This window comes from Erigeron canadensis, chromosome 2 (assembly GCF_010389155.1).
Source record: "Erigeron canadensis isolate Cc75 chromosome 2, C_canadensis_v1, whole genome shotgun sequence".
NCBI lineage: Eukaryota > Viridiplantae > Streptophyta > Magnoliopsida > Asterales > Asteraceae > Erigeron > Erigeron canadensis.
Window position 1 is genome coordinate 1091904 of NC_057762.1, and position 134369 is coordinate 1226272.

The 134369-nt window shown below is 33.8% G+C and overlaps 15 protein-coding genes and 1 long non-coding RNA gene across 19 annotated transcripts; 8 read left to right on the forward strand and 8 right to left on the reverse strand.

Annotated features, from left to right (window-relative positions):
- Positions 1–2601: 2601 nt before the first annotated feature.
- LOC122587500 lies at positions 2602–3994 on the reverse strand. Its single transcript, XM_043759686.1, has 2 exons — positions 3814–3994; positions 2602–3464 (listed from the first exon to the last, which is right to left on the reverse strand). The coding sequence occupies exon 2, from the start codon at positions 3455–3457 to the stop codon at positions 2861–2863; it is 597 nt and encodes a 198-aa protein (XP_043615621.1). The 5' UTR covers positions 3458–3464; positions 3814–3994; the 3' UTR covers positions 2602–2860.
- Positions 3995–5921: 1927 nt separating this feature from the next.
- LOC122589596 (transcription termination factor MTEF18, mitochondrial-like) lies at positions 5922–7485 on the reverse strand. The gene has a single exon (XM_043761905.1). It carries the CDS (start codon positions 7406–7408, stop codon positions 6194–6196), a length of 1215 nt encoding a protein of 404 aa, XP_043617840.1. The 5' UTR covers positions 7409–7485; the 3' UTR covers positions 5922–6193.
- A 2439-nt stretch (positions 7486–9924) lies between these two features.
- Positions 9925–11136, reverse strand: LOC122586657. The gene has a single exon (XM_043758636.1). It carries the CDS (start codon positions 11134–11136, stop codon positions 9925–9927), a length of 1212 nt encoding a protein of 403 aa, XP_043614571.1.
- Positions 11137–14260: 3124 nt separating this feature from the next.
- On the reverse strand, positions 14261–15652 carry LOC122588996. Its single transcript, XM_043761224.1, has one exon. It carries the CDS (start codon positions 15599–15601, stop codon positions 14468–14470), a length of 1134 nt encoding a protein of 377 aa, XP_043617159.1. The 5' UTR covers positions 15602–15652; the 3' UTR covers positions 14261–14467.
- A 1735-nt stretch (positions 15653–17387) lies between these two features.
- LOC122587103 (angio-associated migratory cell protein) lies at positions 17388–20792 on the forward strand. Its single transcript, XM_043759181.1, has 12 exons — positions 17388–17578; positions 18059–18162; positions 18249–18296; positions 18394–18435; positions 18534–18653; positions 18739–18884; positions 18967–19114; positions 19185–19268; positions 19358–19473; positions 19598–19656; positions 20160–20250; positions 20348–20792. Exons 2-12 carry the CDS (start codon positions 18072–18074, stop codon positions 20573–20575), a joined length of 1173 nt encoding a protein of 390 aa, XP_043615116.1. The 5' UTR covers positions 17388–17578; positions 18059–18071; the 3' UTR covers positions 20576–20792.
- A 681-nt stretch (positions 20793–21473) lies between these two features.
- Positions 21474–22332, forward strand: LOC122590167 (protein EPIDERMAL PATTERNING FACTOR 2-like). 2 transcript variants are annotated; one of them, XM_043762500.1, is made up of 3 exons: positions 21474–21682; positions 21783–21844; positions 21955–22332. In XM_043762500.1, exons 1-3 carry the CDS (start codon positions 21586–21588, stop codon positions 22138–22140), a joined length of 345 nt encoding a protein of 114 aa, XP_043618435.1. In that variant the 5' UTR covers positions 21474–21585; the 3' UTR covers positions 22141–22332. The 2 variants fall into 2 exon arrangements, with proteins under 2 accessions (XP_043618435.1, XP_043618436.1); XM_043762501.1 differs by having other exon boundaries at positions 21786–21844.
- A 5060-nt stretch (positions 22333–27392) lies between these two features.
- LOC122586659 (protein FAR1-RELATED SEQUENCE 11-like) lies at positions 27393–29574 on the forward strand. The gene is made up of 4 exons (XM_043758637.1): positions 27393–27678; positions 27956–28302; positions 28382–28708; positions 28831–29574. The coding sequence occupies exons 1-4, from the start codon at positions 27393–27395 to the stop codon at positions 29572–29574; spliced, it is 1704 nt and encodes a 567-aa protein (XP_043614572.1).
- Positions 29575–47443: 17869 nt separating this feature from the next.
- On the reverse strand, positions 47444–51535 carry LOC122588732 (transcription factor TGA1-like). Of its 2 annotated transcripts, XM_043760905.1 has the most exons (8): positions 51433–51535; positions 50690–50897; positions 49635–49706; positions 49479–49538; positions 48988–49065; positions 48552–48887; positions 47967–48191; positions 47444–47857 (listed from the first exon to the last, which is right to left on the reverse strand). In XM_043760905.1, the coding sequence occupies exons 2-8, from the start codon at positions 50864–50866 to the stop codon at positions 47693–47695; spliced, it is 1113 nt and encodes a 370-aa protein (XP_043616840.1). In that variant the 5' UTR covers positions 50867–50897; positions 51433–51535; the 3' UTR covers positions 47444–47692. The 2 variants fall into 2 exon arrangements, with proteins under 2 accessions (XP_043616840.1, XP_043616841.1); XM_043760906.1 differs by lacking the exon at positions 51433–51535 and having other exon boundaries at positions 50690–50965.
- Positions 51536–58739: 7204 nt separating this feature from the next.
- Positions 58740–60160, reverse strand: LOC122589004 (transcription termination factor MTERF2, chloroplastic-like). Its single transcript, XM_043761232.1, has one exon. It carries the CDS (start codon positions 60126–60128, stop codon positions 58980–58982), a length of 1149 nt encoding a protein of 382 aa, XP_043617167.1. The 5' UTR covers positions 60129–60160; the 3' UTR covers positions 58740–58979.
- A 139-nt stretch (positions 60161–60299) lies between these two features.
- On the forward strand, positions 60300–62399 carry LOC122588760 (pentatricopeptide repeat-containing protein At4g18520, chloroplastic-like). The gene has a single exon (XM_043760951.1). It carries the CDS (start codon positions 60376–60378, stop codon positions 62206–62208), a length of 1833 nt encoding a protein of 610 aa, XP_043616886.1. The 5' UTR covers positions 60300–60375; the 3' UTR covers positions 62209–62399.
- Positions 62400–64828: 2429 nt separating this feature from the next.
- On the forward strand, positions 64829–65963 carry LOC122586662. The gene has a single exon (XM_043758641.1). The coding sequence runs from the start codon at positions 64829–64831 to the stop codon at positions 65831–65833; it is 1005 nt and encodes a 334-aa protein (XP_043614576.1). The 3' UTR covers positions 65834–65963.
- A 1993-nt stretch (positions 65964–67956) lies between these two features.
- Positions 67957–74498, forward strand: LOC122587324 (NEDD8-activating enzyme E1 regulatory subunit AXR1-like). The gene is made up of 15 exons (XM_043759458.1): positions 67957–68055; positions 69400–69572; positions 69669–69832; positions 70376–70486; positions 70628–70707; positions 70783–70933; positions 71016–71109; positions 71404–71492; positions 71572–71645; positions 72194–72356; positions 72481–72566; positions 72701–72784; positions 72867–73047; positions 73865–73964; positions 74199–74498. Exons 1-14 carry the CDS (start codon positions 68018–68020, stop codon positions 73946–73948), a joined length of 1572 nt encoding a protein of 523 aa, XP_043615393.1. The 5' UTR covers positions 67957–68017; the 3' UTR covers positions 73949–73964; positions 74199–74498.
- A 3976-nt stretch (positions 74499–78474) lies between these two features.
- Positions 78475–84940, forward strand: LOC122589739 (ubiquitin-like-specific protease 1D). Of its 2 annotated transcripts, none has more exons than XM_043762065.1 (9): positions 78475–78766; positions 78963–79051; positions 81358–81436; positions 81531–81659; positions 83018–83112; positions 83223–83345; positions 83415–83598; positions 83686–83809; positions 84526–84940. In XM_043762065.1, the coding sequence occupies exons 6-9, from the start codon at positions 83251–83253 to the stop codon at positions 84744–84746; spliced, it is 624 nt and encodes a 207-aa protein (XP_043618000.1). In that variant the 5' UTR covers positions 78475–78766; positions 78963–79051; positions 81358–81436; positions 81531–81659; positions 83018–83112; positions 83223–83250; the 3' UTR covers positions 84747–84940. The 2 variants fall into 2 exon arrangements, with proteins under 2 accessions (XP_043618000.1, XP_043618001.1); XM_043762066.1 differs by having other exon boundaries at positions 78969–79051.
- Positions 84941–86057: 1117 nt separating this feature from the next.
- LOC122589694 lies at positions 86058–86904 on the reverse strand. Its single transcript, XR_006322305.1, has 2 exons — positions 86671–86904; positions 86058–86587 (listed from the first exon to the last, which is right to left on the reverse strand). It is a non-coding gene; the product is annotated as an uncharacterized LOC122589694 (long non-coding RNA).
- Positions 86905–89585: 2681 nt separating this feature from the next.
- Positions 89586–93230, reverse strand: LOC122586663 (zinc finger RNA-binding protein-like). Its single transcript, XM_043758642.1, has 5 exons — positions 92746–93230; positions 92406–92460; positions 91431–92245; positions 90685–90739; positions 89586–90524 (listed from the first exon to the last, which is right to left on the reverse strand). Exons 1-5 carry the CDS (start codon positions 93228–93230, stop codon positions 89586–89588), a joined length of 2349 nt encoding a protein of 782 aa, XP_043614577.1.
- Positions 93231–107790: 14560 nt separating this feature from the next.
- LOC122590189 (protein ASPARTIC PROTEASE IN GUARD CELL 2) lies at positions 107791–109504 on the forward strand. The gene has a single exon (XM_043762521.1). It carries the CDS (start codon positions 107804–107806, stop codon positions 109280–109282), a length of 1479 nt encoding a protein of 492 aa, XP_043618456.1. The 5' UTR covers positions 107791–107803; the 3' UTR covers positions 109283–109504.
- The last annotated feature ends 24865 nt before the right edge of the window (positions 109505–134369 follow it).

A 134369-nucleotide genomic window follows, 5' to 3' on the forward strand; every position in this document is an offset into this window, starting at 1 on the left:
AGATCTGATTAGTCTTACGTTTCGTTAACATCTATAATGAAGAACAATTGGGATTTGGTTAGGAGATACCGACCATTATACTAACAACCCAACAAAAAGATTTTTATTCAATTACAAGTGTAAACAAGAAGTAGTAAGATTTAGGGTTTTTTCGTTCTTTCTATTTAAAGGATACTCCAATCAAAGTGTGTGTTCAAATTTCAATTAAATTTATCATCGGTTATGAATAAGCTTATGATGTGTGTTTAATCCTAGACTCTTCTCTGAAAATATATATTCTTAATAACATCATCCGTATATTATTCCGGGTGTTCATACATAACAATTGACGATTATCTATACTATCTAAAAAAACAAAACATCCTTTTTTTCCTTTTAACTTTCTGTCTTTAAAAAATCAAAAATACCTTTCTCCTTTAATCATTAATTTAAGGGTTAAATGCAAATTTCGTCCCTGTGGTTTTTCGAAAACGGCTCTTTCATCCCTCCGTTGGTTTTTGATTTTTTTTCATCCATGTGGTCGGACTTCGTCAAAAAGCACTCGTCCCTGTCGTTAAGTCCCCCCACGTGCAAGTCACTTGAGGGGTATTTTCGTCTTTTCGCCCACCTACAGCCTTTGTTCTTCTTCACCAATCTGTATCTATATCTATATATAAATCCATACATCTGTATCTATATCAAATAATTAAACAAACTATAGATAAAATCTAAAACAAACAAAATCAATCCAAAATATACATGAATTGTTAAAATACAAAACAAACAAAATCAATCCAAAATATAAAGATGAAAAAATGAAAACATTAACAGTTAGTTTTTCCATTAGTAGCCTTTCCATCATAACAAATATAAAGAAAATCTGTTTAAATTGAAACCTGAACATGAAATTGAAATTAAAATTTGAAACTGGAATCTGGAATCTAAAACCGAAAGATAACCACCGGCCGCCATCTCCGGCCACCATCACCACCAACCTGACCTGCCAATTCCGGCCACCATCACCACCATCACAACTAACCCAAATCAATCACCACAAACCCAATCGCAAATAAACCCCACGACCACTACCAACCACAAACCGCAAACCCATCATACTTTCTGGATAATAAGACCCAAGCTAGCCGGCCACCACTAGATGGATCTATAAACGAATATATAAATTAGCCACCACCAACCGTCAGATCTAAAAAGAGAGAGAAAGAAAGGGGCGGCAGCGCCTAGCGTGGCGGTTGAGTGGGGTGAGACGGCAGTGGATGTGGAGTGTGGTGGCCGGCGGGAGAGATTTGGTGGGAGAGATTAGTGATTTTGGTTTTCTGATTAGGTTTAGTATATATATGAATCTATATTTGTATATGTATGTATGTGATATAGATATAGATGTATGTATATAGATGTATGTATATAAATTTTGTATGTATGTATGTGATAGAGATATAAATTGTATATGTATGTATGTATATAAATTTTGTATGTATGTATGTATGTATGTATGTATGTATGTATGTGATATAGATATATGTATGTGTGTATGTGATAGAGATATAGATGTATGTATTTAGATTTTGTCCCTGTGGATTTGATTTAATGTATGTATATATAGATATAGTGAATAAACATAGATGTAGACACAGATTTACATCCCTCCAGAGATACACCTCTTTGAAGGTAGAAGAAGATAGGTTAAATGACATACATGCCCCTCACGTGACTTGCAGGTGGGGGTACTTAACAGAGACAGGGACGAAGTCGCACCACGGGGAGGAAAAATACTCAAAAAGTAACAGAGGGATAAAACAACCGTTTTTCGAATAACCACAGGGACAAAATTTGCATTTAACCCTTAATTTAAACATCTCCGTCTAATATACCTATAATACCCTTAATAAAATAATTTACAGTATAGATTCCCCAATATAACTACAATACCACCCTTAATATCAATTACTTTTACATTCACTACCATCGTCGCCCCCATCACCGTCACCACCACCACCTCCACCATCGCTACCCGCACCACCGCCGCATTGCGGGGGCATAAATCTAGTTACATTCTAAAGAGAGACCTATATGACCTTCAACAAGACCGGTGTGATGTACAACATTGGTTTACTGATGTCCAAGTAAAGACTTGAGGATACATTACTGGACTTCAGTTTTATTTTCGAATTGACTCTGATAGTCTGATTTCTCCTAGTAAAAATCACTGTAAGTATTTGGTTAAGCTTGTATAATCAACTATGACCTTCCTACTGTCAGTTTTCTAATCTGAATGGTGTACTATATGGATTACAAACACATAGTTACATTAAACAATCAAAATAGTAATAGAATCAAGAAAAGATCTCTGACAGCAAAAAGATTATGGTTTACATCTCAGTTGCTACACAAAATCGTTTTGATATGTTGGTCGTCTGATCATTAGCAACTTCAGATTGTTGTTTGATAATGCCGATGCGCTTTGACATAATCTTAATTTCTCTACAAATCAAAGGGAAGAACCAAAACTAGTTTTCCATCCCCGCATAAATGAGAGCCACAAGACCAAACTCTCATATGGCACGAAAATGACCAAAACAAGTAGAAACTAGACTACTAAAACACTTAACAAAATTGAACCTAATAATATAAGCATCACATAACAACTTGTTTCCAAATCTCACATTAGAAAATCATTTCATATGCATAGAAGATTGTTTGGCTTCCCTACAAAAGTCATTTAGATCAAAATCTAGTAGCCTAGTTATCCAAAGTATTCTTTTAAAGACTAGACACTTTTCAAGAAACATTACAGACTAAACGTTGTACAGCAGGTGCCTATTCTTTTAAGATTCAATAACACAAACCTGAACGAAAACCACACCTAAGAGACTCTCTTGACAGTATCCACGTAGATTTCACTTAAACGTGGGATCTCATTCTCAAAACCTCGCAAGAATTTGATAAACTTTGGCTCAGGGTAGGTTATGATGGTAATAAGTGACGGTTTATCACACGCTAAATTCTTCTCTTTCAAGATATCCAACATCATTTTCCTCGGTATGACCCTTTTCTTCAAACTAAACGTAAAGAAAGTACTACAACTTATCAGATACAAAGGTGTATACCCAAGTTCCTTCATGAAGTACTCCAACCTTTCACAAATATTACCTTGGGATTTATTGAAACAATACGGTTGATTCCTAAACAACAATGCAATATCCGAATCACTCCAACCAAAACTCCTAAAGCATTGCATCTTCTTCTCCATTCCCTCATCATCAATATATAAAACCGCACTCAAAGCATGTATAAAAGTCGGTATATCCCTCGATATCTTGAATTTCTCTTCAACATAACTCAACTTAGATTCAAGTAGCTTAGATTTTACCAAAACCTTTTCAGGGTTCCCCAACACAAACTTGACAATCCTCTCATTAGATAAACCAAATTTTCGCAAAATCGCAACATTTGCCGACATTCTTTTCCTTGCAATATTAGTACAAGAAAACCATTTAGATTTCTTAATAACTTGAATCACATTTTCATCACTACCCATTAACTTTTTAAGCATATCAATCCCGGGTATGATTCGGGTATGTAACCCATACCCGAATAACTCCGGGTTTCGTTTAATAAACGAAACAAGATCCGACCCGGATAGCCCAAGTTCTTGAAAAACCATTAGTTTGGGCTGTATGGTATCGGGTTTGCAAGTCAATATTTTTGGGGCATTAAAAATGACATCTTTGATCTGGGTATTCTTTAAACCGTAAGTCTTGAAAGTATCAACAACTAATTGAGAATTAGCAAAGGATCTGAGATGGGATAGGTTACCTTTTGTGAAGATAGAATTGGCGTCTTTTTGAGAGAATCGAAGGGTATTGCGAAGGTAGTCGACGATGGGTTTCCGGTCGCCTGAGGTTTCATAGACGGCGGTGGATGCGTAGCGGCGGAAGAAGCGAAACATGAATGAAGTCAATCAGTCAATGTTTGAGTGACAATATAAGTGAATGTAAATTGTTAAGTAAGGTCGTGCTCGACTTATAACCTTCTACAATGAAAAAAAAAACTATTTGAAAAACTTTTTATTATACCACTTCAACATTATATTAACTTTAATCTATGAGAAAGAAACCTATATAAATCAATACAAAAATTTCTTAAAAGGTTTTCTAATACATTTGACTAACATTTATCATGTTGAATATTCTTATTAAAACCAACATTTTATATTACATTAATTCTTTTACTCTCTATCATAATTATCCATATATTATTTCTTTCCAAAATTTCTCTCTTTTCATTACCACTAATTACAATGAATTGATGGCTCATTTATAAGGTATTAGACTTTAGAGATATCTAGCAGAGTTTGAATTCTATTTTTTACATTCTTAAGAGTGGATTATTAAAAAAGAGAGAAAAAAAAAAGAGATTCAAAAGTCATGATTTTCATTCTAAATATACATGGTTTGAGTTCCACATATTTTTCAATTGAATGTAATGCTAACTAGTAACTCAGTTTTTTTAATTAAAAGCGCTAATCAAAAATTTTTAATTCCCTCTGAAGTCTAAAATCACTTTCATCAAAGCTAATTTGCCATCATCTGTATGCATTATTGCCGCCATTGGTCTAATATCACATCCAAGCTAACAGTTCCTTTTTTTTTTTTTTAACATTAACAGTTCCTTTTTGTTTTTTTATTAATGAGCAAACACTAGCATTTAAATGTTAAGTTTTCAATATTAAACAAACCCTTTTTTTTCTTTCCTTTTTTTTTTTTTTTTTCATAAACAAACACTTAGCAGTTTTACATCGGATCAATTGGCGAACAATAGCAACGGTAATAGGTTAAATGTTAATGTTAGTTTGGGTGTAAAATGTACTCTCATTTGCAAAATGTCCTATTTTTGTTCATTTATAAAAGGTACCCGCAATTCATGTGTTAGTCATACACTCATACTTATAATCATTTAAATAACACATTATAAAGAATTCTCATATTAACTAAAGGTTATATTATATAACTTCTATATTCTCATTATAGCTCAATAATTAAGCATCATTGTTACATGCTGGAGGTCTCGAGTTCAAGAAATGAGAAAAACGTTTAAAAGAATTTCACAAATAAAATAGTTCATTTAAATTTTCTTTTTTTTTTATATTACATCACCTTTAAAAACCACTGTATCGCTGTCTGTTAACTTGAAATTACAACAAACAAGCAAATTGTCTTAGTTACTAGTATAAATTATTTTTTTTTGAACGACTATAAAGATATTATTTTAAAAACATCTAACAAAGCGCTAGAGCTAAGAGTACAATTACAAGTAATTTAGAATTAAAATAACGCAACCCAAAGTAGACTCATCCCGAAACATTAACTGCGAAGATTATGAAAGAAGCAAAAAAAAACTCGTGCTAATCACGGTGACCTAAGACATGAAAAAAAGCTCCCAACCCCGAAAGCCGAGTCACCGGTTTTCACTTCGGGGTGTTTTTGATGTATTACCAACCATGTTTCGGGGGACAATCCATACCAAAGCATGAACCAAAGAACAAAACAATTCGACCAACATGACATCCGACCTAATTGTTATTCTATTTGGAAATCTAATCAAATATTAAAATTTTATTACATCGATCATGGTGATTATTCTAAAACGAACATCCAAACATATAATAAATTTATATTAAATCAAGACATCGTAATCATATCAACGAACACTTGAGTCTTGACAAACTCCATCGATTCGCAAAGAATATGCTACTTTCAGTAATGAAAAGATATCCTAAGGCAAATTAGTAGGCAACAATTCTTGATCTTATCAATAAACACAAAAGATATCAGAAGGCAAAAAGCCAACAATTCCCAAAGAATATGCCACTTTCAGTAATGAAAATTGTTGCAATTTCATGAGAAGGGGTTATAGCTTCTAAGTGTCAAAAAGACGAATAGATCTATCCCTGATTTCAATATCTCAACAACAGGTTCTAAATAGGTGACAAATTAGTTATAAGAAAACAGAGTTCAATGTTAATGCTAACAAAATGTCTTAACTTCATTGCTGTTCCTAAACTAATCTTTTTCATGATGCATTTCGCCTAGCTAAGTCAATGGTCAATCAATGTAAAGCAGACAATTAACCAAGTAATGTGATGCTGCAGATCCAACTCCAGTCACTTGAATACTGCTAATCATAATACATGGAATTATTTGGTCTTGACGCGATTCATGTACGTTTCACATAAATTGGGTACATGATTCTCAAAGCTCTTCAGGAAACCAAGAAACTGTGGCTCAGCATATTGCAACAACGTTATGAGTAACACTGGTTCATGCAACAACTCCTTCTCTTTCAAGATTTTATAAATCTCATACCTTGGTTTTACCCGTTTCTCTAAACTCAATGTCATAAAACAGGAGCGACCCATCAGAAACGAAGGGGTATAACCTAACTCCTTCATGAAAACATTTAACTTATCCTTAATTGTATCTTCCGACTTAGTAAAACAGTAAGGTTGAGACCTAATCAGAGACGCTATTTCGTAATCAGACCAACCAAAACTTCTAAAGACTTCTTTCTTCTTCTCTATTTCAGAGTCACCACGATACATAACCACAAGTAACCCATGAACAAACATCGGTTCATGACGGGAAATACCCAAATTATGTTCAACGTATTCCAACTTCTTTTCAAACACTTCCGGTTCTTTCTGCATATACTTAGTATGTTGAACCAACAACTTTGATATTTTCACATCCGATACACCATATCGTCTCAATAAAGTAACATTCTCAGATATTCTTGTGAGCTTATCGGTGTTAAACAACACAAAATGTATGTATTTACTCTCATTTAACAAACCTAGGTTTTCAAGCATTGAAGCATTCGTTGAAAGTCTTTTTATCCAAGATTTCGCCGTATACATCCATCTAAAATTCTTAACAACTTGAATCAAATTCTCATCACTACCTCCCCCTAATTTTTTTAAAAGATCAAGCACGGGAATGATCTGGGTATGTAACCCACATCTGAATATTTCCGGGTTATACTTAACAAGACTAACAAGATCCGACCCGGATAAACCGAGTTCTTGAAAAACCCTTAATTTTGGATGTAGGGTTTTGTGGGGTTTGCAAGTTAATATTTTTGGGGCATAAAAGATGATATCTTTGATCTGGGTATTGTTTAAACCATAAATCTTGAAAGTATTAACAACTAATTCATAGTTAGCAGTTGGATGGGGAAATTTACCTCTTGAAAAGATGGAAATGGCGTCTTGTTTGGAGAAGAGGAAACTGTTCATGAGGTAATCAACTATGAAATTATTGGGTTTCCGATTGCCGGAGATTGCTATAGCGGCGGTGGAGTATTGATGAAAACCACCCGACCAGAATTGGAACAAACCGGAGAACCTGAACATGATGTGAGTGATGGTAACGGTAGGCGGAGCTTGGTATGACAAGAAATTGGGATTTTAAGGGGACACGCCCAAATACATTTTCAAGGACAATTTTTTTTTTTCCCTTCAATTTCAGTAATGGGCAATTTTGTTTTTTTCTTCTTTTTTTTTTTGTCACTTGTCTTTAAAGTGGCCGTTTCAAAATTTAAAAATCCTTCGTTTTCAAAGTTTTCGTCTTTTCGAATGTAAATGATTTTTTTTAACAAGTGCGAATTAATTTACTCTTACCCTTACCTAATAAGGTTTTGGCCCCACTTTACGGGGCTCCAATTATCATATTGATACAGTTTTATTATGCTAGTTTACTTGTGTTGAACTAACTTAATAATTCAAAAGATAAAAGTGTGAAAAACCAAGAAATAACTTGAAAACTAAACTTGAAGAAAAACCTAGAAATAACTTGAAGAAAATAAGTAATGTTTGTGCGTAAAAACTAAAAAAATCGAATCAAAAAGTTTGCAATATCTAATAAACACTTTAAGTTTGTGAAATAAAAAAAAAATGTTGAGTAAAAGTTTTCAGTATATTAGTTGAGAACACAAAAGCAAAAAAACTATGAAAAATATCGAAAGAAAAAAACTCCAAACGGAATACGATATAGCAAAATCTGAATAGTGTTGTGGGGTGTAAGATGAACCAATAAAAGAGAACACAAATAAAAGCAAAAAAATTGTGCAAGAAACCAAGAAAACCGAAAGGAAAAAAAACTCGAACGGTTGCCGATATGACAAAATTTGAGTAAAAACGTGGGGTGTAGGTGGACCAATAGAACAGTGTCACGTGGCGGTGGCACTGTTCATTAGCCTCACGTTTAATAACACAAAAGCAAAAAAACTATAAAAATACAGAAAGAAAAACTCCAAACGGGATACGATATGGCAAAATCTAAATAGTGATGCGGGGTATAAGATGAACCAATAGAAAAGAGCACCAAAGGGAAAAAAAATTGTGAAAGAAACCAAGGAAAACCAAAAAAAAAAAAACTTGAATGAAATCTGATATAGCAAAATGCAAATAAAAATACAGGTATAGGTGGACTAATAGAACAGTGCCATGTGTCAAAAAGTTTTTATAGGCAGAGACACTAAAATTACTTGTGTGTACTGTTGCAACATATGTCAAAAAGTTTTTTTTAGTAAACGGATACCCGATGACTTTTAAAATATTAGACATATGTCAAAACTTTTCGCTAAAATTCAATAGAATTTTTTTTTTAATACACTTGAATCTTGCCAACCTATAATTATTTTCGAAAAAGAAAAAAAATCATTAGAATGATAATAATAACAATAACAATAACATCCATTCAAAGTAAATATAATTATTATGATCATAAATTATAATAATAATTATATTGAACTTTATATTAATGATTAAAATTGATGATTAAGATTAATGTAGACATGGATAAATATATGACCACACAAATGTAATAATTTAATAAAAATTTAATGAAAAAATGACAAATAATATAAAAACCATTATGACAAACTCTTAAAAATGCCAACTAAGATAAAAAAAAAAAATTTTTTTATTTTATATAGAGAGATATCCTTGTTATCTATAACGAGTCAACAAGAATTATATTTATATGCATTTTGAGAGCTCTTTATAATAATGAGATAATAACATAGATTTGATGAATGCTACATTTTGATCTCTCTTTAAAAACACAATAACATATAGAAAGTAACTCAATCATTAAAAGTAGTTCTATGATCAATGGCTTCAATGCGGCAATGCCCCAACACTAACATCAACTTTCAAAACATGAAAACAAAGAGTTGGATTTCACCTCATGCTATATGTTTCATACAAGTCAGGATCCTCATCCTCAAAACGATGCAAAATTCGTAAGGCTTCGACTCATGATTAACAAAGGTGATAAGCGCCTTGCTAGTTAATACTTCATTCCTAAATTCCACCTGTTTCTCAAACTCAATGAGAATAGGCTGAGGCAAGAAACTAATATACCCTAAACAGCAAGGCATGCTGGTAATTAAGCAAGAATATTAACTTTATATCAAAAAAAAAGGAACTGAAGTGAGCTTCTTCCATCTGTTTCTCCATTGCTGAGATCCAACTTGAAGTTAACTTCAGATATCCATACTTTACCATCATTAAAATTCAGTGAACTTCTAAGCCATTCAACCAGTTGAATAAACATCATAGCAAAAAGTTTTTCTATGCATCTTGATCTGTTAATATAGTATTCATATGAACAAGTTTCTCAATCCATACATTTGAAGAAAACCGTAACCCTGCAACAATGTTACTGAAAACAACTTTAAAGCAACAGCCAACAGATGTAAAAAATAAGCATCTTGATCTGTTAATGGTTCTACAAAACTCTTCCATTACTTCCTAATAGAGTTCTTAGGTAATAAATAGTTGATACGGTTCTTGACCGTAAATCTAACTAAAAAAACCAATCACCCAAAATGGGGTTCACGAGAGCTTATAAAAATCAACGTATATCATTTGGCTTTCAACATCTGAATACTGTTGACATATGTTTCACATAAATTCGGCACCTTACTCTCAAACTTCTTCAAGAAACGGATAAACTTTGACTCTGGATACTGTACAATTGTATAAAACGCCGGTATATCTTTAACCAGCTCCTTCTGTTTCAAGATTTTATAAACTTCATACCTGGGTTTCAGTCGTTTCTCTAGACTCAACGTCCAAAAACACGTACAACCCATTAGATACAAGGGCTTACAATTTAAATCTTTCTTGAAAAAATTCAACTTTTCACTAAGGTAAGCTTCTGATTGATCTAAACAAGAAGGTTGAGCTCTAATCAATGCACCTATTTCGTCATCAGACCAACCAAAACTCCTAAAAATTAGTTTCTTCTTCTCTATTTCAGAGTCACCACGATACATAACCTTAACTAACGCATGAATAAACATCGGTTCATGACGAGAAATACCCAAATTACGTTCAACGTATTCCATCTTACTTTCAAACAGTCCCGGTTCTTTCTGCATACGCATAGGATGTTGGACCAACAACTTTGAAATTTTCACATCCGGTACACCATATCGTCTCAATAAAGTAACATTTGCAGATATTCTTGTAAGCTTATCGGTGTTAAGCAGCACAAAATGTATATGGTTAATTTGATTTAACAATCCTACGTTTCGAAGTATTGATGCATTCGTCGACAGTCTATTCATCCTAGAATTTGATGCATAAAACCATCTAAAATTCTTAACAACTTGAATCACATTTTCATCACTACCTCCCACTAATCTTTTCAAAAGATCAAGCCCGGGAATGATCCGGGTATGTAACCCACATTTGAATATGACCGGGTTACTTTTAACAAGACTAACAAGATCCGACCCGGATAAGCCGAGTTCTTGAAAAACCCTTAATTTTGGTTGAAGGGTTTTGTGGGGTTTGCAAGTGAGGATATGTGGAGCATAAAAAATGATATCTTTAATCTGGGTATTGTTTAAACCGTAATTCTTGAAAGTATTAACAACTGATTCATACTTAGCAGTGGATTTGGGATGGGGAAATATACCTTTTGAAGACATGGAAATGGCGTCTTGTTTGGAGAAGAGGAAAGTGTTCATGAGGTAATCAACTATGAAATGATTGGAATTCCGATTGCAGGCGATTGGTGTAACGGCGGTAGAGTAGTGACGAAAACCACATGGCCGGAATCGGAACATGATTTGATGATGGTAACGGCAGACGGAGCTTTGGTGTGGCAACAACTTAGCTTATTAACTAAGTATTTTTTTCTTTTAAATTCATAAAGCCTAAGCAGACTATCTACTTATTAGTTATTAAAATATTTTTAATGATATTTTTACCAATTGAAAATACCTTAAAATGAGAAACCCAATATGATACTCAAACTCGAGACTTTAAAAAAAACTCACATTCGGAATCATCTATTGGATTTAGAAGATACCCTAGTCAATCTACTTAAATGAAGTTGGTTAAACAATATACTCGTAATACTTATAAGTTATAACTAATATTTAATCAACTAACTATTCACGTATATGCAGTAAGCACTACCAAATGGTATAGTGTCAACGACGGCTGTACCCTTACAAATTACAAGATCGAGAGATATTAACGCAAACTTTACAACTTACGGCGGATTTTCGGATAAAGAAAATTTCATATTATAGTTGCAGACAAAAAAGTAGCTGTGACGACATATTTAAGTTTGTGGGCTTCAATTAGTTTTCTCCTTCAGATAGAGGTTTAAATAGGTGATTTACTTTACAATGAGACTTTTTAGTGCGAACTTGATTAAACCAACGTAAGTTAAACCTCCAAATATTCGTGAATAATTAACACATTTCAAAAAAAAGACACACACTATATCATTATTATTTCCTTACCTTCACATTCAATCTCGTTGTAATATATCTTGGCATGTTTAAGCCAACAGTTCGTTATTATCATTTTTGTATTTGAAAACCAAAGATGTGGATTTTTTTTTATTGGACTTATTAGTCTTAATATACTTTTTTCCAATAAATATAAGCTCAACCAAAATAAGCTATAAATCAACAAAGAAAAAAAAGGTGCATGGTATTTACATGAGATTCTTGTTTCTTCTTTATTAAGAAAGTCCCCAAGCGGGGTTACTTGATCCATGATTTATATTTCATCTTTCGTTTACTTTGGAGTAGACAAGTATGAGACAAGTAATAACTCAGATGTATGCAAGTGCAGACTAAGCTAATCTAAAATACCGTACACTTCTTAACATTACGTCTGAATTGGTTGCTATGAAGTTTTTACACTGATTCCATTGTTACCCAAAAGAACGGATATTTGTTCAAGAATGAAAACTGAGATAGAATAATAGTCCATATCAAATTGACATTTGAAAACTTTATGGGATTCACACATACTTATCGTTTTGTTTGTTCATTATTTGGGTATTCATATGATTTGGTAGTGGAGGAGTTGATTCTGTTCAATTCTCCTAGCAAAATCTCTTATTGAACTCGCCAGGGCAATTTTTCAACTTTATGAAAATAAATTAAAAAAAAAAACAAAGATTGGGAAAAAAAAAAAAACATCATCCGAAAAATTATCACAACTTATATCTTATTTCGACGTTATAACATACACAAACACCCTGATAACATTATGGAACTCAATAGCTACACAATGAAAAACACCATCAAACCAGACAAAGTTCCTTTTAAATGAAAGTCAATACTTTTCTTTCCTCGCAAGTCACAATACAAGATGAGATGGTCAAGAGAATACAAGTGACATTGCATAGAAGAACCAGAAAAGAGAACCTATTAAAAACCCATACTCATAAGACCCAAGTTTACTAAACTAAAACAATGTGAACTAAAATTGACGACATGGGGAATTTCTGTGAATAATATACAATTATCGTATGAGAACACAGCTGTAAACTCACAGAACTGATGGTAAACTATGTGGCATGTGCTTAGAGTTGTTGCAAGAGCTGAATAGAAAAACAAGGGTCTATCAGCAGGAGCCAATGAGCCAAGGTTAGGAAGACAAAAGGGATTGTATGCCGAAAACCATGAGAGAGAAGTTTGGGTCCAGTATGGTCACTTTTTTTTGTAGCATGTTCTCATCAAAACCTAGACTTGCATATTCCAAAATGTGGTCTTTCAATGGATACGCTAATCTAAAACATAACCACAAAGGAAACAGCTCCATGCTTGGTTTGAAGACTACTAGTAACTAGGAAGCCTGTCAGCTACCAAGAGGCACTGACCATGGTCTACAAAAGTATTAATTTTTCACCCTTGTCCAAGCCTGTTTCAATAAGCCCAAAACGATAGACTTATCTCTCCTATACTATCACATCTATCCTAGTAACTAGTTACATCATCTTGTGGTGACTCTATGTTTGTAACTACTTACATTCGTTTGTTAGATTATCAAGTCTCCCAACAAAGAACAATAAATATCTTAAAAGGGTAAATTGGGGGAACCCTAGCCCCGGTACCACAATTGGATACCCATCAACTCACCCAGTATGAGCCATATGATGCCTGTACAATACCTCTATCCTAATCTGAACAATACCTCCATCCTAATCCGGTATCCGCGTCTTTAGAACTTCCGAGCCTAGACTTCATTGGTAACGGGTACTTTAAAGGAATCGTTTTTTGTGCCAACCGGGAATCGAACTTGGGATCTTAAGGTCACCAAGTGTTTCCCTTACCATTAGGCCAACTGCTTGTTGGTAGAACAATAATTATCTTACAATACAAAGAGTAATTCTAGTTCGCTACTGGTTCTATAACAATACCATAAACTTTATTAGTATTATAGATATGGATGTGAAAAACATACCATAATAATAATAACTTGATTCGTTCTTCCAATCATATTTACCTTTTTAGTGCAAACCAGGCACAAGAAACTACTACAGAGTAAACGATTTAGAACAGTCAATTTACAATTAGATAGATAGTTCAAGATTTCCCACGACAAACATATTTATCTCACTAACTAGTGCATTACTTAGATCGCTTGGCATACTTGAACTGCTTTACAATGAACAAGTATTTTCTTGCGAAGGGTGGGCCGCATCCGCAAACGGCCAGGGAGGGGGACATCATACCACACACAATCTATTATCCAGAGTTGTTTATGTGTCTCAAACCACTGACCTTCTCATCATAATCAACTGATTAAGAAACCTTATCGACTATTTCCAAGCTTGGCGATATCATTTTGTCTATATACAACATGTTATTCGATAATTACCAAATGTGTTTTGAGGGATATACAGTTACCAATAACAATGCAATTATCAAAAAACAAGATTCATTATGAAAAAAGTAAAAAACAAGATTCATCATAACTAACAAAAATTCCACCAGTACAAAAAATGCAACATTTTGATAATTATTAGAAGCAGGATAACGTAATCATGCAAAATAAGCAAGTCAACTAATTGAAGTTTCTATTGTCAAAAGGTTCAATTCCCCAATAATGCTAACAGTGAATTGAAAAACATAACAACGGGGTCTGAATTTACCTCAAGCTACTGGCATAAGTTTCACACAAGTCAGGAATCTCGTCTTTAAAACTCCGTAGAAACTCTTGAAATTTCAACTCTGGATATGTAACGAGTGTGATAAGAGACTTACTCCCTAACAACATCCTCTCTTTCAAAATCTTAATTATCTCATTCCTGGGTTTCACTCGTTTCTTCAAGCTCAATGAAAAAAGACTCGGGCAAGTTACCAAGTAAGACGTTGTATACCCAAGCTCATTCATATAGAAACTCAGCTTCTCACGAATCGTATCTTCAGACAACGCAAAACAATAAGGCTGGTTCTTAAACAACAACGACAATTCCGTATCAGAAAACCCAAATCTCTTATAAACATCCATCTTCTTATCCATAGCTACAACACTACTCGAAGTAATTGCATGAAAACACCTAAAAAACTCATTAGAGCCACGCGACACGCCTACTTTCCCCTCAATCCAATTCAACTTACTCGTAAGCCATTTAGAAGGCTGCGTAAAATGCATAGCATTCCTATGAACAAATTTCCCAATCTGCTCATTCGAAAACCCATAACTTCGTAACAAATCAACATTCGCCATAAACGAGTTTAACGCAATAGACGTTGAAAACAACCATCTTGATCTATTAATAGTCTCCACAACTTTGTCATCACTTTCCAACACTACCCTTAAGTAATCAATAGTGGGTATGATCTTAGAATGCAAACCCAACTCAAATAAACTCGGGTTTCGCTTCAAAAGACTAATAAAATCAGACCCGGATATCCCGAGGTCAAGAAAAACCCTAATCTTGGGTTCTAGGGTTTTATCTGCTCTATATAACAACACTTTAGGCACACAAGAAACAATATCTTTGATCTGGGCATTATCAAAATTGCATTTTTTTAAGATCCCAACAACAGAATCACAATTATTTGTGGAATTTAGACGGCGTACCTTTGATGCTGATGAAATTGCAGATTCTTTAGTGAAGCCAAGATTGTTGGTCAAATAGTCAACGAATTGGGTTCTTGTTTCAGATAATGGCTCATCTATAGATACAGATTTTGTCGATGTTGTGTATAGAATTTGGGGTTTCAAATGACGGATTAAATATAGCTCTCGCTGGATACAGTTACGAAGATGCAGCATTTTTTTATTTTGTTTTTTTTTTTTTTTTCCTTTTGGCGATAAATGATGGTGATGTAATTTTGGGCGATTTTATTTGCGGGGGGACGAAATGTGTCACTTATCGATTTGGGTTTTACCACATACTGTATTAATGTATTTGATTAGGGTAATAATTTTTACACGGTAAATTTTGATTAACACACGGGAATTTCGTAGAATTGGACAATAATATCCTTAGATTAGGTTAACAAAGGCGTAGTAGAAGAAAAAAATAATAGAAAAATGATTAATAAATCTAACTCATATGCCTAAAAATCAACTTAAAATCTTAAAATTTTGACATTTGGATTCTACTAGTTCTCTTTCCTAATTTTGTCCCTTGATTTTTCCACATGTCATCATCTTACTATTAAGCATATCTTTAGGCACACCAATTAGGTTGAATTATCATTATCCAAAGATAATAATTAAAAACCCTTCCTTCTTATCATCCCATTCAGGAAGATTCGTTGGTGTCAGTCTCATTCCGGAGGCTTTAGTTTTGTTGGTGTCGGATATCCGTGCTTGACCATGCTTAAAATTGATACATCATAATACTTTATTTGAAGAGCTTCATTTATTTCGATCTTCGAATAACATATGAAAAGTTATAACTAGATACTGTATTATATTTCGTGAAAACGGTTTCTAGTTAATATTTACATAAAACCCTGTAATTGTTCATTATGTTAATGTTGTGTAGCCCATAACCCGATGGAGTTATTATCCTAATCAAATGACCTAGTCAAAAAGCTTTGAGGATCATCATTTAAGTGATTTAACTGATAAAATCATGAACCTCTAATTATATATATCAATGATGAAGGATTTATATTACAACAATTTCTTGTGTTTATCATAAGTATGTGTGGGTTGTTATTCTGGAAGCATATGTATAAGTATCGTTGAAGGCGATTAAAGAAGAAATTTTTTGTATTTTTAAGTGGAATGATTTTTTCGTTTTAAGTATCAGTAGCATAATATGACACTAAAAGTTTTGATATAAGGCTGTGCGGAGTGATCCGATAAACATCCCGACGCCGCCCTTTGTCGCCGCACCGCCGCCCTCTACACCGCCCCGAGGGGCGGCAAATGCCAAAAAAAGCTTCCCCGATCAATATTCATCGCCTTGAACATTTGTTTCTCCCAAAAAAGGAGTCGTTGAACGGCTCATTTTTCTTCCCCATATGATTTCCGGCAGCGATTTTCCGACAAATATATAGATAGATGTGACGATTTTCCGACAAAACACACATGTACGTATGTATACACATATAGATCGATCGATCGATTAAGATCGAAAGATAGATAGATAGATCGAGAGAGATAGATAAATATTGTGAGTGTGTGTTTTATTGATATAGATATAGAGAGATGGAGAGGAAGAAAGAAAGACCCGTGATATTTTGATATGTGGTGTCGTGGTGACTGGTGAGGCGGTTGGTGTCGAATGTATATATATATATTTTTTATTTTATTATTTTTGGTATATTTAATGATTAAAATAATAATAATAATAATAAAGGGACAACCCCAAAGAGGAGCGTCACTTTAAGAGAAAGGAGGACAACTTTTGAAGGGAGTCTCCGCCGCGTAGCGGAAGTCGCCCCTGTGTGGGGAGCCTCTTTTATCCCCCACTTCTCATAGCCTAAAAGTCTTTATATAAAGGAAAACTATGAACTATTTTAGTTAGACAAAGGACTAAACATGTCACTTTTCTGAAACATATGAAGTATATGTCAATTTATTAAGGAATCAAACACCAACTAAAAATCATCCCCCCTCCTCCTTTTCCTCTCTTCCGCCGCCGGACCGTCGCCGAGTGTTTAGTCTGTTGCTCCTATTGAATAAACAGTATTTTTTGAAGGTTTCAAAAGCCCATAAGAAAGTTTTTTTTTCTTCTTTTTTTCGTTTTTTTTTGTGCCTATTTCTTGATATTGAAGAGCAAACAACAACAAGGTACACATAATTTGCTTTCTAATGCTACTACTTACTTCCTATGTAATTTTATTTATTTATTTTTGTTTCTGTTTATATTTATATCTTTGAGATGACTTTTATATATATATTTCCGAATTTTATTAATGAATTGAAGGGTTAATTTGTTTGATTTATTTCTGCAAGCTTTTAAAACTTGATTATACTGTTTTAGGTTATGAAATAATCTTGTTTCTTCTCATCGAATGCCACCTCGTTCACAAAACATATAGACCCGGTTCATATGAAAAAAAAAGAAAATCATATTTTTGATGATATTTACACTCTGCAACAACAAAAAAAATTAGTATACCAAAAGTCACCCCTGTTGTCGGTTTTTTGTTCGAAAAGTTAATTTATTGATGCGAATATGTTAGCGGAACTGTTTGGTGCCGATTTTAAACCTAGTGTGGTTTTATTGTATGTGTGAAACTCTTGTTTGCTGCTTAATTGATTGTAAAGGATAGTGAAAACCATGAGTACTTCTGCTAATGATGGTGAAGATCAAGGTGAGATTTTTCTCAATGAGGATGACATCATTGAAGAAATCAATGTAGATGAAGAAGGTAACGTCAGTTTTCGTCCCTGAATTTACATGCTTCTTTATAAAAATTTACATATTATCCAAAGTTTATTTCCGTTGTTTCTCCAGATCTTCCTGATGCAGACGATGATGCAGATTCTGATCCCGAAACTTTTGGTCTGTCAAGACTCTATAAACATTCACTTTCTTATGTTTTTGACTTTCTTTTTATTCTCTACTTGTTTGTCCTAATTGCTTTCTTTGTCGATTTCAGATGAAGCTGATGATTCGTTGCATATATTCACTGGCCATACAGGTAAAATAGCATTCTATCCAGTAGGTGAATAACTGAATATGCATAGCTTTACGGAGAAGTTGATGTAGCTAACTTCATTTTCCGTTTCTTGGATATAGGTGAAGTATACACAGTTGCGTGCAGCCCAAATGAAAGTACATTGGTGGCTACAGGTGCAGGGGATGACAGAGGTTTTTTATGGAAGATTAATCAAGGAGATTGGGCTTTTGAATTACAAGGTATGCTGTTATATAAAGAATGGTATCCGGGTGTTCATTATTACTATTTGGGAAATAACGATAACCATGTTATTGTTTGTTACAGGTCATAAAGATTCTGTATCATGCGTAGCCTTCAGTTCCGATGGACAATTGGTTGCATCTGGAGGCTTTGATGGGATCATTCATGTGTGGGACATATCTTCAGGAAATCTTAAATGTACGCTTGATGGACCTGGAGCTGGCATTGAGGTAAAAACCATTTGCAATATTTTCCTGCTTATTTTCTCTTCTCAAAAAGTATAATGTGAGCTAATTTGTTATGATTATTTAGTGGGTCAAGTGGCATCCACGAGGACACCTTGTTCTAGCTGGTTCAGAGGATTCAACCGTTTGGATGTGGAATGCTGACAAGAACGCATATCTTAATACATTCTCTGGTCATGCCAGTAGCGTCACTTGCGGAGATTTCACTCCTGATGGTATTTTCTTGTACTCTCTTAAATTAAGTTCTTGTGATTCAGCAATTTAAATGCTGTTTTTCATATCTAGGTAAAACTATTTGTACTGGTTCCGACGATGCTAGCATGAGGATATGGAACCCGAAAACTGGGGAGAACATTCATGTTATAAAGGGTATGTATTTTGAAATAGATAATGTGCACAAGTTCACGATAGTTAAGTATAACTCAAGAGTAACTGTTCTGAATTGATTATTGTTTAAGGTCATTATTATCATTCCGAAGGGCTGACATGTTTGACCATAAGCGCTGACTCATCTCTTGTGCTTACTGGCTCAAAAGATGGTTCTGTTCACGTTGTGAATATTACAACTGGGAAGGTTTGAATAATTTCATCCATTGTTTTTGTCTTTTTACTTTGCTTCACTTGTTATGTTGGATAACAATGTAGCTCTTTTTGCAGTCTGTCGTTTTCACATTTTAATTATCTATCTATACAAACAGGTCGTCACTTCACTAACCGCACATACAGATTCAGTTGAATGTATCGGGCTCTCTGCTAGGTATTTTTTCTGTCAATTATCATTATCCTTATTATTTTTATAAATGTTTCATTAGTAGTATAGTTAAGCTATTAGCTATATTATTGTCTTTAATGGGTGGAACTCGTGAAGGTGGGAAGTAATAATCTAGGAAACAGATGCAATGGGTCAAACGGGTCAAGAGTATTGGAACTTATATTGTTTATCCGAAGTGTATTTATAATTAATAAAACATCTTAAATCAGTTTATTCAAAAATGTGGATGCAGATTAGTATGGAAATATGCAGTATTTGCCATCGTATTTGACACACTAGTTAAACAAGTTTTGCTGACAAAAAGTGTCTTGAACAACCCAACTCTACCCTACATAAACTTTTTTTCTTTCTGATCTGTTACACAACCATCCCAACCTGTCACGTCTAGTTGCAGCTATGTTGTATAAGGTATAGGAAGGTCAATCTTTTCACTCCTTTTTTCATTTAAGAGGCCTAACAGACGCTCTTTGCTTTGATTTCAATGGCAGTGCTCCTTGGGCAGCAACAGGAAGCATGGATCAGAAACTTATTATCTGGGATCTACAACACTCTTTGGCTCGTTGCACATGTGACCATGAGGTACGTTTTCTGCTAAATTTCATCATTTCAAACTAGAACTCATTATCCCTGGATGATGAACGCATCACCAGTTAACATTTTTCCCTATATATCTCAGGAAGGTGTGACATGTCTATCATGGCTAGGTGCTACTCGGTTTGTAGCCACAGGGTGTGTAGATGGCAAAGTGAGAATATGGGATAGTCTTTCTGGAGACTGTGTCAAGACCTTCAGGGGGCATACTGATGCCATCCAGTCTCTAGCCATATCATCCGATCAGTGCCACTTAGTGTCAGTCTCCCTTGATGGAACTGCACGAGTCTTTGAGATTGAAGGATTTCGTTGAATACCGGTTACAACATTCAGTCTAGAAAAGGTCATGTTATCGTAAGGCTAATACCTATATGGACAGTATGAAATATGAATAGCCGAATTATTTTGCATACTGAGTTTCTAAATATGTTTGATCTTTTAACTGTTATCTACTCATCGATATGTATCAAAACATTAAGCGATAACGACTAATGAACAGTGTGCCAACAATAGATATAAATTGTTTGAAATGTCAGGCATTCTTTTAAAATTACACCTTATCTACCAAAAGATTTGAAATGTCAGTCACGTGAACTTTTTGTATTTATGGTTGATAGCAAACAGACATTAAATGTTGCAAGTATCTTCATTTACGAATATCACCAACCAGTGCTTAGCGCTAAATGTATGCATGGAGATGGTCACAATCATATTTGAGTCACTTTAAATATGATAGGCTAAGCGCCAAGGGCACTCTTTTGGTTCATATTTATAGTCTGCATCTTTCACTACATAAACGGATCTTCATGAACAGAATGTATATCGTTTTTGGTTATTGCTCGTGTTTTGAATTCGAATACCTGCATAGCCTTCGCTTAGCGCTAAAATAGTCAAGACTACTCAATTTTCTCTTGTTACAACGATAAGTGTATGTGTGCATTTTGTTTGTCACTATCGTAATAGGTGCCTTTGTGACATGGTTGCTTGACCAGAGTTATAACTTCAAATTTTGGTCAACATACTGTTCAATATTTGTTGGAGAACTCGCAGTAACATGTGAAGGCTTCAAACTCATAAATGGTGCGGCCATGAATCATGTGAATTGCATCAAATGTAGACCTAACATTAAATTCAAGAATCTATCTCATTTCTTGCTTATAAATGTTTGTGTTTATTCATTTTCAAGTCTCAGTCCCCTTCCAAATCTTTGACTTCCCCTTCTATGTTTTGACCATTTACTACTTTTTCAAACCTCAAATCATACACATCGACTCTTCTTAAATTATCGAAAAAAATTGAAAGACAAGAAGAGTAGTTTAAAGAATGAAGTATGTCCATTCTCTTATATATTCCACTTGGTTTGTTGCCATTATCATTGTCTTGATACTTAACCACGGTGAAAGTCTTCCTCTTCATCAATGTAAGTGCTAATTAAACAGTTATCATATTCTTCAAAATTAGTACATTTTCTAGTATCTTGAGATTGCTTATCACTCGATGTTCTCTGTTGTGTATTGTAGCAGTAGAAAGAGAAAAGATTACTCATGCTAATCACCCAATTTTCAAGCACTCCCCAATTAAGGTTTGTTCGTCTCGTTACACTTCTTACGTACTGATGAATTTAAGATCATAATTGTATCACCGAAGCATTGATGCGAGTTGAAGTTTATTTGAACTCTTGACTTTTTGAAGGAGGGGGAACATGTAGAACTGTTTCAGTCAGGGTCAGGCATACCAGATTGCTCTCATGCGTGCGGACCTTGTTTTCCTTGCAAACGTGTGATGATAAGTTACAAGTGTGGAACAGCGACTGAATCTTGTCCGGTTATTTATAGATGCTTTTGTAGAGGCAAATACTATCATGTTCCGTCTAACTAGCGTACATACTTGTTATTCTTATGAGTCATGGAGGGAAATTATTTGTTTTAGCAATCATAATATTGTAGGAGTTTTTTTACTTTTGAGGGTGAAAGTTCAGTAATATAGAAATTTGTATGTCTTCTAATTTTCAAGTGAACTTGTATACGTTGTCCCGTTCCCTAATGAAGATATTTCGTGAGGCGTTATCGATCTAGTAAATGATGTTGTATAAGTTTTTTAACAGTAACGTACCGACTCCGTCTAGTCTAGTATACAGGTTCTATACTTCATATCTAGTCAAAGAATTGAAGAAGGTTAACCGGTCTATTAATTAAGCACAAGAAATCCAAATTCGTTTCTCTTCTTCTAAAAGACCTCAAGCTATAACAAAACTACATAAGTTCCAGAATCAAGTGTGAACCTCCCGGATATGCATACATACACACATACGTATGTATATGTAAAACTACAAAAATCATATTTATGTTCATTCGTAAAAGCTCATGGTAATGGTTCAACGTCCGAGAACTTGTATAGAGAAGGATTTCCCGCGGCGCGAGTCTACGAACATACAACAAGAAAGACAAGGGGAAAATTTCATATATATATATATATATATATATATATATTTGACGTTGTATGTCACTTGTACGAGTCAGCAAAACTTTCCAAAGATCGTCATCTTTTACCAACAATTTTTCGAAATTTATGGCTCTGAATTTCCCAAATTTAACTGGATACACCCTTTTACAGCTTAATTAAATAATTCGGTTCATGCCTTTCTGAAAAAAATATATTATAATAGAAAAAATTTTAACCAATTGAATTAGTGGTTGGAGCTTTTACCTCTGGATACATAGGTGTAGGGTTTGAACTGACGATATTGGTTGTTTGAACCCTTTCACGACATTGCTTCAAATTACCAGAATGCCCATCATAAGTTGCTATTTCCTAAATTAGAAACCCCATGATCATCATCTTTATCTTTCATTGAATAGTCAAGGTCAAAGTCAAAGTCAAAGCTAGGGTTCACAACCGGTGTAAAAAGGCATCCTCTACTACATAAAGGACAAGTAGAATCTGAAAGTGCGAATGAATTGTTTTCTAGACATCTTGTGGATTCATTATGAGAATTAGAGCATACTCTTACCTTGTTCATAAGAAAGTTGTAGCACACCACAAAATAAAGAACATATAATAATTATCACGAATAAGAAAGTTGTAGCACACCACGAATTACAAATTACCCCAGTCGCAAAATAAATAAATTCACGGTGACAGTAAGAATTTAATTTATAAACAGTGGATTAGTTAAAATAATTAGTGGATGCAGAAAAACTAACTGAAACTAACTACAAATAATTATTAATTCGACATAAACCCTAAAGAAACACACAATTCTTTATTGAAGAAACTATATAAAAAAAACTCCAAAACATTTATCTATCTATGTTTTTATGTTACAAACATTATCTTTTTAAAAACAAGGGGAGGGGGAGTTGAACCCATGACCTCATTTATGGTCATTAGTGTATTTATTAATAGGCCAAAGTGGTTGTCTATATATTTTTTTACTCTTTAATTGATATACTATCTTTTTGGCGCTATTTTTTTTTTACACCAAAGAGGCTTTTATTGGTGTTTTAAAATTTATTTCTTTATCTTGGAATATGAATTATCTAGATTTTGTTTGGATATATATTTAGAAATTTTTTTAAAGGATTGTTTATGTGATATTTTTTAAAAATTTTCATTTGTTGCTATTTATTAGCCGTCTTTGTTTGTTCTTTGTACTATTAGAATTCGTAACAATCCTTAGTGTTCGGTCCGGGTTCCGGTCAGAATATTCGGTTATAATATTTTTTTCTCATCCTTATGCATACATTTATATCCTTATATATTAATATAAATTGATATCCTAAAGTGCTAATTTGACTATTAGTTTGTCATATAAAACTTTTTTCTATATTGCAACTTCATGTTTCTCATCATTGGAAATTTGACAAGTGTTATGCAATTTAGGATCCAACTTTACTATCAATCATACCTAAGTATTTAGTAGATTTCTACAAAATAATGGTCATACTTTATTTTTAACGGCAACTATCATAGTTATATTCCAGATTTAGATTAGTACATTAATGGATTCAACGTTTTATCAATATATAAAGTAATATATATGTTGGTTTTTCATTTCCAACTACTTATTAATCTATAATTAGTTAAAACTATTATAGATTTTATTAGTACATGCAACGCATGGGTATAACCAACTTCATGATGATCTTACTTCAAAACTATTAATGACGGATATGGAGATGCTTGAATCTTAAAAAGACACTACACTAGCAGTGAAAAATTACAAAATTAACATGGAGCAAAGATACATCTACTAACCTAAATAGTTCTCGATCTAATTGGACTATCCTTTGTGAAGCAATAGTAACCCATTTAAAATTACCTAAGTTTTAAATAACTATTGCTTTTTTTTTCCAGGGCAAGTAAGATGAATATCAATTTTATATTGTATAATTATAATTACTTTTAGTTGAATAATAAAGTCCAACGGCCATTACTTGCACCAACACAATATTGTTGTTAAGGTTTTGAGTTTTAAAGAAATAAATAGTCTTTTATTTGTTTAAATTTCTCATGTTCATTCGTTTACTTTTGTTGTTAAAAGTTTATGTTTTTTTAAATATATATATATATATTCTTTATTTTTGTTTGACTTCTCATAGTAGTCTGCAGATGATAACAATATTTCTAATGATAAGAGTCATCATGTGTTAATTATTTCAAGCTTATATTAGAAACTTTCTTATCTTATCTTAAATCATTTACTATCTGTTAATTATTTTTGAGATTATACTAGAACCATTTTATCTTAGATCAGTCCTTCAACAAAAGTAGGAATGGTCACGTATTATTTTTAACAAGTTAATATGTGTCATTTGAATAAAACTATTTACCCTTTTAAAATTTAAATTACTATCATCTAGATGATTCATTAAAGCATTATCTTTTTTAATACAAGAAATAGTATATGTATATATATAAAATTAATTTTTGATGATTAAATAGTTGGCAAAATTTTATTAGTCTATTAGAAAAGGTTGCAACTCCCCAACAATCATTTTAATGACCTGTGGCCCTTTACACAACATCTTTCAATATCATATACCAAAATGCTATATGTTAATGTAATTTCATGATTACAGGTGGAATAATAGTGACTTAATGTTGGTTTTCAAATCATACTTAACAGCAAATTATCATACTCATCTATTTTCTCCATATAATAAAGAGAACCTTAACTGTCATTAGTCTCTGCATGTCTCATTAGATTTTTCTTATTTGTCATTTTCTCTTTTTCTTTTTAACTATTTTAGTGTGTATGTGGTCAAAAATAAAATAAAAAATAAAGATAATTACGAAATATTTTTCACATATTTATGGATAATAGTTTCATCTTCAATGCAAATCTATCCATGACCTTTTCCTTTCTTTTTAATTTAATTTTATATCATATTTTTTATTTAATTTAATTTTATCATTTATTTCTCCAAATATTTTTAAAAACTAAAAATAATACAACCTTCAAAAAAATCAGGACATATATATATATATTTTACGTAGTATTGAAATATGAATTTTATTATATTCATATATATTGTTATCATATATTTATATTAAATATATGACTAAAGATAACTCAATTAAAGTCGTCGTGTTCTTATTAGTTATCAACTTATAGTTTTTTCAGCTAAATATATAGATTTTCAATCTAAAGTTCCATTAACCAATTTCATTCAAACCTTATCAGAAAAGTAGTTTTGGTTACAAAAGGACTATGTTAACTTTATACGCTTCTAAATAATTGCTATGCAGAGGTTCATTAGTTGGTGAATTTGACACTCAAGATTTTGATGATAATAATAATGGTTATTTAAAATCTGTATACATCTAAGTTTCAACTTATTTGATTATGCAAGATATATATATTTTTTTGGCATGTTTGTTAGACTTTACATATAGGAATTTACTTTAAAGCTGATAGAATAAGTCATTTTCATAAACTATTCTACTTATATTGTCTTATTGTAAAATTTGAGTAAATAATACAGTTATGTTTGTTAAATCATATGTTCTTATATATATATGAAATAGGAATATAAGGTTGTCTGACATTTAAGCTTAGGTTTGGAACCCCCTACATACTAATATTTTATTATTTCTTATTTAATGAATAAATTCATAGGCCCCCATGATTTTTATGGATTAAAAAAACATTATGTGAGTGTTTCACACCTAAGTTTAAATACCTGACAGTCTTATATTCCCATCCCCATATATATACGTGGTCTTTCATATGATTTGATTTATTATTTGATAAAATAACAATTATAAGTAATTAGTCATTTGGTAATATTTATGACATCGTCATATATCGGACGAGTATAATATATTTTATTATATATAACTATACACTTTTTACTATAACATTGTTTTTATTATATGTCATTCACGATGAGTTACGTAAAAAATAAAATAGACCGATGCAACGTACGAGTTTCACCAAAGTAAGTTATAAGTGTGAAACAATGACGGAATCTTTGTTCTAGATGCTTTTGTAGAGGCTCATACTATCATGTTCCATCTAACTAGGGAACTTGTATACCTTGTCTACTTGATTATTTAATGGGATTTTCTAATGACAGCCCATCAGGCTGTTTTTAAGCACTAATTACATTCCTAAAATAATGCATAATTAATTTAGATTCCAACCAATTAGTTTTTTTTGTCGTCCCTCCATTTCTTTTGCTAAAGTCAAATAAAAATAATTTTAATTCAATATTTATTCCTAATTTATCTCAAACATCTAACTATTATTTAGATCTTTATTTATTAAAACAAAAACCTATACAAACTTTACAATTCTTCCGGCTCTCCTCCGGTCAGTATATATATCTTAAACTTTTGATATTTTTGCTTTTCAGTTAGTGTTTGATTATGATATACACTGATTCGTTATTTATATATTTTTGTTGATTGATTATTGAATATCTATAGCTTTGCATACATTTGATGGACTATATATTTTTGAGTTTTAAGTTCCTTGTTGATCAACTCACGTTACGAATTAGATATATATGATTTTGTTAATTGTAAATGTACACCACTATTATTTAGTATTGGTAGCTCGTTGATATATATTTACTATTATTCTGTTAATTGTTTCTAATAATATTGTTGCACATTTAGGAATTATGTTTGATTTGAACAATCTTCCAGACGATGAATACGATGAAAATATTATTGATGAAACATTGAATAATGAGCCTTTTATTGGTCAAACTTTTAGCACTTTTCAAGAGGCATTTGTTTTCTATGAAAATTGTGCGAAACAATATGGATTTACAGTTCGCAAAGATCGGTCTCATAAAAGAAATGATACGACAGTTAGACGTGATATTTGTTGTCATCGTGAAGGAAAGAAGCGATTAAAACTAGTTGATATTTCTAAGAATCAACGAAATAGGGGCTCAATAAAATGTGAGTGCATGTAATGCTCATATGTGTGTTACTTTGAAAAGAAGTTGTGATATATTTCCAGAAGAATGGCATGTTACAACTTTTGTAAAGGATCACAATCATGAATTATTGTCACCCGATGAAATGCGTTATCTTCCTGCTAACCGCATTATCACTCCAGAGGATGAACGACAAATTTTACTATATAAAGAGGCCGGGCTCAATGTTCGACAGATTATAAATGTAATGGAACTCCAAAAACAAGTGAAACATGGTGATCTTTCTTTTCAATAAAAAGATGTCCATAATTTATTTGCTAGAGTGAGAAGAGCACTTGGAGATAATGATGCAATGGAACTTATAAATTATATGGAAGCTTCAAAAGAAAAAAATAATAAGTTTCATTATGAATACACCATTGATGAAGATATGAGGCTAGAAAATATATTCTGGTGTCATCCTCAAAGCTTCGATTGGTATGAAAAATTTGGGGATGTAATTGTATTTAATACCACTTACAAGGTCAATGCGTATGACATGCCATGTGCACTTTTCGTTGGGATTAATAATCATGGAAAAACTGTTCTGTTTGCAAGTGCACTTCTTCGTAATGAGACTGTCAAAACATTTACGTGGTTGATGAAGGTATGTCTTTTAAAATATCTAACTTATTTATTTATTTGTAGTATATGATTCATATTCATTTTCTTGAATTGATATGCAGACTTTTGTGGCCATCATGAAAAAACCATCAAAAACAATCATCACTGATCAAGATCCATGGATGACTGAAGCAATTGCAACTGAAATGCCAACTACAAAACACAGCTTTTGTATATGGCATATCACTACTAAATTTAGTTGTTGGTTTGCAGCTCTTCTCCGTACTCAGTACCAAAATTGGTGTGGTGATTTCTATACACTTTATAAGATGACTTCTATAGAAGAATTCGAGCATAGTTGGCCATTAATTGTTTCAAAGTATAACTTGCAAAAAAACAATCATGTGCAAGGTTTATACAAATTTAGGAAGTCATGGGCTCTCGCACAAGTTTGAGAGAGTTTGTTAAGCAGGTAATACCTTACAAAATATCATACTTCTTATAATTTTTATACCTTTATAAAATACTCTATTTAAGCCGCATAACTTTTTTTCTTATTTATTATTTTTAGGTTGATTTAGCCGTTGAAGAAATTGGAATTCGCGAGGCGAAAGACAAAATGTCAACTACACTTACACATGTTCCTTTAAAGACAAAATCTCCGTCGAAAGAACAGGCTTATGGAATTCTTACACCATTTGCTTTTAATAAGTTTCAAGTTGAATTTCAAAGAGCGAACCAGTATTCGATTGTACGCGTTGAAGGTAACGACTTTATTATACGATACTTTGATGGTGAAAATCATAAAAATCATCAGGTATTTTGGGATGGGCACATTACTTTGTGTAGTTGCAAGAATTTTGAGTTTTGGGGAATACTTTGTCGTCATATATTTCGGGCACTTCTTCACAAGGATTGTTTTAAGATACCACCTATATACTTCCCTTTGCGTTGGAGTCTAGATTCTTTTCAGAGTGGCAGTGCAAGGCAACCTTTATCACCAAATGTGTCATTGACTCAAACAAGTATTGCTCAAGGAATTGATTTAGAAAAAAGGTATAACGTTTTGTGCCCCCCAAAATCAGCAACAAAAGGTCGTCCAAAAAAGAGGCGTATGAAGGGTGGAAAGGAATTGGGAAATAAGCCACGTAATAGATGTTCCATATGCAAGGAACTAGGACATACAAAAATAAAGTGTGATAACAAGGAGAATAATGTTGCTGTTGAAAACCTCTCTTCAAATAAGCCACAAAACAAGAGAAAAGAAATGGCTAGTGATCTTGGGCTAAATCCAGTGTTTAGTTTGAAGTACTAAGCCATTAAATTTTACTTCTTTTTTTTTTGGTTCATAGACCTTCTAATAATGCATTGTATTTCCGTTTATATTTTGGTTGTTTATTTATGTGTTAAACTTATTTACTTTTTAGTTTGTTTATGCTGTAAGTTGTAATGATAAGATATCATACAATTTGATTGCATCTATTTATAGTGTAAAGTGTTGTGCGTAATGATAAGATATCATACAATTTGATTGCATCTATTTATAGTGTAAAGTGTTGTGCGTAATGATAAGATATCATACAATTTGATTGCATCTATTTATAGTGTAAAGTGTAGTGCATATATTCATAGTGTAAATTAAGTGTTGCTCGACTCAGAAAGATTGTTTTAAATAATGGAGCATAGTAAAACGAAATTAAATATATGTAAATATCTATATAAATTGTACATTAAAATAGGATATTTTGTTAGTGGTTTACTTTGACAAAATCATTAGAACGGAGGGAATCTAAATTAATTATGCATTATTTTAGGAATGTAATTAGTGCTTAAAAACAGCCTAGTGGGCTGTCATTAGAAAATCCCTTACTTAATTTATAAATTAAACCAAGTAGATTAATTAAACGAATGAATGGATGCGGAAAAACTAATTGAAACCAACTACAAAGAATTATTAATTCGAAAGAGAGAGCAATAACAAAATAGAATAATTGCGCGCCTACAGAAACACGCAATTCTTTTATCGAAGAAACTATATAAAAAAACTCCGAGTTAAATGTAAGAATGGTCCTTGTGAGTTGTCCGTTTTTGCAAATGCAGTCTCTCTCTTGAATTTTTAGCGACGATGGTCCCTGAAGACATGTTTCAGTTGGAACAACAATCCCTTTCTAACGGATTCGTTACTTAATGTCGTTAAGTCCCCATGTGAGTAGCACGTGAGAGGTATTTATCTTTTTCCACCTACACAAACCTAGGGATGTTCAAAACTATCCAGATGCAAACCTGTTATCCTAAAATCTGATCCGATTTTCTTCGAAAAGTTGGATATCCTATATTACAGACTTCAATTCGGATAGTGACTTTTGAAAAAGTTTAAGAATCTCAATTTTTTTTTTATTAAATCCGAAAATATCTTAAAATGTCAAAAAAATATCGAAAAAGATTATTTTCAATATTCGAAAATATTCTAATCTTTACGAAAATATCTAAAACTTAGTCTTAATATGAAAATATCTAGGATACTTAATTTTTTTCTAAAATTCGGATACTTCGGATATCCGAAAACTTTGAATATCCAAAATTTTGAATATGTTCGGATGTTGAATTCCTTTGTCCGAGATCTTGAATATCCGAAATTTTTAGGGGATATCCAAGTTTCAGCTATCCAATTTCTGAATATTCTTGAATATTCGAACTTTCGCATAGTGAATTTCAATATCCAAATTTTTTGGATATTCTTGGATATTTTCGAATGCACGAGATTTTCAAAAATCATTATCCGGATCCGAAATTTAGGATATCCGAAGTTCGAATATCCGACTTTTCAGATAAAATCAGACTGGATTTTCATATTATAGGGTCGGATATAAGATACCTTTGAATACCTTATGTTTGTGTAGGTGAAAGGACATTAGTACCCCTCACGTGCTACTTACATAGAAAACTTAACGATACTAAATAACGGCTCCGTTAGAGCGGGACTTCCGTTGCAACCGAAACATGTCTTCAGGGACCACCATTGCTAAAAAATCAAAAGAGGGACTGCCGTTGCAAAAAGAGACAAACCACGGGACCATTCTTGCATTTAACTCAAAAACTCCAAAACATTCATCTAATAAAATTGATTAAAAAATCAAATACGAGTAATAATCAGAAACGAACAGTAAAACATATAATTAAATATTCCTAATTGAGTCAATCTTTATTACTAATTGTTGTATGAATGATGAGGCAGGGTTCGAAGGGATAGGTATCCCAATTCCTCCATACTTCATACGGGCTGACGAATATTTCCTGCACTAATGAGGAAAGATTTCCAATATTTTGAAACGCATCGAAATTGAATCAACGACTTGGTTGGTAGGCGTAGAAGGATTTCCAACTTGATTTTCTCTTCTAATTCTTCCAACGTCTTTCACCGCCATTCTTTCTTTCTTTCGAATTAATTAATTGATTGATTAATAGTATCCGATTACCGAAAGTTTTGGGCGGTTTTACAACAAAGGGGAAAGTGATATTTATCCAACAAGTTTTAACCATATATACAATAAAAGTATAATATTTATTGCGCAGTATATAAATGTATTATGCAAGAATTAATGTAGATGGTTAAACTTTGTTGTAACAATATCATATCCTTTTACAAATCGATGAAGGGGATGTTTGTATTTATAGGCAGCTACATTGCATGAGGGGAGTATTATTTTATTTTAGAGCCAATTAATACGATGATGGACCCAAGTGACGGGCTAATGCCTAATGGGCTGAGGTCCAGTCCATTAATGTAATTTCATTTATGTACTACATTTATAGTTTTATTTAACCAGATTTTAGACCCTTGTTCAACACTGAATACGGAGTTTACGATATTATTAATATTATATCTGCATACATTCAATTCATAAAAGCTTATAATTTTGAACTATACGGTTCTAAATGTTACACTTTGCAAGTTGTAGTACAATAATCAGAGGTTAGTCACTGTCATTATTAGCTGAGACATATTGATAAAATTGTTTGTTGTAATCATTCCACAAGACACATGCTACATAATTTCTTTATTATAAATATTTTTAGAACCAATTGTACTCATAATGTGATATAAGATAATTAAGAATAAAAATATAAACATACTTGTGATCTTGTACTTGACATTTAAATATATGTATTTGATCATGATGCGAGCCCATAACACGAATAGATTTATTTTCAATCACTTGTCTTATGATAAGTAGATAACAATTATGACTATTGATTTGAGTGACAATTGTAATTTTTAAAAATTAAATATAAATACTTTTGTAACTCTTTTTAAAAGAATTTTAAAAAATCTTCTCAAGTTGATGGCTAATAAAAATAAGTATAAGTTAGTATTCAGGGCTAAAAAGTATAAATTAATTATAGTAATAAAAAAGTGTAAATTAATGAGACTCTTTCTACAAATTAATATAAATACTAATATAATAATATTTTTTAGATAATGATTATTAGAATTTTAATTTATAGTTGATCTAAATGATGACATAAGCGAGAGCCAATTTGATAAAATTGAGCAATTTGATTGGTTAATAAATCATTAGTTCAACTGTCTTATAATATATATTAAGATGATGACATAAGTGATGGTCAATTTGATGAAAATTGAGCGATTTGATTGATTAATAAGTCATTAGTTCAACTGTCTTATAATATATATTAAAATTATATTATTTTTAATCTAATTCTATTTCTAACTTTAATTTATACTTTGTAAGAGCAATATTAGATTAGGTTGACAAATATATCACAAACCAACTTTTAAATACACGTGTCATGTGATGCGATATAATCAGTAAAGACAGAAAAAGTTGATTAATTGGAGTTTTTGTTTGTAAAAAGTTACTCATATTTATTGACTTATGGGTGTTTTGTTCGCGGAATTCCTTAGAATTCGTAAGAATTGGAATCTGAGTTCTATCTTTTACCATGTTTGGTTGAGAAAAAGAATGAATTCGAATTAAAAACTTTCTATTGAATTCCTTAAAATATGAAATTCAAGATTTCTTCAAGATATGGAAGGAATGTTTAATATTCCAATTGAATGTATATACATTACCCAAAAATCCCACAATAGATTATATTATGATTATTAATATTATAATAAATTATTATTATTATTATTATTATTATTATTATTATAAAAACATCACTTTATTATTAGTAATTTAAATTTATTATTATTATTATTATGGTTTATTGGAATTTCATAAAATTATAAAAAAATGTTTTTAATATTTTATTTTTTCTTTTATTATTATTAATATTATAAGTATTATTATTTTTCAATTTTGTCCTTTATTATTATTATTATTATTATTATTATGTGTTCAATATTATTATGTATATTATTTTTATAATCATAAAAATTATTTAACATTTTATATTATTATTATAATTGTTATTATTTATTATTATTATTATTATTATCTCAGTATATTATTTATATTTTTTCATTGTAATAATAATACTTTTTATATTTCTATTATAATTATTTATTATTATATAATATTACATTATTATTATTATTTTATATATTAGTATTATATTATATGTATTATAATTTTTAATTTTTAATATTAATTTGTAGCATTTTTTTATTCTTATTTTTATGATTATTAGAATATTAGTTTTATTATAATTATTATAATTATATTAATATTTTATATTATTAACATTTAAGTTTATTATTGTTGTTTATATATTATAAATATTTATAATTGTATTATTAATATTATTAACGTTTAAGTTGATAACTTATAGAGAAAAATTAAATTCGTTTTAGTACTATGGAATTTGTATGTCTTCTCTTTTTCAAGTGAACTTGTATACCTTGTCTAGTGGATCAATGAAGGAATTTCGTGAAACGTTATCTAGTAAATGATGTATAAGTTTTTTACCAGTAACCGTCTAGTACACATATATGAACTTCATATCTAGCCAAAAAATTGAAGAAGGTAAACCGGCCGCCTATTAGGCTCAACCAAGCTAATATGTGCAGACATCCAGGAATTGTTTTGCTCAAAAACTAAAACATAAAAAATGGTTCAGGTATTAAACAATGAGGCATAGTGCAGATATGCATTGCTACAATATTACGAGTACAATTTAATTTATACGTTCATATATTACATTTCATATGGCACGTAGCCCCCACAAGAACATGAGTAATACTATCCCCATATTTTTATGTGTCTCTTATAAACTCGTTTCTCTTCTAAAAGACCTCAAGCTTTATAACAAAACTAGAAAAAGTTCCAGAATCAATATCTTTTATATAACTTATTACACATGCAATGGTCAACCTCACGGATATGCATACAACATATGTGTATATGCAAAACACTATAAATCATATTTACATTTTCCTTATTTTGTTGGAACATATAAGCAGACTGATAGAGTAGGCGCTGGGATTGGTATCAGCAGAGTTGCTAGTAAATAGCTCTGATTTATGCCAATGAAATTTGAAAAAGAGGTGATTCATTACGAGGACGTGAAGACCATATTGAACTTAGTACACGAAGACATTGAAAGTATTCACCAAGCACAAGCAACGCGTTTGTGTTGGAATATGATCGCGTTATTATAATAAACGCATGTCCGAAAATAATTTAAGACTACGGGGTTACACAAAAATGACACGTAAACTCTATGTAGTTAATTAATGTATTAAAGTAATATATTAATTAATTTGATCATGAAATAATTAATAAACTATTAAAAGATTAATTAATAGTGTTTATTAATTAATTAAAAGAGGAGGTGTGAAAGTGAAATTAGGAATTAGTATGGTTTCCTAATTCCACAAAGAGGGCCGAAAATTCTAGAGGCATTTAGGCTTTGGGATTGCTTGTCCACCAAGGTAAAAACCCTAACAATAGGGATAATTCTAAGGGTTTTAGATACAATTATTCAAGACAATTAGTTTTGAAAACCCTAAACAAATCTCTTTTTCTCTCTTCTCTCTCTCTCGTTCGACCGAAGGCAAAAACCTAAAGGGTTTTTGGGTTTTGGGGTTCGACATCAAGGGGAAAAAACACAACGGGTTTGTGAGTTCGTGATCGGGTACTAGCATACGATATACGGGTTTGCGCAAAGGTACACTTATTCTATTGAGTACTTTGTTAATTAATATTATTGCATATACGTTTCTATTCCGCTGCGTACGCGTGATTTGTTATGTGTTTACGTTCATATATTGTAACAGTTTGTTGCTTGAATCAATGTTAGGATCTGATACATTTGCTGAAGTGTCTGCTGTCGTAGGTGATCTGCCTGCATTTATTTTTGAACGTTTGGCTTTAGAAAAAGCTAAACATGGTCAAAACTGTCTTTCAGAGTCAAATGCATGCACTTTGACTGAAAAGGGACTAGTTCTAAGTTACCTGGTTCAAGAAAACTTCGAGTGCCTCAAGCCCTTTCATTGCGGAATTCATTTGAGTGGTGTAACTTGCGGCTCCAGTTATGTCAATCGTTATGCTCTGGGCAATGAAGGTTTTCCAAGCCTTGACTTAGTGCCTCTTCAGCTTGCTCACATGATTGTCTTAAACTCCTCGCCTTCATAAGCTGTGTGTCCGTTAACTCAAGCTGTGGCATTAGTATCTGTTGGAAGACATATATAACATATTATTATTTCTAGCAGGAACTTGAGCCTGACTCTTGAGACTAGAAATGAAAAATGGGCAGGCCCGGCTAGATAAAGGGTATGGGTCAAATGGGTCATTTTCTGACATGGTCGACTCAATATACTTGTCCAAATTTTTAGGGACTTTTTGAAAATGATTCCTCCTATAACATACAAGACTCGATCTTTCACTCATACTCTAATAATGAATTTAGTGATAGTGCATATCGACTAATAGATGACGACTCCACCCGTTTTCTTAAAAGTACCCCTTTTTGGATGTCAAATATCATTACAAATATCATACTAATTCAACTTACAATCTATACATGTAAACCGTCTTCCACGGGTGTTAAGTCCCAATACCTCAACTTACTAATACAACTTACAATCTGATTTTGCTGATTACTTTTTCGTTAGAGGTTTTGTGCATTAAAACTTAAACGAATTTGACCCAATTTTTGTTTTGCTTGTTTGACTAGTTGGGAGACACAACAAAACCCAATCATTAGTAAATGGGTCAAAATATCATCCCACATTTTCACGTACCTTTTTCCTAAGCGACTTTCACGTGCAGCTTCACGGTTTTGTGCTAGGCGTCTTTGAAACTAAAACCCAAAAAAGAAAATATATTAGCTAATGTAAATTTGAGCAAAAAGTCGTTGAGCATTAATTTTGGTATAAGATGGTCTCACGGTCTCACCTTATCTGAGATGTTCCTTGTTGCTCGAGCATCTGGTGAAGGCTCGGACGATTATTGAGAAGTGAAGTCAGTCTAAAGAGTACCAAAACGATCAGTCAGAAGATCATTAACATGAAAGCATGGCCTTCCTACTCCAAACAATGGTCTGGTACTCAGGTTGGCGCTTATAATAGTCCAAATGGAGGGTCTTGGACCAAGAGGACGCAGGTAACTATTGGCAGCAAGAGTCTTTAAGGGTGCGTCCAGTCTGGGGAAAACTTCTTGGTGGAGAAGTTGGAGGACACATGAGAGGTGGGGTAGGCAATAAGTTTTTATCCTTTTTTTTAATGTGTGGTGTATATATATATGTGTGTGTATTTGTGTGTGTGAGATAGATTATAAATAATTGATAATGTGGCGAGAAAGTTCCAAGAAGTTTTTCTTATAGGTAGGGAGAGTCCTAAGGGTAGTCCTGAATGATGTAGTGCTGAGTTGGCACATGCCTTATACCCTTGATGTATGCTGATCACGTTTTGTTGCTTGGTCTAAATCCAATGTGGAGTGTATCACTAGACTTATGAGAGCCTTCTTTCTTGTTTTGGGGTTAAAAATCAATTTCCACAAGTCTAATATTTATGGAAGCCGTGTTGATGATCCGAAATTTGAGTTGGCGGATAAACTACACTGTAAGTTATACTTCTATACTCCCTTATAAAAGAAACTGACCCCCCCCCCCCCCCGGTTTAAACTTTTAAAAACCTAATATGAAACACCTATTTCCATTCTATACACTGTGACTAACATACCCTCACAAAAGTTTTAAACTTTATTAAAATTCTCTTTGTTCGTCAATTTTTTTTTTATTATCGTTAAAAACTATCATACGGATGAAAGTTCCGATTCAGTATTTGATTTGAAATTAACATTGTCACTCACCTCGAGCGTCGACTATTTTTGCCGATGCAACGCGCAGACACCCATCTAGTTTCCTTTCACGTATTTGGGTCTTATAGTATTTATTCAAGAGTTGGAAACCAGTATCTATATTTTATATCTATACTCCTATATAAAGCAAATTATTCCCTCCCTTTAAGTAATTAAGACTTTAAAATAACCATATTATCCCTCTTTTTTATTTACTAATTTAAGCATCTTCACCTATGTTCCTATAATAACCTTAATGAAATAACTTACAATATAGATCCTCCAACCCTTAAATAACCATATTAACCCTCTTACATCAATTAATTTACATTTACTACCACGCCACCACCACCGCTACCGCCGCCACCACTGCTTCCGTGGCCACACTGTCGTCGTTACCACCATCAGCGCTGCATCGTGCGAGCATTTGTCTAGTTTGATTTAGTGGAGGTACAACTCTCGTTATGGAAGGCATCGGTTTTATCTAATTGGAGGGCGGTTACTCTATTACGCTCGGTTTTTGGAATGTCTTCCGGTCTTTTTTTTTCATCTCTATATAAAGATTTTCTACTGGTGATTCAAAAATTAGACGGTATTAGAAAAAAGATTAATTCATATGGGGTGGAAAGGAAGATAAACAGAGTATACACTGGTTGGTTGGGAGGAAGTGGTGCAACCAAAATGTTGACTCCTCTACGTGACTTCAATCTTAGCTTACACTCAAAATGGCAAATGGAGATTCAAATGTGAGAAGTCGATCTCAGCGATTCGTCATTCTCCAAGGTGCTCTATTTTTGTTCCTCTCAAAGATAATGCTCTATTCTTCAAGGGGGAGTGGTTGGTACTAGCACCTTGCTTATTTATTAATGAAGTACGAGAGTAAGTTCCCGCGCGTTGCGGCGGTGAGATGATGGGGTGATAGGTCATAAAGTGTGATAGTCAACTGCCTTAGCCTTACAGGTTCCGCCCTCGGATTTAAAAATTTATCGAAAGTATATTGAATGACATCTATAATGAAAAAACATGAAATTGTAAAAACACCCATATAATTTTTATAATTTATCGATGTACGGTTTGTGAGATAAACGATTTTGAATGAATTGGAGTAATAAATGATTTATAGAGAAGAGAGAAAAAAGATGATTGGTTGAGATTTAAGGAGAGAGAAATGGTGTTTGGTATTATAAAATTGATAGAAGAGGCATTTTGGAGAAGTAAATATTGAAACTTAAAATGTTAGATAGAGAGAATTTGCTTTATAATATAGTATATATATATAGTGTTTTAAAATTAAAAAATTTATAAAAGAAAAAACAAAAACTTAATAATGAATGCAAGTATTTTTAATTGGCTGAAAAGTTTGTGATCACGGTATAAATCTAGGGCAATATTAGACGATTAGTGAGTTATTTTTATATGACATTAAAACAGTGTTGACCTTCTCAGTGCATGTTTACTAAAAAGTATAACTACAAAATATTAGCCGTAACTTGTAACCTACTAATCTTGGGTCAAATATGTTGATTTTCGGGTTAAACATGTCAAAACACGAATGGATCCCTTTTCCTCATCCTCCTATTCCAAGCACAGACGTGCAAGAGGAACTTCACCTTTTCCTCTCCTCTGTCGCCTTGAATCCCTTCTTCTGCACGTAAGAAAGCACCTCTAGCCCTTCAGACATCTAGTAATACAACTCCTTATTGTTCTTGGGTTTGGCGAGTTTGGCAGCATACTTGACAAGCTTGGTTCCAACTCTAAGGCCACAAAACTAGTTCAACACAACCAGGTCTTCAAGACTGGCAGTCCACCCGTCCTCATTTTCTCCAACTCCGTGGGCCCACAGCTTTGGCGAAAATGAGGATGGGTGGACTGTCTGTCTTGAAGACATGGTCATCTTGAAGGAGTTCTGTGGCCTCGGTGTTGGAAGCAAGTCGAATATGCTGCTAAACAAGCCAAACTCAAGAAAGATAAGGAGTTGTACTACAAGATATCTGAAGGGCTTGAGGTGTTGCCTTACCTGCAGAAAAAGGGATTCGAGGCGACAAAGAAGACTGATGGTGAAGTTCCTCTTGCACGTTTGAGCTTGGAACAGGAGTATAGTGCCAAAAACAGTTGGTGGTGTAAGGTCGAAAAGTTGAGGCCCATATGGTGGAAAAACAGGTATATTGGCAGAAGGAAGTTGCCCGTAAGGAAGCATAATTTGTGGAAAAGCAGGATTATGGGCAGGCACCTATGGATTAAATTCAATTAGATTAAATTGGATAAACACTTCCTCAGAATTAACTTAAATTAACATACTGCATCTGTTTCATAGAAGCGCTTAGACTTTGGCACATTTTCAGTTGCCAAGTAGTTATTCAATTGTTGCCATTCAATATCCTTTTCGGCATCCACATGATACAATTCTTTAGCAAGTAGTTAAGTCACCATCTGCAAATATAAAAAATATAAAAAGCTGAGGAAAAAAAGGGGGAAAAAAACCAAACAGGGATGGATAATATAAAAAGCAAGTAGTTATTTACATACGTTGATGTCAGCAACAGGGTTAAATTCCCTGTAAACCAAACCAGTGGCATCAGTGAATAGATTCGAGAGAAATTTAGAGATCTTTATACCTCTTATTCTGAGGAAAAATTAGAAAGGTTAATGTATCATACTTAATTGCACTTAATCTAATTGTAAGCCTAGACAAACTAAACTAAAAACAAACCTAATTATAAGATTATGACATCTAGTCTACTTTTTGGCTAAATAAAGCAAGTCTATTAAATATTTTCACATTGTAACATAAGTATCAGAAAAAGCAATTGACAAAGATGATCAATCTAGTTGGAACAAATAAAAATGTCAAATTATCAAATGTCAAAAACATTTGGTATTAAGCAAGTAATAATAGAATGTAAAGAAACAATCAGATACAACATATATTATAATGGGAATGATATAGAAATGCAATTAAGAAAAGGTGATGAGATAGACTAATAAATCTCTAATTCAAGGTGATAAAAGGTTTTTATTATCTTCGGATTTAGTCTATTTTTAGAATGTTGATGTCTTTATATTTTTATCCCCATTCATATATTTACAAAGTATTAAAAGGAAAACATCAAACATTGACGAAAATATATTGAATATCTTCTAACAAAAAGAAATTTAAAAACAATCAAATATAACATAGATAGAGGATGATTTATTCAATCACATAAGAAAATGGATTTTTTTTATTAAAAAATCACTTAGTATAATTACTCATATAAAGTCATTACATTACAATGGCAGAAAGTCATTAAAAGGAATGTAATGTCTAAACCAATCACCTCTATAAGATATGGAAAATGATAGAAAATAAGATTGAAACCTGGCGGCTGCTGTTGTAGACAAAATGTGACCTAAAGCACTGTTTATGTGGTATTTATTCTTTTACAATTTTTTTTGAACAACATGCTATACTACTTTTACTCCTAAATTACACGTATGCCTGGAAATTCATATTATTAGCCGGTGTTTGCACACGGGGTCAATGGCTAGTAACATTTGGTGATAACAAATCCAATAGTTAAACACTTGCAATCTTTTGGTTCTTGTAATCCGATTTGGTCAGACTAAGTTGACACAACTTACGATCTGATTCTGACTCAAATCATACTTCGTGTATTGTATTGTAATATCTAATGGAAGCTAGTGTTCTTCAAGCTGCATGAACAATGTATATAGCATTCAATCCGAGTCGAAGGGGGGGGGGGATTGAAAATAGAAGACCAAGCTGGGAGTGGAAGTCAGTTGGGATTACCAGTCAGCTTTGAAACACTTATATAAGCAGATTGAGTATTGACAAATGACTCAATCTGTGTGTGACAATCAAGTGAAGAATCAACCTGGATTGAAGATAAGGATGACTGATGTGACTAGGCACGTTCCTAGTATCCAGGTTGGTTGTTTGGATTACATATGCATGTCCATACTCTTATTTGCTGCAAGAAGACGCGTGACAGTACTTGGGGACCACAAGTACCATAAATGGGCACAATCATACTCCATCTGAAGCCAATGAAAGAAGAATATGTGGTTTATTTGGACATGGAAGAAGGGCTTTTGCCTATAAAAGCCCCATTCATTTACAGCATATGGGGGGTTTTCCTGATAATTATTCTTCACACAAGTTTCATATGCTCATATACTGTACCTTGAGTGGCGGATCCAAGAAATGAAGACGACGGGGTCAAAAAAAAGTTTATCTTAAAAAGAGTCGAATAGCCTCATAGTAAACATCCAAATAATCAGGTAAATAGTCTCATTGTAACATTAAAAATGGTTAGCTAGCTAATTGCAAAAAAAAAAAAAAAAAAAAGAAATTGTTAACAGGGACGAATTAGAACAATTTTGGATTAGCAAACCTCACCTAATATATATTGCAGGGTTTTTTTTTTCTTTGTTAAGACAACATGGTAAATTAAATTGATGTATAAGTAAGAAACGGATTATTAGAACGAAGTAATTTGCAGCTTGTAATATTTACTCTAATTAACATGAAGTCAAACAACCACTGATGAGCCACTATCCCTAATTGATATTTGATAATTAAAGAATTAAAGGACATTATTCAACATGAAGGAATTTCATAAGGCGTTATCTAGTAGAAAGATGTATAAGCTTTTTACCAGTAACTGTCTAGTACACATCTTCTATATGAACTTCATATCTAGCGAAAGAAGAAGGCAAACCGGCTTATTAAAGACAACTACGCTAATATGTGCAGACAACCAGGAATTGGTTGCTCAAACATAAAAACCGTACAGGTATTAAACAATGATGCATAGTGTAGATAAATGCAACAATATGTTAAAGTATGCAACACCTTCATCACGTGGGAATTTTCAATTTCTAAGCTATTTAATTTATGTTTAATTGTTAATTGCTAGAATAAAGTGGGTTACCTAGTCTTATGGGTTGTCCTAGTTTTTAGGAATATGGAGTCATGGGTAGTCAGTTGAGTAAGTCATGGAGTCATGAGTTGAGTAAATCATGAAGTCATGGAGTCATGCTTTTATCTTTTAGTTTATGTTTGTAAGCCTATATAAGGCCATGTTTTGTTTTTCATTAATCATTCAGAAAAAGCACATTTATAGTGCAAATCGTGAGTCCCTTTTATTTCACTTCTTTATTCATTGTGAGTTGTATTACCTGCTATTGAGAGTTGTACTTTTCCTTTCCAAAGTAACATATCAAACACTACTTGTTTGATCCTTTGTTCAACAATCTGGTATCAGAGCTAGGTTGGTACATCTCTGTCTATTCATATAACTAAGATGGGTGATCTTCAAGTCGTTGGTGGAATCAAGAAACTCAACAATCAAAACTACAACTCCTGGTCTACATGTATCATGTCTTACATGGAAGGCCAAGACTTGTGGGAGGTGGTAAATGGGAATGCTGAAACGCAACCAGAAACTGAAGATGCTAACGGGGTGTTGCGGAGATGGAAGATTAGAGCGGGTAAAGCAATGTTTGTTTTGAAGACAACTGTTGAAGATGATGTGCTTGAGCATATCCGTGATGTGAAAACGCCGAAGGAGGCTTAGGATACATTCGCCAAGCTGTTCTCAAAGAAGAACGATACGAGACTTCAACTCCTTGAGAGTGAGTTATTATCGGTAACGCAACGTGATATGACAATCGCACAATACTTCCACAAGGTGAAGTCGATATGCCGAGAGATTTCTGATTTGGATCCAGAGGCTCCAATTGGTGATGCCAGAATGAAGCGAATCATCATTCACGGGTTGAAGCCAGAATTTAGGAGTTATACAACTGCTATACAGGGATGGCAAACCCAGCCGTCACTTGTAGAATTCGAGAATTTACTAGCTGGTCAAGAAACATTAGCTAGGCAAATGGGAGGAGTCTCACTGAAGAATGAAGAAAAGGCACTCTATGCCAATAAAGGCAAGCGGAATTCGAAGCACATGGTGATGGTGGATCAAAAAAGAATGATGACAAGGCCAACAATAAAGAAGGTGAAAGAAGAAATTATATAGGTGAAGGTTCAAAGAACCGGTTCTATGGCAAAAAGCCTGTACCACGGTGTTACACCTGTGGAAAGAAAGGTCATTTGGCGAAAAACTGTCGTTCAAAGACGGCTATAGAAAGCAACAATGCTACGTCCAAAAGCGAAGATGAATGGGATGTCGAGGCATCATTTGCTGAAGATGAAGATGAGCTAGCTCTTGCGACAACAACGTCAAGTAAGATTGATTATGAGCACGATTGGATCGTCGACTCGGGTTGTTCCAACCATATGACCGGTGGTAAAAACAAGTTGAAAAACATATCAAAGTACAAGGGGAATCGAGTTGTGGTGACAACAAACAACTCAAAATTACCAATTGCACATGTTGGTAATATTGTAGTCTCTCCCAATCATGAAGATACAAAGGTGCAACTCAAAGATGTTTTTCATGTACCAGGTATGAAGAAAAATCTCCTCTCAGTTCCACAAATAACATCCTCTGGTCAATTTGTTTTATTTGGTCCAGAAGATGTGAAAGTTTATAGAAATGTGGAGATTATTGGTGAATCAGTTATGATGGGACAACGCATGCAGTCAATGTACGTGATGTCAGCAGAAACTGCATTAGTTAACAAAGCAACAAGAAATGAGACGACAGATTTGTGGCACATGCGACTTGGTCATGTTAGTTACTCCAAGTTAGAAGTAATGATGAAGAAGTCGATGTTAAAGGGACTTCCAGAACTTGAAGTGAGAAAAGGTACAGTTTGTGTAGGTTGTCAATACGGGAAAGCACATCAGTTTCCATATGAAGAGTCAAAGTTCAAAGCAAAAGAACCATTAGAGTTAATCCACTCTGATGTGTTTGGACCAGTCAAGCAACCCTCCATTGGAGATATGAAGTATATGGTGACCTTCATTGACGACTTTTCGAGGTATGTGTGGGTTTATTTCATGAAAAATAAATCTGAAACTCTTGCAAAATTTAAAGAGTTTAAAAAGTCAGCAGAAGCGGAGACCCACAAAAGTATTTTGTGCTTACGTACCGATAATGGAGGAGAGTACACTTCAGATGAGTTCTTAAATTTTCTTCTCGAGATGAAAATTCGCCATCAGTTTACGTGTGCCAACACACCACAGCAAAATGGAGTTTCCGAGAGAAAGAACAGACACCTGGTAGAAATATGTCGAAGTATGCTTCATGCAAAAAATGTTCCAGGGAGATTTTGGGAGGAATCAATGAAGACTGCAGCATTTGTGATCAATAGGCTTCCTCAGCAAAGGTTAGCTTTTATCTCTTCATATGAAAAATTGTGGAATACAAAACCTACTGTTGGTTATTTTCGAGTATTTGGATGTGTATGCTATGTGTTTGTTCCTGCTCACCTACGTAACAAACTGGAGAAAAAGGCTATTAGATGTATCTTTGTGGGATATGATGATCAGAGAAAAGGGTGGCGATGTTGTGACCCAACAACTGGGAAATGCTACACATCTCGAAATGTTGTGTTCGATGAAGCTTCTTCTTGGTGGTCCTCTAACAAAGAGGTACTACCAGATTCTGGTATGTTCAAAGAGAAGTTAGAAGAAACAGAAATCAAGATAGTTTCAGATGAAATTGAAGCTCCAGATGGTAATCAAGAGATAGAAAAAGATGTTGGTCAAAACCCGTGGCAAACGGGTGTGTATCAAAGGCAAGAAGAAGGCGGACCAAATGAACCAGCATTAGCAAATCCCCTCAGAAGATCGACTAGAGTCCGTAAGCAAAATCCTAAGTATGTCAATGCCGCCATAGTAGAAACAGAGCCAAAAGAACCAGATACTTTTGAAGAAGCTTTTCAACATGAAAAATGGAGAAGAGCTATGGAAGAAGAACTCGATGCACTCAAAAGAAACCAAACTTGGGAGCTCATGCCAAAGCCCAAAGATGTGAAGCCTATCTCTTGCAAATGGGTGTACAAGCTAAAGCATCGAACTAATGGTTCAATCGAAAGGTATAAAGCTCGTTTGGTGGCTCGTGGCTTCTCTCAACAATATGGACTGGACTATGATGAAACGTTCAGTCCAGTTGCAAAGCTTACAACCATACGTATTCTATTAGCATTGGCATCAAGCAAAGGATGGAAGTTGTGGCAAATGGACGTGAAAAATGCATTTTTACATGGGGAGTTGGATCGAGAAATCTATATGGATCAACCAGCGGGTTTTCAAAGTAAAGATCATCCAGAATATGTTCTCAAGCTCTGAAAGGCGCTTTACGGGTTGAAACAAGCACCGCGGGCTTGGTATGGTAAGATTGCTGAATTTCTTACTTTTAGTGGTTATTCAGTGACATCTGCAGATTCTAGTTTGTTCGTGAAAGCTAAAGAAGGAAAGTTAGCTATTGTGTTAGTATATGTGGATGATTTAATTGTCACAGGAGATTATGAAGAAGAAGTTTTTCAAACGAAAGAGAACCTATTAGTTCGTTTTCAGATGAAAGAGCTTGGGCCTTTGAAGCATTTTCTTGGTCTAGAGATTGATTATAATGAAGAGGGGTTGTTTCTTCATCAGCAAAAATATTCACGTGACCTGCTAAAGAAGTTTGGAATGGTTAATAGCAAGCCAATCTCAACACCTATGGAGCCACATGCAAAGATTTGTGCTCATGAAGGTCAAGACCTGGAAGATGCAACAATGTACCGACAGTTGGTGGGTAGTCTCATCTACTTAACCTTAACAAGACCAGATATCTCTTTTGCAGTTGGTGTGATGAGTCGTTATATGCAAAACCCGAAGAAGTCTCATTTGGAGGCAGTTCGTAGAATTCTTAGATACGTGAAAAGTACACTCGGTTATGGTATTATGTTCAAGAAAGGTGGAGATTGCAGACTAGTGGGCTACTGTGATGCTGATTATGCAGGTGACCACGATACCCGACGTTCAACTACAGGTTATGTGTTTTTGTTAGGGTCTGGAGCAATCTCTTGGTGCAGCAAAAGACAGCCAACTGTGTCTTTATCAACTACCGAGGCCGAGTACCGGGCAGCAGCTATGGCAGCTCAAGAGATCACTTGGATCATGCTACTATTAAAAGAGCTGCATCAAACAACCGAGTATGGTGTTCCACTGTACTGTGACAACTTATCGGCAATACGATTGGCTGAAAATCCAATTTTTCATGCAAGAACTAAGCATGTGGAAGTTCATTATCATTTCATCAGGGAGAAAGTTCTGCAAGAAGAAATTAAGTTGGAGCATGTTGGAACAGGAAGTCAAGTTGCAGATTTGTTTACAAAAAGCTTGGATGGCGTCAAGTTGAAAAGCTTCAGTGAGCATCTTGGCTTGATGGGTAGAGTTGGTGTTGAAGGGGAGTGTTAAAGTATGCAACACCTTCATCACGTGGGAATTTTCAATTTCTAAGCTATTTAATTTATGTTTAATTGTTATTTGCTAGAATAAAGTGGGTTACCTAGTCTTATGGGTTGTCCTAGTTTTTAGGAATATGGAGTCATGGGTAGTCAGTTGAGTAAGTCATGGAGTCATGAGTTGAGTAAATCATGGAGTCATGCTTTTATCTTTTAGTTTATGTTTGTAAGCCTATATAAAGCCATGTTTTGTTTTTCATTAATCATTCAGAAAAAGCACATTTACAGTGCAAATCGTGAGTCCCTTTTATTTCACTTCTTTATTCATTGTGAGTTGTATTACCTGCTATTGAGAGTTGTACTTTTCCTTTACAAAGTAACATATCAAACACTACTTGTTTGATCCTTTGTTCAACACAATATTACAACGTTCATATATTACATTTTGTATGGAACATAGCCCACAAGAACATGAGTAGTACATATCTCTATTTTTTTTATGTTTCTCTTATAAACTCGTTTCTCTTCTAAAATACCTCATGCTACAACAAAACTACAAAGTTCCAGAATCAATATCTTTTATATAACTTATTACACAATGGTCAACCTCCCGGATATGCATACATACATATGTATATGCAAAACATTACAAATCATCATATTTACATTTTCCTTAATTTGTGGAACATATAAGCAGACTGATAGAGTAGGCATTGGGACTGATATGAGCAGAGTTGCTAGCTAGTAAATAACTCTAACTTATAGTACTAATATATGGAAGCTATCATAAAAACTCGAAAAAGAGGCGATTCATGAAAGTACAGTTGCTGGGTTACGAGGACGTGAAGACCAAATTGAACTTAGTACACGAAGACGTTGAAAGTATTCACCAAGCACAAGCAACGCGTTTGCCGCTTGAATCAATGTTAGGATCTGATACATTTGCTGAAGTGTCTGCTGTCGTAGGTGATCTGCCTGCATTTATTTTTGACGTTTGGCTTTAGAAAGAGCTAAACATGGTCAAAACTGTCTTTTAGAGTCAAATGCATGCAATTTGACTGAAAAGGGACTAGTTCTAAGTTACCTGGTTCAAGAAAACTTCAAGTGCCTCAAGCCCTTTCATTGCGGAATTCATCTGAGTGGTGTAACTTCCGGCTCCAGTAATGTCAATCGTTATGCTCTGGGCAAGGGTTTGTTGAAGCTTTTCCAAGCCTTGACTCAGCGCCTCCTCAGCTTGCTCACATGATTGTCTTAAACTTCTTGCCTTCATAAGCTGTGTGTCCGTTAACTCAAGCTGTGGCATTAGTATCTGTTGAAAAGATAATATAAAAATATTATTACTTCTAGCAGGAACTAGAGCCTGACTCTTGAAACTAGAAGTAAAAAATGGGCAGGCCCGGGTAATCAGTATGGGTCAAATGGGTCATTATCTGATACGGGTTGACTCAATATACCTGTTCAATTTTTTAGGGTCTTTTTAAAAAATGATTCCTCTTAGTTTTTGAATGTAATGAATCTATTGATAATGCATACCAACTATTAGATGACTCCTCAACCCGTTTTCTTTAAAAGTACCTTTTACCCGTTTGAGATGAAACATTACTTGAATCGACCCATTTATATATATATGGCGCAAATTTTTCACCATCTACTTGAAAAAAGGTCTTACAGATAAAATCTCAGATGGCCGAAAACCACCAATCCACTGGAAGAACCGCTCTACCGGAGTTCTCCAGAGTCCATTCATCAAATAAAAAACATCTGCCTTCGCTGCATCAGCCTTCATTCGGAAAAGGTCATAGTAATGGTTCAATCCACTATCGACATATATTTGAAGCTCTATTTCACTTGTATGAGTCAATAACACCTTCCGAAGATCGTCATCTTTTCTCCTTTGCTCTGCAACCCATAGTTCATACTCCATTTCAAATGTAGCAATCCCTGAGTTAATCACATTACTGGATAACATATTGCTGCTCGTGTTCAACAGACCCCCGTATACGCCCTATAATCAACCAATCAATTACTGACATATCAGATTCAGTTGGGAGGTGGACAAGTTTGATAATCTATCGACACCCATGTAGAAAAGATAGTAACTTGACCTGACGTCGAGCCCTCTCAAGCTCTTGTTCTAGTTGAGCCAGTTTCATGCGACCTGATTCTAGTTGTTGAACATATGCCTGACACAGTATAACAAACAAGAATAAGAATTAAGTTTGAGTTCATAATGATAAATTCTAGAGGTGCAAAATGGGTGGGGCTGGAAGATTGGGTAACGGGTCAAGGGATTGGTGTCATTACAGACAGTTTACTTCTAACAGTCAAACAAATATGGTTCAAAACACCTGATGTCAAATATCATTACAAATGTCATATTAATTCAAATCACAATCTGATTTTTCTAGTTACTTTTCTTTAGAGGTTTTGTGCTTTAAAAATAAACTTTAGACTGCTTTGACCCAATTGACCCGCTCCTATTTAAGCTGTATTTCTTTTTCTTGTTTGTCTAGTTGGACACACAACATGATCCAATCAACTCATACATAAGTAGATGAGTCAAAATCATCATCCCGAATAAGTTATTTTCTTGTACCTTTTTCCTCAACCGACTTTTACGTGCAGCTTCACGGTTTTGTGCTAGGCGTCTTTGAAGCTAAAACCAGGAAGAAATATAAAATATCAATCAGCTAATGCACATTTGAGCACAAATTCTTTATGCATACATTTTGTCATAAGATGGTATCATCACCTTATCTGAGATGTTTCTTGTTGCTCGAGCATCTGGTGAAGGTCCTAATGATTCTTGAGAAGTGTATTCAGTCTAGAGAGTACCAAAAAGATCAGTACCATAAAAAATATGAGTGCTATGAATTCAACTTTATAGCCAAACAGAAACTCTGTTAAAGTTTTATGTATTTGTCTAGTAGTAGTAGTAACTGCTCAGTGCCGCCTTCCGCGGGTTTTGAGCCCCAATACCTCGACGGTGTATGGGGGAGGTTAAGATGTAGGCAGACCTTACCTCTACCTAAGTAGAGAGGCTGCTTCCAGTTTCTACTTAAATGGTAGAAAAGGCCCTCCAACCTTTGCATGGGATGAGGATCGAACCCATGACCTCTGTCTCCAGAGGCAAGGGTGTTTACCACTGATCCAACCATGCTGCTTTGTTTGAAGTATTTGTCTATATAACAAAATTATTTAGATATCTTCTACATAAAGTGCTTAAATACTAAGTTATAGAAGATCAACATACTTAATAACTTTGTATTAATATACTACTCTCTGCATGACACTAATATATTTTTAATTATTAATCTATTATATGAATAACATCAATTAAATAGAAGCAATAAAAATTTGAGGGGAAAATCAGATTAGCATGGATAAAAAGTTTTTGGCCTTTAACTTTCGGTATAATTTCTAATATGGGTAAATGGGAAAATTTGATCAAAGCTTGTTGTATTTTATGTACGGCATACTGTTTTGGAGCTTTTTAATAAAACCTTTTAGAATAAACTCAAAAGTTTTAGTTCGTGTATCCAAAAGAAACTTTTTAACACTAGAAATAATCATGGAAAAACTCTCTCTATTATGCATAGTACCAAATCTAATGATCAAAAAGACCAAAAACACATCCTATAATAACAATTAATATTCATATACATGTAGATAGATAGATACATGAAACAGTATTAATCATGAAGAATTAATCCGAGATCTATAATTAACATGAAACTAATTAAATATTGTGAGCTAATAATCTAATTATTAACAAATTCAAATTAAGGACGAGAGTTGAAGGTCGACCTTGTTGGCTGCTAGCCTTGCATTGACCTCAGAGATCATGATATCATCAGGGCTTATATTCGGGGGGCTAAGGTTAGCTCCGAAAGCCTCCTCCCACATGCTAATCTGTTGCAGTGGATCGTATATTCCCATCCGTACTCTTGACGTCGCAAATTGTGTTGAAGTTGTAGTTGCCATATCTATACTGATGATCACTCACTTACAACTCCTAATAATAAAAACAAAATTACCATTCACAAATGAGTCTAGCAGTTGACTTTTTACGTTTCAAATGATTTTCCCTTTGATTTCAATATTATTGACATATACAACTATGTAAAAAGTTATACATATAGACACAATTTTAGACAACATAAACAAACAAAAATCTTGGTCAAATATCCAAGTTTGGACAATACTACTAGGTTTGATAAATCTTTGTAAAAGGTCAACATGATTATTCCAAGAAAGCTATAACATCCAAACTACTAGTATGACATAAAGTTTAAGATGATCATTTTCAAAACACATGGTAACGGATTAATCTTCATACATCTTAATTAGTCAAAGATCGACTCGCTACCCCATGTAAACTGAATACGAAAAACCTCAATTGTTTACCCGTTTGCAGTCTCACTTATCAACAAAAAGTAGAAGTTTTAAAAGGAGCAAGCTATATCAAGAACTAAACACCAGAAACACATATTCAGACACATAATTGACAAGAAAAACTATGAAGAGAAGAAGGTTGTGAAAAAACTAACCTGTGCATGAATGGCTATATGACTAAAGCAAATCTTGAAAAACAAAAAAGATCCAATTTTGTTGGTGTTTTTATAAACAAGAATTTAAGCCCATTATTAAAAATATTATTATATATAAACTAAAGTGAAAGAACAATGGGAAACATCAAATGATATATACTAAAAATGAGATGATATCAGAACCATCCATCATCCATATAGCCTAAAAGCAAAAACACCCAGTTGTGTAAAGAACAAATTAAATTGACAAGTTTAGCATTAGTTTAATAAATCATGACAATAATAAGTGTTATCTTTGCATTTAAAAAATGATCTTGCAGCTTTGCCAGGTTCAAGATTAATATAGAGAGATACTTGTACAAGTTTTTATGCTACATGTGTAAGTATTTAAGATATTTGTTTCAAACTTTGGTGATTTTTAACGGGGGAAAATAAATATGCTGCTAGAAGCATGGAAAATTCATGTTTTGTCTCACAAACTCCCCCCATGAAAATCACATGTTTGAATATAAAATCTCTCTCCCTTAAAAATCATGGTGGAAGCATGCCGCTAAAAGCATACTAGTTAACTCTTTTATAATAATAGAATCGAATTTAATTAGTTAATTATTATATCTGATATATAGGTTTTGGCCTTATGCCTTTTGAATGACATGGAAGGTTAACATATACTGTACTTGAAAATGCGCACCAACTCATTATTTTCACTATTTTTGTATACACTATTGCCCTAAAAAAAATTAAGTAACTGTTCAGTGTCATTTTCTACGGGTTTTGAGTCTCAATACTTCGATGGTGTATGGGGGAGGTTAAGATGTAGGCAGATCTTACCTCTACCTAAATAGAGAGACTGCTTCCAGTTTCTACCTAAATTATAGAAAAGACCCTCCAACCTTATACTCGATCCCTGTCAGGGGTAGGAAAAAGATAAAATGTAAACATATTCACTTCTACTCAAAAATAAAAAAAACTTTTTTCGTAAAGATATTTAGATAAACAAGAAAATTAATTAGCAGGTTAATGTAAAAGAGTTTAGTAATCATATCCATAAGCAAAATCTTACCTTGCTACATAAAAACAGAGAAAAAACCCAATAATACATACTTTAATAAATAGTAACTCATTTGAATATATAAAACATCAACATAAAAACATAATAAGTATACCTTCCGCATAAAAACAAACATGTGGGGTGAGAGAAACAATTTCTAATGACATGTGTAAGAATTCATCTAATACCATCCCGACAAGTCATAGAAGCAAATAAGGATGGTATTAACCCGGCATACATACATACATACATACAAGCATAGTTGTCGACTCGTAAATTTCGATTCGACTCGAAATCTGATTTTTTGAATCGTGACTCGAATCGTAAGAGTCAGGATATTTGAAAATATGGTATTTTTATAATTATGTGCAAGTATTTATTGTAGACGTATTATAATGTATTAATGTATTAAGATACTATTATAATCAAATCAAATTTAAAAGCATATAATAGAGTTATGATTAAAAAAAATATTAAAGTAAAAAAATAAAAAATATATTTTGTGACTCGTGACTCGACTCGGGACTCGGAACATGACTCGGACCGACTCGCATCACAAAATACGAGTCATGTTACGAGTCTAAAGTAAAGCGAGTCATCCCACCAAGTCACCTTGTTTTTCCTTTGTTTTGACTCGACTCGTACGAGTCAGCTCGTGACTCGTACGAGTTTAACAACTATGCATTCACGTAAAAAATAACTAGGAAATTCTGAAGCCCGATGGGCCCAAGAATAATAACGGGTATTAATCCACAGTACCCCTAAAATCCATAAAATATGCAAAAAAGAAAAAAATAATACCTACATATGAGATAACGGATGCTACTCGGACTAAGTTACAAAATAGTAGACCGCCAAGCTAACGAGAAAAGTTACTCATATTTTTTTTAATAAAATACATTCACAATTTTATTTAAGCTTAATTTATTAAAAAATGTACTTTCCCATATGAAACATGTTTACAATTTATTAAGTTTAATTTAAATTCAGTTCACTAACAATTGGACTTTTTTTTATTTTGTAAAATATTTGCAGCTTATTACATTAAGTTAAAACAATCGATATTGTATTAGAAAACAATTTCGTTTTACTCTTAAGCATTGCATTATAATTTAAATTAGAAATATGTAAACTTCAAAGGTACATAACAACATATGCATTTAAAATATCGGCATATAAAAGTAATTTTAATCTTTTTTATAATTATTTTTATTTAATCTATTGACATCGTTATTTTCATTTAATTATACAATTAGTTTAGTATATGTATACATAGAAATAAAATCTAATCTAATACTCGTATAATATATAGAAATATACTTTCCAAAAACAAAAAAATACATCTAAATATCAACAAGATGGTAGTTGGTCCAATAGACGCCAATTATCAAAGCTTTTCGCAAGAAAAATGCACAAAGTTCACGCAAATCGAAAGTGTACTTCCTTAACCAAACGACCATTTCTCTCTCTCTTTTTCCTTCTTTGCATGTTAAGAAAATCCCAACAAAAATAACATAAAAACGTACCAAGAGAAGCGGAATCACATATTCACATAAATAGCGAATTCCGAGTAGGAGCCGAAAAGTTTGACTCGACGCTTTTTAACACGACATAAACGTTAACAACTTTCGTGTATAACTTCAATAGGCTTCGTGTCTTATCCAGACCCGAGACCTGTTAAGACTTGTTATGACATGTTAAAGTTATATATATATATATATATATATATAATACTAAGAATGGATATTATGATTTGATACGCAAATTATATTAGTTAAGATGTCTATGAACTTTATGAACTTTGTAGTGTTAAGAACTATTATTGTTATGCATTACTTAAAGTTTGTAATAATTTTTGTATCGTTAATATTTTAAGTATTAGTCAAGAATTCTTTAAAATGCATATTAGCAGGTTTCTTAACAAGTCGTAACATGTGTACCTGTAATTTTCGTATTGTGTTCGTGTTTGAGAAAAATGATACGATTAATTAACAAGTCTTCGTATTCATGTTTGACCTTAACATATGTCTGTTTTTACAGATTTCGTGTAACCTGTTATGCCAACTTTAACTCTAAGTATCTTAAAGGTATGTGTTAAAATTTGATCGATCATTCGATCACATAAAATTTCATATTTCCATTTTTTCTTTTATATATCTATTTAATAATAATTTCTTGATTCTGGCTCGCTTACCAGTTAATCTTTAGTTTCCATGGTTTAGTTAAAAACATATTACACTTTATAGAAAGACAAACTTATGATTAACTCGAACTAAGGTCTAATTCAAAGTCTAATCCATGCACGCTACTTCAATCCATTTGGCCCACCATCATGAAAATGGTTAGAACTTCCTGTTTTAAACACGTCTACTCCTGATGATCTATATATGCTTAACTAGATTGACAACTTTTTCCCATTGTTCCTCTTGGTAATTTTTACTAGATTTTAGACCCGTGTCCAACAATAGACACGGGACTTACGATATTATTAATATCAGATCTTCATACATTTAACAATTGAAGTCATAAAAGTTTACAATTTTGAATATATATATATATATATATGATTCTAATTGTTATACTTTGCAAGTTGTAATACAATAATTACATAAGACATATTGATGGATTTGTTTGTCATAGTCATTTCACAAGGCAAATGTTACAATATTTTATATATTATAATTTTTTTTTGAAACCAGTTATACTCATAATGTGATATTAAACATACTTGTGAAAAATTAGAGAAAAATCGAGAGTTGTGATTGGTCAATAAACAAACTAATTAAATGATGAAATATTATAAAAAATATTCTCAAGTTGATGGGACTAAATATTATAAAAAGTATAATTTAAGTATTTAGGGCTAAAAAATATAAATTATTAATGGAAAACAAAAAAGTGTAAATTAGTGAGACTTTTGCTACAAAAATTAATAATGATTATTAGGATTATGATGACAAAAGCGAGAATCAATTTGACAAAAATTGATCGATATATCAACACTTTGAGTTTTATATTAAAATATTTTTTTCAAATATATTCATCGAAGTTGTCTTAAAATGTTAATATATTTACATCAAATTAATTAATTAATTTTATGTTTATATGATAAAACATACTATTGGATATATATATTAGTTATTATTCAATTGGATATATATTAGTTATTATTCAATTGGATATATATAGAGATTATTTTATTGGATAAATATTAATTATTATTTTATTAGATATATATTAATAATTATTATTTATTTAATATATTAAAATTATTTGGGTAAAAAGTGTAAATTTGTGATGGAGACAAAAAGGTGTAAATTAAAGTCAAAATTAAAAACAATTGTCAACTTTAAAAAATCACACTTGGTCGATAATTTATTAGAGCAAATGTGATTTAGTATAATAAAAAATTGCTTTACCAAGTTTTATCATCTGGTATAAATGATTTTGATGATTTGTATACTATCTCTCACATGCTAACCATACAAATCTTGGGCTTATATATAATAAAAATAATAATTAATGCCATGATGTGTAAGTCATAAAACATGTATAAAAAGAAAAGGTGTAACGTCAGAGAAGCATAAAACATGAAATATTAATAACAAGATAATTTCAAGTGGCCAATAAGACCCAATTTCATACTCAGATAATGCATTTTTGAAAGATTTAATATAACGGTTAAAGCTTGCTTAAAAATACCCCTTACTACTTTTTATGATATATTGATTAACTTAAAATAAAATAAAATAATAGTAAAAAGCAAATCTCAACCCTAACAAGGATCAAATAACTTTGCTTCCCTGTTTTGACAACTAATGAAGTGTAAGTTGACATAAACAACAACAAAAGTATAACCCAAAGTGTAGTTAACAAAATCATAATCATAATGACTCATTAAAGAAAAAAGTGATTCTAGATCCAAGAAGTTGGAAAGGATTGATACCTCTAAACCTAACAAACCAATTCACTTTGTGGACTTATAGTAAAAAGTTTGTGAGATTTGCACTAGCAAAACCTTGGCTTTTAAGGTTGAACCAACAACTTTTATAGTGAATATAAATATATATATATATATATATATATATATATATATATAAAAGAATGTAACCATAATCTTCTCAATTTAAACAAAAATCGAGTTCAAATTATAATTCATAAAAATCGTTTACAATAAAAAGAAAACTTTAGCTTAAAAGCATGTGACAAGTTGAGAATGAGAATTGTTGGGTTATATTGGGCATGGAGGAATATAAATGTTAAGTCAATTTATGTGTAGGTGATTTATAGAAAAAGATATCAACCAATAGTGAGTTGGTTCCTTTGTTGAATGGGTGGTGTGTAAAGAAAATTGAGAGTGACATTTGCCCACCAAATAGGGACCCTAAGTTTTAGTTCATAAAGATGAGGGGATTATGTGCACATCACTTCTATTGTGGGGAATCCCTTTGTAAAGATTTTTGATACATTTTAAAACTTCATACGAGTAATTTTTTAATGGCCAAAATACTTTTTTCGTCCATGTGGTTTTTCAAATAAACACTTTACTTCCTCGTCGTTAACTTTTAGCTAAAATCGTCCTTGTGGTTTGCATTTCGTCCCTGGATCCGTTAATCCCCTCACATACCTTGCACGTGAGGGGCATATATGTTTTTTCACCCATTTGTCCCTATGGTTAAGTGCAAAATTCGTCCTTATGGTTTGTTATTTTTGCATTTTTCATCCTTGTATTTAACAAACTTCCAAACAAGAATTTAATCAAAAACCAAAACAAACTCAAATCAAAAACCTATATATACACCTACATTTGAGGATCTAATTTAATACCAGCCGATACAACTAATTTAAATTATTTTATTTTTAAAAAAAAAAATTATAAAACTTATTACAATTTAACAAAAATAGTCAAAATATGATTACAATTCACTAAAAAAAAAACAAATAGGTACTTTATAACAAAATACAAGAAAGTTCACAAATTACAAAAAAAAATAACATTAAAGTATTATAAAATTAATTTTTAAAAAAATTCAAAAAATAAAAAATGTGAATACCGGAAGTACCGGAACGGTAATACCGAAAATATCAGAAATAGTTGTACCGGGTTACTCTCCGATATCGGTATTACGGGTAATACTACCGGTATTTAAAACATTGTATGTGCATGTTTGCATTTGAAAGTGATTGACCAGGTCCTCAAATGTAGGTGTATAGGTTTTTGTTTTGTTTGAATTAAATTGGTACGGTAATTTTTGTTTGTTTTGTTTTTTTGAAAATTTTTCCTGGATTTGTTAACGACGAGGACGAAAAATGCAAAAACGATAAACCACAGGAACGATTTTTGCACTTAACTCTATGAAAAGACGAAAATGCCCTCACGTGACTTGCATGTGAGAGGGTTAACGGCAAAGTTATAACGGCAGGGACGAAATGCAAACCACAGGGACGATTTTAGTCAAAAGTTAACGGCGAGAATGAAAAATGTTTATTCGAAAACCACAAGGACGAAAAAAGTACTTTTGCCTTCTTTAATTATGCATCAATCACTAGATTGTGGCTATCTTCTAATCTTTCTTTAAATCCTCTAATAAATATACTTTCAGAACTAAAAATACAATTAAATATATCTTACTAAGAATACGAGCTGGTACATGTAGGGAACAATAATATGTGTTCCATCGATGGCTGTCTTGATTCCATCAAGTTTTACCTATCCACACAATTTATCCACCATGGACTAGAACTTAGTGTTTTGGTTGATGGATCATCTCGAATGAAGTTAGTTGAAAAGATAAAAGTCTAAAACCAATTCGTGTATAGTTTTTGAGCCTACTTAATATTGTAAACAGCAAATTCGTACATTTATATAACCACATTGTCACATATCTATACTTAATAACAAAACATCTTATTACTATCTTCTTATAGTAACCCATCAGCATCTTGATCTGCCTTACAGATTCGAGTTTATCTACGACAAATGAAATGGTGGAATGCTAATATAAACATAAATGATTTATATAGATCTTCAAAAACAATAAGTGAATTATAAATAGCCGCTAGACTTGTGAAACTTTGCTGGAACTATGTGGCTCATAAAAGGTGAATCGATGGGTATCCAATCGTGATACCGGAGGCTAGGGTTGCCGCCATTACCCCTTATTGTTTAAGTCTATACACCCCTAAATCCCCCGATGGCGATCATTTCCTTGTTTCTTCTCACACCACATATATGGAGCCCAAAATGATGAATAAAAATGGTCAAAATAAAGATAACATAGCATAAACATCAACAAAGTACCACAATGTGTTCTTAGACTTTCTATTCATATCAAGAGATCTTAGCATCAGATTTCTGTAAGTTTAATCACACCGCTAAGTAACATCATAAAGAAAACTAAGACAAAAAACATAACTTATAAAAAGTTCAAGAAAACATACAGGGCAACATCGTCAGTCACGCAAAGCACCAGTTCTCAAAGATCATTAAAACAAGTTATTTGATTTGCTGCTTGTAACCAGTTGCCTTGGTGTAAGTTTCATACAGATGAGGCACACCTTCAGAAAACGGCAACACATAATCTTTCACAAACTTCTCTTCGGAAAGAGCAACCACGGAACAAAGCGAAAACTTGCTCTTCAAAACCTTCTTCTCTTTCAAAACCTCCAACACGTTATACCTAGGTATAACCCTCCTTTTTAAACTATAAACAATCAGTTTCGGGTGAGTGGACAAATACGCAGCCGTATAACCAAGTTTGTTCATTAAAAAATCCAAAGTAAGTTTCATATTATCCTCGGACAGTCTCAAGCAAAACGGTAAAGCTACAGTCATCTTAAGTATTTCAGAATCCAACCACCCAAAGCTTCTAAAGATTCCAAACTTCGCATCCAACGTCGCTTGAGTCATAGAAACAACTATTTCAATCCCATCAACAAATCTTGGAGATTCAGCCGAAATGCCTAAAACCGGTTCAACTTTCTTAATAGTTGCATCCAACCACTCAACACTTTGCAGTAAACAACCAGGGTTTCTTAACAGAATTAATTCAATCTTTTCATCAGACAAACCATGTTCTTTCAAAACCGACAAACTAGCATTCACTTTACTCGTGAAATTCGTCGCCAATAACCACCACGATCTTTGTATAACCTTGATCACTTTCTCATCACTACTTAATAATTCCCTCAAATAACTTATATTATCACACAATCTGGTACTTGAAATACTTGAAGATACAATTTTTCCAAACAACTTTCCTAAATCTGACCCAGATAGCCCTAATTCCTCTATAATTCTTAATCTGGGTTCTAGGGTTTTATCAACATTTGTGGTTAAAATCTTGGGGGATGAACATACAATATTTTTGATCTGGGTATTATCAAGATTACATTTTTTTAAGAACCCAATAACTGAAATAGGATTTTCAGTGGATTTAAGATGACTTACTTTTGTTGAAGCAGAAAAGGCTTCATCTTTTGAAAACCCAAGTGAGTTTATCAAGTAATCCGCCATCAAATTGGGCCGGCTGCTGCTGCTGCTGATTTGTGTTGAATAATAATGTGTCTGAACAAGAGATTGCAAAATGGATAATTGTGTGCTGCCATTTTTGTTTTTTGATTTTAATCTAAGAATCCCCCACATACTTTGAGGTTTGAGAATTTGGTCAGTCTAATGCTATTTTTTATGTTGGCAGAAAAAAAAGAAGTTATGGACTTATTCGAGTTTTTGTATTCTTTTTTGAATTTTATTTTTAATAAAATAAAATAAATATTGTATTTAAAATTGAGCTTATTTGCTGCACTTCATAAACTTCTATCCAAATTTTGCAAAAACAGAAACAACTTCTCCTAATAATCCTACATTTTTTGCCGGGAGAATCATCATAAAAATGTTAATTTCACCAAATCTGAATTTCATACAATCAACACCATTCATTCTTGATATTCATATTCACACATCTTTAAACCTCATCCATAAACCCTTAAACAAGCCACCTAAAAAAGATCAAAACTTTATCTGTTTTTCATCAAATTCAAATCATTTTCAGACACACCCACATCATAATTATTCACCTCCTTCTTGTTCTGACAATAATAGTAATAATATTGGTAATTCTTATGCTATAAATGGCAAGAATCTTGGAACTTTGCTTCATTATTGTAATACACTTAAAGAAGTTAAAAGATTACATGGGGTTGTTACAAAGTGTTGTGGGGTGTATCTTGATAACAATTTGATTAGTGGGTATGTAAGAATGGGGTGTTTGAGTGATGCGCGTAAGGTGTTTGATGAAATGCGTGAGAGAAATGTTGTTTCTTGGACTGCTATGCTTGGTGGGTATTTGAAACACGGGTTTGAAGACGAGGCGTTGAGGTTGTTTGTTGACTTTGTTGAGAGTGGGATCCAGGCGAATTCCAAGACTTTGGTTTGTCTTTTGAATTTGTGTAGTAGGAGAGTGGATTTTGAACTTGGGAGACAGCTTCATGCGTGTGTGTTTAAAGGGAATTTTGGGAATTTGATTGTGGAAAGTGCTGTGGTTTATTTCTACTCACAATGTGGTCGTTTGGATGAAGCGTTTCGTGTGTTTGATAGGATGCGTGAACGTGATGTTGTGTGTTGGACTACGATAATAACAGCTTGTTCCCAACATGGACAAACTGAGGATGCTTTCATGTTGTTTTCAAGGATGTTGTCTGATGGGTTTGCACCTAATGAGTTTACCGTTTGTAGCGTGTTGAAAGCTTGTGGGGAAGAAAAAGCACTGAAATTTGGGAGACAGTTGCATGGAACCATATTTAAAAAGCTATTTAAAAACGACGTTTTTCTAGAGACTTCGTTGGTAGATATGTATGCAAAATGTGGCGTGATTGAAGATTCTAGGATTGTGTTTGATGGAATGAGAAGACGAAACATGGTTACCTGGACTTCTATTATAGCGGGGTATGCGCGCAACAATCTTGGAGAAGAAGCCATCAATCTCTTTAGAGTAATGAAAAGACGTAATATATATGTTAACAAGTTAACAATGGTGAGCCTCATTAGGGCATGTGGGAGTATTAGAGCATTACAAACCGGTAAAGAATTGCACGCCCAAATACTCAAGAATAACATTGAAGACAACATTTACATAGCAAGCACCCTAGTATGGTTGTACTGTAAATGTGGAGACTACTCATGTGCAAATTACGTGCTTGAGAGAATGACTTTTAGAGATGTTGTTTCTTGGACCGCTATGATCTCAGGGTGTGCAAGGTTAGGGCATGAATCTGAATCTCTTGAATATTTAAAAGAAATGTTGGGTGAAGGAGTCGTTCCAAATCCGTTCACATTTTCTTCAGCTTTGAAAGCGTGTGCTAGATTAGAAAATGTTTGGCATGGAAAATTGATACATTCATCAATTTCCAAATCGCCCGCATTGTCTAATGTGTTTGTGGGTAGTGCTTTGATTAACATGTATTCTAAGTGTGGGTATGTTGAAGATGCATTAGAAGTTTTTGACAGCATGCCGGAAAAGAATTTGGTTTCTTGGAAGGCAATGATCGTAGGGTATGCAAAGAACGGGCTATGTAGAGAGGCTATGAAGCTCATGTATCGAATGGAAGCCGAAGGTATTGAAGTAGATGATTATATACTTGCAACTGTTCTCACTGCTTGTGGTGATTTTGAATGGAAAGATGATGAACATCCGTCCAAATATCGTTTGCAGTCAAATGATCGATGATCTAAATAAGCCCTGATTATTGTACCATGAAAACTTTGTTTCTGTAAAATATATCGTACCGTATATGTGTTGTACTGTAAAGTGCTAGTTTATCAGGATAACGTTTGTATATAGGGTGAAAAGAATTGCCACCACTTATTTGATTTATGTACCATAGCAATTTGTTGCAATCAGATTTGGTTAGTACCCGACAGATAATAGTTTCACGTTTCAGACTTTGAATATGGGTTTATACACGATGTTGTGTTTTGATTACTGATTTAAACGAAGGTTGGCGAAACAATTCTATTGTACTTTTATGTAGTTGGAGATAATTCTAATTTGCTAACTTATTGATGATAGATAGATTAGGGAGCTCCTGAATCAGTTTCCTATGGTTACATGACTTTTGCTTTCACGGAATGATGCACTAGCACATTTTGTTTTAATTAGATTATAAATTTGTCCTAGTTAAGACTGATCATACATTTTCATCCTAGATTTTCTTCATTTTGACATTTTTCAATTTATTATTGATCTTGTAATCTCGGTCATTAAGTTTGTGTAAATTCTACAGAAGTACTATTTTGATGTGGTATTGCAGGACCAATTATCTTAGACTCGGATTCTTTGAAGAGCACTTCTTTCTCATATCGATCATTCAACTGATCGTCATTCCCATTCTGTCTAAAGTGAGAGGGGTTCTTAGACAGAGCATCAACTTTCTAGTTTTATGTCTATGTTAATGACATGCTTGGCAAAATGGGTGGTTCAGGCGGGTTTGGGTTACGGGCCAAAACAAGTACAAGTCAAACGAGTTTGGGTCAAACCGGGTCATTTCAGGAAAATGGTTCAACTGGGTACAGTCGGACCAGGTCAATTTGTATATGAATGTTAAATTAATAATCACCCATCTAATAATATATACATACATATATACTGAATGTTTCATTAGTTTTAATAATCACGATCATTAGTAACAATCTTAGAAACTTTCGTGAGATCATTAGTAACAATCTTAGAAAGTTAGTTTCAGAACAAGCCGTGGCATGCTGGTTCCAAACTAGATTTCGTGAGATCATTTAATGCCACATAACCTAGATAAGCTTAAAAAGGTATTAAACTCATAAAATTCAAATTTCTTCATATGGGTCATACTTATAACCATACTATAAACTGTAAGCAGTTTAAAATCTTAAAGATCAAAAATTTAACTCCACATAACTTAAGTTCATAAACTCCAAAACTGAAGCTGATCCATGGAAACAAGAACAATGATTGAAGTTTATAAACAAGTGACAATAACAATTCAAAATACCAATGAACTTTAGACCAAACTTGTTAGATCAAAACACCAATTCAGCCACCATGACGAGCATTTTCTCTGGTTACATCAGCTTTCAACTTCTGATACGGCCAGAGTTACAGTGACGGCTGTATCAACTATTGTTGCTCTCTGATATTTACACAATATAGTAAGCCCAAATCATTTCACATGCATCAAATGAGGGATAAGTTCTTTCAATTACATAAGGTATGCCTATGAAACAAAAAATATTACTGTATAAAACTACATGGAAATTAGTGGACATAAAGTTATTTCATGACTGATATAAATTACTAAGCAATACTATAAGGATGAGCTACTGGTAATAGTTCAGAGTGGTAGGAAACAGAAATTTAGGAAACAAAGTTGTGCAGGTCCATTATATTTAGTCATAATAAGACTTCAATGACGTTTAACTAGCACCCTATCAAGCGTCAATGGTTTGGACTGTTATTGTGTGTCGGACCAGTTGTGAGTATTTTTGACCATATATGTCAGCCAGCACCATGGAACATAAATGTAAATTTTTGAAGTAATTGTCAACCATAGCTATAAAAAGTTGCAGACTCGTGTCCATATAAGCAGACTTATGGAAAGACTTATCCCAATGGTGTATAAGAGTGTCAAGAAAAGTATAGGCGTGAAGGGACAACCTCAACACTGCAACATTGTTGACTTCTACCTGTAAGGATATAGTTACAAGTACCGACAACAAGAATGTAAAGACATGGCTCTGGTCACGACTAAAAGAAGTCTTCTAATGTTATTACTTGTGGACTTTTATCAATGATTTTGTTACTGGTCTGCTCTAAGATTTTTTGTTAATCACAGTTATCGGAAATAAGCATTTACCCCAACAGACTCTTTAACCTTGTCTCTTAAACATAGGTTAAGTAACTACCTAACATACTAAAGCTTCAATTACATAAACAAAAGTGGAATATGTTGAACCCGTTTCATTTTTATAGCTCAATTATATAACCCGTTTTATGTTTTTGAACTGTCTCATTTCTATAATGATTTACTTTATTATTATGTTAAAGCAGATAGGAAAAATGGACGTTCAAACATCTAATATGTGTGTGAGAAAACTACATACGGGTCATGCTATGTAAGCTGCTTTTCTGCAAACATCAAAACTTCCCTTTTCTTTTCTGCCAACTTGCATACTTTTTTTGAGTCAAGTTCTTGAACCTCAGTATGTGGGTTCTACGATTCAAATCAAGAAAACCAACACAATTATCAACTCTGCAATCTCTCATTCAAACACATTATTCAACACAAATCCACCCAATCAGCAGCCAGCCTAATTTGATGGTGGATTTCTTGATAAACTCACTTGGGTTTTCAAAAGATGAATCCTTTTCAGTCTCAACAAAACTTAGTCATCTGAAATCCACTCAAAATCCCATTTCAGTTATTGGGTTTTTTAAAAACTGTGATCTTGATAATACCCAGATCAAAAACATCGTACGTTTTTCCCCCAAGATTTTAACTGCAAATGTTGATAAAACCCTAGAACCAAAACTTAGGGCTGTACAAGACTTAGGGCTATCTGGGTCAGGTCTAGAAAACTTGTTTCGAAAAAGTCGAAATATTTCGAGCAAAAAATTGAGTGATAATGTTATATTTTTGAGGGAATTATTGGGTAGTGATGCAAAAGTTTGTAAAGTTCTTCAAAGAACATGGCTCTCTTTATCCGAGCAGAAAATGTCACATAATTTGCAGATATTGAACAAGTATGGATTATCAAATGCTAAGATGAAAACTCTAGTCCTACAAGATCCAAATGTTCTTCTAACAAAATCTAAATACTTGGAATCAAGCATAAAAAAAGTTGAACCCGTTTTCGGGATTCGACCCAATTCTCCAAGATTTGGTGATGGCATTGAAATGATTGTTTCAATGAGTAAATCGACGTTGGAAAGAAAGCTTCAGATCTTTAGAAGTTTTGGGTGGCTGGATTCTGATATACTTACAATGACTAGAACTTCACCGTTTTGCTTGAAAAGATCCGAGGCTAAACTGAAAGTGTCTTTGAACTTTTTCATGAATGAACTTGGTTTTACGGCAGCATATGTGGCCACTCACCCGAAACTTTTAGTGTATAGCTTGGAAAAGCGGGTTATGCCTAGAAACAAAGTACTGCAGATTTTGAATGACAAGAAGCTGTTGAAGAGCAAGTATTCGCTCTGTACAGGCATTTCTCTTTCTGAGAAGAAGTTCATGAAATATTTTGTGTTTCCGTATCAAGAATGTGTACCTCATTTGTATGAAGTGTATACTAATGCTTCTGGTCATCATCAGGCAATCAAATAACTCAAGCTCCGACTTCATGTAATGATCATTCAAAAAGTATTTTACATGACTAAATGTGTTGCCCAGTCATTGTCTGATTGTACGTCTTATTCAACTTTCTGCCAGTCTTGGTTCTTTGATAGTTAGCTGCACCAGCATTATCTTTTTCAAGAATTGTTAAGGATTTTTATATGCTTGCTAAGTGGTTGTGCGTAGACGTCTGTTTGTTGTTGTGCGTTAGTGTAATGGTGTCATGTTTCGAGTCATGGTAGTTCGGAATCTGTGATGCTTAAAACCTTAACGAGCAATGTTGAGTTTGTAGTCCTGCAATTGGGAGTGATGATAGATTACTTAGAAGTGGCTCTAAAAATCAATTTATTATGATTACTAAAACACCAGTTTTAATTTTCTTCTCGTTGGTGTAGACTGTAGAATGATGCACTAGCATATTAAGACAAAATAAAATAAAGTTGCAAGCCTGAATTACATAGGTTTATATTTTTGTTCTTAATGAAGACAGTTATCATCAATTATCGGTATCATGACTTAGTATATTCATTTTCTTGTAAATGTTATTGCCAATGTTACTGCTTTGTAGAACAAGTATTGTGCATATGGTAACTTGTTTCAATGTGGTATTGCAGACCCGATTAGCTTAGATGAAGACAGTAAGGTGGATGAGCTTAAACGGGCAGCTAGTTAAAGACAATAGCTTTCTGTGTATATATGATACAAAAGGGTTAAAAGAGACTAATAACATCAACTCATTAAGTGTCTAATACTCTTATTATACCATTAGATTCAATTGTTTGTAAACATAGGTCTAAACAATATTTGAATAAGTTGCACATAACAAACTATGTCATTATCTTAACTTCTATTGTTCCTTTGATTAAGATGTAACTCATATAAGGCATTATGATAAAGCCAGTAAAAACCAACCAGAGAAGCATCATTATATGTTCATCTCTTTTTGTTGTAGCTAAATGTATGTAAGTATAACCTGAAAACCCAAGATTCAATTGGTCAAAAGTTTACATTCATAATACATGAGTAATAATGTGAGAACAAAAATCAAAAACAAAACTTGTGTTTAAGTGATTAAAGATAATCAAATATACATATACATACACCAAATAACGAAACAATCAAAGATTTAGACGGTAAGATTGAACGGATTTCATTTCTGCTAGCTCTTGTGTTATGACTTACAGTTTGAAAAACCCGGTCTGCTATGCCTTTCCTTCATTAGTGGCTCAAGTCTAGCTAATAGTTGAAAGAAGTTAAATTATGATGAGTTGGATATAATTTGTTGAATGCGCAAAGAAAGTAAACGGAAATTTGGGAAAAAGATTGGGGTATGCCGACATAAGAACATTCCCAACAATACTTTTGAACTTCATTCATTAGTTTTGTCACATCAGCGTACGTCAACACTTTTAAACTAACACATCTAACACGCTCCTATCTATAACATCTATTCACTTCCTTCTTCTTTTTAGTTTTCTAAAACTAACTTATCTATGCATGAACCCACCCCCTTCGTCAATAATTTCTTTAGTTATCCAAACATTTGAAACCGACAGCCCCTTTGACAACTCTGTGTCAATGGTTTACAAAACCGACAAATTCTTTTGTTGGGGATGCTCTAAGAATTCAAATATCATTTCTTAAACCATCTCTGATGGTACCATCAATGTGAAGGTCATTTCGTGTCGGGTATCAACGTGATTTGTCGTGAAAGTTGAGGTAAATTGCATAATTACGGTGAAAAATAAAAGTAAAAGAATTTATAATATCATATAGTATTTTATTTCGAAACTTTTATTTCGGAACGTTGATGAAATAAAGAAATTAAAGTTTTATTGAGTCAATAAGTTATTTTAATTGTATATATGTTGTTTTAGATGTTTTTAATTTATTTTTTATTAAAAAAAATGTGCTTTTAAAAAAGAGGTTGGAGGGCCCTTTCTACCATTTAGGTAGAAACTGGAAGCAGCCTCTCTACTTAGGTAGAGGTAAGGTCTGCCACATCTTAACCTCCCCATACACCGTCGAGGTATTGGGGCTCAAAACCCACGGAAGGCGGCACTGAGCAGTTACTTAATTTTTATTTTTATTTTCTTTCTTAAATCACAGGTTTTTCTTTCTTGTCTTTAATTATTCCTGTTGTGTTTTGCTCGAAAGAAAAAAACCCTCTCAACAATGGCGGAACCAAAGACCAAATACGATCGTCAGCTCAGGTTAATCTTTACTTTTACTATTTATTATATTATATTTACCGCCAACAAACTTTCATATTACTTCGAGTAAACTTAATGGGTCTCTGATTTTAGGGTTTATGAGTTTGTAAATCTTGATACGGGTTTCCATTGTGAAGTGGGTTTTTGATATTCAGGGTGGGTTACTTTACTATTTGTAGTTTAATCAATAAAGTTCTAAACTTTTTTACTGTTGGATATATAGATATAAATACTTGTGTGTATATTATGATATACTACATAAATTATAGAAACATAAATCGCGTATACAAAAGTTGTTATTATGACTTATGAGTGTTGTCGACCCGTTAAGAAAAAAGTGTTGAAGGGTTTTGGAAGAACATGACTAGGGTTTAGCAATCTTTGGGTTTGTTTAGGTAAGAGTTTATCTAGTCCTTGCGGTTGTAGCCTGGTGTTGGGGGAGATGGAGTGTAAAACTGCTGCCTGGCCTAATTTATTTATGACCATAGTGTTACACGATTCGCTAACTCTGGTGTCGGCCGAGGGACTGGTCGTTAGGAGACTGATAATCGGTCGGTTATGCATTTATTTGAGTGTTTATCAACTTATTGTTTATTTTTACTGAAGCCATAATAACAAATATTCTCTGGAAAACAGTTTATCTTCTTACTTGTTTCAGTAAGGAATAAGCACTCTAAAATAACTAGGTTGGTGCATGCTTGCTTTTTAAGCAAATAAGCACTTATTTAGCAATCCCAAACATTTTATTTTCTTTATTGAAGAGCATCGATTGCTTACAAATTTTAGAGGGAAACTGTCATCAAGTATCAGTAAACTTTGGCGGTGGTCTAATTTGGCAGTTATAACTTTTTTTGGTTCGTTACTTTGTTTAGGTGATTACAACTTTGTTTGACTTGCTTAAGCTTAATTTCAATATTGTAATCGATAATATGGGTGATGTGGCATTGCATTACTTTTAGTTGGTTAGGTAAATAGCGATGTAATTACCTAAACAGACTAAAAGAAGTCATGGTTACCAAATTGGACTTCTGGTCAAAGTTCATTGCTATTTTATGTATTGACAAGATTAAACTTTTTAGCTCATCTAAGTTCTACATACCTCACTCTCAGCATCTTGAAATTTAGCAATTTGACTAGCAAGACCAAATTAAGGACTACTTTAATGAAATTGACAAGTATATTCTCAATGTGTCTTTGTCTGTCTTCGTCGGTTTCATGAATTACATTGGCTATGCTAGACTAGTATGCGAGCTTTTATAACTTGGTTACTTTTTTTTTTGTCAAATAACTTGGTTTTATCATACTTTGTCATTCACGCTAAAAGTCAAAGACCGAAATGTACAGGATTTGGGGTGAGCAAGGGCAGGCTGCGCTTGAAAAGGCAAGTATTTGCTTGCTCAACTGTGGTCCTACTGGTTCCGAGACTCTCAAAAATCTTGTTCTTGGTGGCATTGGAAGTATTACTGCTGTTGACGGTTCTAAAGTAGAAAATGGAGACCTTGGAAATAATTTTATGGGTATGTTTTCGGCTGCACAGATCTTTTTTTTTCCACAACTTTTTGAGTGCATTCTATTGGCATTTTCTTACCTTTTAATGTATGTGCTGTATTCAGTCAGTGAGTCGAGTCTTGGACAGTCGAAGGCAAAATGTGTCTGTGCTTTTCTGCAGGAACTTAATGATGCTGTGAAAGCTAAATTTATTGAAGAGCATCCTGTGACTTTAATCGAGACCAACCCTTCATTTTTTTCTCAGTTTACCTTGGTTGTAGCCACACAGGTAAGTCATTCATAGGTCAACTTACATACATTTTTTAACAGACTACAGCTTAAATGACTCAGCATAGAAGATGTGATATATGATTTATCTGTATTATTTGTTCCATAATCAATGTGATGGTGTACATTGTGCATCCATTGAATTAAAAGAGGAGTGGATGCTGTTCATATATCAACTACGATGACCAAATTTATATTGTTGTTTTTATCGGCAAGCTTATATTTAATAACTATAGTTTACAAGTAAACGCTAATCTTGCTAAGAATTTTGAAGAGCAATGTCATAAGCTAATAGAACAGCTCTTTTATCTGCCTTTGCTTTGCTCATAAGTTGAATATAGAATAGATACCTTTACCTCGGTCTACCAAAAAAACTTGTTTCTGGAATTGATAATTTTTAATTGTTTAAACTGTCAAAAGAATTTCCTCAGAGAAGTCATGATTTACTTAACGCTTTCTTTTGATTCATTAAACACATATGAATCTTGCTACGTCTTTTATGCTATAATTTTATGTTTCTTCAACTTTGGATTCTAAATTTCAGCTGGTGGAAGATTCCATGGTGAAGCTAGACCGCATTTGTCGTGATGCAAATGTTATGCTAGTATTTGCACGCTCATATGGCCTCAGTGGGTTTGTTCGAACCAGCGTGAAGGTAGGTCTGAATTGTATTTAAATATTATTTTTCTTCTATCATTTGGCCAATACGGAACTTAATCTCTCTACAAGCTTACATGAATACCACAATTTGTTTCTCACATGTATCTTATTATTTAAGCTTATCTGTTTTGTGTAGGAACATGCAGTGATAGAGTCAAAGCCTGATCATTTTCTTGATGATCTCCGGTTGAATAATCCATGGCCTGAACTTAAAAAGTAGTTTTTCTTTCCCAGTATATTCACTTTTAGTAATTTTGTATATCAGAAATTGATTGTTATTATCATTCTTAGGTTCACTGAGAACATCGATTTGGATACATCTGATCATGTAGCCCATAAACATACTCCGTACATCTTAATTCTTGTCAAGATGGCACAAGAATGGGCTAAAGTCCATGGTGGAAAGCTTCCATCAACCAGAGAAGAGAAAAGAGAATTTAAGGTTTACACTTGATTACCCTGTAGTTTTTTCTTAAGAATCTATGTTTGTCAGTATTCTAAGGTGATCACCTTGGATATTTTAGGAACTATTAAAAGCAAAAATGATTGCAGCTGATGAAGACAATTATACAGAAGCTATTGAGGCCTCATTTAAAGTGTTTGCCCCTCTAGGAATTAGTAAGTAGACGTTATTGTTTTAGTATGAAGTTCTTTATCATTTGATGCAATAGGAGTTTCATATATGCTATACTAATATTTACTCGTCATAATGCTTGACGAAAGTATATGGAAATTGGAGTATTGGCAGGAAGGCCCGCTATAATTTGTTTTCTAGGTCGATATTAGTTTTAGTATAATAAGTAAATAAACTTCATAGATATGTTTTAAATGGCCTAAAAGGTCTTCATGACTACTCTTCACATTAATTAAAAAAATTTATTAATGAAAAGTTTTCCACTCTATATAACCCAGGTTCAAGTTTGAAACGTATACTTCATGATCCATGTGCTGACGTTGAATCTGGTTCATCAGATTTTTGGGTGATGGTAGCCGCATTGAAGGTAGTTTGACTTTCATTTTTGTAGTATCTGAAATTGTCTCCATGTCAACAACTTCAGTGTCTATATTTGTTAATTGCAGGAGTTCATTGCTAATGAAGGTGGCGGTGAAGTCCCTCTTGAGGGATCAATACCGGATATGACATCTTCTACCGAGTGAGTGACCAATGTTTCTTTTGACATTCTGCTGTTATATTAGGAGGTGCCAATTTCGACTCATTTACTTATGAATGGGTTCATTTGGATTTGTTTTGTTATCCATAACGCGTAATTCAAACAAATTAGCACTTAAGGAAACAGGTAACATGGGTCAAACATGTCAAACGGGTCAAGCGCCTTTCAAAGTGTGATGATGCACAAAATCTTTTGAATTGTTGAATCAAAAATTAGATTATACTTGAAGTTGTATAATTTTCTAATCACATTCGTCTCTCTAAGTATATATAATGTTATTGGACAAAAAATGTCTTGCTTCAACCAGCCCTGAGGCTTGTTGGTTAAACTCATACTTAAATTATGTGGTGTGCGCTCTGAGTACCAAAATGGTACATGGGACCAGAGGGTTCCCACCCATTTACCCTTTTTTTATATTCAACCTGCCGTAGCCGACCATTTGCCACCTCCAGTTATTTTTACACATGGTCTTTTTGTTTCTGAACTGGATGATGTATAACAAGAATGTATATCTCCAATTTCTGTTACAGGCTATATGTGAACCTTCAGAAACTTTATCAGGCTAAGGCCGAGGCTGATTTTCTTTTGGTTGAGCAACGTGTTAGAGATATTTTGAAAAACATCGGTAGAGATCCATATAGCATCTCAAAATCAGTAATAAAAAGCTTCTGTAAGAATGCCAGAAAGCTCACAGTAAGTTCCCTCAATGATATATCATCAAGTTACAACTATCTTTTACTTGGTTCTAACAATATATTTTATATACCAACTTTCCTATCTTTGTTATATCGTACATATAAATCACTTTATTTTCTAGGTATGCAGATTTAAGCTCATTGAGGAAGAGTTCAATTCTCCTAATTTGCCTGAGATGCAAAAGTATCTTACTGATGAGGAGTACAGGTATATACAGTCGAAATCTAGTTTATTGTATTTCACTAAGCATAGGGGGAAAAAGAAAACAAAAATATTCAGCTCAAGTTTATTTTTAGGGTCAAAAACTATACTAATACACTCTTTGTTCTTGTCAATGGCAGTGTGGCTGTGGGATTTTATATTCTACTTCGAGCTGTTGATCGATTTTACGCCAACTATAATACTTTTCCTGGCCAGTTTGATGGGTAAGATTTTAAACTTTTAATCTCACCCTTAAAGGCCTAAGTATAAATATTATATTGTTTAACTCTTGTACGTGCTGAGCAGTGCATTGGACGAGGATATATCGAGATTAAAAACTACAGCAGTAAGCCTTCTTAGTGATTTGGGCTGCAATGGCTCCACCTTGACAGAAGACCTTATCAATGAGATGTGCCGATATGGTGCTGCTGAACTCCATGCAGTTGCTGCTTATATTGGTGGAGTTGCGTCACAGGAAGTGATCAAGGTCAAACTGCTATATTTCATCTTAATCTTATATATATACATACACACGCATATATGTCTTATACTTGTAACGTTTTTGTATATCGTATTTTCCAAATTTACAACTAATACTCTGTCCATGTAAGGAAATATGACATTTTCTTATTTTCAACATTTTAGGGGAGTTAGATTAAATAACTTTTCGTTTTTGTTAGAGATAGGAAAGTGGCTGAACTGGGTAATGGGTTAATTCTAGTATGGTTAACAGGGTATGTGTTGTTTTGAGTGTGTTAAATATTTATGATTATATAGAGTGTTAAATATGATTACCGAAACTATTTTTTTCAGTGTTATAAGGGTTATGGTCGATATATTCAGCACATATAAAAGTGTTGTGCATTTGTACCTGGAAGTTTGTCTTTACTTTTAGTGATAGTTGTGTTTTATGTACAACATCACTTTTATGCATGTCTGAATATACTCGCTCTGAATAGGAAAATCCTTACTTAAATTGTCTGATCAAAGTGATTTTAGAGGCTGTATGATTCAACACATTTTTGGCAACTTTTGAACCATTTGGCTTCTTAAACATCAAACATAACATACATATTGCTGTTCAGTAATCTGTTGATTTTGTCACCTCTTGTATTTTTTATTGCCTAAGAGTACTCTTTGTACATGCCAAATTAACGAACACTTGATCTGCAAGTGATGTGATGATAATGATCAGTTTGCTTGGTCTAATTCCTCGTTGACTTATGAATTATGAGCTGTGATGGTTGACCATTATATTTGTTTTCAATTGATGTATTGATTAATATTTTTCTGTTCTGCTGCAGCTGATTACAAGGCAATTCGTGCCTATGACAGGAACTTTCATCTTCAATGGCATAGATCACAAATCCCAGTTGTTGTCATTATAATTTTCGAAAATGCCAGGTTAGCACCGTACTCAAGAAGTATGCAAAGTTAAAGGTTTCTGAAATCTTTATGAAAGTACAAAAGGCATACAACAATCATTACATAAAAAAAAAAGGTTCAAAAAGCATCTTTTGAAGCGACTTCTATTGATAATATATGCCATTATTAATGGACATTGTTGCATTAAATTTGAAGGTCAAAGCATCTCTTTTTGGACATGATTCTTAACTTTTTTTTTCTCCCTCAATTCAGGGAAATTCTATCTTTTTGACATGATACGACAAAGGTTATGCAATTTCAGAGTCTGTGACTACCCCAGAAATTAGGAGAATCAAAGAGGCCTAATCAAGACGAAGACCACAACTCATTTGCTGAGATATGAGATTTAGATTTAGGGTCTGTCAAATTAAAACCTAAACTAGATCCATCATCCATGGATTATTATTTGGGTTGTATTTAGGGCATTAATGCTGCTATATTGATTTCTACCCTGTGCATGGTTTGGAGAAAGGGCAGTCATTAATCATATTACTATGAAGAAGTTGACCTTGATTAGTTATGTGTTATTGTTAACGTCCCATGCTTTCCACTTTGACCCAATTGACATCCGCTAACCATGATCCACCATAGGGGAACAAGGATGAATGAAATTGAAGAATAGTGGATATGGATATAATTAATCATATGAACATTACCACCAGATTAGATATGGATTTGTCATCCATGGATACCTCATGCTAGTATATCAGTTGAGATAATTCACACACTTATTGTTACGATCCTAAAGTACGGATTGAAAAGTAAGATGAAACACCTAGATGCTAGACTTATCGAGCGTCTTTCATATTTGGTTGCTAATTCGTATACGTTAAATCATATAAATACTCGCCTGTGTATGTATATGTTATTATGTTAACAGACAACAACCTAATTAACGCTACTAGTTAATGATTTAGTCATGATGTACCAAACCTTTTATTTTTTAAGAATACAACATTTTATGAAGTTGTTAAGTTTTGTATCATAGTTTGTACTTTTTTCTTAGACACGTCCTTAATTAATTCATTTGATGGCTACCTTTCAAAACAATTAAACAATTCATTTCGATGGTATTAAACAAGAAAAGCTTGGATATAAGTGGAAAAACTTTCTTACTCCTTTTAGATTTAGCCATTTAGGTCTTAACTTGTAAGTAATTTTTCTTTTTTAGATAAAGATAAGGCCAATTACATCTTAGATCTCTTATATAGAGACTGTACCAAATAGAGTAAGGGGGGAAATTTGATTTTAGTCATGATTTCTTAAAGTTTTCATCTTTTATTGGATTTTTAATTGATGATATGTTATTAATCATAAATCCGTAAAGCTTTAATGAGTTGTAAAAGAAGAAACTAAACTTCATTATATATGACAAATGATAAATCTCATGAATTGATGCAATTAACACCACAACCATTGATCATGACATGTTTGCGGTTGCTACAATGAAGTATGAACAATCGGCACAAATAACCATCGATTAAAACATATTTGTATCGTCTCTAGTTTCAATTATTAGAGAATTAGTGACTTTTGTATCCATTAACACAAAATGTGAATTTCGCTTGAAAGTTCATGTCGCGATTCGACAATGGGAGATTTAGCATACGTTGTCTTAACCGAGTCCGCACTAGAGAACCCCCTTGGAATAGAAATGTATATTTCAAATACTTAATGAGAGAAAAAACCAACTAATCCGCTCGAATATACGACGAGTAAGAGGGATAAACTATGTCCTTCAGACTTGAACCTGGGTATACCCAAGCCAATTTCTCGTATAGAGATTTCCTATGTTAATCTTAAGGCTTGAACACAAAACCTCATGAAGGGGATGTCTATTCAACATTTCAACCACTCAGCTAATGCTCAAAGACAAGAAAATAATATTAGTAACACAAAGATTAAATTATTTACAATATCATAAAAGTTTTATAACATAATATACAAATTAGTCAAGCATATGTGTGATAAATATATCAATTATTGTAATATAAATATTATTTCTCTGTTTATTATGTTGGGTGATGAACTGATTGTTTATGCATATATCATTTTTAGTTAATTGTATACATAATCAAATATACTTTACGATGCAATACTATATAATAGTAGTAAATATCTTACTGTATCAATATATGTTACATTTCCAAACATTTAAACAGATATACGTATACAGTATTATTTAGTTAGATTACTTCTTTAATGTTTATAGATTTCTATACCCTAATTAATTGTGTGATTACACAGATCCAATTATCAAATTGATGAGTTGACAATGTTAAAAAAAGAAAAGAGATTTAAATCAAGTTGATCAAAGTGATTCAACCCGGCCAGGTTCAAGTTATATAAATTTGAAACAATGGGTGTGTTTGGCAAGAAGCTTTTAGAAGCTTTTAAGAGCTTCAAGCTTCAAGCTTTTAACAAAAAGCTTTCATTCAACAAAAAGTTTCGTTTGGTTAGAGGAGCTTCAAGCTTTTAAATCGGAACAAAAAGCTCCTTACTTAAACGCTTGTGATACTAGCGTTTATAAACAGCTACAAGCTTTTCATCGATGATATATTAATATTACTTAAATAACCTTTTTATGACACTGCATACTTTTTGCAGAGAAGATAATAAGATCGAGCTATTGAACATCATATAGCATAGAATGCTCAAAAGCTTTCTTTAACTAAACAATTTCTTTTCTTGTAGAAGGTCATTTGTTACTTGTGATACTCTTTTCCTCCTCACATACTTTAGTTCTTTTTTATATATTTATTTGTATATTAAATTGAGAAAACTTATACTCGTATATGCATTTTTGAGTTTTACACAATTAAACAAATTGGGTTTTATTTGTATTAAGTATTCATATTGTTCATGTCTAATCTTGTCATTTTATACATTATTAAAAGCTACAGCTACCTTACTAAACACTTAAATAAATATAAAAAGTTTTAGCTACCAGCTTCCAGTTACAGCTACCAGCTACCAGTTTTCAACTACTAATTAACAGCTACCAGCCTCTAGCTAACAGTTAATTTTGCCAAACATACCCAATATATATGGTCGATGATCCTCGCGCTGACGTACGTAGAATTTGGTTCTATCAGGTTTTTGGGTTAGCATTGAAGGTATTTTGCCTTTCATATTTTTACTTCCAAAATTAATTATATGGACTTTATTTTGTTTTTTTTACTAAAAAATGGTAGATTGATAGGAACTGTTTGATCTCATGTACCGAATTGGTACCCACATAACCCCCAGCAGGGATAGTGTCAATCTAATTCAACCACTTAAATTCAATTCTACCTTCGGCAACCTAAGTATTATATATATAAGCACTTTTTGGGATATTCTCAAAAGAAAATGATTAATCAACCTTACTTATATGCCTAAAAGTCAACCTAAAATTTTAAGAATTTGACATATGGATTACACTAATTTTCTTTCCAAATTTTGTCTTTTAATTTTTTTCACATGTTATCATTCTATAATTAAGTTGATTTTTAGTTATATATAAATGAAATTGATTTATTATTATCCATTCTCAAATTACCTTTATCCACAAATTTTGATTATCTACAATAATACGTGCTTTCCACAATTGTACATTACGCAATAATATATATATATATACTAGGTATTTTACCCCGCGCGATGCGTGTATTATTATAAGTTATGGTTCAATTAGTGTTGATTTAAATGTTTTGATGTAGACATACACAATAACAATATTTTGTTTAATTAGTTCAATGTGATTGTTCTTATTAATTTCGTAAGCATGTGAATATAAATAAAACAATGTTAAATATGGGTATAATATATCACTATCAAAATGTTATTAAAGATAAATATGAAAACAATTGATGTTTACACTTGAATATTTTCAAAATGTTCATTGGACATTATGGAGGTTTTTACCAACTAAGTTGATAAACATTTCCTTCAACCTTAAATCATAATAATAAGAACATATATAAAAATAAAAGTCCTCCATGTTTATAAAATTTTTTTAAAAAAAAAACCCTTATATTAAATAAAAAAAGAAAATTGTTTTTACATGATCACTAAGAAAAAGATAATAAAAAAGAAAACTAAATTAATATATCAAATGATAAATGTGATATAGTTAGAGTTTATAATACGCAGGATTGAATATAACTATTTTGAAAACTAAATATATTCCAGTTTTGAAAGTATATTTTAAGTTTATACAGTTTATGATTTTATTTTTCTTTGCTTTTGAATTTGTAAAATACATATATAAAATAGAGGTAAATATTGTCAAAAATTATAGAGATGCTACATAGGATAAAAACCTATATGACAAATTTTAAAAATAATGTTAAATTTGAAAAGGTTTTTAAAAGACTAGGTCTACTACTATTTTAATAATTATACAGATATATATATATTCTTTTTAGATGGATAAAAGTGTTGTAGATATTACTCTCCATCCTTAGAGGCTTAAACAACCCTCATGTACTACAATTACACAAACCCACACAAACCCTTTCCCTCCCCCCCCTATCGAATTACACACGCAAACCCTCACCCCCAATCAAACACACACCATTTTACACAAAACAATCGATCCCCGTTTCGAAAATCCGGCGACCACTCACCCTCCTTCCCTCTACTATATCCGGCGAATCCCACCACCAATCGATTCCAGGCCCGCCGCCGCCATCAATCACCGACATTACCACCACCAGCTATTACCACCCCCCCTTCCATCACCAACACCACCGGCATCGGAAAAGCCACCGCAGCATGAATCATAATCTCAACAAGAGGTCCCTTCTTCCTTCTTCTTTCTTTTATATTCATATCTATATCTATAATATATATATATATACACACACCCAGATTTATCTTAATTCCAAACCTTTCCTAATATTCCATACGCGTTAATTAATTTAATTATTATTTTTTAGTTAATTGATATATAGTTATTTTGTTAATTAATTGTATTTGAATTAATGGTGGTAGGTGCAGGTGAATTTGAGTGCATTTGCATATTTGTTTTTCGTCAAGACAATTAAACCCAATTTGATAACATTTGGTGTGCTTGAAAGAAGGTACTCCCCTTTCCCACTACACTTCATTATTTCTTTGAGTAATATGTAACGAGAACCATGATATATATTAAATTCAATTATCAATTTGATTATTTTTTAAAACGTTGTACAAAGATGAATTAAGTTCATGTACTTTTTCTTTTTTTTGCGATTAATTTAAAACGTTGTGATTAAAGAAAGTGTAAATTTATAGTGTTTTTTTTATGTACTCATGTTGTGCTAAGAAGTATTTGAACACAAAGATCTACTAAAAACCGCAGTTTTTGACATAGAACTACTCAAATAAGAGTTTAAGTGAACATTTGGTTTGTAGTTTGGAGTCAACATGGTATGTGTTTATTCTTATTGCACGTACACCACTATCTACATTGAGCTGTTAGTTTGTGGAGTTCTGCTTATTAGGAACATAAAACTTACCTTAGACCTTATGTACATATGTGACCATTTTTCATCTCAATCTCTATACTTCCCTACTATTCTATATCATTCTCCTCGAATAAACAATACATTTGTTAATCACAATTTCCGATACTCTACATATGAGACCAAACAAACCAAGGACACTTTACTTGGACGACTTTAATGACATGACCAACAGTGCTTCAACTTTTGCTTCTCCATTTCTTCCCGATGAGTTCTTGATGGTATTGACCAAGAGATACTGGGCTCAATTCAGACTATAACAAAGACATTATTCTACCTGGTTCTTTAAAAAGATCCTCGTAATCTTGGTTGTTCTTATATGAGTACTTTGATTTATTTACTGTAATGATGTATAAAGTGATAACGTGTTCATAAGTTTTATTGTTATGTTTCTACATATTGTAGCAACATAGTTTGATTTGTGTTCCGATTTTTATGTTTGGTTGAAAGGAATGAGAAGGGAAACATGAATGTGAATGGTTATCATTCTTTGCACAAGTGTTTGTGTGAATTTACGTCCTTATTTTGTGTTTAGAATGATACCGCCGCAACGCGCGGGTACCCTTATATATATATATATATATAAGGAAAAGGGAATATAAGGCTGTCCGACACCTAAGATTAGGTGTGGAACCCCTCACATAATAATATTTTATTATTTATTGTTTAATGAATAAATGTCTTGGCCCCCATGATTTTTATGGTTTAAAAAAATTAAAATGTGAGTGTCTGACATCTAAGCTTAGGTACCTAACAACCTTATATTCCTATCCCCATATATATATATATATATACAGTGATGGTAATATAAGGCTATTAGTTAAACAATAGATTGAACTTAGCGTAGGCAAAGGTAAATGTGAGATCTGGAAGATAGGAGTGAGCAACTCATGGAGACAAATTGGACAATCGAATATTTCGATATCAGTGAGCACATCATGCATTGGTTTCTGCTGATTTTGGGCAGCAGCAACGACTTTCGCTTGATCAATAAACTCTTCTTCATCTTCCAGCACAACTTTCGTCCATGACGATGATAATGATCGCAGGAAAACTCTTTCGCGTTGTCGTTTGAACATCATTATTTGCCTTTCATCTCTTTTTTTTCATCTTTGATAAAAGCAAGGTTGTAAATATCGCTTTTCGGTATCGTCTCGGTCGACCACCGATAAGCGATATATCGGGGATTTATCGGGAATGTATCGGATTTATCGGTAATATATCATCTCGGTCGACCACTGATAAGCGATATATCGGGGATATATCGGCTGAGATAACCGAGATTTACAACCATGGATAAAAGAAGGGTATCTTGTTCTTGTCATTTCCAAAAAATTAATCACTTTTAGAGATTTTCGGTAGACCCCACCTTTTACTTATCTCTAAACGGCTTATAGAATAGAACCTTTTTTTAAAAGTTATAGAATAGAATTAATTAAATTAAAGTCTAAAGCTAAAGAATTACTCGTATTAATTCAAAATATAATTATACCAACCTATTCGGCCATTTGAAGACATACGTGCACAGGTTGGATTCGGAATCTACTTTTGGGCCGCGTCTCTAGGTCCACTAATTTACTCGGGCTTGCATAACTTAAGTTATATGTATCCATAAGGCCCAACTCTTGATTAAATTTAAAGGAAAGGAAATAATCGGGCCACCAAGGCACCAACAACATTAGGCGTTTAGGGTTTTATCAGTTGATAGTCGAGTCATTCACTTGACTTCACTTCATTTGCTGTTTTACTCTGTCTTCCAACAATAAATAACATATCCGACTGTTTTCCAAGGTAGTTGCTCATATTTGTATATACCAGAAATTTTGTTTGAGTTTATGTTGCTCTTATTCATTTATGAATTCTAATTATATAGTTATTTACAGGTTTTTTTTATTTGTCTGAAATTTTGTCACGCCAGCAAACTCAACACATACATTACACAACGTGTAGAAGAATAAATTGGTACTAGAGATCTCTTGCACTTTGATTTTGAAATGCATTTATATATGTTTATTTAAGTTTTAATCAAAATAAATGCTTATATATTTTGTTATAGGAGCATTCTTATTAGGAAAGATGAGGTTTGTCAAGATCTCTAAAGCAAACCTTCAATGGCGGCTAATTCGACATCATTGGGTTTTAGAGAGTCGTTTATAGACATGTTTTCAAGTTTCAGAAACTCCAGGTATAATTCAAAATTTTCTTACTTTAATTTTAGCTTCATATTTTGTATGTGAACCAGGAAATGCAAAATAATGCAAAATATCATTAGCTTTTACATGATTAACAGTATCTTTCCTACGAAGGAGATAAAACATCACAGTTATCATTTTCATTTTCTTTCTGATATGACATGATAAGCATGTTTTTTTCAAATGCTCAGAATCATCTATCCTAAATGATCTTACCTAATTCAGAATCAACAGCCTTAAATTGAACGAATTTAATAGTTAGTAACCCAAAAACTGATTAGTTTCTTCCAATTTCTTTTTGATATGACACGATAAGCATGCCTTTTTCAAATGCTCATAATCATCTATCCTAGATGATCATACCTAATTTAGAATCAACAGCATTGAATTGAACGAATTTAATTGTTTGTAAGCTAAAAATTGATTAATTTTTTCCAATATGTGCCCTGTGGTATGAGCTCTATTGGTTGAACTCTGGTAACACTGTGTCTACAAAGGATCTGCACAACGGGCAGTTTTTCTTCTTTTGAATATGCTTGGCTATGCGCAACTGATGGAACAGATGGTTGCAGGGAAGCCTTTTCATAGCACCGCCAAAATTTATCTGTGACTCTGTATTCGATACAATACATCGGTGGATGTGTAAAGGAAGGATTGAAACCACATGTGATGCAAATGGATATATATGGCAGAAATAAAGAAATACTCTTTATTTAAGGAATTTGTTTCCCATAGGGAGTCCATTTGAGGCAAAGGTTAGAGGACATGATTGCTATTTTATAGGAAAACTAGTTTTAAGAATGAAATATCAAACCCGTCTATTTGAGGGTGGACATTTATTCAAAATGCCTACTTTGTAGAGTTATGTTAATATTCAAATCAAAGCTATTACTTCACTTCTCATAGTCCCTTTTTATAGAGTTTCTTCGTGATTGAAATACTGTCAAAGCCTATCTTGACTCTTGAGGACGGAAATGCGTCACTAACAGCAGGTTTAACTGGACAGAATATTGGTGTTTCACGTTGATTATGAATACGTCCTACTCGTGGTAATACCAAATCATATTCGTAATAGAGCTTGTTTACTCCATGGTGGCTGTTGGCTCTGGCTGCATAAAAAGATGGTTAACATTGTGCATATGTTGTTATATTAAGTATTTGATTTAACTGGAATCCTTCATTTTATACTTGCATTGTTAATATTTCTTCTGTTAACAAGACTAATGTGTTTATTCTACTTTGCAACTTGAAATATGTTAGGTATATGTTTCTGAGTTTTGTGAGTCTAATGAGTTTTATGATTATCATTTCTCCCACTCATGCTTGTGTGGTCCATGTATTCCTTGAATAGGAAATTGCTGAAAACCCGTTCAAAAGCTTTAGAAGGTGGTGGGATAAATATAATATTTTTCAGAAAGAATATATTGTTATCCCAATTCACAGAGAGTAAGTTTTTCTAATATTTAAAACAATTTGTTTTAAATCAGATATATTGATCAGATATTTACATATTGTTAAATCAGATATATTGATTCAGTTTCTTTTCTTTTAACCAGTTTCCATTGGAGTGTAGTCATTGTTTGTATGCGTAACAAAATCGACAAATTAGAACCAATTCTCCTTCATCTGGATTCATACAGTACCCATGATACAGCTCAAATTTTTGAAAATATTAAAAGGTGAGACAAAAATAAGCCAAGTGATTATTATATCGTGTTGAAAAGATAACCAATTTAAATCGTTTTTAGGTTCATGGAGGAAGAACTGAATCATGGTAGCATAAAGGGAATTGTTCATAGAATCGATGACACTGTTAGATGCGAGGTTCCTCATCAACAAAATGCTTATGATTGTGGTCTCTATGCTCTTCTGTTTATTGAGAACTTCATTAAACAGGCCCCAAACAGAATGGAAACAGAATATACAACAATGGTATGACAAAATTTCAAAATTTCAAAATTTGAAACATTTTTTTATTCTGTTGGTCTTTTACTCGGTCAACATGTTTCAAAATTTCAGTTTGGGAAGAAGTGGTTTCAAGAAAAAGAAGTCGGCGACTTGAGAAGCAGGATGAAAAACATACTTACAGAGTTCCTCAGAAATCAGAATTTGAAAACGTATCACAGACAAGGCAAGAAACCTGGTATGACAAAATATATAATCCCTAACTATTCTGTTTCAATCATTGATTTTGAGTATTCTGTTTCAATCATTGCTTTCCAGTTTCTCATGTTTCACTAATCCAAAGAGTAGCGTGCAATTTCCTCAGAAACACTAATCCCTATCTATTCTGTTTCAATAGTTTATGTCCAGTATTCTGTTAATAGTTTATGTTCAATTGAGATCTCCCCTAAGGTGTTACTTTAGAACCAGTGTTACTTCAGTTTTTTTTCTCAAAAAGTGAAAATATATTAATTATCAATCACAACTTACAAAAACTACATATGTTACAAAAAATGTCCTATTAAAGGAGTTTCTGGGAATTGGAGAGACATTGTGTCAAAAATGGCATCTAAGTGTATGAACAATGCTAGTATATGGCAGGAGAGAAAAAAAAAAGGTTCTTTTGTGGGGAAAAGAGAAGTGAGAAGGCTGTTATTGAGTGAATTTGTAAAAGCATAAGACTCAAGATGTTGGGTTTGAGAGTCAAGTGGGATACTCAAGATGTTGGGTTTCAGAGTCAAGTGAAAGCATAAGACTCAAGATGTTGGGTTCTTTTTGGGGTACTTGGCACTAAGCTGGCAACAATATTGTGACTTGTTTTGTTTGAAATGGCTTTGCTGAATTTGATTAGTTGAATGTATTCCTGTACTGCTTGTGTTACTTCAGTAGTTTATGTTTGTTTATTGTACAATTCAGCTGTAAAGTCAGATGATGCTCCATCAAATACCTTGGAAAATGCTGGCAAAGAGTCAGGTGATGATGCTCCAATTATGACACCACAACCGGAGGTAAAGGCTGCCAAGCGGAGGTTAAATCGGGATCGAGAATTACTCCGCCTTGGTAAGGATCCTCAAGAACCAATTCCTGATCTTAGCCAGAGAAAACTAAGGGAAAGACCGAAAAAAACCAAAATGTGAGGAGTCCCCAAGGAAAAGACACAAAAAAAACCAAAGGTGATCCACCCTAATGGTTCAAGACAATTTGTAATGGTTTTAGCTGTATGTTAAGCTGTGGTTTTATGTTTTAAGACAATTTCTAATGGTTTTATGTTTTAAGACAATTTCTATTATTTCTAATGGTTTCATATGAAGTTTGAAGTCTGTTTTTGGCACCTCTATTCATGTCACCATTATTATATTATTTTAACAATCTAAGTCATTATACAAAGCCAGAAAATACGTAAACCACCCCGATACTAAGCTTAATATCCCACCTAAGGTTTTAAAGGGAACCAAAAACCTTAGGTGGGATCCTTAGCTTAATATTGGGTTCCCCTTTTTGGTTCCAATTTAAAACGTAATTAAAACCTTAGGTGGGATACTAAGCTTAATATTAGGTTCCCTTTTTGGTTCGGCATTGAAACGTACTTAAAACATTAGGTGGAATCCTAAGCTTAATATTGGGTTCCCCTTTTTGGTTCCGATTTAAAACGTACTTGAAACCTTAGGAGGAATCCTGTGCTTAATATTGGGTTCCCCTTTTTGGTTCTTATTTGAAATGTAATTAAAACCTTAAGTGGGATGCCAAGCTTAATATATGATTCCCTGTTTTGGTTCTGATTTAAAACGTACTTAAAACCTTAGCTGGGATCCCTAGCTTAATATTGGGTTCCCCTTTTTGGTTCCGATTTGAAACGTACTTAAAACTTCCAAGGAGCATTTCCATAGTCAGCAACTTGATCTGTTGGCCATCCATCCATTAAAATTCAGCCCTATTTATTTTTTTTAATAAAAATTCAGTCCTTGGAAAAAAATTGTTATTTATTTTTTTTAATAAAAATTCAGTCCTCTGAACAAACATCACACACCATAACGCCTTCAGCGACTCTAGAGCACTCATTAGTTTGTATTGTCTAGGACATGTTCAGTTAGTACCCCGTGTGTTAGTCTTGTTCTAGTTCAGTTAAGAGTACTACCCCATGTATTAGTCTTGTATAAGTTCAATTTGTATTGAATTCTATTGAATGTATAAGGAAAAGTTTGTGGATTTGACATTTTTATTCTTATGTTAAAAAAGAAACTTTCAATAGAATTCAATACTTCAAACTAATCCTAAAATCCATAAACAAGTTATAAACACTAAACTTGATTCTATGTATGCATAGTTAAACACATGTCAAATGTTTATAATGCTCTTATTTGAGTCTGATTGTTCTTCGTCGTTCGTTTAGCATTGATTTCACCAAAGCACGTAAATGTGAAAACAACCTACACATAAACGTGAAAATCCCACACAAAGCGAAGCACAACACCTACATGGATAACAAACATCCTACACCACAAAACATGAAATCTTACACAAAATAGAGAGATACATCTACATCCATACATGATGATCAAGTTCCCTACACAACATAATTAGCATTGTTTCCTACACGTTACATAACATGCCCAACACATGTATTATGTTCCCTGCCCAGCACATGTGCCTCCGCGTGGCGCCTCACCTCATTTAGCAAGCTACTCATCCTCCAGTTTACAGCCAGTAAGTTCTTCAATAAGAGAAACGTAGGCGTCATTTGCTGATTGAGTCACTAGGAGAGATCGTAAAAGCAACTCCTTTCTACTCATCCTTGCTCCTTGACTACTGGAAGGAGAGCGGGAAGACTGTGATTGAGTCGGGGAGTGGGTTGTGAAGGCTGTGCAATGGTTGACTGAGAACCTCGGCTTGAAGGGCTGGAAGGAAACTGACAATGTGTTGGGGAAGTGGAACCCCAGGTGGTCATGATCAACGTAAAGAACTCGCAAGCATCACCTCCCTGCCCATGCACACATGAACTTAATAGTTAATTCAACACTATAAACAAACATACTTGAATATAATAGCCCTTGAAATTCTCACCCTAACACAACAACACCAATATTTTTATTTATTAAGAAACGCGGTGCGGCAAAAACCACGTCCACAGCGACAGAGCCTGAGTTCATCCTCAAAGGAGTAGAATGTACAATCAATGATATCGTTTTCCTATCAAATAATAATCGTTAAGAATAAGGACGACCCAAATTTGCCTTATTAGAACCAGGGCATTTATAATAAGTATAATTAAAAAAAGTATACAATAGTCATTCCAAAACTTGCCTTATTAGAACCAGGGCATTTATAATAAGGACGGCCCAAATTTGGGCCTCTTCTTGTGACATTCCTGATCAGCTCTCCATTCCCGCAGGGACAAAGATGCACCATGAGTCTCAATGAAAACTGACATAAAAAACCATTGCAGTGAAAATAAAACATTAGTAGACTAGTAGGTATAATTAGAGATTAGGGTTTTGATAAATAAAAAGGGGCAGCATTTATATAAAACAATTAATCAAACCATAAATGACCAATTACAAAAGAGAACCTTCAAGTTATTATCCGGACCAGTGTTAGAATGGACCTCGACCCGTTATCCAGACCAGAGTCCAAATAAACCAAAGACAATCATGCATTAAAGACCAGGTTCAAATGACACAGCACCATGCTTTTAATGTATAATGTATCCTGACACAGGCACACCATGCAAAAGGGGACAATGGTATGAATCTTACATTCTCTAATGACATGACACCCCCAACAGATGCAAGAGCAATCAAATTAACTCAATATACTTGCTACAGTACTCAACTGCTCGTCAATATGAACCGCAGTACATATATGAAGAGCAGCATGACACGTATTCTCATTTCTATGTTATTAATAACGATTAGAAGTTTATCACTAGCGTTTGGTTGAGCTAATCCCACAGGCCCAAGCTGATTTTATCTAAGATTTATAACACTATAAATGTGTGTAATATCAAGGTAGACCGGGCTTGGTAAAATGAGATTGAATGTGAAAGCAGACAGACTAAGCAGCTTGCCAGATGATCTTATACATAAAATTCTCTGTTTTATCAAGATCACCGAAGCTATTGATAGTAGTGTTTTGTCACCTAGATGGAGGTATATCTGGACTTCAATGCCCTATCTTGCTTTCTCAACCGAGGATTTCACCACATTGCCAAAGTTCTCCAAATTTATTGTAAAAAAGTGACCATTGCATTTTCAACTTTATGGGTTCATTATGGTTCATTATGTAAAAAACTGTCTTTTCAAGTTTCAAACTTGGGGGCGCTTGGTTCAAAGTGGGGAATGGGAAAAGCAAAGGGAAAGGGAATGCAAAGGAATACTATAATTGCATTAATGCTGATTGGTTGATACACATGAATCATTATCATTTTCATTATATAGAACATGCGGTGGTGATGGTGGCAGTTGGTGGCGGTGGTGGTGGTGGTTGCGACACTAGAACAGGTGGGGTGGTAGATGTAGAAGAAGGTGGTGGTGGCGGTAGTGGAGCAAGTGGCGGTGGCGACATCAGTAGAACAAAGTAGCATATGAGAGCTACTACATACATTATCCAAATAAGAAGCAGCTCATGTATCATGTATGCAATATAGTTATCAAAATTTTCTTTAACAAATTACAGGCAAGAACAAAATTCTACGCAACCAGCATAAAGCACGAGAATTGCGTGATTTGAAACTCAAGAAAAAAGAACAATAATTCTGCTGACATTTTACCATATAAAGCTAAAGACACAAAATTTGGCAAAAATAAATACATATAGAGTAAGATAGATACACACACACACACACACACACACACACACATATATATAAGATAAAAAGTGTTTACCATATAAAGCTAAAGACACAAAATTTGGCAAAAATAAATACATATAGAGTAAGATAGATACATACACACACACACACACACACACACACATATATATATAAGATAAAAAGTGTTTATCCCTTAAAAGAATAAAAAGCAATCTATAGATACACACTATGTATGTATATATAGGATACATGCAATTAAACACAATTAGAGATTAGGGTTTTGATGAAAATTCAAGATAAATAAAAAGGGGTAGCTAATGTTAACTCAATTACAAAAGAGAAATGAAGAGAATGATCAACTTACAGACAACTAATCAAACCATAAATGACCGCATTTATATACAACAAGAAATGAAACCATAAATGACACACATTATCAAACAAATGAACCAGATTGTACAGCTTATGACCTTATCACAACAACTCATGTAAATAACCATACCTGGTGGTGGAGGGCCGACGACGTGCAACGGGGGTGGAAGGAGGAGGGCCGACGGCGAGGTGCTGTGGTGGAGAGGAGGAGGAGAGATCGACGGGGTGGAGAGGAGGAGGAGAGATCGATGGTAAATTAATGGCGGTACTGTGGTGGAGTAACGAGGTGCTGTGGTGGAGTTTTATTAAAAATAAAAAGATTAAAAAAATTACAAAATAAAAAAACAAGGTTAATTTTTTTTTTTTTAATTAAGGTTAAAAAATAGTTGAGATTTGTTCCTTGCACAACTTTAATTTAGCAATAAGAATGACACAAAATTTACAATAAAATAACTGTGAAACAAAGACTTTATTATGTTTAATAAACTAAAATAATACACACTTTAGTTAAATATGATTTAAATATAATTTGCACTTCTGTAGCTAGTTCCAACTTTGATCATGGCGACAAAAGAGATTAATATTATTATTAAACTAGTTTGCAACAACATTTATATTTATATTAATATTTTCACAAACATGAATTGAAGTCAGTCTCATTGTCTTCAAGTTTTGATGGTTTTTGTGTTCATAACAAAATAATATATAACCATATTGATATATTTCTCTACATTTTTCTTTCATGTCATGTTTCATCAGTTAGAGAATAAATGGCTTTTGGTGCTCGATCACTTCATCAAAGGTTGGCCTGTTTCAAAGCCATTGCAGAATGCTCATGGCTCGAACAATGAACTTTGAAGCCCATGATGCTATTACAAACCACCTTGCACACGTTGCAAGTTATCGTAACACCCGAGTACTCTCCTTTTTCTTCTTCATCTTCTTCAATCACCTTCTGTCTCTTTGTGTGTACATCCTCGTCATTTGCTGATGAACCGTTGGCCTTTCGTTTACTGCTCTCCAAGATGACGGCTTTGCTCTCTTCATTAATTGGATCATGCAACGGTTTAGTAGCTAATGAAGGGGCATGGCTAAGTCCAACAAGTGGTTCAGATTTCATCAAGTTCCTTTTGTGCTTCTTTCCTGAAATGTGTGCGTTGAGCGCTTCATGGGAGTTTCTACAAATCCGACATAGTTCACACCATATAGCGTTTCCTTCATTTGGGTCGACAACAACGCCTTTTGGCAACTTCAGACTTTCCACAGAATTCACTGTAGAGGGTGAATTTGCCTTGAAAACGGACTTTCGAAGGTTCTTTAAATGTTTCTTCCCTGATAGATGCATGTTGAGGTCATCACGCGTGCAGCTGATCTTACAAACTTCACACCATTTAAGTGTACTCTCATCTGAATCTCCAATTTTGTTCTCAACTGACTTCAAATCTTCCTCGGGCTTATGTATTCGTGTTGACTGAGTTGAAACAATAGAGGTGACCGAGGGCGGGGACATGATTTTTTCCAAATCTTCAAGGTTTTTGAGGTGTTCTTTCTCCGAATTGTGTCGTTCAAGGGATTTGTTACTGCTACAATTGGCTTTGCAAGCCTCACACCAAGTCGGTTGTTTGATTTTGTGTTTGTTGTTAATGTTTTGGGCCAAACCATTAGAAGGCTGAAGCAGGGTTGTGCTCAATAGTGTAGAGATAGGAGGCTGGTCCACACAAGAAGGTACGGTTACCTGGCCAACAACATACAAGCCAAATATATATGAATCACCACTGATCAGAAATAAAAATGCAAAGGGAAAACAAAGGAACATCAAGAAAATAAAACCAACGAACGAAACGAAACGAAACATTGTTGCTATATGCTAAAGATCAAAACATGGTGCAATTTACCTCCTCTGTAACTATGCTTTGAATCTTTTGGTTACCACAATCTAGATCAGGAATGCTGCAAAAGAACAAGGAACCAACTAATGATTCTTTTGCAACAAATTTTGGTTCTCCTATCGGACTCTTGGTCTAAAATGCCATTTGTATCTACATTTCTTGGATATATGACATGTTAATTCATCAGCTAGATCGAGCTTATAGAATAAGTATTTAATTAAACTTATTGTTGATCACTAGCTTCATCAAGGTTTAATTTGATCTGTTTTCGAGCCATTGCACAATGCCCCTAGCTTGCAAGATGAAGGTTGAAGCCCATGCTGCCATTACACACCACATTGCACACTCTGCAAGCTATCGAAACACCCGACTCTCCCTCTCCTTCAATCATCTTCTGCCTCTTTGTGTAATTGGCATCCGCATGATCGCTTGCTAATAATGAGCCATGAGTATATTAATTTTTTCACAAGCATGAATTGAAGTCAGTCTCATTGTCTTCAAGTTTTGATGGTTTTTGTGTTCATATCAAAATAATATATAACCATATTGATATGTTTCCCTACATTTTTCTTTCATGTCATGTTTCATCAGTTAGAGAATAAATGGCTTTTGGTGCTCGATCACTTCATCAAAGGTTGGCCTGTTTCAAAGCCATTACAGAATGCTCTTGGCTCGAACGATGAACTTTGAAGTCCATGATGCTATTACAAACCACCTTGCACACGTTGCAAGTTATCGTAACACCCGAGTACTCTCCTTTTTCTTCTTCATCTTCTTCAATCACCTTCTGTCTCTTTGTGTGTACATCCTCGTCATTTGCTGATGAACCGTTGGCCTTTCGTTTACTGCTCTCCAAGACGACGACTTTGCTCTCTTCATTAATTGGATCATGCAACGGTTTAGTAGCTAATGAAGGGGCATGGCTAAGTCCAACAAGTGGTTCAGATTTCATCAAGTTCCTTTTGTGCTTCTTTCCTAAAATGTGTGCGTTGAGCGCTTCATGGGAGTTGCTACAAATCCGACATAGTTCACACCATACAACGTTTCCTTCATTTGGGTCGACAACAACGCCTTTTGGCAACTTCAGACTTTTCACAGAATTCACGGTAGAGGGTGAATTTGCCTTGAAAACGGACTTTCGAAGGTTCTTTAAATGTTTCTTCCCTGATAGATGCATGTTGAGGTCATCACGCGTGCAACTGATCTTACAAACTTCACACCATTTAAGTGTACTCTCATCTGAATCTCCAATTTTGTTCTCGACTGACTTCAAATCTTCCTCGGGCTTATGTATTGGTGTTGACTGAGTTGAAACGATAGAGGTGACCGAGGGCGGGGACATGATTTTTTCCAAATCTTCATTGTTTTTGAGGTGTTCTTTCTCCGAATTGTGTCGTTCAAGGGATTTGTTACTGCTACAATTGGCTTTGCAAGCCTCACACCAAGTCGGTTGTTTGATTTTGTGTTTGTTGTTAATGTTTTGGGCCAAACCATTAGAAGGCTGAAGCAGGGTTGTGCTCAATAGTGTAGAGATAGGAGGCTGGTCCACACAAGAAGGTACGGTTACCTGGCCAACAACATACAAGCCAAATATATATGAATCACCACTGATCAGAAATAAAAATGCAAAGGGAAAACAAAGGAACATCAAGAAAATAAAACCAACGAACGAAACGAAACGAAACATTGTTGCTATATGCTAAAGATCAAAACATGGTGCAATTTACCTCCTCTGTAACTATGCTTTGAATCTTTTGGTTACCACAATCTAGATCAGGAATGCTGCAAAAGAACAAGGAACCAACTAATGATTCTTTTTGCAACAAATTTTGGTTCTTCCTATCGGACTCTTGGTCTAAAATGCCATTTGTATCTACATTTCTTGGATATATGACATGTTAATTCATCAGCTAGATCGAGCTTATAGAATAAGTATTTAATTAAACTTATTGTTGATCACTAGCTTCATCAAGGTTTAATTTGATCTGTTTTCGAGCCATTGCACAATGCCCCTAGCTTGCAAGATGAAGGTTGAAGCCCATGCTGCCATTACACACCACATTGCACACTCTGCAAGCTATCGAAACACCCGACTCTCCCTCTCCTTCAATCATCTTCTGCCTCTTTGTGTAATTGACATCCGCATGATCGCTTGCTAATAATGAGCCATCAGCCAGCTGCTTTCTTTTACTACTAGTCTCTAAGATGACAACTTTGCTCTCTTCATGATCAGTCGAATGACGCAACACTACTCTATTAGCTGCTGTAGGGGCAGGGCAATGTCCAAGTCCAAAGAGTGGTTTGGATTTCCTCAAGTTCTTTTGGTGTTTCTTTCCGGAAATGTGTTCGAGGAGCACATCATTGGAGTTGCAACAAACCCGACAAAGTTCACACCGCACATCATTCGATGCTTCTTTATGCACCAAATATTGGTTCTTCTTTTCAGGCTCATGCATTGGTGATATCGGATTAAACTCATCATGATGACTCGCTGTCTGGACAAGGACGACTTTAGAGTGTGTAGAAGAATCCGAAGTAGCTGTGGAAACCATTGTTGTATGCTCACTCAAAGTAACACCTGCCTGAATATGTCTAGATAGTCAGCGTACATTCATCAATATGGGCGATATATATCCAACATGTTTGTATAAACCTATACATACAAAATTTATATATATGGATCATGTAGTTCAAAAAACAGTTGTACCAAAAAACTTACATGTTCCGAAGGAGTTAAATCAGCTGTCTTTGAAAAGATTTCACATGTAGCTAAAATTACACATGGATCACCATCCATTGGCGATATGGACTTAATTAAACCCACAATCTTTATCCGGTTTTGGGTTCAAGAATGTAGTGAGGTCGGATCCTGGAGGATGGATCATGGGTTCGGGTACATCATAACATTGTAAAACACTAGAATTGGTAAGTTATTGAGTTTTTGTGATGAAAAAGAAGATTGTTTTTGTTTGGTCGTTGTGGCTTTAAAATCTTGGAATTTTTTCCAAGGGTCTTGCAAGAAAAGAGAGACAAGAAAGAAAGATTTATGGAAAGGATTTTGAGATTATATAAATGTATGTATATGTATATTCTGTAACTTGTAAAAAGATTGAAAAATGATTGCTGGATTTTAATGGTTGAGGTAACTTAATGATGAAAAGCAACCTGATAGTCGGTAGGCTAAGCCTACTATGTAGCTTTATTTAGGAAATACCCCACGAGTCTTAACCAAGATTTAAACTCCTACCTCATTTGACACGTTGCACCAATTTATTTTTTACTTTTTGTTTTTCTTTTTGTCATTTGTTTTTTCTTTTGATCTTTTTGTGGTTTGATTTCTGGGTTTTTATTGACAAACTTTTAAGCAAAACATATATATTATGGAGTAGTTGTGATATTGTTTTTAATAAATATTAGAGGGGTACCTACACAAAAAGACGGTAGTGGCGGTGACGACAGGTGGTGGTGGTTGTGGGAACTGGTAATCGTGGCGGCGGAGGTGATTAGTATAAGTTATTGATAAGGTTATTTTTAACACCTTTTAACTGACACAAACTTACTTTCTTTCTTTCTTTCCTTCTTCTTTTGTGTACGTATGTATATATGTAGGAGATATATCTATACATACATTATGGACCAAAGTCCAAGAAAGTTGAAAATGGAAAATATTACATATTAATGAACTTGGTTCAGTTGGAGCAGCTACTTGAAGTTGGAAAAAACAAATTCTGATCATAATTATTCAAGCTAGGCATTTAAGACAAGAACACCCACCTTGCATTCATATTGCTGCTGGTGGCTGCTGCTGATGTTCTATATGCACATTAGCACAATGCAAGCTTTTCAAAACTATCAACATATTTATTTCAATATATCATCAAAAGAAGAAAATAATGCAGCTTTATATTAACTACATGGCTATTCTGAAAAACAAAAAGAAACGCTTCTACTATAAACAAACAAAACAAGTAGCAGCCAAAGGTTTTGCCACAAATAGCAACCCCTTCTAACATTTATAGGATAGAGAAAAATGGTACTGTAATTCTTAATTTTTAGACAAAAAAAATGTAATTATAGTGTTAATGGATGTCATCTTTCAATTTAACCACCATCAAATGACAACTAACGTATTGGAATTCTACTTTATGTCATCCTTAGGCAGTCTCCAACGGGTGATGTTCTCAAGCTTTTAATAAGCTATTCAAGTTCGAATTCATTTTAGTCGAATTCAAGTTCGAATTCGTTTTAGTTGGAATTCTAATTTATAAGTTTTATTGGTAAAAAATCTTTCAAAAAATTTTGAGTTAACAACTTTGACCGGTATGACGGTATCCCATATTTTTTTCACCTATAACACATATAAATAATAGAACGTTTTTTAAAAAAATGTTGCACTACATAGGCTGAGTAGACCCGTAGTCGGGACTACCCTTGCATAATTGATGCAGTGCATATTGCAACATTTTAATGTTATGCATATAATTAGTTCGTAAATGAAAAATATCAATCACACATCTTAGCTTGGATTCCAAGGGATGATTTCAAATTTTCAATACTTAGAAATTATCATATACCCAAATTAAAAAAAAAGAGTTTTTTTTTTTTTTTTGTAAATATAGGGTTAGCTTACTTGGTAAAGGCACATGTCTATTGGGGAGAAATCCATGGTTATAGCTGCTACCCATAGAATTATCATAGAATTTTCAAATTGACATAGGTGAATTTAGAATTATTTTGGTAGATTAAAAGTACTAGATTAAACCCGTACGATGTACGGGGCTGAATGAGAATGTAAAAAAAAGTAATTGATAGTTACATTATCATTCATAGTTTATAATAATATAAAAAACTGTCAGATTATGACTGATGCAAATAATAAGATTATGATTTATGAATATATGATATATGTCAAATATGTTAAAACATAACTAATAAAATATAATATTAATAAATCATAAGAATTTTCTTTATAATTTATATTTATTAAATATAATATAATAAACAACTTTATTTTCACCATACCCTTGGATTTGAGTGAATTATGAATTATGGTTACTTTTATCAACGCCTAAACTAGGTATTAGTAAACATAAACATAATTAGAAGAAGAAGATGGATCATAACCACGTATACAGGTATTTAAAACCTTAGGAGGGAACCTAAACTTAATATAGGATTCCCCTTTTTGGTTCTCCTATAAAACGAAATTCTGACCTTTGGTGGGAACCTAAACTTAATAATGGGTTCCCCTTTTTGGTTCTCATATAAAACGAAGTTCAAACCTTTGGTGGGAACCTAAACTTAATAATGGGTTCCCCTTTTTGGTTCTCATATAAAACGAAGTTCAAACCTTTGGTGGGAACCTAAACTTAATAATGGGTTCCCCTTTTTGGTTCTCATAGAAAACGAAATTCAAACCTTAGGTGGGAACCTAAACTTAATAATGCGTTCCCCTTTTTGGTTCTCATACAAAATGAAAATCAAACCTTTGGTAGGAACATAAACTTAATAATGGGTTCCCCTTTTTGGTTCTCATACAAAACGAAATTCAAACCTCAGGTGGGAACCTAAGCTTCCCATCGGGTTCCCCTTTTTGGTTCTCCTGTAAAACGAATTTCAAACCTTACGTGGGAACCTAAACTTAATATAGGATTCCCCTTTTTGGTTCTCCTATAAAACGAAATTCAAACCTTTGGTGGGAACCTACTTAATAATGGGTTCCCCTTTTTGGTTCTCATATAAAACGAAGTTCAAACCTTTGGTGGGAACCTAAACTTAATAATGGGTTCCCCTTTTTGGTTCTCATAAAAAACGAAATTCAAACCTTAGGTGAGAACCTAAACTTAATAATGCGTTCCCCTTTTTGGTTCTCATGTAAAACGAATAACCTAAACTTTATATGGGGTTCCCCTTTTTGGTTCTCCTGTAAAACGAAGTTCAAACCTTTGGTGGGAACCTAAACTTAATAACGGGTTCCCCTTTTTGGTTCTCCTATAAAACGAAGTTCAAACCTTTGGTGGGAACCTAAACTTAATAATGGGTTCCCTTTTTTGGTTCTCATAGAAAAGGAAATTCAAACCTTTGGTAGGAACATAAACTTAATAATGGGTTCCCCTTTTTGGTTCTCATACAAAACGAAATTCAAACCTCAGGTGGGAACCTAAGCTTCCCATCGGGTTCCCCTTTTTGGTTCTCTTATAAAACGAAGTTCAAACCTTTGGTGGGAACCTAAACTTTATATTGGGTTCCCCTTTTTGGTTCTCCTAGAAAACGAAGTTCAAACCTTTGGTGGGAACCTAAACTTTATATGGGGTTCCCCTTTTTGGTTCTCCTGTAAAACGAAGTTCAAACCTTTGGTGGGAACCTAAACTTTATATTGGGTTCCCCTTTTGGTTCTCATATAAAACGAAGTTCAAACCTTTGGTGGGAACCATACTTTATATTGGGTTCCCCTTTTTGGTTCTCCTAGAAAACGAAGTTCAAACCTTTGGTGGGAACCTAAACTTAATAACGGGTTCCCTTTTTTGGTTCTCCAATAAAACGAAGTTCAAACCTTTGGTGGGAACCTAAACTTTATATTGGGTTCGCCTTTTTGGTTCTCCTAGAAAACGAAGTTCAAACCTTTGGTGGGAACCTAAACTTAATAACGGGTTCCCCTTTTTGGTTCTCATATAAAACGAAGTTCAAACCTTTGGTGGGAACCTAAACTTAATAATGGGTTCCCCTTTTTGGTTCTCCTAGAAAACGAAGTTCAAACCTTTGGTCGGAACCTAAACTTTATATTGGGTTCCCCATTTGGTTCTCATATAAAACGAAGTTCAAACCTTTGGTGGGAACCTATACTTTATATTGGGTTCTCCTTTTTGGTTCTCCTGTAAAACGAAGTTCAAACCTTTGGTAGGAACCTAAACTTAATTTTTAGAATGGGCATTTCTTACGTACAAACAATCTTTATATATGATGGGTACAATCATATAAAAAATTTGTGGGACATTTTTGATACATATATAAGTTTAAGGGTCAAAATGTAAAATCAAGGGATATTTTTTTGTGTGTAATACACAAAATTCTGCTACAACCATCACTTTCTTTTTTAAAATACAATATTTTATGAAGTTTTCAGTGTTACATCATAGTTTTTACCCTTGTCTTAAATACATCTTTAAGTAATTAATCTCATGCTGTCTTTCACAAACTTAAACAATTCATTTTGATGGGTAATGAATAAACACAACTTGGTTCAAATGAAAAAACTGAAAAGACAAAAAAAACTTAATCAATTCATTTTGATGGGTACGGAACAAAAATAGCTTGAATCAAATGAAAATACTGCCTAAAAAGACAGATCAAAAGTACAAATATTACTCTGAAGAGTTACCTTAAATATAAGGTTGACTACATCTTACCTCCCTTATATAACTATTGTACCTGATGCCCTTTGAAAGTTCAAATTTTGTCATAGATATTTAAACTTGTGGATATTTATTTTTATCCTCTTTTTGGATTTTTTTTAAAAGGATTTTTTAATTCTAAACTCTCTTAGATTTTTATATGGAACCGCCCTTTGCACCTATACACCGTTGAAGCCAGTTTTGGGTCTTATAGCCTGTGGAATAGTAAATTGGGTGTTACTTTATTTTGATTGTTAGATTAATAATGTGTTACCAATGATCACGGTTGGAATGGTGAGTCACCTAGATTTTACCCGTGAAACGGAGGTTCAACCTTTGGCTTAACCTTTGTGAGTCACCTAGAATTTACTCAATGTTGTCTTCTTTTGTAAGCATACGAGGTTATCTTTTGTCATTGGACTACGTGGGTAGTCAGGCTTTATTTGTTAGTTGCTGTTTAACTAAAAGAAAAGGAAAATAAAATGGATTACCGATATGTTAGTATTCGTAAATCACTAAAGCTTTTATATATGAGTTGTCAAAGAAAGAACTAAACTACTTTATACATGATAAATGATCGGTCATTGAAATCTCATGAACTGATACAGATAACAATACAATCGTTGATTATGACATGTTTGTACAATTGTACCGTCTCAAAATTGAATAATTATTAGTGACTTTTGTGTCCATTAAAACGTACAAATTAAATGTGACAAAAAAAATAGCTACAATTTCAACAAAATCTCAGTATCTCACTATTTTATGTTTCGTTATACCGGAATTTTAGACTTTGTGCAATCTTTATGAACAATGTTATTTCGTCTTTTTCGCTTGTCATGTATCCCAACGGCTGGACTATTATGCTGATAGTGACAATTTGTTTTGTTACAATCAATACCCTCTTTGCTTTTGAAAAGAAAGAATTAAAAAAAAAAAAAAGAAGCTAGTTATCATTGTACTAGTCTTGAGTCGTCCATAACAAACTGCTTCAGTCTTAATTAACGTATGAAAGCTCAATCGTACTAAATGAACGGTCATGACATACGGGAAAGTTGACCATTGGAACCGAACTCATCTTGTATTTGTGGGGAGATCCCAATTATATTGTTTTGTTTTCTTTTTTCATATTGTTATAACTTCATTTTGGTTGCTTAGGGCAGTCTTAGGCCATGTGGAGTGAGGCGTCTCCTTCCCAAGGAACGCTCCCCGTTCCATTGTGGACGCCCCCGGCCCTTTACTTTCACTTTCCTTTGACCTCACTCACTTTGGAGCTTCCTTGTTGATCCATTTATTTTATACTTTCTTTTCACTTATATAATTAAGGGGTTATGAGGAACCCCTCACTAAAGGGAAAGACCCTTTGATGAGGGGGACTCCACTTCTTATGAGTTTGAGAAGTTCCCATAACCCCTCAATTAGAGCTGGCATATCGTGTCTGACACGACACGATAAGACACGAACACGATAGGGTTAAACACGAACACGACACGATAGCTAATCGTGTCAGTTTTTCAAACACGAACACGGCACGATTTTTACCAGGTTGCACGATAAGGGACTTGTTAAGAGACCTGTTAAGGAACTTGTTAAAAGTTACACGATAAGGGACCTTATAACGTATCTTATCATTTTTTAACGTGTCTTATCGTGTCTTAACGTGTCTTATCATGTCTTAATATATCCTTAACATGTCTTTAACGGGTTCTTAACGTGTCTTAACATGTCCATATATACTACTTGTCTTATCGTGTTTTAACATGTCCGGACTTGTTAGGACACGATAACTATTCGCGTCTTAAAAGGTTCGGACCTGTTAAGACACGAAACACGTTAAGGCCAAACACGAAACACGAAAAAACCAGGTCGTGCCGTGTCGTGCTAACAGGTCCGTGTCAGAAATTGCCAGCTCTACCCTCAATCCCCATGGCCTTACAATATCTCTTTTACATTTCAATTACTTGATAAAAATAAAATTATTTTTATTCTTTAAAAAAAAACAATCAAGATTTTTGGTTTTGCCAAACATAACAAATGTCCCATGATTGAATATCAACAATAGGATGAGATACCAGTGTTATGTTTGCTTTGCAAACACGAGGATTAATTTCTATAGACAAAATGGTTTTGGAGCTTCGAATACATAGTTTTCTTATACAAAATGTCTCATTTAACTCTTAAATTTACAATCTTGTTATCAAAGGCATGTTCTTTTTATAGTTGTTTATACACAACAATATTGAACTACGTTAGCTTTTAGGATATGATTTAGTGAAATTGGTAGATAATTACGCAGAAAAGACTAATTCATTTTCTGAGATGTGTACGTTCACGGTGAGAAAGTGTCCAACATTAATATCATATAGTATGTCTTGGTCAATGACCTAATAAAGTAAAATCTCGCTTTATTAAATTGTAAGATTTGTTTAGATAATAAACCAATGATATCTTTATATTGCGGTTAAATGCTAATTTTTACATATCGTATAAGTAATGTTCATAAGGAGAACTATTTCCGTAGATGTTAGTGTTTTAGTCGGTTTAATTCAGAGATTTTTCTTTTACAAGGTATTGAGGTGAGTAAGCTCTCTAGTGCGAATTTGTTTTAATAACGTAAGTTAAATCCCCTATTACGAGCAAACGATACACACCTAATAAAAAAAATCCATTTCCATGAAATTATATTATTATATGTAGCAAAAAGCAAAGATTTTCTAGAAAGTTTTAAAAGGTACAAGTATAACAAGTAAGTATATTTAACTTAGATTTCCATAATTAATAATCGACTTAACCTTAGATTTAAGGGAAAAATATCTGTGTGTGTATGTAACTTGTGATCAACTACTATTGTATGAAAGAAATTTTAATTAGGTTCATTGTATGTAAGTAACCTGCTAAACTGAACGAATCGTGTAAAAATGCTGACGTGGAGGTCAATCATTGGGCCACGTATCGGCTGTCAGATGGTGCCATGTTAGTATCAGACCGTTTTTTTACACGATTCGTTCAGTTTTATTAGGTTATTTACATACAATGAACCCGACTGAAGTTTTTTTCATACAATAGTAATTGGTAACAACTTACATACACACACAGATACTTTTCCCTAGATTTAATTAGCTATTGTATAAAGTATAAACCATCACCATTTTTATTAAATATATATACTTTTTTTATAGGTAACTTTCGAATATAAAGAAACCTATTCACCATCCAATGGCAAGGTTGTAATTCGACAGCGGATAAACTACCGTTGTTTAAAGTGATTATCGATACACACTGTCCAAACAATGGTGCATAAGATCGAGAAAACTCCAATAAGCTCTCTCAACTACTAAAAATTAATAAAGTATGAATTTACACCTAATAAGATTCGAACATTCACAATCGAAATGTCTCACTACTCAAATCATAGATTGTTGAACTATATGCTTAATTTTCGTTTTAAGTATCTAGAGATATACATGCCATGTACATTACATTGCACATCAACTTATAACTTAACTCATGCACTTTCTTATCCATCATTATTTTTTAGCTAGTGTTATCTTAATAACCCCATTCTAACTACAACTATCGAGGAAAGGGTATTAGAGATGATGAAACGTTATATGAAATAACTTCAATAAGACAATAAGTAATATAATTCATTTGGTCATAGATCATGCATAAATGTGTTAAGAAGTTGGTACGTGTTTGTCTTTCAAAATTAAGTCGATAACTTTATATTGTATATATATTTTCCAAATTGACATTAAACTTATAATATATTTCTTTATAGTTAATGATTAACACTTTATAGTAATCAGAAGAAAAAAGTAGAACAGCAAATCATTTTTTTATCTATGTGTGTTATATATAATAGTTTAATTTAATGATATACAATCTTTTTGTAAAAGTAATCTTTTTGGCCTAATGATGGCTCAATAATTGGGACATTTGTGCATTGTCTTATGTACTCGCAATTCTCTTTGTATATATATATTTTTTGTGTTATCTCATTCTCCACTTCAGATTACAATTTTTATTATTATCTCGTTGATTTATTTTTGTGTTCTAAATAGACCACACTCTATCTATTATTTGAAATAATCTAATCAAGTTTGATATTTCGATGAATAATGATTGATATAACTACTATTTGAATCATAAAATTTTTGAGATATTAATTCATCTAGCTCTTAACTTTTACGTAAAGTATGTTTTATAATTCTTAATTTGTGGGTGAGGGAATGGGTGTGGTGAACCCTTTGGTTATTTGGACACGGTTTAATCAGTTTATTGGTCATCGATCTCTCGGTTTCCCCAAAATTTCACAATGTCGGTTTCAGTAACCTTCATTTGCCATTCACATACGAGTTAATTATGCCCTTTATCTGACTAAGTTTTTTTTCCCGCTAATTTGCCTGAAGTCTATGCTTTTTTGAATCTAATTGTAGATATCATGCCACTTATACTCCTGTTTTTTTTTTTTTTCTTTTAGCCTTTGTTTGGCAAGCTGCTGTAAATTTTCAATAAAAGCTTTGATACTATCATAGAAAATTCGTGCTTTATTCGAGAAAAATTATAACAATTGATAAGATCAAATAAGTCTGACAGTATAAACCTTCGATTCAAACTCTCAGATAGTCGCGATAAATCTGGCTCTCCCTATTTCCTTTCCCCATTTTAATCCTTTTTCAGAGAAATACCTTATAAGCTTAAGGTCCCATAAAATATCTAAATATGGGTATGAAAGTGATTGTGGTAATTAAATTAAGGTAATTACACAAATCATATCTGAAGTTTGTTCGAAGTTATACTGGTCATACCTACAATTTACAAATTACCCAAGGCATACCATATTTGTCAAAAACTTACACTGACCATACCTATCACTGACGTACGTCTATTTGGTCGTTAAGTCAAAGCACATGTCGTGCACGTGAGATATGAAACTCGTAACTTTGTGTATACTTCAGGTATTATCCATGTAATTTACCCAAAAATATGTATTACTATATTTATATTTATATTTAATTTATTAAATGAGGTAGATATTCTATATAAAATTCACATTAATATATTTTTTATTTTTTTTAAACCTATTTCAAAAATAACAAATAACAAAATTCTAAAAGAATGTTATCAAACTATACAAGTTTAGGCTTAATAGTTTTAAGGTCACACTAATTAACCATTTATAATTTGAAACCCAAAATGCTACAAATTGCTAATCTTAGGCGATAATTATATTCTAAAATCATGATGGGCCTTCGGCCTGCTTGCTTTACTCCTGTTATCAATGGGGTAGATACACAAATGCATTCTTGTATCAACTATTTTTCTTGACATACCTTTCATTGGAAAGAAAAACTATTCCCTCATGATAGATTGCATATCTACCCAACTTATAATATAAATAAAACTCTAAAATTCTTAATAACTATATTTAGAATGAATTACAAAGATAATATATACCAGAAGTATACATGAAATTACGGTTTTGCTACCTCACATGCAAGGAACGTGACTTGACTTAACATCCAAATAGACGGCCGTTAGCGATAGGTCAATGTAAGTTCTTGACAACAATGGGTATGTCTTGCATAATTTTTAAATTGTATGTAGTACCAGTATAGTTTTGAACAAACCTCATGTATGATTAATTAGTGTAATTTACCCTAAAATTAAAGACTATTATTACTAATTTCTACTTATTTTAACCAAATTTTGACCGTTTAATGGGTTAAAAAAGTAATTTTTTTTACAAATTTTTTTATTTATCAATACCACATAATTCATTACAAAAAAATTAACTCAACACGCAATAATCAACATTTATACAATTTATTTGTCTTTTACATACTATTTTTGAAATCACCCTGGATATAAAATAAAAAATAAAAAAGTTCCACCCAAAAGCAATCTCCATATATTCCATAGCCCTCATCTTTAACATTCCTCAACCCTCGTATCAAAATCAATATAAAATATTTTATGATGTGTTATATTAATATTAATTATATATATAATAGTATTTTGATTTTGATATCTATCTTGATATTATACTAGAGTTTAGGTCCGTCTCAAATACACAAGACTTACAAATTTATCAGTATTAAATGTTAGTTTATTATGATATAAAATTAATTAGGTTATAATTTTTGGTAATAAATAATTTATTTATATTAAAAAACTTTGAGTTTTATAGTGAAATATATATTTTTTAAAATTTGTTCATCGAAGTTGTTTACTGTGACATATATAATGATATTAGAATATTACAAAATCATAATATATTCATCAAAGTTGTAAATTGTGACATATATAGCGATATTTGAATATTAAAAAATCATAATAAGTCACCACAATTTCTATTTATTTATTGTTACATAAAAGAATATTACATTCTTATTTTACACTTTTAAAAATTAATTTTATTTTTAGATGAACATATTCTAAATATTTTAATTCGAATATGACAATATTATATGTGTTTGTTATAAAGATTAAATGTTTACATGTTTTATTTTTTGTATATGTATCATAACGATTACTATAAAAAAATTTAAAAAAAGAATAATAGTACGTAAAGTTACTTTTAAAATCTTAATATATTTAAATTAAATTTTATATATTTTTTAGTAATTATCTTTATCTTTATCTTTATCTTTATATATACTAAAAGTAATCTGACCTAATAGCTTATTAACTAATCATAGATCTCAATTTTATCAAATTGGAAATTAGAAATAAAATGTTGAATTTTTTTTAATTAATTTAATGATGAAAATGTAAGATAAAATTTTCAAGTTGTTAACTACAAATTGTAATAATTATAAATTAAATATTTAAATATATTAATGAGATTTTTTTCTACAAGTATTAATATAAAATATAATATATTTGAATAATGATAATTAAGATTTTTGATTTTTGATTTTAATAATTACATCATCAATTTTCAATTTAAATTTAATAAAATTGAGAACTATGATTGTTTAGTAAATTATAGTTAGATCAGTTATCTAGTATATATTAAAAAAAATATGTAGTTAATATATATAGATATCTTCCTTGTATCAGTGTCATAATTAATTACAGTACTTGCAAACATATATATTATCAAGTTAGATAATTAGATTATATAGATTTCTATACCTTCATGCATGTGTGTATACGGAGATCTTATATACAAATTGAGTTGACCGAAGTTATGATTCAACCCGGCCAGGTAGAATCTGGTTCATCAGATTTTAGGGTCAACACTAAAGGTATTTTGACTTTCTTATTTTTTCCTTTCAAAATTATTTTGACCTTTTTTTTTTTTTTACTTCTAAAATTAATTGGCACAACTTCAAATGTTCAAAAAAAAAAAAAAATTTATGCCACAACTTCAGTGTATATTTTTGTATTTAAGATGTTGCAGGAGTTCAATCCAAAATTAAGGCCTCTTTTTTGATATGACATCGATCGTAAACCAAGCGAGATCAATATGATAATATACACGTGTAACACAAGACTTTACTTTCTAAAAAAAGTTTAGATTATAATCGAGATTTTATGATATTTGTAAGCATGTTAATTAATCTGTTTATACGTAGCACCACCGTATATACAAAATGGACCGATAAATAATTCTCATAATTAATTTGAAGGGCAAATACATAATAATCTTCAAGTCTTATAATACTATAGTATATCAATAAGACAACACAACAAAAAGTTGGGGGTAAGAACTATAACATTCATCCTTAGTGCGACTTTGATTATATATAAAGTAACACTCCGGTGAGAACAGTCTTAAAATAAGAACGATGAGAATACTTAAAAACATCATTTTGATGCATTAAAAGTTCATAAAACTAAAATTGTGCATAAATAATTATCATTATTTAAGTGTTTAACAACACATTGATCCATCAAAATCGAAAAAATCACGTTTTTTGTTTTGTGTCCAAGATGGATGCACAAAACAAAAAACGTGATTTTTTCAATTTTGATGGATCAATGTGTTGCTAAACACTTAAATAATGATAATTAGTTATGCACTATGTCAGTTTATGGACTTTTAAATCATCAAAATGTAGTTTTTAAGTGTTCTCACCGTATTCTTATTTTAAGACTGTTCTCATTTGATTGTCCCTAGTTTGAAAGCAACACATAAAATAATTCTAACTAAATATAATATATTTATGAAAAATCTAAAATATATCTACTTTCTTATTGTCGAATGAAGTACTATATATAAACGGTTTTACGTCTAAAAGCATGTTCATAGATCGCATTAATTTCTAGAGACGTTACGTGCACTATATATAGTACAGTGTATATAACTTTTTACGACATATATATCTATAGAAGTATTCATATATTGAATTGAAAAACCATAAAAATCTTAAAAGTAGTATAACTTGATATTTGTAAGTGATTGATATATTTAAATAAATTCGTTCACATATAAACAGGAGAAGTTATATAACTTGAATATTAATATTTATATATAAACACAATTCTCACTTGAACCTTGTGTAAACATATATAGCTTTATTGAAAACTTGTGTCGACATATAAAAGTAATGTCGTACGTCCCAAGTATATACTGATTTAAAGTTTAAACTTATATAATTGTAGATAATAAATTGTAATAAGTTTTGTATTCAGATAGATCGTCTACTACCAACTATATATTTGAGTAATAATATTAATATATACATGCATGCTATAAGCTAGTAATCACATAATAATTTAATAAAACGAAAGATGTCTAATTAGATATTAGCTCAAATGTTCTCTTATTTATATATAGCATTATATATACTCATCGAAGAAGAGCTATAGAAACAAAAACGCCTATCATGATGACAGCCGCCATACTTATTAGATATTTACCAAATCACCTTCTATTTAAATTTTTTGGTTTTCTCCGTATATCAATAATAAGACAACAAAAAAAATTGGGGGAAAGAAAAAACATTCATCATCCTTAGTGCGAGTTTGATTAAATTTTGTGTCACCATATATTTATGCTTGAAAGCAACAACATTTAGTGGATTAGTTGATCATGCATCTTCTTCGAAAAGTAACTAATTAAATTTATATATATTTTTCCAAAAGTTGTAAGTATTTTATGCGCAGCACATAATATAATTCTAACTAAATTTAATATATTCATAAAAAATCTAAAATAACTATCTTCTTTGTTAAATAAAGTATATTTAAGCGGGTTTATGTCTAAAATCATGACCTATACATTATTAGTTGCCTGTTTCATGTGTAATATACTTCACTTAGATCGCATATATATTGTTAATGTACTAACAAATAAAAAAAATGTTCTGAATAATGATTTAAATTAGTATAAACATATATACTATATAGTAGTACTAATTAAGTTTTGTATTCAGATAGATCTACTACCAATTAATTGAGTATAGTATACATGCATGCTATAAGCTAGTAATCATAAAGAAAGAAAGAAAAAATTATCTTTGACTGATTCCATTGTCTACTTATATGGTAGAAAAACCTCTTAGAACGTTTGCATGCATGAGATGAGGTTCAAACCAATGATCTCTGTTTCTAAAGATGAAGATGTTTATCACTGTTCCAACCATCTCCATATAAGTTAATAATCATAATATAATTAAAATAAAACAGGAGATGTTTAAGATATTAGCGAAGTTCTCTTTATATATACCATTATAAGAGATCCATACCTCGAAGAAGAGCTATAGAACCAAAAAGGCATAATGATGACAGCCGCCATACTAACTACGGTGGTGGAGGTTGCACTCATACTATTCTTTCTACCACTCGCCGTCGCAGCATCATATCCATCTCACCAATTCCTTGATGTCCAAGAAATCATGCATGCTACCAAATCACCTTCTTCTCACGTGCCCCAAACAAAGCTATTCGACCACCATGAAATATTGGAATCAAATGAGTCTAATGATGGCAAGAAATGGAAACTCAACCTTGTACACCGTGACAAGCTATTAGAGCATCATGGCGATCATCGGTGGAGAGTGGAAGCCCGGTTAAAAAGGGACGTGAAAAGGGTGGCAATTTTGAATACTAGAATAGGAAATAATCATACGACGGGTGGTGGTAGTCGTGGAGATAGGTTTGAGGTGGAAGATTTTGGGTCGGAAGTGATTTCAGGTATGCAACAAGGGAGCGGTGAGTATTTTGTGAGGATTGGAGTTGGTACTCCATCGCAGAGTCAATACATGGTAGTTGACTCTGGAAGCGACGTCGTGTGGGTACAATGCTTGCCATGCAAGCAGTGTTACCAACAGTCGGATCCACTTTTTGACCCGGCCAAGTCAGCTACTTTTGAGGCCGTGTCTTGTGGATCCACTGTGTGTGACCATGCAGAAACTACTGCTGGTTGTCGTGGCCATGGTGGTGGTCGATGGTGTCGCTATGAGGTTTCGTATGGTGATGGATCCTTTACTAGAGGAACTTTGGCCCTCGAGACACTTACTTTAGGTAATACCTTCATTAGAAATGTTGCCATAGGATGTGGTCATAGAAACCAAGGGTTATTTATTGGAGCCGCTGGTTTACTTGGTATTGGTGCGGGCTCGATATCTCTAGTGAGTCAACTTGGTGGTGAAGTTGGCGGCGCCTTTAGCTATTGTCTTGTTAGTCGTGGAACTGATTCTCTGGGATCATTAGAATTTGGAAGAGAGTCTCTTCCATCAGATAGTGCAGTTTGGGTTCCGTTATTACGGAATCCGAGAGCCCCAAGTTTTTATTATGTGGGGCTCTCGGGTCTCGGTGTGGGAGGGGTTCAGGTGTCAATACCAGAACCCATTTTCAAGTTAAGTGATATGGGTCATGGAGGAGTTGTGATGGACACCGGGACCGCTGTCACACGACTCCCAAACGAAGCTTATACAAGTTTTCGAGACGCTTTCATCGCTCAAACCACCAACCTACCACGAGCTAGACCAAATACCATCTTTGATACATGCTACAATCTCAATGGGTTTGTAACGGTTCGAGTCCCAACCGTTTCCTTCTACTTTTCTGGCGGACCCATATTAACTCTTCCAGCTGGCAACTTTCTAATTCCAGTGGATGATGTAGGAACATTTTGTTTCGCCTTTGCCCCAACTTCATCGGGCCTTTCCATTATTGGAAACATTCAACAAGAAGGAATCCAAATCTCTTTTGATTCCGTAAACGGACGTATGGGATTTGGCCCCAATATTTGTTGATCGATCGATCACTTGGAAAAATATACCCCCGGCCCGGACAACTGTACTATGTCTTAGAAGCCTATATGTCACGACGACAATTACCTTGTCGCGTTAGCTAGCTATTAGTACCATCGCATATATATGTGATCATATATAATTAGGTCCAATGTACAAATTAAATAGTTCAGGCTTTGTTTGTGTTGTCTGCATCGATCCCGGTATATTTGTGTTCCTATAATTAACGAGTCGCTAAGTTTTGAACATGTTAATAATGATCTCAGCAATCATAATATGTATATATTAAGAACCAGTTTTTGTGTAAGAATTTTACGAGTTTTCATGGATGTCGTCATGCTACGTCTTCTATAGTTCTATGTATATTTGTCATGTATTTAGAGTTAATTGTTAGAGATCATATTAGGAGCTTTATGAGTTTCATGGAGTACGTATTGTTGATCATCTTGAATAAATAGCTCATATGATTTCTGTTTATAATTAGGTACACTGATCAAACATGAAAACAAATATGTTGTCGGATATAGATTTGCATATATTATTCAACCAGCCAAGGTTTTTAGTTCTCACAGCCAAAAAGCGTTACAAGATCGTTAGTTTGAACAGAAAAATTACTCTACGGGGCTAAAGGATTCCTGAACATTTTTTTTTAAATTTGCATATACCTTTAATTAATCTTTAGCAATATTAGGTAGACGAACCCCTTTAAAATTAATCTTTAAAATTAACACTTTAGCGACGTCATGACAACATCACCAGCGACGACATTCGTCGCAAGTCGATAGACGACAAAAAATCAAATTTTTGACTAAAAAAGTCGAACTTCGTATTGTTAGAATGTATGAACAAATATCACATAAATATTCATATAAGCGCAACGGAAGAATCAAATATGCAATCATATTAATTAACAAAGAGGGAATCGAAACGTGTAACTTATGCAAAGTTTGGAATAAAATAAATAATAATAAGATTATTATTATTATTGTAAGGTTTAAAATAAAATCCCTCTACGATCGCACACTAGACATCCCTATACCGTATGCTAGTATCCAAATCACGATCAACAACTCTTTGTTTATATCCCTAAAGTCGAAACCCTAAAACCCGAACCCCTTGGGGTTTTTCTTGCTTCGGTCGAACGGAAAGAGAGGTTTTTCACAATTGATTGTATGGTGAATATATGTAATGGAATTGGCCCTCTATTCATAGGCTAATATGTAAGGGTTTTAAACTTGGTGACCAAACAATCTCAAGGCTTTCAAAGCCTCAAATTTTCGGCCCCCATTAAATGGAATTAGGAAACAATACAAATTCCTAATTTCACTTTTACACCTCCTCTTTTAATTAATTAAACCTTTAATTAGTTAATTCGTGATTATATTAATCAATCTATTACTTTAATAATATAGATTATTTCTGGACATGCGTTTATTATAACGTGATCACATACCAACACGTATCAGCGAAGACTATACATGTCCTCGCCAAATTCGTCCCCAAATACTTTTATAGTTTCTTTTTTATTTTAGTTTTTGGTGATCAATCAAAATTCATTTGGCCACGATATATAGTTTGATGAATTTCCATGAGTTGATGCCTAATTTAAAAATAAACTAAAACATGATTGACATGAAGAAATGATACGTAATCCTTGATCGACACATGTCCTTTAAATTTATTTACTTTGTTAAATTGGTTTTTTAGTTGTATATATAAATTCAATTTCCTTATTGAACTTAGTATTAAACTCTAACTCTTATCTTATTAATACAAAAGACATAATAGCCTTATTTGATTGATCATTTTCTCATTAATAAATTGTCTCTTCTTCTTCTCAATTTTTCAAATCCTATTACCTATAATATATAATAAGTTATTAATATGAAAACTTCAAAATTTTAAGCTTACGATTTGAAATCAAAATGTTATTTGTCATCATCTACTATAGTTATAAGTTTAGAGTTTGATGTGGTCCAAAAAATTTAAGCTAAATCCAAAACTTTAATTAAACACACACACACACACACACACACACATATATATATATAGGGTAACACTCCAGTGAGAACAGTTTTAAAATAAGAACGATGAGAACACTTAAAAAATATCATTTTGATGCATTAAAAGTCCATAAAACTAACATAGTGCTTAACTAATTATCATTATTTAAGTGTATAACAACACATTGGCCTATCAAAATCAAGAAAATCATGTTTTTGTTTTGTGCATCCATCTTGGATGCATATTCTTCAAAATAATGCATCCACCAAAAAACGTGATTTTTTTTATTTTGACGGATCAATGTGTTGTTAAACACTTAAATGATGATAATTAGTTATGCACTATGTTAGTTTTATGGACTTTTAATGCATCAAAATGTAGTTTTTGAGTGTTCTCATTTTAATTCCATTCTTATTTGAAAGTCACCATATATATATATATCATATTTATCATTACCATTTATTATAATTTAACTTCGATCATGGATTTACTTTAACCACAGTTTATTTCATACCCACAAATCATATATGAGGCATATTCGAATTTTTTTATGATACAATATATATAGTTACCGTACATCGTACGGGTATTGTAAACGAATGAAATTTTAAGTTTTGTTTTCATTCATATCTCTAATTGGTTTACATGAGGGTGCTATTTATACAAAAGTTTGAAACTATTTATGGAAACTAAGGTCTAAATTAGACCGACTCTAACTTTAGTCATGGACCTAAATATGGACCGACTATTAGTTATGGGCTTTGAGTCTTGATCTTTTCTTCTTGGGACATGATGAGCACGTTTCTGATCCCTCATTATCTAACACTCCCCCTCAAGTTGAATAGCGGGACTTCCGAAATTCAACTTGCTTAAACACTTATGAAACATAGATGTTCCTACTGCTTTGATTAGAATATCAGCAAGCTGTTCTTCAGACTTAACAAACGGTAGCTTAATAATCCCATTCTCTAATTTTTCTTTTATAAAATGACGATCAACTTCTACATGTTTGGTTCTATCATGTTGAACTGGATTTTCTGAGATCTGGATAGCTGCTTCATTATCACTCATTATTTGAATGCTTTTTTTCGGAGCAAAACCTATTTCAGTCATAAGCTTTCTTAACCATAAAGCTTCTGCCAATCCTCTAGTTATGCCTCTAAATTCTGCTTCAGCACTTGACAAAGAAACAACCTTTTGTTTTTTACTTTTCCATGTAACCAAATTACCACCTATCATTGAAAAATAACCAGAAGTAGACCTTCGGTTACCTTTATCTCATGCCCAATCTGCATCTGTATATATCTGAATCTTGAGATGGCCATTAGTTTTAAATAACACTCCATGATCTGAAGTTCCTTTAAGATATCTTATAATTCGTAGAACTGCATCTATATGATCTTCCTGAGGTTGATGCATAAACTGACTTACTACTGCGACAGCATATGCTATGTCTGGACGAGTATGAGCCAAATAAATAAGTTTCCCCACCAACCTTTGATATCTATCTTTGTCAGCAGCTCTAGCTTCTGTCTTCACAAATAATTTCTGATTGATGACCATGGGTATGTCTGCTGGCTTGCAATCAATCATTCATGTTTCAGCTAGAAGATCCAATATATACTTCTTTTGACAAATAAAAATTCCACGTTTTGATCTTGAAACTTCTATTCCAAGAAAATACTTTAGATCTCCCAAATCTTTCATCTCAAATTCTGCAAATAAAGCTGTTTTTAGTTTGTTCATTTCTTCTTCATCATTCCCTGTGATAATCATATCATCAACATAAATAATTAGACATGTCACTAGATTTCCTCCATGACGGAGAAATAAAGTGTGATAAGAATTGCTTTGTTGATATCCATATTTCTTCATAGCAAGAGTAAATCTTCCAAACCAAGCTCTAGGTGACTGTTTAAGCCCATACAGGGACTTTTTCAACCTACATACTTCCCCGTGTTTGAAATCATGAGAAAAACCCGGAGGAGCTTCCATATATACTTCTTCTTCCAATTCTCCCTGTAAAAAGGCATTCTTCACATCAAATTGATGAAGAGGCCAGCCCTGATTTACTGCTATTGAGAAAAGAACTCTTACTGTATCTAGCTTAGCCACTGGAGAAAAAGTTTCTGAATAGTCAATGCCATAGGTTTGAGTATATCCTTTGGCAACAAGTCTTGCTTTGTATCTTTCTACATCTCCATTTGGTTTATATTTGATGGTATATATCCATCTGCATCCTACTGGATTCTTTCCTGTCAGAAGTTCACACCTCTCCCATGTATCATTCTTAACAAGAGCTTCCATTTCACTATCCATAGCATCTTTCCAATTCTTTAACTTCAAAGCATGTTCTACTCCTGAAGGGAGCTCTTCTGAATATAATTTTGCTGCAAAGGCTTTTGCTTCTTTGGAAAAAATACCATCTGCAACATTAGCAAAGTTGGCTACCAGATACTTAGTAGATCGAGAACTTCGTTCTGGAGAATATCGCTTTGCAGGTATTCCCCTGGTAGACCTTGGTGGAAGGATATATCTTTCTGGAGCACTTTCTGCTTCTGCTAGAGCACTTTCTACACTTTCTGATTCTCCATTAATATTTTCCTGCATTTCATTAACTGAACTATCCAATTCATGACTTGGTTCAGAATTACTTACCTCGGATATCAGGTCTAGATTTGGATCAGGACTTGGGTTGGCACTTTAATATGATTGAGATTGAGAGGACTGTAAATCTGTAGTCTGTAAATCTGTAGTTTGAACATTTGTAGACTGAACTTCTGATAAATATTGAAGCCAACTCAGTGTGTCACTTTGTTCCTCCCCCTGACCACTAAGTTCTTGAGAGTAGAAATACTTGGTTTCCAAAAAATCACAATTCATCGTTGTAAACATGCGACGAGTTTCGGGATTAAAACACCTATACCCTTTTTGAGTAACCCCATAACCCACAAAAACACATTTTTCAGCACATGGTTCAAGTTTATTACGATATGATTTCGGAATATGAACAAATACTGTACATCCAAACACTCTAGTTTGCAAAGTTAGAACAGATGGAAGTTTATGAAACTCAAAAAGAACTTTCAATGGGGTTTTCATATTGAGAATCTTTGTAGGAAGTCGATTGATCAAGTATGTAGCAGTAGCCAAGGCTTCGGGCCAAAAACTTTTTGGAACTAAGGACTCAATAATAAGCGCCCTAGTCATCTCTAGAAGAATCCTATTTTTCCTTTCCGCTACACCATTTTGTTCGGGGGTATTAGGACAAGTAGTCTGATGAATAATTCCTTTGGATAGAAAAAACTGGGTCATTTGTGAATTCACAAATTCTCCACCATTATCTGTTCTCACGATCTTGATAGATTTTTGAAATTGATTTTGAACCATGTTATAGAAAACAGTAAATCTATCATAAACGTCATCTTTATTTTTCAAAAAATAAATCCATGTCATTCTGGTGCAATCATCAACAAAAATCACAAAATATTTAAAATTATGACCTCCAACAACTGGTGCAGGACCCCACACATCTGAATGTATCAATGAAAAAGGAAAATCAACTATATTATTACGAGGTTTAAAAGTTTGCCTATGACTTTTTACTAAAATGCAAATTTCACAGTCAATCTTTTTATTTAAAGGAAAAGGTTTTGGAAACAAAATATGCAAATAACTAACTGACGGATGCCCCAATCTCCTATGCCATAACCATGCTTCTCTTTCACTAGTCCCATGAGCAAGCATGACATTCCCACTGCCAGTAACTTCGTCAACATAATACAGTCCGTCTCTCTCAGTGCCACACCCAATGATCCGTCCCGTCCTGATATCTTGTAACAAACAGAAAGTTGGATGCATGAGAACTGAACAATTAAGTTCCTTTGTAACATGACTTATCGACAAAAGTTTATGAGACAAAGACGGAACATAAAGATAGTTAGTTAAACGGATGTTTGGAGAAATCATAACTGATCCCCCATTCATAACATCCATTCGTCCATAATTAGCAGCCTGAATATGGGTCCTTTTAGGTTTTGAAAAAATAGAAAAATCAGATATATCATAAGTCATAGTATCGGTGGCACCACAATCGAAAATCCAAGACCCATTTGAGTTAGAGTGATCGGATCGAGCCATAAAAGCCTTCGATCTTGAGTTCGGCCCACTTATGTTCCCTGGCCCAGAGATGTGATTAGGCCCATTAGGGTTTTTAATATAAGCAGATTGTTTTGGAAACAAAGGGTTATATTCATTTTGTGGTTTATATCTATATGTGTGTGACTTCGAGAGTATCTCTCTCTCCTTACCATCCACCACCGAAAAACTCCTCCCACCTTCAACCTCGGCCGCCGCTATTCCACCAAAACCTTTCTCCGATCGCCGGCCTTCGTTGTTACTATTCTCTTTTTCTTTGGTGGGATTAGATCGAGCGGTAGAGGGTTTGTTGGTATTCAATGGGACAAATCGCCGACCCTTTTTGTTTTCCGTCCACCACGACGGATAACCAACTAACCGGAAACATTGATCTTTGGTATGTCTTTTCATACCACATTCATCACAAACAAGATCGGATTTATCATCTTGTACCATGGGTTTTTTATCATCAATCCGATTAAATCGTTTGGTGGCAAATCCGAATCCATCTTCTTCCTTAACCATTAATCCGGTGGCTATGCCACGTGCTCCGTCAACATCCATGGTGGGTGCTCCCAAAATCTTTTGGTGAGCGGCCTCTTTTCGTATGGTAGCATATGCGGCTTCAGCCGCCGGAAGTGGGTCGGTTCTTAGAATTTCCCTTTTAGTGGATTCGAACTTTTGATCTAATCCGTTCAAAAATTGAAACAATTTTTGTTCGGAACGGATTCGATTATAGGTTTTGATATCTTCAGGGCAAGTCATTGGATTTGGGTCCTGCCTATCGATCTCACCCCAGACTCCTTGTAAAGCAATCCAGAAGTCCTCGAGCGACTTGTTACCCTGCTTGAGTTCATTGGCTTTTACGTGCAAATTGAATGTTTGGAGCTTGTCTTTTCCACTACTGTAAGTGATTACTAAAGCATCCCATAGTTCTTTTGCTGTGGACACGAATGGAATTTTAAGTTTTGTTTTCATTCATATCTCTAATTGGTTTACATGAGGGTGCTATTTATACAAAAGTTTGAAACTATTTATGGAAACTAAGGTCTAAATTAGACCGACTCTAACTTTAGTCATGGACCTAAATATGGACCGACTATTAGTTGTGGGCTTTGAGTCTTGATCTTTTCTTCTTGGGACATGATGAGCACGTTTCTGATCCCTCATTATCTAACAGGTATTAGGACTAGTATAGTGATATACATGTTTTATAAACCTCCTTGTCGAGATACATGAACTACAAACCCACTTATAATATATACTTCTCTTTCAAATTTATCTAGATTTTTTTAATTACATAATTATATTCAGTCATCTAGATATATACGTTTATCAGATAAATTGCTTTGCTTTTTGAAATTAACTGCAATTTTAAATTGTAAACCAAAAATATAAATGAATTATCACAATAAACAATAAAACAAATTAACTATGACGTATCACATATACTTTAAAAAATTAACAGTGACAATAATTCATCAAGGTACGTTGCTTTTTACGTACATGCATTTCTAGTAAAGCAAAAATGAAAGTTTCACTACAATTTCGTAGTCTGTATGTTGGGATTTACAATTTTCTAGTAAAGCAATTACGAAAGTTTCACTAGAGTTTCATAGTTTGTATATGGGAGATGATAATAGTACCATATATGTTAGATTAATTTACCATATTTATGCATAATTCAATTGTACCGGTTGTTGTAACAGTTGTATAGTGTGGTAAAATAATCAAAAACAATGATACATTTATCATTTCCCTTTGTATATGTTGTAAGTGACGTGTTCGGTGGCGTCATATAAAATTGACTAATTGTAGCTATACCTTGTTGGCTAAGGGAAAATGAAATGATTAAAATCAAAATGGATGCATGACGTGGCATTATGGGTTGTCAAGTTTGACCTTTGTGAGTTTGTGGGTCTAATCACGAGATGGATATGACAAATTCTGGTCTAATGTGACCATAGAAAAAGCCCAAAAGAAAATTTATGGCCTTTGAAGTTAATGGGCCAGGTCGTACGCAGCCGAGCCGACAGTCACATATATATCAACATATTTATCTATTGATCCATATATACTTCTATACTACTATATAAAAAGTATAAGTCCATGTTAAAATTTAAAAAAATAACATATGAAAATTGACCAAAATGTCCTTAATGAATTAAATCGCTATCAACCCTTAATGATAAATTACACTATTAGTCCATTATATTATAAAATATTTCTACTAACCCCCTTTAAATCAAATACATTTACCTACAACAATTGATGCCGCCGTCACCATCACCATCCGTTGCCGCCATCACACCATCTTCATCTTGAAATATATATTGAAAGATATGTATGTTTTTTGGTCTAGGAAAATTAAAAATATTGAAAGATATGTATGTTTTTTGGTCTAGGAAAATTAAAAATACTAAAGAGATTAAAAATCCTTTTTAATTACAGTGATTCAAGATAAAAAAAAAGAAAAAAAAAAAATCTATTAATGTGAGTAAATTAAAGTATGTGTTAATTTTGTCACCTTTCTAAAACAAATATTTTTTAGATCAATAGCATCTAAACTATAGGTATACTGAATAAAGAAATTATCATATCTCTACTATATTATAAACCATTTGTTCTCTCTAAAATTTTTAATTTTTTAACTTTTCAACAATGTATACTTACTAATGCATTATGTACAATACATTTATATAAATCTCAACCACTAATTTTTCTCTCTCCTCAAATGTCAAATCACTCATATTTCACTCTCCTCCATAAATCATTTAATCTTTCTAATTCGTTTAAAATCTTTTATCTCAAAAATCGTACATCGATAAATTATAAAAATTATATGGGTGCTCTTGAAATTTCATGCTCTTTCATTAGAGATGTCATTCGATATCACACTGTATGACCTATCAACCCTCACCATCTTACCGCCGTAACGCGCGGTACTTTGTCTCGTATATTATATATATAATCGCTCGACAACAAGTAGTTGAGTTAATTAAATTTCAAAAAATATTTTCATTTTGACATGCATTATCATAATTCATAAATTAATGCAAGATAATCAAGACTCATGTAGTCATGTGTACATATCTTCGAATTAATTTTGGCATAATTATTTAATTTATATCTTCTAAGGGAATAAAGAATTTTTCAAAAAAGGAAGCATCAACGTGCCCACCAAGTCAAAAAATTTCCTATAAATACACAACGCCACCACCAATATTCATATTCATATTTCATTTCATTCATATATTCTTTCTTTGAGATTTCGTTGCATTTATACAAAAATGTCAATGGCTACATCTGCACTTGCTGAAGCTTATGTGATGAGAAAACACTATCAAGAAAAGATAAACAAGAAAACTTTCAATGGATATGACCAATATGGTACAACTAAACAGGACAACGATGATCAAGTTTCTTCTTCGTCCATCGGATGTTTCTCAAACTTGTTCAAGAAAGCTCACCCCACAAATGTCCCGATTTCTGATTCTTCTCCCCGTGTACATCATCAATGGCTAGAAACCAAACATAATTGTTAAACAATTGATCGGTCAAGCACGCATATGAAGACTGGATGTCGTTTTTTAAGGAACATTTAATTTTTTGGGGTTAAATGTAAACAATATCTATTTATTTTTGGAGTCTAATGTAATGTTAAGAAATGTTTTGTTTATTTATTAAATTATTTTGATTCTATATATGTTATGTATGTATCATGAAAAAGAATACGCAAAGAAACATCACTTCAATTCCAATTTCAATTCAATTCCACTTTCCAAAGACGGCCCCACAAGGCGGCGTACACTTCAATTCCAATTTCTAAAGACGTCAAAGAAACATCACTATTCATTTAAGCGAAAATTATATATACGCAACTTTTTGTCTATGCATCAGTACACTTTAACCCTCACTATTTATAAATCGGTTTGATCCGATTTTGATTAAATCTCAAACTAAATCAGTAAGTTCGGTTTTATCATATATCAAAACAAACTAAAACAAGTATATAGCGATCCATACCAAACCATATAAGCCGGTGCGGCATGAACGGTTTTACAAGTATTTTTTTTCTTGTATATAATTGTCAAGATTTGTGTTAAGATCCATAACAAACACTTTAAATATAAGTTTGTTCTTTATAATGAAACTCTAATGAATTTGGAACATAAAAGTGATTATAATCGTAAAATGTAAAATGTTTAAGTTTTATAACTTTAGATAAAGTAATTTTTTTTCTCAATTGTGAAAGTATGAAGTACGGTCCGATCCAGTTTTTTGCGGTTTTTTTTTTTGCTCAAACCGTAACCGGACCAAATAACCCGGTTTTTCAAAACTTAAACTATCAGACCAGTCTTTAAAATTTTAATCTGTAAACCAATCTAAATCTCGCGATTTGGTCCGGATTAACCGATTCGACCGTTCCATGAACACTCCTAAGTACACTAAGGCTGAACGGAGTGGGAGGTTTTGAGGGACGAACCTTGCGTTTTTTCACCATAGTTCGCTCCCAACATCACCCCTACTGGGCGAACCATGTACAAGGCGAACCACACGGTTCGTTCCTTCTTCTTTGACCAGTTGTGAATTCCAAACAAAAAAACACTCCTCACGTGTATTGATCATGAGTTATGATTGGACAACTCTTATACACCACATGCTACATGGCACAAGTCTTCCATCCTTAAAAATCCATCCTTCTCTATTTTTTTTTAGTGACAACTTTTTCTATCTCACATACCACATAATGTCAATTGTAATAACGAATGGGATCAATTTAGGTTTTTATTCATTGATGATAATTAAATTACACGAGGTCTTTATTTATACAAAAAACTTGAAACAATTTATGGAAACTTAGGTCTAAATTAGACCGACTCTAATTCTGATCTTGGACCTAATTATGGACTGATAACTTGTTATGGGCTTTGAGTCTTGATCTTGTCTTCTTGGGACGTGATGAAACTGTTTCTGATCCCATATTATCTAACACTCACCCTCAAGTTGAGTAGCGGGATTACCGAAATTCAACTTGCTTAGACACTTATGAAACATAGATGTTCATACTGCTTTGGTTAGAATATCAGCAAGCTGTTTTTCAGATTTAACAAAAGGTAGCTTAATAATCCCACTCTCCAACTTTTCTTTTATAAAATGACGATCAACTTCCACATGCTTAGTTCTATCATGTTGAACTGGATTCTCTGAGATCTGGATAGCAGCTTCATTATCACTCATGATTCGAATGCTTTCTTTCAGAGCAAAACCTATTTCAGACACAAGCTTTCTTAACCACAATGCTTCTGCTAACCCTCTAGCTATGCCTCTAAACTCAGCTTCAACACTTGACAAGGAAACAACTTTTTGTTTTTTACTTTTCCATGTAACCAAATTACCACCTATCATAGAAAAATAACCAGAAGTTGACCTTCAACTACCTTTATCTCCTGCCCAATCTGCATCTGTATATATCTGAATCTTGAGATGTCCATTAGCTTTAAATAATACTACATGACCTGAAGTCCCCATAAGATACCTGATAATTCGTAGAACTGCACCCGTATGGTCTTTTTGAGGTTGATGCATAAACTGACTTACCACTCCAACAGCATATGTTATGTCTGAACGAGTATGAGATAAATAAATAAGTTTCCCCACCAACCTTTGATATCTATCTTTATCAGTGGCTTTAGCTTCTGTCTTCACTAATAATTTCTAATTAATGACCATGGGTGTGTCTGCTGGTTTGCAATCAATCATTCCTGTTTCAACTAGAAGATCCAATATATATATATATATATATATTCTGACAAATAAAAATTCCACGTTTTGATCTTGAAACTTCTATTCCAAGAAAATATTTCAAATCTCCCAAATCTTTCATCTCAAATTCTGCAAATAAAGCTGTTTTTAGTTTGTTGATTTCCTTTTCATCATTTCTGTGATAATCATGTCATCAACATAAATTATTAGACATGTCACTAGATTCCCTCTATGACGAAGAAATAATGTGTGATCTGAGTAGCTTTGTTGATATCCATATTTCTTCATAGCAAGAGTAAATCTTCCAAACCAAGCTCTAGGTGACTGTTTAAGCCCATACAGTGACTTTTTCAACCTACAAACTTCCCCGTGTTTAAAATCATGAGAAAAACCTGGAGGAGCTTCCATATATACTTCTTCTTCTAATTCTCCATGTAGAAAAGCATTCTTCACATCAAACCGATGAAGAGACCAACCCTGATTTGCTGCTATTGAGAAAAAAACTCTTACTGTATCTAGCTTTGCAACTGGAGAAAAGGTTTCTAAATAGTCAATGCCATAGGTTTGAGTATAACCTTTGGCAACAAGTCTTGCTTTGTATCTTTCTATATCCCCATTGGGTTTATATTTCATGGTATATATTTATCTGCATCCTACTGGATTTTTTCCTGTTGGAAGAACACACTTCTCTCATGTATAATAAGAGCTCCCATTTCACCTTCCATAACATCCTTCCATTTTTTTAACTTCAAAGCATGCTCTACACTTGACGGAATCTTTTCTGAATATAACTTTGCTGCAAATGCTTTTGCTTCTTTGGAGAAAAAACCTTCTGCAATATTAGCAAAGTTGTCTACAAGATACTTACTAGACCGAGAACTTCTTTCTGGAGAATATCGCTTTGCAGGTATTCCTTTGGTAGACCTTGGTGGAAGAATATATCTTCCTGGAGCACTTTCTGGAGTTACCTCTTCTATATTTTCTGGTTCTTCATTAACATTTTCCTGCACTTCATTCTCTAGAACATCCATATCATTCAAAGTATGGCTTGGATCAGATTTACTTACCTCAGATATCAGGTCTAGAAGATCTGGACTTGGGTTGTCACTTTGAGAGGAGGACTGTAAATCTTTATCAGGAGAAGAATCGTTAACAGATGGAGTAGCAGTCTGAACTTGGTTTGAATATTGAAGCCAACTCAGTGTGTGATGTGCGAAATCTAGCTTTAAATTTATAAACACAATTTACCGAAAGTATTAATTGCTACACACTCACAGACAGTGTACCTGATCGCATGCAGTATAGTTAAAACTGGTAAGCCGAGATCGTTCGCAAGGACTTAAATAAGCAATTTTAAACATTAAATGATTCAAGTCAAATATGGGGGGTTTTGTGGCCGAATTGCCACGTTGCGAGTAGTTAGTTTGAAAAGTTAGTAATCCCAAAGGATTAATCGAAAGAGAAGTTTGTTGTTGAAAACAATAATTTAAAAGTCACCCATCTTAATTTCGCTCAACAGAATGTTAGGATTGCACATTTGATGAAGTTCAAATTCAATTTAGTGATTTAATGACCGAGACTCAAATTAATCGTTAACCCCGTACCCGTCAAGTTAACAACTTATTCGACTCTCTTGCACAAACTAGTTTCATTATTAAGACCGGTACCCCGAGACGCCTTTTTATTACTTCCCTAGTTAAACAATTGTTTTGGTCATTTCAGATGACAATTTTGCCTATCGATTGTACCCAACCGTCAACCCGTAAATTCTTATCAAATACTGATTTCCCTCTACCGTACCCGTCATAGAACCAATTGCTTCTAGCTAAGCAATCAAAATAACTTATACCCAAATCCTAGTCGTCACTAAGCAATGAGTACAAATTATCCGCAATCAATAATTGAATAACAAAGAATTAATAGATTAAGTTCACGACAAAACGTTAAATCAAATCACTTGAATTAATAAATATTGTGCAATCCCTACATAATGTCTCACTCCATCAAGATGGATGAAAAGGCGATTAGCCACTCATATTAAATATGAAATAACAAATCAAATAGAAAGAATTCATCGTTACCGAATACAAAGAATTGAACGGAAATAACGGGAATAATCCAATCGTAATATCGATCTTCAAGGATGAGAAATCTGATCAAAAGTCTCCTCAAAGGGTCTTCAAAACGGCTGGAAAATGTAACATAGGGTTTTGGAATGAAAAACAAGCTATTTATATGTTTCCATAAAAATTTGTGCAGAATCGACCTTAAGCTGCGTGGCAGCTTATAAGCTGCGGCGCAGGTCACCTAAGCTGCTGTTGACTTTTTGACTTCGCTGGAACACAACTAGAAGAGCTGCTACGCAGCTTGGATCTTCTGTTTCAAAACTGCGGCGCAGGTCTTAAGCTGCTGCTCAGCTTGACTTGATTCAAGTTTGACTTTTGTTGACTTTCGCCAAACTTCATCCAAACGACCCGGAAATCATCCGTAAGCACTTATTTCACTCCAAGAATGTCGTTTTCTTAAGAAATACGCTCAAGTATCTGCTACTAACCTGAAACACTAACAAATACCATAAACGCAACAAATGTATACGAAACGACTCATTAAACATGCTGATGTGCTAAATCTAGCTTTAAATTTATAAACACGATTTACCAAAAATACTGATTACTACACACTCACAGGCAGTGTACCTGATCGCATGCAGTATAGTTAAAACTGGTAAGCCGAGATCGTTCGCAAGGACTTAAATTAGCAATTGTAAACATTCAATGATTCAAGTAAAATATGGGGGGTTTTGTGACCGAATTGCCACGTTGCAAGTAGTTAGTTTGAAAAGTTAGTAATCCCAAAGGATTAATCGAAAGAGACGTTTGTTGTTAAAAACAATAATTTAAAAGTCACCCATCTTGATTTCGCTCAACAGAATGTTAGGATTGCACATTTGATGATGTTCAAATTCAATTTAGTGATTAAATGACCGAGACTCAAATTTATCGCCAACTCCGTACCCGTCAAGTTAACAACTTATTTGACTCTCTTGTATAAACCAGTTTCATTATTAAGACCGGTACCCCGAGACGCCTTTTTATAACTTCCCTAGTTAAACAATGGTTTTGGTCATTTCAGATAACAATTTTGCCTATCGATTGTACCCAACCGTCAACTCGTTAATTCTTATCAAATATTGATTACCCTCTACCGTACCCGTCATAGAACCAATTGCTTCTAACCAAACAATCAAAATAACTTATACCCAAATCCTAGTCGTCACTAAGCAATGAATACAAATTATCCGCAATCAATAATTGAATAACCAAGAATTAATAAATTAAGTTCACGACAAAATGTTAAATCAAATCCTTTGAATTAATAAATATTGTGCAATCCCTACATAATGTCTTACTCCATCAAGATGGATGAAAAGGCGTTTAGCCACTCATATTTGATATGAAATAGCAAATTAAAACGAAAGAATTCATCGTTACCGAATACAAAGGATTGGAAAACGAATAACCAATTGATTCCAAACGAGTCTCTGATCCTCCACAATGATGAAAAATAAGATAAACCTAGGAAAAACTCTTAAAATCGTCTAAAAAGTGAAAAGATACCTTTTGGAATGTTTTTGCAGCTATTTATATGATTCAGAAAACTGGACAGATTCGGCGCCCAGGTGCGTCGCACCTGGATAAGTGCGTCGCACTTTTCTTTTACTATTATTGACTTTGACTTCGTTGACTGGCCTTTTGTCGCCTATAGAGAATATGCGTCTCACTTTTACAGAACTGCGAAGCACTTGTTTCCACGGCAAACAAAACGGCGACGCACTCCATGAGGTGCGTCGCACTCTTAGGTTGACCAGCATTGACTTTTGACCATTCTTGACTTTCTTCGATTCTTTACCTACGAGCCACATGAAACATCCGTAAACACCCATTTTGCTCCAGAAACACTATTTTCTGCAAAATATCGCTTCGGTACCTGTTTTCCACCTGAAACACTAACAAATACCATAAACGCACCAAATGTATACGAAACTGACTCGTAATCCTCGCTAAACGACACTTTAAGCTATGGGAAATGGGCATAAAATACGACATATCAAACCCCCCCACACTTAAACCTTGCTTGTCCTCAAGCAAATCAAAACTAGAAACAAATCAATCCTTGGTATTTTATTGAACCACATTTCAGTTTATCAAAAAGAAGCTCAACCATAATCTAGAATAATAACACATGGTTAGGCAGTTTTAATCTTAAATGAAAAACCGGAACGTTTGACAATATGTGATTGATTTACAAGCCTTGATAACACGATTAAGCACAATTGAAACGAACACGTGATATCTCGCCTATCCTACTCCAACTGACTTTCTTTTGGGGTTGAATATTCGAATAATCACTCAATAGCCAAGTCATGATGCATAGTCTTTTAACCATAGGCTTGTACAAGGATAGTTCCTAAGTCGCCAAGGCGCATGCGCCCTATAACGTCTATCAAAAGAGGACTTTAAGGGTTGTAACATTTTTAGGCTAAACAAGGTATTTGAACAAGGTATGGAAATTTTGGTAGCAAGTAGTGTTAAACAAAGAACTAACACAACATTTAACAAATTTTTTACATATAGTCTAGTCCAAACAAACCCATGTCATTAGTTGCCAACGGTCCACATCCCAAGAAGTTATCCCGTCCATACCCCCAATAGAACGATCCAAAAACCGGCACCACAGTGGTGTATGACAATCAAACAACCTATCAACCAAATCTAATCGTGTTGACTTCAACAAACTTGCCAACCTCAAACACTCCAATCAAATGTATCAATTTAAGAACACTTTGTTGGTTTTAAACGACGTACCAACTTACATAAGATGATTTGACAAAAGGGAGAAATACCAACTGACAGCCCAAGCTTCTTTTTTTTTTTTTTAGAATATATATATATTTTTTTTTTTCTCAATTCTCTTATTCTCTTTTTTTTTGTGTGAGCTACTTTTACTCTGACTAATTGGTATTCTCTTACAAAATTTAAGAAACAGTGACAAATCATCACTAAACATGCTAAGATTAACAATCTAGACTTATCCAACAACCATGACGAAATCAAACAACCCCCATAAGATGAGAATATCCCGACCCGACATAATAAGGCGAAACCCAAACCATCCAATCTAGCAAAGGCAACCAATGACCAACCAGGACTTCGACTATCGGTATGGCGAGGAAAGGTTTATTTTTAGGTGGATTTAATAACAAAGAACAGGCTAGTGACAACAAGTTTTCTATTGTTTCTTGCACTAAAAGTGAGTGCAACATACGGGTTTCCAACGGGTGGTTCACTAACCAGTGTAGTTAGCTACTAAGCACAAAACAAAACATGCACATAACAAATTTTACGAAACAAAAGGTGAATGAACAAAGTACACAACGGTTTTATCCTAAATTTGCCTCTTTATCATCTAGCAAGATAACGGAACGATCAACAAAGACAAGTTCTAGAATCAACGCAATCATCGGCACACTCATAGCAAATGAAATAACTCGGAAATGGAAAATCAACCTCAAACTTGCACATCCTAGTTCAGGGCTCAAAAAGAAACCCTTACTCCCGGATAAATCCGAAAGCCTAAGAGAGGGACAAATTTACGAAGTTAATAGTTCCAAAACCGCAACACCTATCATAACTGGCAATGAATCAATCAATCTCACACTTTTGGGTGTTTTGGTGCTATAAGCATGCTAGCAATGTTATTAATCCAGAGGGGATGCCACATTAATCAGTCAAAACACATTCCACATATTAAAAGTATTACCAAGGTGTAGTTACATTGCTTATTATATCTATAATTAGATGGAAAAAGCAATTAACTATGAGGACAAACATTTAAAATCGTCAAAAATCCCCGACTTTTCCTATTTACCCCCCCCCCCCCCCCACACACTTAAGTTGGACAATGTCCTCAATGTCCAATAAACTAGGCCAAATAAGGGAAATAGGGGAAAGTAAACTAAAAAAAAAATAATAATAAGAACAAGAAAACTTGTCGGGTAAAAGTGGTGTTCCAAACGCGAATGATGCCACAAGAATTATGAGCGCTGAACTTACTGCCAGCATATGTATACGACACCCTTGCTATCACACAAGAACACAAACAAGCCAACATAATAATACAAATGTGAAGCATGCAACATTCCAACCTCATCACCCCGTAGGGTGGTCACATAACAACCAAATCGAAATTTAAAGTACGGAGAGTGAAATAGTTCGAACAAATCATACAAGCCATCAGAAACAACAATTGACGGCCTCTCATTCTTCAACCTGCATAAAAAAACTCACTGTGGTGGAGGGTGAGGTGGGTAATGTTGGTAGTCAGGAAGGTTACCATAATCAAAGAAAGAACCAACCACCCGTTCAGCATACGTCTGCTCAGAAGCTCCAGACTGTGTCATGTCCATGCCAGCATAAGTACCTGTATAAGAACCAAATCGGACCGGCATATCCGGTCCTAGCGCCCCAGGATCGTGACGAGGAGGCTCCTCGACTACATGCTCGGGAGGAAAGTAAAAACCTCCACCAACTCTCTGATGCGGGATGAACATGGCAGGTGGATGATAGTCGGGAAGATCGGCGGGTGGGCTAAAGTCCTGCCCTCTCAGTTGTGCCTCCCACATGGGTTGGTAGCGGCGTGAATCATATAGCACTCTACCCAGCCCAGAACCCATCATCGTCATATCTCCCCCAACCTGCTCTCGGAAACTATCCATGCGGGTGTGAAATGACTGCTGAGATTCAAACATCCGATCCATAACAGACTGAAGGGAAGTGAAATCAAAACCTGCAGAAGAAGAGGAAGAAGCTCCTGCTGTAGAAGTCGCACGACGCTTAGGGCGTCTGACCAATTCTTCCTCCACTGCATCCTCCATTTCTTCATCATCCGCTTCATCCCCTTCTTCACCCTCGGGGGCATCATCACCAAAATCAATCAATGCATACAAATCTCTATGGGACTGTTTCTTCAACAAGCCAAAACGCTTTAAGTCAGCGTACTCAAATTCCTTCATAACCTTCCAGTTCAAGTTGTAGACTGCATTTGCCCTATCATTCTCACATCCAAAAAACTTTACAAGTCTGGTAATGTAATGACCACATACCAACTTTCGATCTCTCATTCCCCGGGTTCCCATATGCCTTGCCACCGTGTACGGTGGGCAAGCGGACCTATAAGGGGCACCCTCATGAAACAACCTAAGCAACCACATATCTTCCAAATAGACCTTATCCCTTTGATTCGATCTTTGAACAACCAAATAAGTTATCATTTTCAAAAATAATCTTAGAATGGGCGACTTAATATTACTTGCCCCAATGCCATTTTCCCAATCAACACCACCGCTAATCTGCTTGAAATAAGACCTCTGATCACCATCCGGAAAACCCAACCCGGTTCTGGCCATCCTACTAAGAAACTTCCTGAACAATGGATTATTTTCTAACAAATCTTGGTTATGCATCCCGGTGGCCACTCCAAACTCAGCAATAGTTAAAGACCTATCTCTACCCCCACAGCGGAAGTGAATACATTTTTCAACGAAAATGTCCTTAACCTTATCAATTTTACTCACATTGATGGTGGAGTAAAATTCCAAGCACCATTCTTTGCAAACTGCCTCCCTATTACCAAATATATCAAACCAAAGTCTAAAATCCTGATCCCTTGGATTCCCACGTTCATCATTTTCCATCCCCACCAAACGTAAAAAGCCTTCAATGTCCCTTCGTATCGCTAACATGTCAAGCATATTAGAGGGAAGATACCTGGGCTCATCAATATCCTTAGAGAGAAATTTCTCCAACCTTGCATTGTACGTGGCTTTTTCCTCTTGTGAAGCACGAGGCCAAGTGAGCCATTGGTGAGCAGAGAGTGCGGGAACAGGAGCAACGGCAGCTTGGGCTTGTCCTGCATCCGATGCGTCTTCACCCGAAGTGGCACGTCTGGGATTACGCCCACTTGTACTTGCAGCAGCGGCCTACACACAAACAATATCACGAAAAATCAAAACCCGATATATATATTGCGATACAAAAGCTCTAAACTGGTCAGAGATGAAACACCAAAAGTGCGTCGCACTTTTGGTATACTGCGAAGCAGTCCAAACTTCGTAAGGAATTAATACGTCGCACTTGCGAAAGTGCGTCGCCCTCATAACTACATCACACTGCGGCGCACTTGTGAAAGTGCGTCGCACTCATATGTTTTTCTGGGTTTCTGGGCCGAGGGTTTAATCATAAAAAACAAGAAATTCATAAAACTTTAATCCCTAAAGATTTTGTTTCAAGAACATCTTAATTAACAATTAACATTACAACCCTCGACAGTAATCAGTGTTTCTCTTCTATAATCCATCAATTCACCACAAGATTTATTCATAACAAATCCTAAAGAATAAATAAAAATGAACAAAAAGAAAATCTAACCTTTCCAGTTCTTGTCATGATAAGAATAAAATCGAAAATCAAGAGAAAACTGAGAGAAATCGGATGGATTGCTTTGGGTGAAAAAGATAGGAAGAGTTTATGGTAAAAAGTAAAAAGTGAGAAAACCCTATCCTCTTAACCCATTTGACCGGATCTGACCATCACTGCGTTGCACTTGTTTAAGTGCGTCGCCCTTTTGTTTTTTTTTTGTTTTTTTTTTGAATTTTCTGATAACACGTGTCAATGCGTCGCACTCTCAGACTATGCGTCGCACTTCTTTATTTTCCGAGCATTCATGTGCTTCGCACCTTGAAGAAAATGCGTCGCTCATGCAGTCTATACACAAAGTGCGTCGCACTTTTTATAGTGCGTCGCACCTGGTTCCCCCCACACTTACCTTTTGCTTCGTCCTCGAAAGACTTACCGGTTTGCGTAGACAACCACCAGACCTGCAATACTCAACAAAAACACCTTGAAAACATTAAATTTCACAAAACATAAAAACACAAAACACGGGTTGCCTCCCGCAAAGCGCTTCGTTTATTTACGAGTCTTCAGCTAGACTCGAAGTTTCCTTCATTGCTTAATCTCGAAAAATGGAACCTCGTCAACGATAGTTCCCACATTTGCTTCCTCCTGATGATAAAGCTTTAACCTGTGACCATTAACAATAAAAGAAGTACCCTCCGATTTAAACAATTCCACATAACCAGACGGATACACATGTTTGATCACATATGGACCGGTCCACCTAGATGTCAACTTGGGTTGCTTAAACTTGTATTTGGAAAGAAAACAAAACTTTGTCACCGGCTTGAAAATCCTTTTTCCTAAGCCTACGGTCATGCCATACTTTAGTTCGTTCCTTATATAACAAAGAATTATCATAAGCATACATCCTAAGCTCATCTAGCTCATTAAGTTGCATCGATCTCAACTCACCGGCTTCCACTAGGTCCATGTTGCAATTCTTGAGCGCCCAATAAGCCTTATGCTCAATTTCTATAGGAAGATGACAAGTCTTGCCGAAAAGAAACCGGAATGAGGTAGTCCCAATCGGTGTTTTGCAGGCGGTCCGAAATGCCCATAGAGCATCATCAAGCTTGGTGGACCAAGACTTCGGGTTATCTCCTACGGTCTTCTCAAGAATTCTATTAAGTGCCCGATTTGTGTTTTCGACTTGGCCACTCGTTTGCGGGTGGTATGAGGTTGAAAAACGGTGATTTACACCGTACCTCTTAAGCACCTTAGCGAGCTGGAGATTCGCGAAATGACTTCCACGGTCACTGATCAAGGCCTTAGGCACACCAACCTACAGAAAAGCTTTTTCAAGAAATGAATGACGACACGTGTGTCATTAGTTGGCAAGGCTTTCGCCTCGGCCCACTTCGAAACATAATCAACAGCGACAAGGATATATAAATTCCTATTCGATGGGAGAAAAGGTCCCATAAAGTCTATGCCCCAAACATCAAAGACTTCACATACCTGAATAAAATTTTGAGGCATTTCATCACGTTTAGAAATGTTACCTTGTCGCTGACAAACATCACAAACTTCTACCAATGTTTGTGCTTCCTTGAACACGGTAGGCCAATAAAATCCAGCATCAAAAACTTTCTTACCGGTAACTGCAGCTCCATAATGTCCACCGGTAGGCCCATGGTGACAAGCATCCAGAATTTGGCGTGTTTCATCTTCCGCCACACATCTTCTTATCATCCCATCTGTACAAACCTTAAACAAAAATGGATTTTCCCAAAAGTAATGTTTGGCCTCGGTATGAAGTTTCCTCCGTTCTTGCTTTGACATATCTTCCGGAATTGCACCTGAACTAAGATAGTTAGCAATATCGGCGAACCAAGGACCTGTTTCAATCTTCATCAAAAACTCATCAAGAAAATCATCATTAATATCATGCTCTTGTAACTCCTCACGGTGAGGGTTTTCGAGCCTACTAAGATGGTCAGCTGCCACATTTTCTGCCCCCTTTTTGTCTTTAATTTCAATGTCGAATTCTTGCAAAAGCAAGACCCAACGAATCAAACGGGGTTTGGCATCTTGTTTCGTGAACAAGTACCTTAGGGCAGAGTGGTCAGTGTAGACAATTGTCTGTTAAGGACCAAGTAGGGACGAAATTATCAAAAAGCATATACCACAGCTAACAACTCTTTCTCAGTAACGGTGTAATTCTGTGAGCCGGGTTCAAAGTCTTGCTAGCATACGAAATAGGGCGGAAATGCTTATCCTCCCTTTGGCCTAAAACGGCCCCTAAGGCGTAATCGCTAGCGTCACACATCAACTCGAATGGTAAGGACCAATTGGGTGGAGTCATAATAGGGGCATTGGTCAAACTCTCTTTAAGCAAGTTGAACGCATCAAGACAATCTTTATCAAAAACAAACGGGACATCCTTCTCTAACAACTTAGTCATGGGTCTAGTGATTTTAGAAAAATCTTAATAAACCTCCGGTAAAACCCGGCATGACCAAGAAAGCTTCTAACCGACTTAACATTTGTAGGTGGAGGTAATTTGCTTATTACATCAATTTTAGCTTTGTCTACCTCTAACCCTTCTCTAGAAACTTTATGTCCCAAAACAATACCCTCCTTAACCATAAAGTGACATTTCTCCCAATTCAAGACCAAGTGTGCCCGCTCACACCTTTCCAACATTTTGTCAAGACTCTTCAAACATTTTCAAATGAACTACCAAACACAGAAAAATCATCCATAAAGACTTCCATGGAAGTTTCTAACATACCTGAAAGATGGAATTCATGCAACGTTGAAAGTACCGGGTGCATTACAAAGTCCGAAAGGCATCCTCCTATAGGCATAAGTGCCATAGGGACAAGTAAGGTGGTCTTCTCTTGGTCTTTCGGATCTATGGGTATTTGGAAGTACCCGGAAAACCCGTCTAAAAAGCAGAAATACTCGTTTCCGGCGAGCCGTTCGAGCATTTGGTCAATGAATGGTAAAGGGAAATGATCTTTGCAGGTCGCTTCATTCAATTTCCGATAATCAATGCATACCCTCCACCCGTGACAGTCTTGTGGAATTAATTCATTTTGTCATTTACAAAACAGTCATCCCACCCTTTTTCGGTACACAATGTACCGGACTCACCCATGAACTATCAGAGATGGGGAATATGATTCCCGCATCTAACAATTTCAAAACCTCTTTTTTAACAACATCCTTCATATTTGGATTCAATCTCCGTTACCTTTGCACAACAGGTTTAACATTATCGACAAAGTTAATTGTGTGCTTACAAAATTCTGGACTTATCCCGGATTCGGAAATCTTCCATGCAAAGGCCTTTTTATGGGCCTTCAACACGGTAATAAGTCTAGACTTTCATCCTCCAACAAAGAAGATGAATAACAACAGGAAGAAGAGAGGTACCTTCCAAATATGCATACTCCAAGTGATCCGGAAGTGGTTTAAGTTCAAATTGGTGGGAGGACTCTCAACCGATGTAGGCACTCGGATGCTTCTATCATTATTGATTTCTTCGAAAGGTTCATCCTCCGGTGGAGTTTCATCAACATTAAGAGCCATGATTTCATGCATCATTTCTTCAACAACTCATGCTCTTCTTCACTACAAGCTAACACCGCTTGTCCATCCTCCATATCTAAATAATCCATAAGCTCCTTTTCCAAGCATCTTCCTCCTCGATCACATCGATCCTGAAACAAGATTCATCACATGAGTATGGATGCTTAAGAGCTTTATCAACATTAAACACAACCCCGGTCATTACCGACACCTAAGGAAATTTCCTTGCCCTTGACTCGGATGATAGCATCCGCGGTCATGAGGAATCGCCCAAAATTAGAGGTACATTAATGTCCGCCTCCATCTCAAAATAACGAAATCCACCGGGAATATCAAGTGACCCACTTTAATCTGTAAATTTTCGCCGCTATCCCACGGGATATTGGAAAGATCTATCCGCGAGCCTAATGCTCATACGGGTTGGGGTCAATGCACCAAGAGACAACTTTTTATAAACTAAATAAGGCATTAAATAATACTGGCCCCAAGATCGGCCAATGCCTTATATACTCAAACCAAAAGAACAAGAAATAAGAAACTCCCTGATCATCGAGCTTAGGGGGTATCTCATTCTTTATTATCGCTGAAACTTCGGCACTCAGACTGCCGTCTTATCTTCTTGAAGTTTCTTCTATACCGAAATGAGATCTTTGAGAAACTTTGCATAGTGGGCATACCTGCAAGGAGATCAACTAATGGAACAATAATGTTAACATTCTGAATTAGATCAACGAACTTCTTGAAGTTCTCCTTTATCTTCCCTTGCTTCAACCGTTGAGGATAAGGCCCTTCGTTTGTAAGCTTCACGGGAGGTGCCTCAACAGTAGGTTTCTCGATTTTCTTAGATGGAATGGTTGGATTCTTCACGGCCGGGATCGGCTCCATCTCGATCTCTTCATCAACCGCAACTTCTGGTTCAACCTGCACAAGAGGAGTAACAACATTAGGAAGCAGTTGCAGAGTCATAAGATTACCTGCTCTTGTTTGTGATTGCGTTGACCCTCATTTCTCGCATTCGGATTGTTGTATTAGCCCCGATCCTTGCTATTTTGTTGAGGTTTCCGGGTTGCTGAGTGTTGCTCGGTAAGGTACCGGGTTGCCTGCTTGAGTTTCCTAGCCTTTCCAACCTT

Coding starts and splice junctions, on each gene's coding strand:
- LOC122588732 (XM_043760905.1), bottom strand. CDS start 50,866: ATGGCAACTACAACTTCAACACAATTTGCGACGTCAAGAGTACGGATG. Junction 48,888..48,987: donor TTGAGAGGGCTCGACGTCAG/GTCAAGTTACTA, acceptor GGTTGATTATAG/GGCGTATACGGGGGTCTGTT. Junction 48,192..48,551: donor GGCCATCTGAGATTTTATCT/GTAAGACCTTTT, acceptor TCTTTTCAACAG/ATACTAATGCCACAGCTTGA.
- LOC122588996 (XM_043761224.1), bottom strand. CDS start 15,601: ATGCTGCATCTTCGTAACTGTATCCAGCGAGAGCTATATTTAATCCGT.
- LOC122589739 (XM_043762065.1), top strand. CDS start 83,251: ATGCGTAACAAAATCGACAAATTAGAACCAATTCTCCTTCATCTGGAT. Junction 83,346..83,414: donor ATTTTTGAAAATATTAAAAG/GTGAGACAAAAA, acceptor AATCGTTTTTAG/GTTCATGGAGGAAGAACTGA. Junction 83,599..83,685: donor AAACAGAATATACAACAATG/GTATGACAAAAT, acceptor TCAAAATTTCAG/TTTGGGAAGAAGTGGTTTCA.
- LOC122590167 (XM_043762500.1), top strand. CDS start 21,586: ATGAAGTATGTCCATTCTCTTATATATTCCACTTGGTTTGTTGCCATT. Junction 21,683..21,782: donor AAGTCTTCCTCTTCATCAAT/GTAAGTGCTAAT, acceptor TGTGTATTGTAG/CAGTAGAAAGAGAAAAGATT. Junction 21,845..21,954: donor TCAAGCACTCCCCAATTAAG/GTTTGTTCGTCT, acceptor GACTTTTTGAAG/GAGGGGGAACATGTAGAACT.
- LOC122586657 (XM_043758636.1), bottom strand. CDS start 11,136: ATGTTCCGATTCCGGCCATGTGGTTTTCGTCACTACTCTACCGCCGTT.
- LOC122586663 (XM_043758642.1), bottom strand. CDS start 93,230: ATGGTTTCCACAGCTACTTCGGATTCTTCTACACACTCTAAAGTCGTC. Junction 92,246..92,405: donor AAAGCATAGTTACAGAGGAG/GTAAATTGCACC, acceptor GTTGTTGGCCAG/GTAACCGTACCTTCTTGTGT. Junction 90,525..90,684: donor AAAGCATAGTTACAGAGGAG/GTAAATTGCACC, acceptor GTTGTTGGCCAG/GTAACCGTACCTTCTTGTGT.
- LOC122587500 (XM_043759686.1), bottom strand. CDS start 3,457: ATGTCGGCAAATGTTGCGATTTTGCGAAAATTTGGTTTATCTAATGAG.
- LOC122589004 (XM_043761232.1), bottom strand. CDS start 60,128: ATGTGGGGGATTCTTAGATTAAAATCAAAAAACAAAAATGGCAGCACA.
- LOC122588760 (XM_043760951.1), top strand. CDS start 60,376: ATGTTAATTTCACCAAATCTGAATTTCATACAATCAACACCATTCATT.
- LOC122589596 (XM_043761905.1), bottom strand. CDS start 7,408: ATGTTCAGGTTCTCCGGTTTGTTCCAATTCTGGTCGGGTGGTTTTCAT.
- LOC122586662 (XM_043758641.1), top strand. CDS start 64,829: ATGGTGGATTTCTTGATAAACTCACTTGGGTTTTCAAAAGATGAATCC.
- LOC122587103 (XM_043759181.1), top strand. CDS start 18,072: ATGAGTACTTCTGCTAATGATGGTGAAGATCAAGGTGAGATTTTTCTC. Junction 19,269..19,357: donor GAACATTCATGTTATAAAGG/GTATGTATTTTG, acceptor TTATTGTTTAAG/GTCATTATTATCATTCCGAA. Junction 19,657..20,159: donor TGTATCGGGCTCTCTGCTAG/GTATTTTTTCTG, acceptor TTTCAATGGCAG/TGCTCCTTGGGCAGCAACAG.
- LOC122586659 (XM_043758637.1), top strand. CDS start 27,393: ATGTTTGATTTGAACAATCTTCCAGACGATGAATACGATGAAAATATT. Junction 28,303..28,381: donor CATTTACGTGGTTGATGAAG/GTATGTCTTTTA, acceptor ATTGATATGCAG/ACTTTTGTGGCCATCATGAA. Junction 28,709..28,830: donor AGTCATGGGCTCTCGCACAA/GTTTGAGAGAGT, acceptor TATTATTTTTAG/GTTGATTTAGCCGTTGAAGA.
- LOC122590189 (XM_043762521.1), top strand. CDS start 107,804: ATGATGACAGCCGCCATACTAACTACGGTGGTGGAGGTTGCACTCATA.
- LOC122587324 (XM_043759458.1), top strand. CDS start 68,018: ATGGCGGAACCAAAGACCAAATACGATCGTCAGCTCAG. Junction 68,056..69,399: donor AAATACGATCGTCAGCTCAG/GTTAATCTTTAC, acceptor CGAAATGTACAG/GATTTGGGGTGAGCAAGGGC. Junction 73,048..73,864: donor CGTCACAGGAAGTGATCAAG/GTCAAACTGCTA, acceptor GTTCTGCTGCAG/CTGATTACAAGGCAATTCGT.